This window comes from Euleptes europaea, chromosome 15 (assembly GCF_029931775.1).
Source record: "Euleptes europaea isolate rEulEur1 chromosome 15, rEulEur1.hap1, whole genome shotgun sequence".
In the NCBI taxonomy this organism is placed as follows: domain Eukaryota; kingdom Metazoa; phylum Chordata; class Lepidosauria; order Squamata; family Sphaerodactylidae; genus Euleptes; species Euleptes europaea.
This window is the reverse complement of record NC_079326.1, coordinates 15,580,615-15,724,793: the sequence shown is the minus strand read 5'-3', so window position 1 is coordinate 15,724,793 and position 144,179 is coordinate 15,580,615. Positions and strand designations below refer to the sequence as shown.

The window sequence follows — 144,179 nt, the reverse complement described above, 5'->3', positions numbered from 1 at the left end:
CGTTTCTGAAAATCTGTGAACTTTTTCATTGCGTAGAATTCCCATACAGAGTGGATCCAGATTTTTGTTTGCAGTGAAATTTCTGTCAGTACCAGTGACCCATTGTGCAGAAATGGGTCAGTATCTTTAGTTCATGGAGTCTCCATAATGTCTCTTCTGAAGGATGATGGAAAGCTTTGCTTTGGACTGGGTTGAGATACGCTTGAACCTTTCTGTTAATGGAGCAAGGGATGAAGCAGGTTCTTGGAGTCATTCTGGTGACCAGAATAATTCCTTTTTTTCTCTACACTGAATGAATCTGCTTTCAGCACTAAGGAAAGGCAGCTGTATTGCTTTATTCTGACTTATTTTCCTCATTAAGCTGAGTTTCTTTACTTGACATACCATTGCATTCTTTACTTGACATACCAATACATTGCATGTATTGTCATAGTAAGACCTTTCTTGGATGCTGACCTGCCGTCAATTTGTGGCAAATATATTTCTGTGCAGCTTGAGGTAAATCCACTGACTGTCACCCTCCTAGACTCTTCTGAAACATGCCAGTTTGTATCAGATTCCAAAATACTTCCCACCCTTACCATACACGGGATGCTTCATTTTGACCAGCTCCTAACTCCAAAACTCTCTCTCCCCAATTCTGTTTAAACTCAAACAGAAAATTTGTTCAAGATAGTTCCTCTGGCCTTTCCCACCATATCTGGTTAGTAACACAGTTGGAAGGAAGGCTGGGGCCGGGGGGGCTGAGGAAAATTACAGTTTGCAAATCACTTATATTCATCTGTCCATAAACCTACTGATAGACCTATTTTCAGTAACCAAAGCATCCCAGATTCATAATGCCAGTTGACAATAGATATTGTGTTGGCAGCATGGAACAATTCTTTTGTAATTTAGCTATTTAGTTTGGGATGGATCCTACCAACCACAGGCAGACGGTGCTTACAAATAGGATATTTCCTGCCTCTCCCCTTCCCTAACAATTCCTTGTGACTGATATTGGGATTTGGGGTTGCCTCGGGCGGTTTGGCATTGGGGCAGTATCCAGTTTGGGGGGAAAGCGGCCTGCGTGCCCATTTTCCCATCGGATGATCCCAGTAAGGGATTTTGGGGGAGGCCAGATGGGGACATGCCAAGATGGAGGGTTGCCAGGGACGAGCCTCACTCGGGGCTGTCTGGGTGGCATGGCTTGCCATGGGCTGCCAGGCAGGCCTCCCTCCAAGTGGCAGGGGACCACACAGCTGGCTGCCGCCGTCGTGTGTCCCTGAACTGCCATCTCTAGCCTTCCCAGCAGGGGTGCTGGGAGCCATGCATCGGCCTGCAGGGTGGCAGGTCGATGATAGGATACGCCCCCATGCCATGCCAATGCCTTGCTGCTGCAATCAATAAAGTTGTGCCATTTCGTCCAAACTGGTCTCTGTGTTTTTCTTTGCTTATGTTTTTGTTAAAATGTTCGTGGTTTGATCTTGTGGGTCAGGTGTACGGCTAGGGAGTGCCACACACAGCTAAGCACTAAGCCGGCAACAGATCCTGCTCTGCCTTTATTTATTTTTTCCTGGTTTCCTCCTAATTTGCTGCTTTTAAAACTGATTTCATAATGGGTTTCTACACGAAGGCTGTCCAGGCTATTGATTATTGTGTCCTGCCTTACACATGTGTCCTTATGACTATACAACACTACATTTATCTTAAGGCAGTGGTTTTCCAACTTTCTAAGTTGAAGGACAGGAGAGAAGGCAGCATAGTATAGGAGGAAGAAGAAGAAGAAGAAGAAGAAGAAGAAGAAGATGATGATGATGATGATGATGATGATGATGATGATGATGATGATGATGATCATCATCATCATCATCATCATCATCATCATCATCATCATCATCATCTTGTCTGATCCTGGAATTAAGCAGGGTTAGTACTTGGAAGGGAGACCTCCAAGGAAGACTCTGCAGAGGAAGGCAATTGTAAACCAACTCTACTTCTCACTTGCCTTAAAACTCCTTGCTTGGGTTGCCAGGAGACACCCTAAGACAAGTCTAATACTTCCCTGTGTTTTTACATTGCTGGGGAAGGTCATAGTGGTAGGCAAGCTTTTTTTCCCAAAGAGATTTGTCTGCTTTTACATCTTGCTATTGAGGAACCTTCTAATAAACTTCATTGTTCTTTGGAACATAGTTTCTTGGGGGTCCCTTAACTACAGGAAAACACTGGTTAGTATTGAATGCTCTATATCGGCTTCTCCAAACCTATAGGATATCTCCTGAGTCACATGGATAACACCATCGTAGATCATGAATAGGGCTAAAGTGGGTCATGTGGCCATAAGACTTGCTGACCATGTTGAAGAAAAGCTTTCTCCCCAACACTTCATGTGTTCTTATTTCTGCTCAACAACACTCCCCGCCATAGACACACAGACACTCTCAAAAACTAGAAATGGTAGATACATTAATTATAAAGCTTTTTATACTCTGGAAATAGAAAAGTTTAATAAATAATGAAGGTGTCCTTTCCAAGTGAGCTGAACTAGATGAGTCATGAGCTTCCTTCTGACAGTATTTTTATGATTTAATTTCTGGCTAGCTTACTTTGTACCTGGTCTTACACATCTTTACTCAAGCCAGTTATCCCTTCAAATTCAGGAGAGTTACCCACCAGAACAAGCATTAGTGAACACCTGAAAGCTTGAGTTGTATTCCCAGATCTGCCGGCTTCCTAATACTGGAATTTTTTTTGGGGGGGGGGGTTCTCATCTATTAAAAAACACTGCCACCTTCTGGCCTCTTCATAAAATACAACAGTTTCACACCAGAAAGGTGCTACTCTGTTTAATGAATGGGTCCGATCATAAAGGTCAAGTTTGCTTTGAACTTTTACAGGAAAATGCCATTGGTAATAAAGGGAAGCATAACTGAACGTTACCGAGCCAGATTTATTATTATTGCACTACATAGGTTAGGTTTAAGAGGGGGAAAAAAAAACATTACAGTCACAGTTCAGTGCAGCTGAAGACAAATGACAGGTATTCTTAGGAGATATTCTCGCCGAAGATGCTGTGTCCCACATACAATAAAAAATAATAATAATTTACCAGAAATCTAACAGAAATGGTGCATAAATATAGCAGGGACATGTCTCACAAACCCAAAGGGTGATGCTTGGAGTGGGGGAAGGCTCAAGGACAAAATGGCAAAAGGCTCTGCTAGTGGAAGATAGGGGGGTGCCCAATCCCCCCACCTCACAGCACACCCTCCCCCCATCCCATAAAATTTTGTCAGTGAGGCTACATCAAATTCCAGTATCAGTCATAAGGAGTTGTTAGGGAAGGAGAGAGGCAGGAAATACCCTATCTGTAAGCACCACCTGCCTGTCGTTGGTAGAATCCAACCCAAATAAAGAATTGGTAGAATCCAACCCAGCTAAATTACAAAAAGAATTGTTCCAGTTGCCAATACAATATCTGTTGCCAAATGGCATTATGCATTTGGGATGATTTGGTCACTGAAAACAAGTCTAGCAGTAGATTTATCATCAGTTTGTCCGATGAGTATAAATGATTTGGCAAACATTAATTTTCCTCCCCACACCCCAGCCAGCCTTCCAACTAGGTTACCCATCAGAGATGGTGGGAAAGGCCAGAGAAAGGAGAGAGAAACTATTTTGAACCAGTTTTCTGTTTGAATTTAAACAGAATTGGGGAGAAAGAGTTTTGGAGTTAGGAGCTGGTCAAAATGGAGCATCCTGTGTGTGGTAAGGGTGGGGAGTATTTGGGAATCTGATTCAAGCTGGCATATTTTAGAAAAAGAAGAAAACAGTGCTGCAATTACCTGTAACTGTTGTTCATCGAGTGGTCTTCTGTTAGGGTTGCCAACCTCCAGGTACTAGCTAGCCATCTCCTGCTATTATAACTAATCTCCAACCAAGAGTTCAGTTCACCTGGAGAAAACGGCCGCTTTGGCAATTGGACTGTATGCATTGACGTTTCCTTTCCCCAAACCCTGTCTTCCTCAGACTCTGCCCCAAAAACCTCCCGCCGGTGGTGAAGAGGGACCTGGCAACCCTATCTTCTGTGCAGGCACACATGGGACTTTGCAGGCGCAGGCCTGCCATGGAGAAGGACTTTCCAAAGCTTTCTTGAAGATTGTAGAAGATTCATTGACCAAGGTGTGCTCCCCCCTCCCCTCCATCTTGCGCAGGGGTTTCTAGCCCAAAAAAGCGCATGATGGGGGTGGGGACAGCACTCATCCCTCCGTTCTCCCTGACATGTGAAGCAAGACAGCCCGCAGTGGGAAAAGGAGGGAGGGACGTGTGTCTGCACAGAAGACCACTCAATGAACAACAGTTACAGGTAAGTGCAACACGGTTTTCATCGTCTGTGCAGTCCCATGTGGGAGATTAGCAAACTCACTTACCAAGGAGGTGGGAGTGGATTCGGAAGTGCTCACTCTTTGAATCTACATCAATGGAGTAGTGTTTGACAAAGGTCGAGGGGGTAGCCCAAGTCACAGCTCTGCAGATGTCCCTGAGGGATACCTTCACAAAGAATGTTGCGCAAGATGCCTGGGCCCTGGTGGAGTAAGCTTTCAGAGGAGCTGGGCGTTCCACCTGAGCGTCAACGTATGCAAGTCTTATAGCTGAGACCACCCATCTGGATAACGTTTGGAAACATGCTGCCTTTCCCCTTTTGGGACCACTGAAGCAAATAAACAAATTGTGTTCCTGTCGAAAGCAATGTGTATGATTCAAATAAAAAAGCAGTGCTCTTTGAACATCTAGTGAATGGGGTGCGTGTTCTGCCAATGAGATCGGGGCTGGGGAAAACACTTGTAGAGTGATGTCTTCGGCTAGGTGGAAGCAGGAGACTACCTTTGGAAGAAAATTCAGACTGGGATGTAAGACTACCTTGTCTGCATGGAACTTAATGAAAGGAGGGTCACAGCTCAAGGACTGCAGCTCCCCCATCCTGCGAGCTGATGTAATAGCTAACACAAAAGCAGTCTTGAATGACAATAAAGAAACTTCAGAAGTGACCATGGGTTCAAAATGTTTATACATAAGTATTGTCAGCACTAATGAAAACTCCACTGGGGTACAGGAGGTTTTATCGGCGGGTACAGATTGAGGAGCCCCTTAAGAAACTTCTTTGATCGGGGCACTGAGAATACAGTAAAACCATTGATACCATTATGACATGCAGAGATTGCAGCTAGGTGAACCTCGAGTGATGAGGTTGCCAGACCACTGTCTTAATAATAATAATTTATTGCAGTCATAGACCAGTAAATATAATATTGCGTTGCTATGCTACAAATCCAAAATCTCAAACCTTACATTTAAAAAACTGGTAACAAGACAAATAAAAAAATAAAAAGAATACTATTCACAGTAGAAAACTTGGAGCAGAGTTTCTATACTTATTAAATTTCTTTTTCCTTTCCATCGGCCCTTTTCTTGCTCCGGGCTTTTATCACACCAGCACAAAAATTGGCCACTTGTTTTGAGATTGTAGGGTTTTCGTCAATTAATAATTTATCCAGCCCATACCTGCTCTGGACTTTCTGTGCATTTAACTATTATAGGATGGACAAACTTAATCCTCAGACCACTATAATATGGGCATTGAAAAAGGACATGCTTCATTGTCTCCACCTCTCCCATGGAACATGGGCAGAGTCTCTCTAGATATGGCTTTTTGGTTTTTTTGTTTGTTTGTTTGTTTGTTTTTATTTACCTTCCAGTAGTGCCAAGGGCACAGCCTCACATCTTGCCAGAGTGAAGGCTCTCCTATTTCGGTGGGCTTCAAGTTGTGAGAGATAAAGGGCCGGGGCCATAGTATGTTTAGATTTCATAGGGGCTCTGAAACCTGGTGTCTTGTTAAGATCGTGTTGTCGCTTTACATCCTTGACCACTGTCTTTGAGTGTCAAAGGGTACTAAAAAATCTGTGATAAGGGACACGACTCTGGATCAAAGCCATTCTGAATTGCCTAATTAGAAAACTTCCTCCACTTAGTGACATAAGATTTTAATGTTACTGGCTTGCAAGATGCAACCAAAACCTCTGATACTGTCTGACTGGCTGTTAGGTATAATGAGTTTATGTCATGGTGGAGCAGATGACCAGCTTGGAGAAGGTCTTTTACTGGTGGAAGCAGTTTGTACCCCCCCACACACTTGAGACTGAGACCGTAGCATCAGAAACCAGACTCTCCTGGACCAGAATGGGGCAATTATTATGCAGTCTGTCCTTATTTTGGCTACTACCCTGTGGATAATACTGAATTGGCTTCTACCCTGTGGATAATACTGAATTGGCTTCTACCCTGTGGATAACACTGAACTGGATAATACTGAATTGCTGCAACTAAGTTACACACCAGGGCCAGCAAAACTCAGCTGGCATACTTTCATGCTTCAGTACACTCAGTTCCCACAACAAGGAAACTTAACCAAAGATCTGATATCCTGTCAGATCTTTACTTCTCACTCCTGTGAGACTAACCTTACTGCTGACTCTCAGTCTTTAAAACCTAACTTCTTCTTCTAAGAACCTTCCTGTCAGTTTTTAACTTTTTCCAGTATCGCTCCTATGGGTTGTTTCAGAGCACTGCTCCGATTGGCTCCGGTGTCTCTGTGGTACCTTTTTGTGCTCTTCTTCTCACAGTTGTGTTACCCGTTGTTAGTCTTACCTGTGATAGTTGTACCAGGTCTCAGACACTGTAGCACAATATAAGCCATTTTCTGAGAGATACACAGAATTACAGCAGACTCTAGCACTTTCTTCTCTTATATAAAAGATCACGTCTACACAACATATGGAGACAAGATTCCAGTAAGGAAACCATTAACAAGCAGAGATAATTTCAAGACCAAAACCCACAATGTTGAACACCATCCTAGCCAAAAGATGTCTAAATTAGGAAACATGTTAAAATATCTTGGCTTCCTTTATGTTGTGATTGGTTATCTACTACTGCTGGGGGAAAGGTCCGGGAGACTGGTGATCCTACTCCTTCAGAGGTCATGAATATGTGCATTAGAGTAGTAAGTGTGATGTTTTCAGATACAGTAGTGGCTATAAACAACTGATCTGGTAGCACTGCCTGCTGGGAGATGTTGTATAGGAGGACAGGAAACAGGAGGTAGAATAGGGTGACCAGGCCACAGCCTGCAACCCCTGGGAGCATTTGAGAGGGCGAGGACGGGCACACCGGCATCACACAGGCATACTGATGTTACTTCTGGAAAAAACCCAAAGTAACATGATGTCTGGTGGGGCATTCGATGACTGACAAAAATGCTATGATTAAACTATAGAGTTCTGGCAAATCCTAGAGCCCCCCCCGCAAAAAAAACCAGCACTCCAGACTGATGCTGGCGCACTAGTGTTGTGCATATCGATATACCCAAACTGAAAATAAACATGAAAATAGCCATTTCGGCAATATTCGGGTTTTGGGTCGACCGAATACCAAAACCTGGGAATATGCCCAAAGCTGAATAGGTGATTCTAGAAAAAGCTGAATAGATACCTCCAAAAATGCCCCCATAGGAGCTTCGGAAAAAATCCCCATAGACTATAATGGACCTGAATTATTTTTCAGCAAACCTGGAAATAAAGCTGTAATACCCCTTTACCGGTATGGGTATTTGGCTTATTCCAGGTTTACTAAAATAAAAAATATAATGCAGCTGTTGGAACCAAGGGTGAGTTCAAGATCTAGGGTCACCTTTCTTAAAGCCCACCACCACCTTAGTTAAAGCAAAACTGTATTTATTGTAACAGAAAGAAATGCAATTGCACTACTGCATATGCTACTCTCAACCCGCCCCCCAACTCCTGTCCCGTCCCAAACCAGATGCCAAGAGTCTGAAGCTGAGTGGTGGCCTATCAAGTCAGGGCTTTTGGCAGGGGTAGAGAAATACTTGGACATTTTGGTGGTGGAGCCTAAGGAGGGGAGGGGAGGGCTGCTGAAAAAAAATTCGGTAAAATTCGGATTCGGCAAAATTTGGCCCGTTTTTATTCAGGAAATGCCGAAGTCCGAACTCCCCAGATTCAGATCCGTGCAATTCGGTGCGAGATTTGGAGTTCGGGAAAAAAAATTGGCCGTTTAAAGCCATTAAAAACACCTTCACGCCTTTCCACGGCTCTGGGGGGGGCATGTTTGGAGATAGAGGTCCCAAACTTTCAGCGTAGCTTCAGGTGACCCTTCTTGCAAGAACCCCCAAGTTTCGTAAAGATTGGGTCAGGGGGTCTCAAGATATGGGGTCCCTCCCTAAAATTGCCCATTGGAATGAAGTGAATAAGAACACATTCGAGGCTTTCCACAGCTCCGGGGGGGGGGCATTTTTGTTCCAATGGGCAATTTTGGGGGGGACCACTTCCGGGCCACATAACTCAGGACCCCCTGACCCAATCTTTACAAAACTTGGGGGTTCTTGCAAGAAGGGTCCCCTCAAGCTACACTGAAATTTTGGGACCTCTAGCTCCAAAAATGCCCCCCGGAGCCGTGGAAAACAGTGAATGTGCACACACACACCCATACACCCACCCACGGGGATCTCTCTCTCACACAAACAGACACTCCCAGTCTCTCTTTCTCTCCCCGGGCCGCGCAGCAGCTGGGGTCACGCACTCATCCACGACTGATTGGCCAGAAGAAGACCCAGCTTGGCCACCGATTGGCCACGGGAGAATGCTGCTTTGGGGGCGCCGAACTTGTACGAATTTATCCGGCGTCCGCCCGAACTCGCCAAGTTCGATTTGGCGTTTTCCCGCCTTTTTTGACTTTGGTTCTATCTGAAGTAGAAACCGCCGAATCAGGGAAAATTCGGCTGTTTTTCTTGTTGGAACCGAATTGACAGCCCTAGGGGAGGTTTTGGAGAGGGGAGGGACTTCAATGGGGTATTATACCATAAAGTCCACCTTCCAAAGTGGCCATTTTCTCCTGGTCAACTGATCTCTTGTACCTGGAGATCAGTTGTAATCGCAGGAGACCTCCAGCTACCACCTGGAGTTGGCAACCCTACCCTTCCTAGTGGTTCATTAAGAGTGCAACTTTCCTCCATTAAATAAACCACTTCGGATAAGGGGCCATTTGTACCATCTTGGGAAATAAATTATTTCCACGTCTGGAATTCTTTACCTCTAAGGAGGTGAGTTATCCCTTTCTCCCTATAAGTTGTGTGTTAAAATGAGTTAATGTTTTTGAGGTTATACTTAGTAAAAATCTTGTTTAAAGAAAAAGATTCAATGACATATGTATGTTCCCCAGCTAAGGATTACCATTGCAACCCTACTGGGAGTAACGGTTACGAATAGAGTAAACGCATGCCCTTAAAATCAAATGGCTAATACTAGGAAGTTTCTTACCCTTAATTGCAAAGGGATTAACAATCCTATAAAAGAGAAGAATTATAGATGTGTTGGTTAAAGAAAAACCCTACCGTTTTTACAAGAAACACACCTAAACCAAAAATTTTATCCTGTTCCCTTTCCAATATACTGCTGCAAGTAGCTCAAAATCGAGTGGTGTTGCAGTCTTGATCTCCAGAAATTTTAACTTTCAAGTTCAGAATATTCTAATAGATTAACACGGTAGATATATTTTTGTGAAAGGTAAGCAAAATGGCCACAATCTAACCTTATGTTCTCTTTACTCTCCCAGTTCAAGACAGATTTTATTACCACCACACTATCTAAACTTGACTCCTTTAAAAATGGTGAGGTAATTGTAGATGGTGACTTTAATTGTGTTTCCAATGTGAACTTGGGCAGGTCTAAATCTAAGCTGAGAGGTACTCAAGGAGGAGATAATGAAACTCCAAGATCTTAAGAGACTTTGGTATTGTTGATGTCTGGAGAAAATCCATGGCATGGAAAGAGACTATACATTTTATTCCCCTGTACACAATATCCACACCAGAATAGACCCGATTCTTGCATTCTTCGATTCAGCCTCTCAAATGGTACAAGCTGATATTGGTGTTAAAGCATGGTCGGACCATGCATGGGTATCCTATTTGATGTCTGGGAAAGAAAATGATGGAAAAGGACCAAATTGGAAGTTGAATAATTTGCTTTTATTTAATGAAAAGGTGGTTCAAGATGTTAGTTCAAAAATCAGGTATAATGAAGACTGTGGGGTGATTCCCTCAGTAGTATGGGGTGCATTTAAATCAATACTTAGAGGGAAACTCATCTCATTAGCATCAGGCTACAAAAAAACAGAGAAAAGGAAAGAAATGAACTAATCCAAAACATCAACATTTTAGAACTATTATTATATCAAGGGAGACCAAACTGGTTTCATTCCTAAATGCCAAATAGCCAATAATATACATAGAACTCTAAATATTATAAACCACTGTCAAACAGATGACAAAGAATCAATTCTTCTCTCATTAGATGCACAGAAAGCGTTTGATTGCTTGGAGGGAGTCTTCTTACATTCTTATTTCTCTCATATGGGTTTTGGGGAGGGCTTTCTCTAAGCAATCTCTACTATGTACAACTCACCAACAGCTTAAGTTAAAGTGAATAAGTTCAGATCTAGAGAAACAGAAATATAGAGAGGAACTTGGCAAGGCTGTCTTCTATCTCCCTTGATATTTGCTTTATCAATAGAACCACTAGCAGAAGCCATATGTTCTACTGCAGACATTACTGGCATAAAAATCAATGGATTTCACCACAAAATTAGTCTATGTGCAGATGATATAATCTTTTACATATCCCATTGTACATTTACTATTCCAATTACAATGAACACTTTACAAACATACGGGAATTATCAAGCTTCCAAATAAATTATGCCAAATCAGATCTAATACCTTTGAAGGTAGCACAGAAAACAGAAGATTGCATTAAAGCAAAATACCAATTTAAATGGAATCCCTTATCCTGGAAATATCTAGGGGTTAATATTTCCCCAAACTTACAACGTCTCAACCAGAAAAACTGTGATATTCTCATTAAAAAAAACTTAAACAATGACTGAATGGACAAAACGTACAGTCCATTCCTGAGCCAGAGGGTGGAATGGGCTTAGGAGGCAACCAGCCCCCTACGCCAGTGTCTGTGCCCCTTGCGCCAGGCAAACTGGCATGGATGCTGGCATAGGGCCACTTGCAGCGGCCCCCCAGGACTGCTGCAGCAGCGTGGCCCTTGGACACCAGCTTTGCGTCCTGCTGGCTGAAGTGTTTGCGCCGGCGTCCTGGGAGGTGTTCTTAGGGCATTCGGGGGGGTTGTTGCCAGTAGGCAGCCTCCTAACCCCTTTCAGCTCAGGAACACCCCCTTCAGAAAAAGCAGTGATGTGCCAGCTTTTTGAATCTAGCCACTGAATACGTTGTGTCGGAGTTTATATCTTGTAACAGAGATGAATTATGGAACTGTCCCATAATGGTCTGATCCACCATGGCTTTTCTTATGCTCTTATGTGGAGAGAATTGTTACCTGCCCACCTCTTTTTTTCCCTCTATAGTCGAAGTTTTTTCACTCACAGTGAGTGAGGCGCGTGCACATGCTAATGATAAAATTTAGTTAATTAAAAAATCCAAAAAAATTATATATCTAGTCTTTTCTCAATTTATTTCCTGGATGGGAAACTCAAGTACCAAACTGTCCAAAACTGGATGCCTGGCAACTCTACTTGTCTTTGGGGCATGCTTCCTCCTGCATCCTTGAAGTCAACAATTGGCTACTGCCTAAATCAAAGTGTTATAAAACTGCTGAAAGGCTGCCACGAAGCATAATAATAATAAAAATAAAATAAGGCATAACACATAGAATGAATAGTTATTTGTCACAAGTATACTTACTATGGCATTCAGTTGCCTCTCTTCTTAAATGCTGTGTATTGTCGTAAAAAAATGTCCCTTGGTCACCAACCAATGTATTAAAAATACAGTCTTGGAAGACAAGACTTTAAACCAAGGCCATTAGCCCTCTTCACACAGCAAATTTCTGGAATGCTATTAAAGGCAGCAAAATGGGTTACCATTAAATTCAGGCAAGTTTTGGAGTCTGTAGTTTCAGAACTGCATCCCCACGTAAATGTTAAATTATTGGTAGGGAACAATTTAATACGTAAGTAAAATAATAGCTTTTGGTAAGAAATTTGATGACTCGCTGCAATTTAGTTAAGAAAGGACAAATACTTCTTGGCCAATAATTTATAAATACAATTTTTTTACTTGATTTGCTATTTTCTTTTCTGTGCCTCAGCCTACATGCTTGATAATTTCATATTGTACTTGATTGCTTTTTCTGAAACATGCATATGATTTCTCTAAAAGCCAGTTGGCTGTATTTTGGAGTTTGTTAACCTGATTTTTTAAGTATTTTTATTGGGGGCTTAAATTTAGGTTTGAATGTTAGATATATAGACCCTGTTCAGACAATCAGCAGTCTCCAAGATTGTCACTGGGGAATCTCCCATGTGTCCATGTGAGATGCTTGCCCCCATCCCCCGTGTGTATATGATTTCTACAGTTGCCATCAAGCCTCCTGTATTTGCTTTTCCCTGCATCTTGGTGCTGAGACACATGAAGCCCTAAAAGCTACATTTCAGCCATCTCTAAGCCAGCGTGGTGTAGTGGTTAAGAGCGGTGGTTTGGAGCGGTGGCGTCTGATCTGGAGAACCGGGCTTGATTCCCCACTCCTCCACGTGAGCGACGGAGGCTAATCAGGCGAACTGGATTTGTTTCCCCACTCCTCCACATGAAGCCAGCTGGGTGACCTTGGGCTAGTCACACTCTCTCAGCCCCACCTACCTAGGGTTGCCAGCTCTGGGTTGGGAAATACCTGGAGATTTTGGGTGTGGAGCCGGAAGAGGGCGGGGTTTGGGGAGGGGAGAGGCTTCAATGCCATAGAGTCCAGTTACCAAAGCGGCCATTTCCTCCAGGGGAACTGATCTCTATCAGCTGGAGATCAGTTGTAATAGCAGATCTCCAGCCAACACCTGGAGGCTGGAAACCCTACACCTACCTCTTAGGGTGTCTGTTGTGGGGAGGGGAGGGGAAGGTGATTATTCCTTAAGTGGTAGACATAGTCGGCATATAAAAACCAACTCTTCTTCTAAGGCAAAGGCTGAAGCTAGTAGAAATGGAACAGAATCAGACCCGCCTCAGCAGGAACCCAAGTAGGGTTGCCAGGTCCCCACTCACCTTCGGTGGAAGGTTTCTGTGCAGATTGTGTGTGTGTGCGTGAGTGTGCGCACCCCGACACACACTTCCGGTTTACAACTAAAAGTGCCGCCTCGCGAGGAGCCTTAGACCACTCAAACTAAGAGTCTAAAGCAACCCTTTATCACTCAAACCAAGAGTCTACGGCTCCTCATGATTGCCCACTGGCCCTCAGCTGGTTGGCGGGCAGAGGGGCACATTACCGAGGGTTGGCCCGCCGCCAGCGGGCACCTGGCAACCCTAAACCAAAGGCAGATCCAGAGAGAAACTATCATCTTCCCTCTGCCTGGTCTCACGTGATGAATCAGGATTTCTCAGAAATTTATCAAGGTTATTAATCCTAGCATTCTTTGACTGTCCCCCCTACATTTTCAGATGGGGAAACATAGGTTTTCCAACTCTAGCTTGGGAAATTCCTGGCGATTTGGGGCACAGCCTGGGGAGGGGGCTCATTGAGGATGTGATTCCATAAAAACAGCCCTCCAAAGCTGCCGTTTCCTCCAGGGGAACTGATCTCTGTAGGCTGGAGATCAGCTGTAATTCTGGGAGAACTCCAGGCCCCAACTGGAAGACACAACCTTAGGAAACAGCATTGGCAGAGGGCAGTTAAACTAGTTGTCCAGTACCTAGGGTTGCTAACCTCCAGGTACTAGCTGGAGATCTCCTGCTATAACAACTAGGGTTGCCAGGTCCCTCTTTTCCTCCGGCGGGAGGCTGTTCTTGGATAGCGTGAGTGCGCGCCAACGCACACGCGTCACTTCCGGCCTCAGCCCTTTACCACTCAAACAAAGAAGTATAAGGCCCCTTGCGAGGCAGAACGTCCGGTTCTAAACCGGAAGTGACGTGCGCTCAGGTGGTCGGCGGGCAGAGGGGTAAATTGCTGGGGGTTTGCCCACCACCAGCGGGCACCTGGCAACCCAAATTACAACTGATCTCCAGCTGATAGGGATCGGTTCACCTGGAGAAAATGGCCGCTTTGCCAATTGGACTCTATGGCATTGAAGTCCCTCCTCTCCCTAAACCCCATCCTCCTCAGGCTCCGCTCCCAAAACCTCCCGCTGGTGGCGAAGAGGGACCTGGCAACCCTATCAGTACCACATACTTGATTCAGAACCTGATAGGTTTCCCCTCCCAAGCTTCCTTTAAAGCCAAATACAGTTTCCTGATTGCTAATCACAAAAGTCCAAAATCTTGCATAGTTTGACCCAAAGAGATCCATAGAATTAGGGAAGTCAGACATGGAAGCACAATGAGCAGTATATACATAAATACAGGCTGGAAAAAAATCCCATAAATACACTAATGGTCTAGTCTACGACATCAGTCCTTAGAACACAGCATCCATGATTTTTAATAAGGAAAAAAAGAAGTCTTTGCGCAGATTAAGCCCACCGAGGGTCGAGCTTTTAATTTAACATTATAAAAAGCTTTTGTAGATATATACCATAAATTGGCAAAAGTAGTACAAAGAGTTGGAACAAAGAATGGTAATTCTTTCATTAAGAGACTTGAATATTAGTACAGGCAATGCACTCTAGGAAAGCCTTTTACCCCAAAGGCTATTATAATGTTAAGGGCTGTAAATTATGAGTGGGCTGCTGATTCTGCAGCTTTCGATTAATCCATTCATTATTCACTTGACCCAAACTGCAACACAGTTTGCAAAGTTTCCACTGGAATGTTATAAAAGAAAAAAGGAAAAAAACTGGAAATATTCAGCATTTCAAAGTCCATTTCAAGGATACTATTAATCTTGAAGATATTAGTATATATTGCAAATAAAGACACTGGTAGTGCAATTCTAAACATAATTACATCTAAGCCTATTAACATCAATGTACTTAGGTGTAAATCTGTTTAGGACTGCATTGAAGGATATTTGATCCTTTATGATGCCTCCTATGAAGAGATCTCAGATCTTTACTCTTGTATCTCATGTTCCCCCTGCTTTGGTCCTGCCTTTTTTTGGGAGGAGTATTTGCCTGTATCCTTTGCCTGGTCTAAGAGCCCCGTGGCGCAGAGTGGTAAAGCTGCAGTACTGCAGTCCAGGCTCTGCTCACGACCTGAGTTCGATCCCAACGGAAGTCGGTTTCAGGTAGCCGGCTCAAGGTTGACTCAGCCTTCCATCCTTCCGAAGTCGGTCAAATGAGTACCCAGCTTGCTGGGGGTAAAGGGAAGACGACTGGGGAAGGCACTGGCAAACAACCCCGTAAACAAAAGTCTGCCTAGAAAACGTCGGGATGTGACATCACCCCATGGGTAAGGAATGACCCGGTGCTTGCATAGGGGACCTTTACCTTTTAGGTAAGGAATGACCCGGTGCTTGCATAGGGGACCTTTGCCTGTTCTGCGGCAGCCTAAATGTCTTCCAAAGAATACAAACATCTTTGCTTCCCTTCCCTGCACTATGCTGCCTGTTGTATGGATGGAGGAAGGAGATGTAGCCTAACATGGCATCTGTTTCTGTTCTTCCCTCAGCACCAGGTGGAGCCTGGAGATCTCCTGATATTACAACTAATCTCCAGACTACAGAGATCAGTTCCACTGGGCAAACTGGGCAGACTCTATGGCATTATACCCTTGTGAAGTCTCTCCTCTCCCCAAGCCCCATCCTCTCCAGGCTCCTTCCCCTCATCTCCAGGAATTTCCCAACCAGGAGTTGGCAACCCTAGCAGGATCCAGCCCATTTTTCCCCCCTAGTCATCAGAATTTGTTATTAAATAATAGAATGGATTCCATTTCTATTTCTAAGTGCATATCCCTGGTAGCAGGAAGAAATATGTAAAAGTGATGAATACAGCAGGATGAAAGCTGGTCTCTCCTTTGGTCACAGTTTGGGGCTTTAGTGCTTAACAGTAAGTGTGGAAAGCACATGGAGTTTAATTGTACTAAATGGGTGTTTCCAAGCATCCTAATAAGTATTGTGCCTGCATGCATGAAGTATGGTATCATTTTTTGGGAGATTTTTTTAAAAAAAACGTTTAAACTTAAAGTTACAAATACATAACATACAAAATAAGACATAGCATACATTCTGCCTACCTACCTACAAGACATATGATATAACACAACATAACATAACAACAAATGTGCCTTACTTTATCCTGTTAACCTTCAATTCAAACAATTTATATTTCTACCATCTATTCAACCTTAATTCTTATTTTCTCCCAGATAGGCATTTAAAGTTAATCATTAAATTTCAATTAATTCTAGGTTGAAGAATATTTCTTACTTAACCATAGCTACAATTCTCAAATGTCTATATTAAGATGTTAATATTATGTTTTATCCCATAACGCTTATTGTTTATTATATAAACTTTTCTCTTTAAAGGTAAAGGTCCCCTGTGCAAGCACCGGGTCATTCCTGACCCATAGGGTGACGTCACATCCCGACGTTTCCAAGGCAGACTTTGTTTGCGGGGTGGTTTGCCAGTGTCTTCCCCAGTCATCTTCCCTGTACTCCCAGCAAGCTGGTACTCATTTGACCGACCTCGGAAGGATGGAAGGCTGAGTCAACCTTGAGCTGACTACCTGAAACCGACTTCGGTGGGGATCGAACTCAGGTCGTGAGCAGAGCTTTTGACTGCAGTACTGCAGCTTAACACTCTGCGCCACGGGGCTCCTAAACTTTTCTCGTTACATTCTTAATAAAGCTTTTCTGGATAATATTTTTTGCTACTGTGACTGCTATAACTAATACCAAGATAATGAAAAGAGGGGGAAACATAGCAGGTCACATCCAAGCTATATAGATTGTATATATTCATATTAGTTTACATTTTCTTTCCAGTTCTTCCATTGGTCTTTTACTCTGCATATGTGTCAGCCTTGCCAACACTGCATATTCGGCCATTTTCTCTTTCCATCTGTCCATTGCTGGTGTTTCTTCCTGTTTCCATTTTGTTGCTGTTGCCACTCTGGCTGCAGTTAACATATAGTTAAATATTTCTTCTTTGTCTTTTTCCAAGTCTGATGGCAATTTTCCCAATAGCATAGTCTTTGGGTCTTGAGGAAAATTCATTTTTAGAATGTTTTGCATTTCTTGGTGGACTTTAATCCAAAACTTTTAAATCCTTTTACAAGACCATCAAGTATGAAAGTAACAGCCCATGCACAGTACATGCACGTACGCTGGCAGGGAGGCCAGGGCAGCTGGTGGAGGAGTGCCGCGGGCCACACCGCGCCCCTCCGCAGGCGTGGCCTCTCCATGGTGCGGGCTGGGTGGAGGAGCTGCCCGTTAGGCGGCTCCCTATTCCCTTTCGGCCACTTGCGCTGGCGGCCGGAATGGTGTTGCTGCGCCTGCTATTTTGCAGGCGCAGCCTCTCTGTTTTCAATGGGGCGAAAAGCCCCAGTTAAACAAAAAAAAAAGCCGCGAAACGGCTGCGCCTCTTCCCCTCCATCTCTCTACTCCGTCAGCTCAGGAATGGGCTGTTAGTCCCTTCTATTTCTTTACATTTCCAACAGAGGCTATCAGCTTGCTTGTTCATTTTTTTTACACCCATCGGAGTTATATACCATCTATAAAACTGTTTATACCAATTCTCTCTCAACTTTGACTAGCAGTAAATTTTTTATTTTCTCCATAATTGTTCCCACCATTGCATAGAAATCTCTTTTGCATCCATTTGACCATACAAGTATGGTATCATTTATCAGCACTCACAGCCCAATCCTGAGCTGGTGGCGGCCAGGGATGGTGGGAAGGAGATGCCGCCACGCCGCCTCCTAAGCCATTCTACGGCCACACAGCCTCACTCCTCTCGCCACCAGCGTACCTGGGGCAAACAGGGACAGGAGGCTGCCTAGTGGCAGCTCCTCCCCCCAGAATGCCCCAGGAACACCTCCTGGGACGCCGGTGCAAGCCTTTACGCAGGTGGGATGCCGGAGGAAGGCCCTGCCAGCGTCCTAGGGTGATGTTGCTGTAGTGGCACCCGGTGTCCGGCCCTCCACACTGGCATTGGGGCCTCTTACGAGTGGTGTAAGTAGCCCGGACACCGGCGTGGAGGGTCCCAATGCTGGCACAGCACCTTCCTGGCCTCCTAAGGGCTTTCACCCTTAAAGGTCAGGAATGAGCTGTCAGAGTACCTGAGCATTCTGCCCTCATTGCCCCAGGGAATGCTCTCCCCAACAGATCTGTAATCTACATCTTTAATACTTCTGATCCCATCATTTCCCTTAGCATTTGTTGCCAGCCTCTAGTTAACTACAATTTTTCTGATTATATTCCTTTTCTAAAGTTATCAAAATTAGATACTTTATGCTATCGTGATGACAGATTTTCTTCTAGTAATAGCTGACTTTCAAGATGGCTGAAAAATGAGGACATGTGAACGCCATTTGTTTATGTAATACCAATTCTGGAAATGTCAAAAAACTTCCATACAAGCAAAATGCAAAATTAAGGTTAAATATGCTGTTCCTGTCCTGTAGATTTCAAACAATCCTGGGGGGGGGGGGGTTGATCTGTAGTACAGAGAAAGGAAAGGGAGAATCCTCACAGCACCAGGGCTTCTACTTCCTTTACTTCTTGTTACATTCTCAGCTGCTGTTTAAACTTCCTGAGCTTTAAAAAGCAGCTTGCACAGCTGATGTTCAATAAAAAGAAATAAGAGTCTGTTGCATATGCATAATCCCTTGTGTGAACATCAAAGGACTCAAGTGAATTGGGATGTCTATTGATTTTCACATTTGCAGTCTGTAAAAGTCTGCCTATATCTAGTTAGCATTTTAAAAAAAGCTTCCTCTTTCTCATGAATTCCTATGTTTTAAGCAGTGTCTGGAATGCAAATCAGCAATGTACATCCCTAAGGATCCCTATAAATTTATCTCTGAGTTGCAAAACTCATCACATATTAACATGTAGGTCTCTGACAACCTCAAATATGAATTTCAAACAATATCTTTAAATATGTTGTTACCTCCGGAGTTTAGCAGAGACCACTCTGTTACTACCTTATATAATTTCTAAGATTAATTGTTATACATGGCTGTTGAAAATATCTCTCCAGAAAGATTTAAGTGACAGGCCCATGTGATAAAGTACTCATGATTGGGTTCTTTATTAATTAACTACAGTGAGGGGGGAAAGTATTTGATCCCCTGCTAAATTTGCCCGTTTCCCCTCTGACGAAGAAATGGCCAGTCCATAATTTTAATGGTAGGTTTATTGTAGCTGTGAGAGACAGATTAACAACAGGAAAAACCCCAGAAACCCAGAAGACAAAAGTCAGAGATTGATGTGCATTATAATGAGTGAAATAAGTATTTGATCCCCTATCAACCAGCCAGATTAGGGTTAAGGTTCTGCTGTCGACAGAAGCAACCAATCCATCAGATTCCAAACTAGCCACCTTGACCAAAAGCTGTCCAAGGATGTCAGGGACAAGATTGTAGACCTGCACAAGGCTGGACTGGGTGAGAAGCAGCTTGGTGAGAAGATGACAAACCTAACCCTAACCCTAACTGTCAACCTCCCTCGGTCTGGGGCTCCATGCAAGATCTCATCTCGTGGAGTTGCAATGATCATGAGAACGGTGATGAAGCAGCCCAGAACTACACGGGGGGAACTTGTCAATGATCTCAGGGCAGCAGGGACCATAGTCACTATGAAAACAGTTGGTAACACACTACGCCGTGAAGGACTGAGATCTTGCAGAGCCCGCAAGGTCCCCTTGCTCAAGACAGCACATGTCTGCAGTTTGCCAATGCACATCTAAATGACCCAGAGGAGAACTGGGTGAAAGTGTTGTGGTCAGATGAGACCAAAATCGAGCTCTTTGGCATCAACTCAACTCACCGTGTTTGGAGGAGGAGGAGGAGGAATGCTGCCTACGACCCCAAGAACACCATCCCCATCGTCAAACATGGAGGGGGACATATTATGCTTTGGGGGTGTTCTTCTGCTAAGGGGACAGGACACCTTCACCACATCGAAGGGACGATGGATGGGACCATGTATCATCAAATCTTGGGTGAGCACCTCCTTCCCTCAGCCAGGGCATTGAAAATGGGTCGAGGATGGGTATTCCAGCATGACAATGACCCAAAACACACAGCCAAGGCAACAAAGGAGTGGCTCAAGAAGAAGCACATTAAGGTCCTGGAGTGGCCTAGCCAGTCTCCAGACCTTAATCCCATCGAAAATCTGTGGAGGAAGCTGAAGGTTCGAGTAGCTACACATCAGCCTCGAAATCTTACTGACTTGGAGAGGATCTGCAAAGAGGAGTGGGACAAAATACCTCCTGAGATGTATGCAAACCTGGTGGCCACCTACAAGAAACGTCTGACCTCTGTAATTGCCAACAAGGTTTTTGCTACCAAGTACTGTCATCATTTGCAAAGGGATCACATACTTATTTCACTCATTATAATGCACATCAATCTCTGACTTTTGTCTTCTGGGTTTCTGGGGGTTTTCCTGTTGTTATTCTGTCTCTCACAGCTACAATAGACCTACCATTAAAATTATGGACTGGTCATTTCTTCGTCAGAGGGCAAATGGGCAAATTCAGCAGGGGATCAAATAATTTCTTTCCCTCACTGTAGGTTTCTTCCTGTAAAGCAAAAAAAAAAAAAAAAACACCTTCAGACTGTGTAAGCAAAGTAAGATAAGGAGACATGCTGACACCTTGCAAACTATGATTTGCAAATCAGGGGCTAGCCCAGGAATGTATACACACACCTTCTTTCCTGAAATGAATTTCCCCTCACTTTCCTTAATTCTGGTTTAGCATTGCAATGATGTAGATACAAACCTAGATATAGACAGGGTCACCATAACTTGGACTGTCCAGATAACTGGTTTTAAATCAGGGTTTGGGATGGGGTCTCAAACCCTGGTTATGAGCTAACTGAATATCATTCAAACTAAATGGTGGTTGAGGAGAACAATCGGACAAAAAGCTATAGTTTGTGCTGGAGAGGGGCTGTATATTTTCAAGTCTCCTTTATTGTCTCCAAGGTATGGATTTTCCACATTGGAAAACTCTGTGTATTGTTTTTGTACACTCAAAAATACAACCTCAGCTTGCTCATCCAGTAATGGATTGTCAGCACAATCCTAAGGTCATTTATGCATGGTTGCTTTACCCTCCTTTATTCCCTGTTTCAGCCAGGATCAAATTTTTCAGTATGCATGTTAACTCATTCCTTGGAAGCTCAACGCTGTTTCAACGCAAGACGAACCCGGCTTTTCCCATTCCTCTTCTGGCCCGAATTAAACCGTCCTTCCTGACTCATTCTGGAGTCACAGAGCGTGCATGCTCCATTCTCGGGTTAAGCTTCGCCCCACCCCTTTCCAAACCCCTCTTCAAGGCAGCATGCAGATAGCCAAACAGGGCAAGCACAGAAGATTGGCTTCTCTCACCACCAATCACGAAGCAGTGTGTAAAGAGGCAGGGATTCAAGGGCTTCCTGCTACCTCGGAGCTCTTTCTGAGCAAAAGAAAGGCTTTTTTAAAACTAGGCTTAGATTTCTCCCCCTCCCCTTCTTTCAGATTGCTCCGTTTTTTATTTTTTGTTCTTTAAATGCTTTTTTATGCAGCACTTGGGTCTGAGAGGAAGGAAATCTTTCAGGGTGACTACTCCAAGTCAGCCAATTACAGAGCAGCATTTAAAGGGGTGGGACTTGATCTGAGCTTGGGAGACTGCTTTTCTGTATTCATGCCTCCGTTAGAACACAGTTTTGTCCCTGATCATTCCAGCCAATGCATACAGTTTCCCCCAACCAGGGCTACTTTGATCCTGGCTGAAACGCAGAATAAAGGAAGTTAAAGTGACCATGCATAAATGACCTAAGAGCACTTTCCTGGGAGTCAGCCCCATTGACTAGACTTGAATAGGAGCAGACCTGCTTAGGATAGCACTGATCATTACTCCCATTTTCTCTACATCAGTAGTGGCTCTGCCTGTTCACTGGCCCTGAACATCCCATGTATAAGTGTGCCTTCTGCCACACTGCCACATGCTTGTCTACTCTATGCACTTGTGTACCTAATTTTTTATGTGCAGTTAGGGTGACTGAAGGTAGTCCTAAATATATCTTTTAAAGATTTTTCTGTCCTAATTTTGCTTTGTTAAAAAAAAACTGTCATGACGGAAGGGAGAATCCTACTTTACAAGCCTACCCTTATCTTTCAAAGTACTACTTAACTTTGGACAAGTTATTGGAACTTGGACTCTGTGTGCAGCATTATTTTCAGAGTCCCAGTGCTGAGTTCACATCCATCTACCCGGAGGCAAATATTTCAATCTCAAGGTTAAGAAGTCTATGATATAAAGATGTTTGGACAGTTTGGATAGTTTTGAAACTGTCTAGTCCAAAACAAGGTTATCTGCAAATACTCCTATTAAGGTACTCTGAACCTTGAATCGGGAACATTTGGACAATAATGCAATAGCTATTTGTGAAAACCCTACTGTTAGTAATGATTGCTTAAATATGATATAAGCAATTAAGAATGAATCAGGGGGACAGAAATGAGACGTAAAATGTGCCTGAACAGCTTGGCTTTGACACCTAACAAATGTTCCCATTTCTGAGAGAGAAAAGCCCCTGTTAGTAACGTTTGAATAGTTATTTAAACTTCTTGCACATGGCATCAAGGATGCTTACAGAGCTCCTGGCTGTATATCTGTGTACAGGTATTTGCAACAAAAAAAAGTCCTACATAAAAAGACATAAACACGTTTTACAAGGTCTCATAGCTTCCTCGATCAGAGATAATCAGCTGGTTGGAAGTTTATCTCATCCCTGACAGCCCTGCCCATTTTTTTAACCTGGAATGATTTAAAACATTGCTTCTAATCAAGTGAAAGAAATTGTGAGCAAACATATCACCTACTGTACAATTCCAAATTTCTTTGAATATTTGGATGTAACACACTGTAGATGTGGATATTTAACCATAAGCAACATTATGCCTGAGTTCACGTACTCTGTAGTTATCGGTTGTAATAGCGGGAGATCTCCAGCCACCACCTGGAGGTTGGCAACCCTACTGCCTAGTTGTGTCTGCTTTCTGACTGAAACATCTATTGACTGGATGTAGGCCAATAGCAGAAGGGAAGATACAACAGCCTGATGATAGGTTGCAAGAGCTGGCAGAGTATATGAATGGGTGAATGGATAGAAAGCAAAACTGCTGGCTAATTCAAATTAGCGCTGTCACCTTGGATTCTAGTAGGGCTCCTTCACAGATAACAGGACATTTTAAAAACGGTGTAAGAGGCAGAAATTTAGCCAGTGAAAGTGTTCCCACCAATGTATCTCTATGAGAGGAAGTGCTGCACCTGTTATATTTCTAGCTGCAAGGCGTAGATATTTGGCTGGATAAGGTACGGGAATCTCAAGCATTCTGCAATTAGTAGCTTTGGCATCTAAGGCATAACTATTGCTCTCCATTGCAGGCCAGACTAGAGCCCTCCCTTAGCCTTTAGCCGGGGAAAGCAGCTGGAGGAGAAGAAAGAGGTAAACAAGGTGGGAAGCAGTGAGGGTTTAAAAAAAAAAAATCCTGGATCTCTCGCATTTATCACAGAGCTCTCAAAGACCCCTTTGTCTTCAAACACAGAGGCACACATCACACTGTAATACTTTCATGAAGTGCTCTTCAGGCAACCTTTTGAAGATGCTGGAAAATGGACTGTTGATCAGATTCCTTGCATCTCCAATGCAATGTCCTTGGAGCAACATATTCCCCAAACCTTGGTCATCAGCTAGGAAAGGAACACAATTTGTTTGCATGTGCACAAAGGTTAGATGATTGTACTGAACAGCCTGCAAAATCTGTTGCCTCTTAGGGACCAAGACTAAAGTTGAACTTGGGCCTTTTATGCAGGGACGTTTCCCCGCGGTGACCCCCGCTGGCTGCTTTGGGGGTTCCTTTTGATTATGCATGCCTTTTCCACCCATCAAAGGTCGCCTCTCTCCCCCCATGCATTTTGCCCATGTTTTCCAGATGCTGTTTTAGCCAGAATCTGGAAAGTGTGAGCAAAACGCGTTGGGAGAGCGAGGCAACCTCGGACAGGTGGAAAAGGCATGCATAATCAAAAGGAAGCACGTAAGCAGTCGGCGGGAGTGACGCGGGGAAATGTCCCTGCATAAAAGGCCTAGGACTGCATCCAATTCCAGCTGCCCATAATTACATAAAACAATCACCCCTCAAACTGGATTTAGTAATCCACTCGTTACCACTTGGACTAGGTCAGCAGAATGAGAAGGAATAAAGACTACAGGGGTTTTTTGGTGTATTTTTGAAGAACAGTCTGGGGGTTAGGCATTATAGATGGGTCAATTACTTAAAGATATCAAGGTTTACAGATGAGCTCACAAAACCCTCCAAAAATAGAGTCTCTGTGCTGTAAGGCAGGCAAGGTTAAATTAGTTGACATCCTCCTGTGTTCCTTGGGGAAAGGATGCTTCAGCAAACTGTCAAGATTTAGAATCACAAATTGTGACAAGTGGTGCTTGAAATGTCTCTCTAAGCTAGATAGAATGAATCGTGCATGAAGGATTTGCACCTCCAATTAGCGGCTTCTTACCTTCAGTGACAACTTGAAATGCATTCCCAAGGTTACTCTTACAAAGTTGTCATCTGGCAAGGCATCTTACTCATCCAAGTAGTACCAAACTTTTCTGAAATTCTGCCAAGAGTAAACAGTTCCAGTTGTTTTACATCAGTGGCAAAAATCGCAGCTTACTCAAAGTTTTAATCGTCGACACTTTTCAACTTGTTTCCATCATTTTAATTTCATTTTCTAAAGCAGAAACGGTGGGTTGAATGTGTTTGAGTTTCTTTAAAATGAAGCGGAAAGGGTTTTTGCCTTGCATATTAAAAATGGTATTTTCACAGCATAGATACGATATTATAGAAGGTCCATTTTTGATCATAAACTATTCAGATTTGCATGCAAAGGCAACTGCTGTTAATTTGACTGCCAAAGCATTTCAGATAGAATAATTGTACTGTTTGCACCACCTACTGTCCAAAAGGTGTGTGGAATGTATTTGGTAGTAGACAGACAGGAGTGTGTCTTTTGAAGCAGAGGAATGACATATGATTGAAAGGTCACAGTGCGCACAGCTGAAACAAAAGAATAACCTGGAAAATTCAGCTGTCCGGCTAAATTAAAAGAAGCTGTCCAACTTGCATCCCCTAAATGCAACTAAAACTTCTACACTGACAGTCCAGGACAAATCTAAAGGTCTCATTATAAAACGTCTGTCTGTCCCCAAAGGCAGACATTATTTGAAACAGATGGGTACTCTGTCAAAACACTGCACTGAGGTCCCTTACGGCCATGACTAGGGAGATTTGCAATTATGGACAAATACAGGCTGGCAGTTTTTAATGCAATCTATTGCTAATATTCCAGGCCAATGTAGAGGTTCCTTGACAAGTGTGAAAATCACCTGTCCGCACCTCTGCCCAGTTGTTGAAAGTGATGCAGAACATAGTGGTGTTTCTGCATGGGCGTTTTACCTGAGGTTTGTTGCTGGCTGGACTCACACTTTCCTATTGGGAATTTCTGCACCGGCAGCCTCCCCGGCTCAAATCAAGTCCCAGCCCTTTAAATGCCGCTCTGTAATTGGCTCACTTTGCCGGGCTCGCAGTGAAAGATAATCACCCCCCAAAAATCCCAAGTGCCGCATAAAAAAGCATTTTAAGAACAAAAAAAACCCTGAGCAATCTGAAAGCCCATGGCTGCCCTGACCATCTAGATCAGTGTTTCCTAAAGTTAGCGGTATTGCCCCCTGAGGGGCGGTGGGGTTACCTGGGTGGGGCACTAAGAAGCAAGGGGGCGGCAGGGGGGCGCTAGAAGTGGGCCCCTTCAACTGTGTTGTTCATTAATTTACAATGGATCAAGCTATGGCACCATGCTGGCAAATTTGGTGGAAACTATCGGGATTTTCCCCCAGACTTTGACAAGCTGGTACCTTTAGGTCAGATTCGTCAATTTTGTTGAATAAATTTCAGATAAAAAGTTTTAATTTGATGCTGAATACATGCACAATTAATTGTTACCATTTTGGAATTTTGTTGTTTTCTTCTTCTTCAGTGAGTCACGCAAGCCCCTGTTTTGAATAATGCTTTTTATAGGAGAGGAGAGGAGGTGCTAGGGTTGAGCTTATGGAACAAAGGGGGCGGTGGCCACTGATCTAGATGAACAGTAAGTTGTCTAGGGTGCCAGGCTTTAAGGGATGATAAATTAAACAGGAGTAAACTTATGTTTTCTTTTTTAAAGTATATTGATACGTGTTACCTTTTCTTTTTCACTATATTGAAAGTGGGGTACCAAAGGTACCAAAGTAATAGTTTGCCAGAACCCCTTGCCCAGACTGTCTGAACCTCTGCACTATGGCAACTTTCTTTTAAAATACCCAGATGTATAAACCACTGTGCCAGTGTGGGTTTTGTAAACAGTCCTAAGCAGTAATTGGCAGATCTCTATAGAAGTACAGGTAGAGTATCCCTTATCCGGACATCCCATATCCAGACGGATCCGAAAACTGGACCTTTCGAGCCGGCATGCAGGCAGATCCGTGCTGCCGGCTTTCAATGTTTCCTCTCACCTAAAGAAATAAAATACAGTGTACACTACATTGTTGGTGGAGACTGAAAGCCTGCCGTGGTTAGTTTGTATGTTGTTGCTCTTGTTTAACAGCTGATACAGGTACTCTGGTGAGACAGTTACACCTTTGCTTTCCAATGGTTCAATGTACACAACATTATTTTAAAATATTGTTTAAAATTACATTCAGGCTATGCATATAAAGTGTATATAAAACATAGATGAATTTGGGTCCCATCCCCAAGATATCTTATGATATATACGCAAAAATTCCAAAATATTCCAATATATGGAAAGATCCAAAATACAGACCACTTCTGGTCCCAAGCCGTCCGGATAAGGGATAGTCACCCTGTGCTATTATTGCTGCTGAAGCTAAATGTAAGATTGACTGCATGAGTGTGTTTTTGATTTTAATCATGAGTAGACACATATTCAAGTCAAAGCATGGATCCAGAGCCAGCACACACTTGCACAGTGGTTTCCACCCTTCCCAGCACTGACATAAACTAGTAACATTCGCTAAAACAGGTGGATCCTTAAAAGCATCTGGAATTCCATCATGTTCAAGTACTTTCTAAAGGTCAGAAACAAACAACTATCTGGGGGGGGGGGGTGTTCCCCTGTGAAAAACATTGCATGAAAAGAACATTACATTACACACACATTTTAGGACACAAATACCAAAATTTAGATCATGAAGATCAAGACTGCTTTGAGAGTCACATCTTTAAAATAAAAAAAAATCTGAATGGCTGTCTTTAATGGAACTTGTTAAATCTGTTCTAGATTAAATGTTTCACTCTGTGTTTGTTTTTCAGAGATCACCCGAGTTTTGTCCCTCTGTTGGGGTTCGGGGAGCTCTGTGGTGCTCATGGGGGGTACTAATGGTCTCGGGTTGCCAACCTCCAGGTACTAGCTGGAGAGCTCCTGATAATACAACGGATCTCCAGCCGATAGAGATCAGTTCCCCTGGAGAAAATGGCTGCTTTGGCCATTGGACTCTATGGCATTGAAGTCCCTCCCCTCCCCAAACCCCATCCTCCCAGGCTCCACCCTCAAATTTCCAGGTGTTTCCAAACCCAGAATTGGCAACCGTAGACAGGGTGACATTGTAACAGTCACTCTTTCTCTGTATACCCTGCCTCCCAGGGTTGTTTGTAAGGAAGTAATAACTGTATATGCCACTGTGAAATCCTTGGGGTAAATGTGGGGTAAAAATTCACTAGTCAGATAGCATATGTCTGCACAAAATTTTCAGTTTTAAAACATCACTGGTTCATGGAAATAGATATCCCTGGACTTTACACCCACATTTTTATACCCTGACAAACAAAACCTCAGCACCACTCTCATAAATCAACTAGTAAGCACAAATGCCAGCAGTTTTTTTTTTTAAAAAAAAAGATGCTAGAATTGAGTTTTCAACCACTCATCTTGGCAACTAGGATTTTTCCAGTGAGATGGATGCAGTAACAATTTCTTCTAAGGAAAGAACAGTGCCAGCAGATCTGTAGTATCCTCTGAGGCATGGGTCTAGGAGCACGCATACTTACCTTTTTTGGGAATTTCAGTGCAAATCAACAGCATACCTATGCAGGCAAGATTAGAGGCAACGGCAGAGGGCTAGCAACATCTATCTCAAGCCTGGTGAGCTCCAACAATGTAGTTACAACAAGAAGAACTTTGATCAGGTAAGTAAACAGGTAAATGTCATCTAAAAAGGGATAGGAAATAATACCTGTGTTCCATGGGTGAGTTTTAATTAGTCCTTTTGTGCTTTCCAGTTAAGTGATAATAGTTCACTGGTCTCAGGTTCTTTCCAGGGCTCTCATGGCATGGTCAATATTAAACAAAGCCCATACCTGGAGCTCCAAGCTTACAGCCGGACTACAAGAAATGCTTTACTCCAACTAATGCAATCCTTGCTACTACCCTTCCCGCTCTCACATGCCTGTTCCTGAGTTGACCGTAGTTTCCTCGCAGACCTCCTCTTTCGTTTTCCCTCCTGTTCTCTCCCCTCTTGCTCTTCCCTTCAGAAAGAAGTCAACTGTTTCTTAGGTTAAAGATAGGGTCAGGGGCTCCTGGGAAATATGTGTCCGCTGTCAAGTCTGACTTATGGCAACCCCAGCAAAGTCTGGCTTATGGCAAGCTGACTTATGGCAACCCCAGCAAAGGGGTTTTTAGGGCAAGCCGTAGCAGTTCTTATGATTTTATTGCAATGGCAGGGCAAACCCTCATTGCTTATAATATTGTCATAACGATTTCTGGGTCTCATCTCTGGATATATACTGTCCAAAGTCTACTGACTGTATGGTGACCTAATGACCTCAGTGGAGCAACCTTAAAGGGATTTATCTTTGAGTAATCCACTTATCCTATGTAACAGACAGCCAATGTTTACTGTAAAGATGCTGACTCCAAGATAGAATGTGCATTGTCTTTTCCATTCCTTGATCTTGTTACTCATTAATCGTGGTATGCATTCCCTAAAATTCCATTGTCTAAAATAATGATCAACCTCGCTATTCATTATATGTCTTCCTTAATAAAACCCTGGGAGCTCCACTCAGATGGGAGAGCTGGTTCTCTCACTGATCAAAATACACTTGTGTGTGTTTTCCCTTCAGCAAGCGAGAAGCAGAGTTGGTTTGCCATTCCTTCTTCTGCAGAGCCTTCCTTGGGGGTCTCTCTTCCAAGTACCGACCCTGCTTAGCTTCAAAGATCGGGCTGTATCACACTGCCTTCCCTTTGTTGGGAAATGTTGCCCCTCAGAATTTCATGACACCTACTTCAGTTCACCCTTCAGCCCTGCTTTGTTGCCAGAAGACGCCAGTAGCTTCGAAAGCAAGTTTATTTCTTCCGAGAGAACCCTTTCTGATGGAGAAGGCACAAGCAGTAAGAGACTGCAACCAATACACAGAATAAATTCTAAGTTAGGCTCCTGCCATACAGGCCTGGAGAGGGTAATGGAGACTAGTTCTTGAGGGCTCACACGCATATATACATCAGTGATCACAGCCACAGAACTTTCTCACCTACCTCATCCCATTGGAGCCCCAAATCCTCCCTGAAATACTACTGCAAGAGGACAGGGATCGGCATGATCTGAGCAACAAGTCAAAGGTCTGCTGTGGGTAACTGGCAAACAAGTTTGTTTCAGCATGCATACCCAGAAAAGGGGCAGCTGCTGCCAGCCCCCAACCAGTATGTCCTTGCCCTGCCCACTTAAGGCACTCCACCACCTGCACCATCCCGCATATTGGCGAGGGGCATGCAGGTCAGCAGAGTGGCAGCATTCCCAGCCCCTCTCCGCCCAGCAGCCGGTGCCATCGGGGAAAGGACAGGCAGCTAATGGTGAGTGTGGGTGGTGAGACGGATCGCAAGCAGGTGGAGGAAGAACACACACAGGCAGGTGGGGGCAAAAGGATGGGTGAGTGGGAAAGGAGGGGCAAGTGGGGGAGAATGGTGAGGGAAGAGGGAGTGGTGACTCAAAAATTAACAGAATTCACATGCAGACCAACCCCTTCACTGATTCTGCTGGATTTCAAAATGTGCATTTTCTTTTGTTTACAATATTTGTACTTCAAGGTGGCATATATCTCAAGAGCGCTAGCTCTTGAATGTATCCGCCATCGATTAAGAGCATCATCCAACAACCCTTCTCCTTCTGCATTTAGGCAGTCCCTCCCTACCATCACTTATGTAGCGGTGCACAAATGGTTTTGGACTGGCCTGATGCCAATGCTCTCTCTCTCTTTTTAGGTGTCCAATGAAGACTGTCCTGTTGACCCATGCCAACATAATCACATTTCGAGGCTGTTTTATAAATATCCGGCTTTGTCATATTTTGATGCCGTTATCATTTCTCCAAGGGGTGGAGCCATCCTCGAACCAAGGGGTGGGGCCTTGAGGCGTCTCGATGAAGTAATGTTCTCCTGCTGTCATTACTTCATGCAGGCTATGAATAATCCATTACTCACATACTCTTGGAGATAGTGTGAAGAGGGCTGAATGGCGTTCTTCCTTCCTCTTCAGTGGTTTGGTTTTAAGGACTAAGGAGTCATTTGGGCATTCAGATGTCCAACATGCCTTTGAGATGTTCACATATGACCTGTCCCACCTCTTGTTCCCTTGCCTAATGTGCCAGCATCTTTGCATTACAGACATAGGACATATCAACGTAGCATATAATTCCTAGTCTCTGCCACTGTGGAGAAATGGCCTCTTGGAAACAGGAAGGCAAAAATAAGACCTTTAGTTTTGCTCTTGACATCATACATCTAGAATTGTCTCATGACTTTTGAGCGGCTGAACAGATTTTTTTGTGCATGGAAAACTGGGGGGAAATGATTCAGAGACTGATTTGGACATGGGTAACTTTTAGAAGGCCCTGACCTGGATGGGCCAGGCTAGCCTGATCTCGTCAGATCTCAGAAGCTAAGCAGGGTCAGCCCTGGTTAGTATTTGGATGAGAGACCACCAAGGAAGTCCAGGGTTGCTGTGCAGAGGAAGGCGCTGGCAAACCACCTGTTAGTCACTTGCCATGAAAACCCCCAAAGGGGTCGCCATAAGTCGGTTGCAACTTGAAGGCACTTTACACACACACACAGGTAACATGTTGCACAGGCTTGCCATAAGTAAATGTACTACAAATTTTCTGTTCAGCTTTTTGGCAGAAAGCTAATAGGCCAGTTTCCCTCTGCCGTAGTGCCCATCTTAGCACTCTTTGGAAAAGAAAAGAAACCCCCTAGCTGACTCACCCATCTATCAAGGCTCTCGCCCTCATAAAATGATCTTGATAAAGGCAAAGAACAATTTAATATTGTTTAATTTAATTTAATTGTTTGAATAAAATGTATTTTTTTATCATGTTTGAGAATATGCAGTGTTTTTTTAAGCGGTTTTGTTTTGACTAGCTAGATCCAGCCACACACAAATTGCTCCCCTCACAGAGAGATGCAGCGTTTGGAAAATGCATTTGGGTGTCCAATTAAGGATGAAGTAGCTAGAGATCCAAACATACTGTGTACTAAGGAGTTCAGGTCTTTGGAAAGCTTAGGCTGCAGTTCTGAACTTGTGATGCCATATCGATGGCAAATGGCGTTAACCGCCCAAGTAGGAGCTGATGTTCAGCATCACATGGAAGAGTCTTGCCTGGACCCCCCTCCTTCAGCCTGTATGTGGGGAGTGTGGGTGTCAGATGCTCTGGAGCATAGAAAATTTAGCCTTGACCTGGATGGCCCAGGCTAGCCTGATCTCGTCAGATCTCAGAAGCGAAGCAGGGTCAGTCCTGGTTAGTATTTGGATGGGAGACCACCAAGGAAGACCAGGGTTGCTGTGCAGAGGAAGGCACTGGCAAACCACCTGTGTTAGTCTCTTGCCATGAAAACCCCAAAAGGGGTCGCCATAAGTCGGCTGCGACTTGACGGCACTTTACACACACACATCATTTCTCCGTTTTACACTAGATGTTTTTGTTCACTTGGTTGCTGGTCACTTCCCCCACCCGCATTCTCAAAGCTCAACAGCAAGCGCCCCATGCAGAGTTTTGAGAATACGGAAGGGGGGAAATGCGCATCTAGAGAGCGGCCAAGCCAAGGCGAAACCTCCCGTGCATAAATAGCCCATGCTGAAACATTACAAATTTACAAGGGCCATTTATGCATGGGTTTTTTGTTTGCCTTGGATTGGCCGCTCTCTAGATGCACCTTTTCCCCATCCAAATTGTCGAGACTCAACAATAAGCGCCCCGTGCAGAGTTTGGAGAATTCGGATGGGGGAAATGTGCATCTAGGGAGCAGCAAAGCCAAGGCAAAACCTCCCATGCATAAACGGCCCATGCTGAAACATTACAAATTTACAAGGGCCATTTATGCATGGTTTTTTTTTTTTTTTTGCCTTGGCTTGGCCGCTCTCTAGATGCACCTTTTCCCCATCCAAATTGTCAAGACTCAACAATAAGCGCCCCGTGCAGAGTTTGGAGAATTCGGATGGGGGAAATGTGCATCTAGAGAGCAGCAAACCCAAGGCAAAAAGACAAACAAAAAACAACCCAGGCATAAATGGCCCATGCTGAAACATTACAAATTTACAAAAGCCATTTATGCATGGTTTTTTGTTTGTTTTTTGGCCTTGGATTGGCCGCTCTCTAGATGCACCTTTTCCCCCATCCGAATCCCCAAAACTCAACCACAAGCGCCCCATGCGGAGTTTGGAGAATTCGGATGGGGGAAATGTGCATCTAGGGAGCAGCAAATCCAAGGCAAAACCTCCCGTGCATAAATAGCCCATGCTGAAACATTTCAAATTTACAAGGGCCATTTATGCATGGGTTTTTTTGTTTTTTTTTGCATTGGATTGGCCGCTCTCTAGATGCACCTTTTCCCCATCCGAATCCCCAAAACTCAACCACAAGCGCCCCATGCAGAGTTTGGAGAATACGCATGGGGGGAAATGCGCATCTAGAGAGCGGCCAAGGCAAGGCGAAAACCTCCCGGGCATAAACCAGCAGCCACTTCTAAATCGAACGCTGTTTCCTCCCGGCCTCCAGGGGTCGCTGTAAGTCAGGCGTCGCCCGCTGGAGGAGGAGGAGGAGGAGGAGGCGGAGGCACGTGATCCGGACGCCGCGTTTCCCAGGCCCGCTTCCGTTTCCGCTTCCCTCTTCCTCCGGCTCGGTGTGGAGACTTCCTGCTTTCGCGCACGTGGGCTGGGCGGGCCGCGTCCAGGCCCTTGCTGGTAGGGGGGGAGAAGCGAGGGGATGGCGGCGGCGGCGGGCGGCGGGAACCTCCCCATGCGGCTGCTGCGCAGGAAGCTCCAGAAGCACAGCCTCAAGCTTCGTCGGCGCAATTTGGCTTTGCAGGCGGCCGCCGGCCAAACAGGTGCGGGGGGGGGGGGCGGCGAGGGGCTCCCCGGGCTGAGCTGCCTGGCGGAAGGGAGGCCGGTGGGGGGGGGGTGTAACTTTGTGTAACCAAGTAACTTTGTGTAGCCTTTGGTGCACTGCTGCCCTATTGCCTGCATTGGATAATTAAGTTTTGCAATTCTCATATGCTTCTGCACCTGGGCCTTAATAAATGGTGTCGATTAATGATGGGTTAGATGGTTGCTAATCTGCACAAGACCATATAATTATCTTTCTACCATGTCTTCTTCTTAATGATATATCCTGGGTCTCTGGACTCCCTTCTTGGCATGCTTTCCAGGAACTATCAGCCGGCATTCCTGTCTTTGTACTGAAGAATTATTTGTTTGTATTGAAGAATTCTTTGTAATTTGACTGTGTGGTTCTGCTTATATTTGTTAAGAGTCACACACACACACACACCCCCGAGGCTCCGCTGGTAGCGATCCGCGTGGCTTCCTGGAAACGTGGGCAAAAGAGGGTGGTCTTGAGCGTGTAATCAGTGCTGTGTGTGTTAAGTGCCGTCAAGTCACTTCCGACTCATGGCGACCCTATGAATCAAAGTCCACCAAAATGTCGTATCTTTGACAGCCTTGCTCAGATCCTGCAAACTGAAGGCTGTGGCTTCCTTTATTGAGTCCGTCCATCTCTGGTTGGGTCTTCCTCTTTTCCTGCTGCCCTCAACTTTTCCTAGCATGACTGTCTTTTCTAGTGACTCTTGCCTTCTCATAATGTGACCAAAATACAATAGCCTCAGTTTAGTCGTTTTAGCTTCTAGGGTCAGTTCAGGTAGCACTCTTCAGGTGCTAGCTCTTCGCTATAAAAACTGTTCTCCAACATGTCACAAACTCAAAGAAGGGGCATCTGAATATTAAAAGGGTCTTATAAATGTGTGTAAATAGGAAGAAAATAGATTCCTTTGAAATGGGGTGTTGGAGGAGAGTGCTGCTGATTCCGTGGACGGCCAAAAAAACCGAACCAGTGGGTTCTAGATCAAATCAAGCCTGAACTGACCCTAGAAGCTAAAATGACTAAACTGAGGCTGTCGTATTTTGGCCACATTATGAGAAGACAAGAGTCACTGGAAAAGACAGTCATGCTAGGAAGAGTTGAAGGCAGCAGGAAAAGAGGAAGACCCAACAAGAGATGGACTGACTCAATAAAGGAAGCCACAACCTTCAGTTTGCAAGATCTGAGCAAGGCTGTCAAAGATAGGACATTTTGGCTGACTCTCATTCATAGGGTCACCATGAGTGGGAAGTGACTTGACGGCACTTTACACACACACACATTTATGTATGTGTGTGTGTGTTAAGTGCCGTCAAGTCGCAGCCGACTTATGGCGACCCCTTTTGGGGGTTTTCATAGCAAGAGACTAACAGAGGTGGTTTGCCAGTGCCTTCCTCTGCACAGCGACCCTGGTATTCCTTGGCGGTCTCTTATCCAAATACTAACCAGGGCTGGTCTTATAAATAAATATACCTTAATAAGGTGTGCAGCGGATACATCCCCAGATTGTTGTTGTTTGGATGTGTCAGAAATTAAAGGCATTAGGCTCAGTTTCCATAGTGTAGTGGTTATCACGTTTGCCTAACACGCGAAAGGTCCCTGTTCAAAACTGGTCGGAAAATATCAGTGTACTTTTGGGGAGGGGCTGTGGCTCAGTGGTTAAGCAGCTGTTTGCCACGCAGAAGGCCCAGGTTCAATCCCTGGCATCTCCAGTTAAAGGGACTAGGCAGGTAGGTGATGTGAAAGACCCCTGCCTGAGACCCTGGAGAGCCACTGCCGGTCTCAGTAGACAATACTGACTTTGATGGACCAAAGGTCTGGTTCAGTAAAAGGCAGCTTCATGTGTTCAATGACCACTTTTTGCATGCTAATAAAGCAGATGACAGCAGGCAATCAGCTGTGGGCCCCTAGATACATTCTGTGTTGTGGCAGATGCCAGATCCTGTACATATTTTTAAACAATATTTTAAAATCCTTTATTTACCACAATCCTTAATATTCTTTATATTCTCTTCATAGAGAATATCAATGCAAAAGCATTCGTACTACTGCTTTTGAACTACAGTATGGAACGACATCATTTACAGTTGGTTTACTGTATGTCGCTTATAATTCACGCTTGACTTTATGAACGGGATACAAAAGAGCTGGGGTTGTATCATGGGGACCAGTTAGAAATTAAAAGTGTTTTTTTTTATCTTAATGCATGTACTGAAAACCACAATTGTTGCACTTGACATTAGAGGTTTTGTGTGTATTTCACAGTTAGGGGGGTGGGGAAGTAAAACTGTTCCTTGATGCTTATCTCTGCAATATAAACAATAGTCACATGCAGGGTAGAAGTGGATACATACTGAATTGTTTACTTGTACTTGCTTTTATTAGTAACTCATGAAACAACTCTCAATGAAGGAAAATGACATGCATAAAATATTCCATGTACAATACTAAATCCCTGTGCAGACATGGATCATTTGCCTTCATAGAAGAGTGGGCAGCTCACTTATGGGGATAGATTGGGTTGTGCCAAGTATGTCAGGATGTTGTATCATTGGATAAGCAAAGCTCTGTAAATGTTCTGTGAAAAGGCAGTGTAGGAGAATACAGGTCCTGTGGGATGCTATATGCATGTTCAGTTTACATACTCAGTTTAAGGGTGATTCTGTATGCATGGGCAGGCACACCTGTCACCCAGGAGCCAGTATGTAGTGGTTAGAGTGTTGGACTAGGGTCTGTATGACCTATGTTCACATTCCCACTCTGCCATGTAAGTTTGCTAGGTGCTCGTGGACCAGTCACACACTCTCAGCATAACCTACTCACAGGACTGTTGTGGGGATAAGATAGAGTAGAGGAGAACAACATAAACCACTTTGGGGAGAAAGACAGTGTGTGAACGGTTAATAAATAGTGCCTATATGGAAAGGCGTTAATATGATCTGGTCCTTTGAATCTGTGATTTTTTTCCCTTATGGATTTATCACTGTTTGATAGGAACGGTAGCTGTAAACATCTCAGAAGATGCTTCCCCCATCCCAAAACCTGCAGCAGAGGAACATAAAACAGAGGATGTGGAACAGGCTGATGTAGTACTCCATGGTGAAGAACCAGGAGACACAAAGCCTCCTGGATTGAAGAAGAAGAAAAAGAAAAGGAAAATTGTGAATAATACAGAAAACGGTAACGTGCATTTTGCCTGGCTTTGAATGGGTAATCCTTAGTTCCTTGATCTAATTTCTTGTTGTGATCCTACTGCTGCAGTGATGTTGTTTGAAGAGACTGGGGTATCCAGTAGGATGCTTGATTTTGATTAACGTTTGAACGTAGTTCTACATATAATAGGATAACCCTACAATACAGTAGACTAAAACTTCATGGGCTAGATTGGGTAGCCATTAGACTGAGCCTATTTCAAAAAAGCAATGCTTAAGCCATAGCTGAAGTTACTGGCATCATCCGGTTCCTCTTTTATTATTATTTTTCTTGCTTGGAAGAGGACAACTCCAGCTAGCTGTGTAGAGCTGGCTTGCTCCTTCCACTGCTTAGATTCAGAAGGCTTTGGTTACAGTGGACTCTGATGAACCGGGTTGGGTTTCCCCACCCCTCCACATGAAGCCAGCTGGGGGACCTTGGGCTAGTCACAGTTCTCACTGAACTCTCTCAGCCCCACCTACCTCACAAAGTGTGCGTTGTGGGGAGGGGAAGGGAAGGTGATTGTAAGCCAGTTTGATTCTTCCTTAAGTGGTAGAGAAAGTTGGCATATAACAACCAACTCTTCTTCTTCATGGGACCACAGGCCCCCTATGTAGGGGCTTTAGTTGTCCACAGGTTTAAAATATTTACATAGTGGGAACCAGGTATAGGATATTTTGCTTGAATCTAGCAACAACAGTGGTTAATATGCAGTTGCTTGATATGCTGATGATCTAGTGCTATGAATTACTTTCTCTGTGTACTGTATGTGCAGAAACTAAAAAAACAAAAATGGAGGCGGGTGCTGAAGAAGAAGACTTCAATGGAGAGTCCAAAGAAGAAAACCTGGGAAGTCCAGATGAGAAGGAAGTGGCTGAGGATGCTGATGGGCCTGCTTTACCTTTAGGGCTAACAGGCAAGCGTTTTCATATATGTCTTTAGATTACACTGAATTTTTCTTTCTAAAAGAGGTGAATTTTGCCCTTTTTAAAAAAAACAAACAAACACGTGACTGAGTAAATTGCACTGAACTTGGGGATTTCTTTCCAAGTAAACATGCACATGATTGGGTAGTAAGACACATTTTGAAATTTAGCAATCAGTTGTTAACGGTTATTTGACTTGTCTGGTTTAGGGATCAGTAGAAAGTGTGGGATCTGTCACCCTCTCTTTTCATAAAGGAAACTTGCATGTGGTGTCTAGAAAATGAAGCTTGACTAGGTAGTTTTAGAGCTGGTCTTTGTCCCCTGTTGACTGCTTAGGGACTGTTTATCTATGAGCAAGTCCCCCTTCACTATGAGAATGTTTAGATAACCCAATTGCATGGGTATTTTCCATGGAAGCAGCACCACTTAGGCCAATAAGTACTGGTATGTAAATTCTGAGCATTTGTAATGATTCATTACACGTGTCGGTTAAGATTCTTCTTCCCTTGCGTGGTCTGACCTGTGAGATTCCGTTTTAAAAGATCAGAGTGTCCCAATTCAGTTATTTAAATGCTATTCTAAAAATCAAATTGATTTAGCTCGGTAGCCCCTGATTTGACAGACCTCTTTTGAAGGCAGCACACTGTAATGGTTTCTTTCTTCAGGTGCTTTTGAGGATACGTCATTTGCTTCTCTAGCTGGGCTCGTCAGTGAGAACACTTTGAAAGGAATAGCTGACATGGCCTTCACGCACATGACAGAAATTCAGCATAAGAGTATTAAACCGCTTTTGGAGGGCAGGTAAGAAATGACCTTTCAAGCTATGTGTGGTGTTCAAACTCTTTCCTTTCGTAGGACAAACTTACCGTATGTGTGTATGCTCAGTTGACTACATAATATGTATCTTTAAAAAATATTTTGTTGCATAAGGTACTTTGTTCTAATTTTTTTATTAGTATTTGTGTTACATACATTTTTGTATTAAAAATAAAGAGAAGCTTATGACCGTATATTGGCCACAATCTAGCACTAGAGGTAAACATCCTTAAGTCCGCTGAAATTGGTATAATGGAGTACTATGCATGCTGACTGGCAGTAAGGCCCAGTGAATGTAATAGGACTTACTTTTGAGTAAGTACACCTAAGTTTGGACTGCATTCTCCCTAACACATGCTGTGGTTCCACTACAGTCAGATAAGCTTATTCTAAAGTAAGGATTGGGATGTAATTAATGAAACATTTGGGGAACTCATCCTTGGGCAGCAGTGGTTGAAACACATAAAATAGTATTTCTTATTTATTTACAAAATTTGTATCCTGCCTTTCTGCCTGTACAGGAGCTACCAAGGTAGCAATTTAAAACATACATGATAAAATCACATTTTTAAACCATTAGAATCAACCCCCCCAACACACTTCATTAAAACAATTAAAAACAGAAAATACCTACAAAACACACAAAGAGGAATTAAAACGTTGGTTAGGAAGGAGGGATCATTGAAGGAGTGCCAAACAAAACAAAGACGTCTTCACTTGCTGGCAAAAGATGGTAACAAGGTGACAGGCGAATCTCCCTGGGGAGAGAGTTCCAGAGTTTTGGTGCCATGACTGAGAAGGCCCTCTCCTGAGTTGCCACTAGAGATGGAAAGGCCTGGAAAAACCCGGAAAAATGGGGTGGGGGGACAGGGTTTGTTCCGTTTTTTCCCAAAGGCATTTTTTTTCAGGGGGAAACAGCTTTGGGGGAAAAAACAGGGAAAAACCTGTTTTCCCCCCAATTTTTCCATATTTTTCCAGGCCTTCCCATCTCTAGTTGCCACCCACCTAATCTCAGAAGGCGGGGTGACTTAAAGCAGGGCCTCCAGAGATGACCATAATGCTTGGGCAGTTTCATAAGGGTGTAGGCTGTCTTTCAGGTATGTTGGTCCCAAACAATATCGGGCTTTGAAGGTTGAGATCAGCACTTTGAATTGTGCTCGGAAACAACTGGGAGCCAGGGTAGTTGGCCAAGACTGGAGTGATATGGTCTCCAGTCAACTTGTTCCTTTTTGGGGCAAGGGGAATCTCATTTCTCTAACAAGGAGCAGTGTGGTCCTTGTTATTTCCAAGTTAAGTGTGGGCCTAATTTCAGCATTTAATATATTCTGAGGCATGAGAGCGAGGCAGCATCAGGGAGGTGCCCCTCTGTCGTATCTCACCTATTTGTGAACTTTTCTGTAGCCTGAAAGTTCCTTCCTGGAGCCGATCAGAATTTAGGGTGCAGGTTTGAAGTTTTTCCACCTACCTCCAGCTGACAGCCCTTCTGCTGGCTGCCAGCTGCCACTGCTGATGGAGAGGGGCAAAGATCTGCTAAGCGTATCCCGCGGTGGGAGAACTTTGAATTCTGTGAGCCACTTTTGATTACTAAGTGGGGTCAATATATTCATAAAGCTGGCCTTGCTTGCTAGTAATCTGTTCCAGCTCTCCTCTCCTACTCTAATTCCATCTTCCAATTGCAGAGATATTCTGGCAGCTGCAAAAACTGGCAGCGGGAAAACCCTGGCATTTCTTATTCCAGCAATAGAACTTATCTACAAGTTGAAATTCATGCCTAGAAACGGTAAGGGTTTCTTGGCTTTTTGCCTGAAAGTTTGAAAAGAGGATGGAGCAATAATTTGGTTTCACATTAAAGTGTGCATCTTTCTTCCCTTCCCTACCTCTCAGGAACGGGAGTCCTCATCCTTTCACCTACCCGTGAGCTTGCCATGCAAACCTATGGCGTTCTTAAAGAACTGTTGACTTACCATGTTCACACCTTCGGCTTGGTAATGGGAGGCAGTAATAGATCTGCGGAAGCACAGAAACTTGCAAATGGCATAAACATCATTGTGGCCACACCAGGCAGACTTCTAGACCACATGCAGGTGGGAAGAATAATACTGAGTGGAACATGTGACTTTATTTTGTGTGTGTTTTAGTAACTGGCAACGCTTTTCTATGTTCAACATCTTGCAGAATACCCCAGGATTTATGTATAAGAACTTGCAGTGTCTGATCATCGATGAGGCTGATAGAATTTTAGAGGTTGGGTTTGAGGAAGAAATGAAGCAGATCATAAAACTTCTGCCAAGTAAGTCATCTGTTCAGATTATTTTTATTCGCTCCTACTTCAGAAAGTGGTGGGAGCTGCAAGCCCGGTGTACTTCAGCCCCTTCTGACTCCTGCTCACAGCTTACGTTGTGTGCCATTTATTTGAAGCACCCACTGGCAGAACTTCCAGTCCAATGGACTATTTTATACCCATGAAACTGAACTACTTTGAGCTTGAATAAGTGCATGCAAATTTAAGAAGACCTGCCAGGACTGTCTGATCTGAAATTATCTGGCTGTTAATTGCAAAAAAACAGGGTGCTGGTCTTTTCGTTGGTTTGTTTAAATATTTGCATCCCGCTGTCCCCAGAGGGACCCAGATTGTCAAAAAAGAAATTTAGTAGGCCAGCTTGGGAGGCTCAAAGCCACCAGTATGAGTTGTTTTCCTAAAAAAGAAATTAATACTGTTAATTTGGGAGTACAATAAAAGTAAGTCCAATTATTTAAAAAAACCAGCTGTGAAAAATGCACCCGCAGTGCGCACATCATTAGCTAACTGTGTGGCCATATCAGTCAAATTCTCTAAAATATTTGGTTTTATGGAGAATTTAAAAAAACAGTTCAATAATTATGAACTCACCATGGCTCCCTCCAGACTTAATTAAGTTTTTAATTTTTTCTTATTGATATTAGCAATATTCCTCCAGCAACTTTCCCTTCACAATTCTAAGGGGAGAAAAGCTATATAAGTGATTTTAACTTCTGACTGCACAGGGGTGTGCATATTTGTTGTTAAGATATAGTTCCTAGTGGATTGAAAGATGCTTATGACATGCTGTAACCAATGAAAGTAACGGGATGAATGAGAAATCTTTGGATCCAGAACTTTCTGATCTCTTAGTAAGTCTGGCGCTGAAACTCTGGATAGGTCATCATATCTAGTGTACTTGTCTCCCTTGGTGCTAGACATAAATATGTCTGAAACTGAGAACTGCAATGCTAACAACAATAGATGTGTCTCTGTATATGCATATATAAATATATCTGTATACCCACATGGCTATACATATACATGGAAATCCAATATAAATAAGCCAACCAACAAAAATAAAACAAACTGGGATTCAGTGACTGGCTAATGTGAAGGTAGCAGTTGTGACCTACAGGCTCAGAGCCAAAGCTCCAGGTGCCCTTTGATTCCTGCCCTCTGGTCATACCCATCCTTTTACTTGCAAGCAGGAAGGAGGCAAAAACAGTTGACATATTGTACAACTGGCAAGCTCAGCATTCCCCCTTCCCTGCTGTGAAAGCCTCTTGCCTTGCCTACTGCTTATACCTGCAGACATATGATACTTTTGAAAACAGTAGCTTGTGACATCTTGGTTTGATTCTGTTGTTCCATTCTGCTAATGCAAGTGCCTGTCTGTCAGCGCATGTGCCTCTTGTGCCATTGAGAAGGCTCTTTGCTCTGGAGGAATGCACTGCTGCTTGCAGAATGAAACGGTGTCTTGAAATTCTCAGGTGTTTCTGAATGATGTGTTAGTTTGTTCGTACGTGCAAGCTGACCTCCATTCAGCTGATGGCCACTTCTCTCTCAGAACGTAGGCAGACCATGCTGTTCTCTGCCACACAAACCCGGAAGGTTGAAGACCTGGCAAAGATTTCTCTTAAGAAGGAGCCGTTGTACGTTGGAGTTGATGATAATAAAGAGGTGGCCACTGTAGATGGTCTTGAGCAGGTAACTGTTGAGCATCCCCGTCTTAATTCAGTTCACATTAACGCCTCTTTCTGACGATCCCATCCCTCTGCTGCCTTTGGGTTCCATTTCCCTCTTCCCTACTTTTTCATATCTAAAATAAGATCAGCTTTGCAGGTATGCACTTTTCGTTACCTTCATCTTTTTGATTTGGGTTGTTATTTTCAAATATTCATGAGTCCTTTTCCAAAAATAACTGTAGCGGTGGCTGTGACCTGCTTCCACATGAACTGCATTGACTGGGCTGTTGCTAAAAGTTGCTTTGCTGTGGCAAAGGCTTAATGTTTCTGTCTAAATGCATGAATTGTTTAGGAGCTCCTCTGAACTCACCACATGGAATGTTCTAGTGGCCAAGGCAAGAGGTCTTGTCAAATCACTTATTTCCATTAGAGAAACTTTAAAAATTAAAACTGCAAATGCTTTTTATATCCACAGTTTTGAATGTACTTCATAGTGTACTGAATTTTAGGGACCTTGTAATAACATAACATGTAAATTCCAGCTTTCACTAAATCTTCACATATTTTGATATTTCCTGGATGGAGCTGTAAGAAGCATAATGTCTTGTCTGTAGGTATTTATCTAAGCTTTTAAAAAATATCGATGATGGTTTTTCTTTGATTTAATTCAAGAAAGTTTTTAGCTCCTAGTAAAAATTGTGGAGCGTCTCCAAAAGAAGCTTCCAGTAGCCAGTTCTTTTGCTAAATTTACTTGAATGTTTTAGATAAATTTCTGAACACTTTTATTTTTAGATTAATGTAAATACCTATTTTCAAACAACATTTAGGGTTACGTGATGTGTCCATCAGAAAAGAGGTTTCTCCTGCTCTTCACATTCCTCAAGAAGAATCGGAAAAAGAAGCTGATGGTTTTCTTTTCTTCATGTATGTCTGTGAAGTACCACTATGAACTTCTGAACTATATTGACCTGCCAGTCCTGGCCATTCATGTAAGTGTGTGGCTTGTGATAATAGCCTGCTTTAAAAGTGGAAAATCCACCCAAAAATCTATCAAAAAACTTTTAGCTGTGACTGTTAGCTTGTTCTTGAATAGGTGTGAAGTGTGAATTTGCATATGTGGGTTCATCAGCTAATGGCTGATTTTGCAAAAGATCAAACATAATAGACTTTCTGTATCACAAGACAACACCATTTTCAGAAAAAGCTGTTCATGCTTCCACATGACAGAGTAGTCAACTGAATAGGCATGGATGAATCGGCTCTAATTCATCACCAGGAAATATTTGACATCAATCATGAATTGTGGGTCATAAGCCCAGAAACATTTTGGTTTTCTGCTATACCTGACTGTCTGCAAATGGACTGTGTTTGGGTCCTTCATCCACCCTAAACATTCTAAAATATTACTCCCCAAACAGGCAAGTCTGAAGCAACTGTTTAACTGCTTTAGTAATTAGTAACTATTTTAGTAATTAGTTGATATTGTTTTTTCTTCATACGTTTAATATGATCTTAGGTAGTAGATTACCTATATAGCTGTGTTACGATTCAGCAAAGGCAGGAAATTTAGGCAGTAATTCTTCAGGGTTGTCGTCCTACAGAGTTCATCGTTTTTGAAAGCATAAATGGATGCGTATGTGTAGGTACGCACCCTCATACACAGTGTCCTCCTGGTTCTCTTGCCATATTGAACCATATGGCTGTTGTGAAAGTGTGTGTGATTTCTTATTTTCCCTGTGTGTTATTCTATAAATGTTTCTTGGATCAAAGCATTCCTGTGCAGAAGTGGAAGACAGTTCTGTGAGGACACATTAAATAGGTGCTGATGAACCTCACTTCCCCCCTCTCAACTCCAGAGACACTTTCTTAGGGGCTGGAAGAGTAATCAGTGACACCTCTGTATATGTGTAGATGTGCATGGAGTTCTTGGGGACCCAGATTACAGCTGGTTGGTTGGTTGTTTTTTTCCAGTTCACACATCTCTGAATAACTCAAATGTAAACGTATCCTTAGGGGAAAATCTGTACTCATCTGAAATACCTCAAGCTCCTTTCTCTAACTGATGTAAAGCTTTGTCATTCAGAATGAGCCTCATCACTGTGTCACAGTGAACATTAACCACTTTGACCAGTCAATTTAGCAATTAATATTTTTGTTAGCCAAGCATCCAAACATAGGCAAAGACTAATATTCAGTTTCTGGAATCCCAAGGCCCGTGGTGAGCAGAGCCCCTTTTTACCAGATAGCGCACATGGCAGAACAATTATCAAGAGGCCAATTTTTGCAAATGCATCCAGGTGTCGAGTTGACTTTGAGGCTTGAATAATGCTTTGAAGTGCATTGCAAATTGCAGGTGTCCCTTTATGGAGGCTGGGGGTGCATAACAAGAATGTCAGCATCTCAGCAAGATTTCAGCAGTGGAGTCATAAATTAACCTTTAAATGCCATCAGGCAAACCTTTCCCTTAAATCTGTCTTTAAAATGCTTATCTGAGGAACAGGCTTCTGTCAGCAAGGTTAAAGTTGTTCGTTAGAATGATGTTTGCTGTCAGTTAACCATTTTAACTGGCTCTAGTTTGGTGCACTAAAGTTGTTTTTTCGATTTCCATGATGAACAAAAAATGGACTACCCTTTGCTTTTGTGTATATTAACATGAAAAGCACTACTGCTGATATAGAATTTGTAAGCAAACTGAAAGGAGGGGGAAAACAGTTGAGCATATTGCAAAAAAAAATGACTTTTATTGATACTTGTGTCCCTGGGGCTGAAGATTCAGTAAAAGCCCTGGGTATCGTTTTGTGTATATAGCAAACCTTAGTACTGATTCTGCCAATATCCTGACTCTGAGTCTTCTGGAATATATTATTATAACAGAGAGTTTTATGGCGGTCACTTTTGGCAGGCATATTTGTAGAAACATCTGGAAAATTGATTTTCTTCGTGCGGTGCTGGGATTTTGTTCTACATCTGGCAGTATTCTGAGTAAATTGTCGCAGGTGGTGTGGTGAATACATTCAAAAGGATGAATTCACCATGGATCCCTTCCTGCAGGTCGCTTGTGAGGAGAAAAGAAATGTAGAAAGCAAACAAGACAATATTGTGGGGCCAATATTTTTAATTCAAATAAAACAGCGGTATGTAACAGATACTTGTAAGTCATGATCTGCTACCATTTGTGATTCCATTGTAAAGTGGGTTGTCTGCGGGCTTCCTGCTTCCCTTTCTCTAGGCTGGTACCTTCTGAAGTTTACATTTTGAGCACTTCTGTGGTGGCTGAAGAAAGTGAGCCAGGAAATCCCTGACTGAACTCAGCTGTGAACTCACTAAGAGCAATCCCAAGCAAATCTACTCAGAATCCTAGTCAGGTCTATTCAAGGGGGCTTACTCCTAGAAAGAGAGCCCTGTGGCGCAGAGTGGTAAGCTGCAGTACTACAGTCAAAAGCTCTGCTCACGATCCCAATGGAAGCTGGTTTCAGGTAGCCGGCTCAAGGTTGACTCAGCCTTCCATCCTTCCGAGGTTGATAAAATGAGTACCCAGCTTGCTGGGGGTAAAGTGTAGATGACTGGGGAAGGCAACGGCAAACCACTCTGTAAAGAAAGTCTGCCTTGTAATCGTTGGGATGTGACGTCACCCCATGGGTCAGGAATGACCAGGTGCTTGCACAGGGGACCTTTACCTTACTCCTAGAAAAGCGTTCTCAGGGTTGTAGTGGAAGTAGCCTGAAGCAAGCTGTTGTTCCTCAGACCATGTGCGGTATAAGACGTGCTGCCAGCTTACTTTGCTCAAGCTGTTGCAAGGATTATTGAGAGACCTGTGTGAAGTATTTTAGAGTGCTAATATTATTTGGTTATATACCACAATATTTCCGTGTAGGTTAGTATTGTTATTGGCCACGCTTGCTTTCACATACATGCATCAGTTTGGTTTTGACACTGTCCTATAAGCTGCGTAAGTAGTTAAAATTGCAGGTTATTTTGGAGCTTGATTGACATCTGCCTATTCTGTGGCGAAGGGAGTTACCGCAGCTCACTGGCTGAGCACACATTTTGCACGCAGCAGGTTCTAGGGTCAGTCCCTGGCTTCTCCAGTTGAAGGATCTTGGGTAGAAGATGCTGGGAAAGGCTTTTCTTTTCCCAAAGCCCCACATAGCTGCTGCCAGTCAGAGGATGCAATACTGACCTAGGTGGATTATGATATACAGCTTGGTTATAAAGTAGGTTTGTATTGATCACAAAGCTTTAGCTTTGGAGTTATGCGAACATAATCCAGTTGTCATCGGTTACCCCTAATCTTGAATATTTCTTTTCTCCTAGGGCAAGCAGAAACAAACCAAGCGCACAACCACTTTTTTCCAGTTCTGCAATGCGGACTCTGGTATCCTGTTGTGCACGGATGTAGCAGCCCGTGGGCTAGATATTCCTGAGGTTGACTGGATAGTTCAGTATGACCCACCAGATGATCCAAAGGTAGCTATGTTTTCTGGAAGGCTGTAAAGTTTCAGAAGGTGTATACTTGGAGACTGCCATGGTTTTAAAAGTACAGTTGCTCCCAAACCTGATTTTATCATTAGCTTTTAAATTGATTCGTGTCCCATCTTTAACCCAGAGCCCGGTGGCGCAGAGTGGTAAAGCTGCAGTACTGCAGTCCAAGCTCTGCTCATGACCTGAGTTCGCTCCCGACGGGAGTCGGTTTCAGGTAGCCGGCTCAAGGTTGACTCAGCCTTCCACCCTCCCGAGGTCGGTAAAATGAGGACCCAGCTTGCTGGGGGTAAAGGGAAGATGACTGGGGAAGGCACTGGCAAACCACCCCATAAAACAAAGTCTGCCTAGTAAACGTCGGGATGTGACGTCACCCCATGGGTCAGGAATGACCCAGTTCTTGCACAGGGGACCTTTACCTTTTTTACTTAACCCAGATAGTTCAAAGTGGTGTCCATGGGCTTTCCAGGCACTGACAAGACCTGTGTCTACTTAGCTTCATTAAAGCTGCTGTGTGATGAAAGAGAACGAATGACAAGACTATAGCCAGCAAGCTTCCATGGAACCTGGATCTCCAAGGTGGCAGTCTTAATGCAGGGGTCCCCAACCACTTTGAGCCTGCAGGAACATTTGGAACTCTGACACAGTATTGTGGACGGAGCAACAGAATGGCTGCCGCAGGAGGCAGAGCCAGCCACAAAATAATCGCCATGGCTTAATTTCAGTAATACAGTGTAGTTCCTTGTGCTGTTGCAGCTGCTGCCAAAGCAGCATTTAAAAAAAAAATCTGTACAGCCAGTCGGAAGCCTTGCTGGGCAAAAGCCCTACCTGGCCCCACCCACTTCCTAAAAACACTTGGCAGGCACTAGAAAAAGTGGCAGATTCCAACTAGACCACTGCCTCATTTGGATCTGCATGCTTGCTAGCAGAATGGCTGCCGCTAGCGTAGCAACAGCAGGACAAATGGGGCATGGCTACCTTTGAAGCTACCTGCCCTTTGGAATTGCATTACAGCTAGTGGCTACCCCATTTCTAACATAGGGGGTTGCAACTTTATAACTGGCTGTGTGATGGCTAGATGGATTTCAGGGCGCCATGTAAGTAAATGATAGGGAAAGGAGCAGCCCTTGGGTTTTCTGAAGCCCCTGCATTGTTTGGGTTCGTCTTTCTTAACATTTGGCTTGCCAAAGTTTGAATTTTTATATGCAGCAGTTCCATTTGGGCACTAAGCGGCTTTAAATAGTTTGCTTGCCTTTGTGTGTGATATTTTATTATTGCTCCGTGTGTGTCAATGGATTGATGTTTTTATTTCATGCTGTAAACTGCCCTGAGCCCTGCTATTGCTGGAGGGAGAGTGGGGTATAAATTTAATAAACAATAACAGTAATATATACATATGAATCTCTTCGTTATGCTAGTATTTTTACTTCAGTTTTAGTTGCTCATCAATTGTTTATTTCCAAAGGAATACATTCATCGTGTCGGTAGAACTGCCCGTGGGATCAACGGGAGAGGACACGCTCTGCTTATTTTAAGGCCTGAAGAGCTGGGTTTCCTGCGTTACCTAAAGCAAGCCAGGGTATGTCGGTGTGGAGCGCTCCAGCTGTGCTGCCAGGAGTTGTAATGATTAATCCACTATTTCAGTGTTTCACTTGTCTAATTGCCCAGAGAGTATTTCATGAAACGAACTTCGTGGCAGTGCAAAACAACTGGTGTAAATGAAATTGCGTCACGAATATACTTTCAACCACTTGAACATGGAGCCTCAAGGAATGTAGTGCATTAAACGCAACCTGCTTTGATGGCAGTCTTGGTACTAATTTTGATGTGCTGGCTTGAGGTGCACCATATCTATACCAGTACTGGAACTGTTAGCTTCTTGTTCCCACAGTACAGGAAATGGCCATAAACTGTTTCTTTGTATGTTCTGCAGTTGTTAGGAGAGAAGGGAAATAAAAGTGGTCATGGCACAATGGAGATCTTTAGCAGTACTGCTGCACATATATGAGAAGGGGGCATTTATACAAGCCATTTCCTCTCCTAACGGGACTCTCATGCAAATTGTTTGTGGGAATGGTGCAAAGATGGAAAGTTCTGTAATGCATTTGGACAGAAATCCATCACAACAATTGTCCCATGGCAGGCTTAAAACGTGAAAATGCCCTTCCTGTCTTGAAGGTGCTTCAAAAAGAAAGCAGCAGTTGCAAAATAGCAGCCTGTGTGGTGTGTTAAAGAATGCCGATAACTTTCTGAAACATAGAATTCAGTCCAGGTTATGGTTTTTGCCTCTAAGCGACATTGTGAGCTTGGTTAATTAGTGCCAAGCAACGGGATTTATGGGTTTGAGGGAATCATCGGATTCCAGAGAAGACATGAGGCTGGGTGTAGGTGTGGTGTGGCTCATAACTACATTGTTGTTCCTTTCCGTCTTAGTACATAAATCTCATTTGGACAAAAGACAACTAAGGGAGGATTTTACAAATGTTTATAACGTGCGTGGGATAGATAGGAAGAGAACTTTCTCCCAAAATACTAGAATTTGTGGTACCCAGTGAACTTGATGGCTGTTAGATCCAGAACAAATGAAAGAAAGTAATCCTCTGCACAGTACACAGATAACTTGTGGAACTCACTGCCTCTGGATGCAGTAATTGCTCTGGTCTAGTTAATGAGGCGACTGAGTGTCGAGGTAGTAGAACAGACTGTTGTTTCAGACTGTAGGTGAGGGGATTATACTTTTCAAAGTTTTCTCCCATTAAAAGTTTCCTGTAAGTAGAAAACAAGCACTGCATAAGGCGCTAATTTAGAATCTCTCTCTTGCAAATAAGAAAAAGTCAGCATATCAGGAAGTTTTTAGCTGAGGGCCGTTAAAATGTGAAACACCCTCGGTTGCAACTAAAAGTGGTACAGCCCATTCTGCTGCATGCGTAGAGCAGACCTGAGATGGCTTTAGAGAGAAATTAGACAAATTCATGGAGGGGTGCTGCATCAATGGCCATTAGCCATGATGGCTATTCAAATATTAAATAGGCAGTATACCTCTGAAAACCAGTTGCTAAGGGACGACAACAGGAGCAGGCTTTGGCTTCCATTCTCCAGTAGCGAGCTTTCTGGAAGCATCTGTTGGAAATGGCGTGTTGGGTTATGTGAGTGATTTCTTGGACCCAGCATGGTTGTTCTTGTGTTCTTGAACGTTTTTAAACAATTGCTGCCTGTTGATAGTTTCTGCATATAAAGTGATAATCAATTTTAGCTTGGAAAGAAGGCTGCTAGGGGAGACATGATAGAGGTCTATAAAATTATGCATGGTTTGGAGAGCGTGGACAGGGACAACTTTTTCTCCCTCTCCCATAATACTAGAACGCGGGGTCATCTGCTGAAGCTGGAGGGTGAGAGATTCAAAACAGATAAAAGGAAGTATTTTTTCACACAACGCATAGTTAAATTGTGGAACTTCCTGCCCCGGGATGTGGTGATGGCTGCCAACTTGGAAGGCTTTAAGAGGGGAGTGGACATATTCATGGAGGAAAGGGGTATTCATGGCTATTAGTTAAAATGGATACTAGTCATGCTGCATGCCTATTCTCTCTAGTATCAGAGGAGCATGCCTAATATATTAGGTGCTGTGGAACACAGGCAGGATGGTGCTGCTGCAGTAATCTTGTTTTTGGGCTTCCTGGAGGCACCTGGTTGGCAACTGTGTGAACAGACTGCTGGACTTGATGGGCCTTGGTCTGATCCAGCAGGGCCTTTCTTATGTTCTTACGTTCTCTTTCTTTTTAAAAACAATTATTTTAGGTACCATTAAATGAATTTGAATTTTCCTGGACCAAAATTTCAGACATCCAGTCTCAGGTAAAACTAGATTTTATACTACTAGCGTTCTTTACTGATTTTATATGTCTGATTTTTTCCTGGCGGCCACAAGCCCTCATATCCCCTAAGAGCTGGTCTCCAAGCGTTGCCCGTCTTCCAGGCTTTTCAGGATGCTTCCATCAGAATAGTCGATCATGACAAAACATTAGCAGCAGTGCGCTACTCTGGATCTAAACTGTGGTCTCCTACACTTTACCTTCCAACTCACCCTGGTTTTGGCTAGGATGGGTTGAAAGGTATCTTTTGAAAGAAAGAGACAGATAAAAAAATGATCCTTGAGAAGGAACTTGCATATAAGCAAGTAGATGGACAATTCAATATAGAATGCCAGATAAATACTTTATATACGCCCCTGCCCTCTCATTAGCATTATGTGACTCCTGTCCCTGTAAAGAACATTCATTATTTACATATGTTAATATAATTCCAGTGTTGGTGGAGGAGACTTAAAGTTGGCAGACCTCCAGTCCTGATATTCTAAGTGATCATGGCACCCTGTTGTGTCTTAACACAGTATTTTATAGAGTCAGGAAGATACATTTGTGGTCCAACTCTTCAGGAGACAGTATTTTTGTACATTATTGCACTAATGAAGAAGTATCCAATAATTCAAACTTGTGTCCATTAAGCCCTCTTTAAAAAAACAAAAAACCTTAATATATATATCTAATCAAAAATATATTTTGGGAAGTGTGCATGCCTTTATAGCTGAATTGATTGATTCTTGCAAAGGAGTCAGTGTCAGTTACCTAAACAAAAGATCTTCTTCATTCATTGAGTACATTACTTTGATGTATCTCATGGCTTTTTTTTACTTTGCAGCTGGAGAAATTGATAGAGAAAAACTATTTCCTTCACAAGTCTGCCCAAGAAGCATACAAAGCCTATATTAGAGCATACGATTCTCATTCACTGAAGCAGATCTACAGTGTCAATAACTTGGATCTTAACAAGGTTGCCCTGTCTTTTGGCTTCAAGGTCCCACCGTTTGTAGATCTCAGTATCCTTTTATTGCAAGGTATTAACAACTGTCCCCTCTTGTAACAAATAGGTAGGAGTGGATTGCTTGTTAATCGGTAGACTGTTTTTATGTAGGGTAAAGAAATAGTATCTTCTATTGTCAAATGGCACCATCTGAAAGTTCAGCATCCCTAATCCCAAGATGGCGCATCAGTATGTGGTTGGAATGGAAGTAAACAATTTATACTGAACGTGACATGAGATCGCCACTACACAGTGGTGATGCCAGATGAAATATTTAGGATATGTTGTATTTTTCTGTCACTGTAGAATTAGAAATGTTGTTTTTGCATCCTCATGTGCAAACATTCAGTGTACGTAAATGGAATGGTTGTACTGGCCTTTGGAACCAGCATCGGTTACAAATCTGACATACCAAGGACCTTACTGCAGTACCTAAATTTAAGAAAGCAGAAAGTTCAGAACAGTGATGACCACTAGGCAAATATCTAGGGAAGCTTCCTTCATCCTTGCCAAACTTGCAGGTTTGTTCTGAGAAGTGTTTTGTGTGTTGTAACTTTTTTTTACCTCTGAATTTAACCCCATCCTGAACATTCTAGCAGTTCAGCCAGCAAATGTTTATGAATCTGCCTTAACACCCAATTTTCAGATGTCAACAGCAGCCATGGGAGGAGACTGCAGAAAAGAGGTGGCGGTGGAGGGTTTGGCTATCAGAAGTCAAAGAATGTCCAGAAATGCAGAATCTTCAAGCAGATTAACAAGAAAAAAACAGACAACAGACAATTTTGTCGCTGATGTGCATACTTAGTACTCTTTGAAATGGCTTTTAAAAAAGAACCTTTTCACGGAAAAGAATTAATTCAGTATAGAATTAAGCTGTACTATCCTGCATTCTCCCTGAAGAGCAGCGGGGAGGGGGATATTTGAATTGTAGTTTCGTCTAAAAACTCTTAATTTAAGCAAGTGAGATGATTTGAACACACTTAGCTATATAACCGTTGCAGATGATATTATAGTTCTTTTTCATAAAAGCTCTTGTAAAAGAATCCTCCTTGTTTCTTTTATATACAAAAACAAACTTTCTGTTTATTCTTGTCTTGTATGTGGGTACGCGCTTTCAGAGCCTCAAAACCTTTAAAAAACCTTTTGGAGAACAAAGGACATTTTAAGTAGAGAGGATCTTGATCTGAGGCCTATGTAAGGTAATATCTGGAAAACTTAAAAAGAATTTTGGTGGTATTGCCTTATATATGAAACGAGCTAAATGGTTCAGGCTCAAAGATGACATCAAATGGTCCATGTTATGATGTAACGAGTGAGTTCTTTTAGAGCAGTCCTCCCCCCAACATGGTGCCTATGAGTCCTGGTGCCCATTTCTTCCCTGAAGCAAAGAACAAATCCTGGTTGTTTTTAGATTAGGAGGTGCTTCAGAATAGTCCTGGGAACACCATGCACAAATGGCTGCCTCCATGCTTGGCTTGGCACCTCCCAACATTTTGTGGAACCTTCCAGTGTTCTGTGAGGGGTCCCACCTCTCTATACCAGCTATTTTGTTGTGACCCCCACTCCTTATTTTCAGGATTCCAATACTGTAGTGCCCATAGGTTCAACTAGGCTGGGATCCCTGGCTTTGGAACTCTAACTGGAGAGCCACCTCTTGTGGCAGTGGGTCTGGCCAACGTATAATTTCCTCTGTCCTCCTTTGAGCCGCTTCAGAGCCTACTGGAGATGCAAATCACTCTGGATATACATCTGGTTTGTCCCCGTTGCTTACATGAATTTCCATTCTGCCACTGCAGTGGCCTCGCTGGAAGCACTGGCAGCAGGTGACCGAGCTGTAACATTCAAAGGCAAACTTTGTGCTAATGAGATACTTACATACTAATGCAAGTACTGGGGGAACCAAACAAGGAGAGTGTGGAAGTTCTCCTAATTGCAAATTCTGTTCTCTTAATTGGCATATCATTTTGTACAAGGCCAAATAAGGGAATGGGAAAAGAGTATTGCGCTGAATGTTTCCACCCAGATCTATTAGGAAGAAGACAGTCATTTCTTTGGCTAAATCTGCAGTATTTAATTCAAAGTCTTGTAATTGATAATCTCTGGAGACTTGGAACTATTTATATATTTGCCTGCTGAACAGTTCTGGAAGAACAGAAGGCTGGAGAAACGAGCAGAGACGTATCTCCTTCACATTTGGAACTAACCTGTTCTGAGTAATTGGTGGAAAATGCAAAGCTGGGCAGAGAGCAAGTGTGAAAAGTATTAGAGAACCTAAAGAAAGGGAACGTGCCATAAATGTTACAGGCTGAGATCCAAAGAACTGCTTGGCTCTCTTGGGAGCTTATGGTTAATCCAGTATGCATAACTTGGCTTGGATACTTACAGATGGGGAGCTTCGTTGGCAGAATGAGTATTTTTTTTCCATTTTTGCTGCAACCTCCTAAGACTCCTGACAAGCTGCTCCTGAGAGGGTTTAAAACCCTGACAAATAGTATGGGATGCTGGATGGGGCAGCTGCAATAGGGAGGAGTGGACAAAAATGCCCCCATGTGTGAGTGAAGCTCTGTGTGAAACCAGTCTCCCCTTCCCTTAAAGAACTACTTTGTTTCCTTTGAATGTGGCGTACTGACACTTGGCATTAGGACAGTGTATTTTAAATTCAAATTGTAAGCAGACTGCCATTGTCAGTCAGTCATTAAAATGAAGGGTGATACACATTGGAAGAAGTTGGACTGTGAGCAAAATTTCAAACCATGCCCATTAGGCAACTTACAGTGCTCTAAGGTCAAGGGAAATTAAAATGGGAAAGCAAGAATGAATTGTGAAGTGAAAGCATCGTTTTTGAAAGGCGAGCCCACAGCATGAGTTAATGACTAAAACATTAGAAACAAACTTCTAAGGTCAGCCATTCTCACAGGGTGGTGGTGAGGATAAAGTGGAGTGTGCGTGTGTGTAAAGTGCCGTCAAGTCGCAGCCGACTTACGGCAACCCCTTTTGGGGTTTTCATGGCAAGAGACTAACAGAGGTGGTTTACCGGTGCCTTCCTGTGCACAGTAACCCTGGTATTCCTTGGTGGTTTCCCATCCAAATACTAACTGGGGCTGACTCTGCTTAGCTTCCGAGATCTGACGTGATCAGGCTAGCCTGGGCCATCCAGTGGAGTAGAAGACAATTACTTTGAAGATTGCTTCGTGTCCCCCACCGGGGACAAAAGCAGGGTATAAAGTTCTAAATATTCCAGTTCTGAGAAACCAGAGATAGACTGGTCTGTTGATGCACTCCAGTGGTTTTGTTGCTGTTTATAATCCAGTTGTCCAAAATGTAGTTCCCTGTGGTGACTTTTAATGACAGATAAGGAGCAGCAAAGCAGCACAGCTCAATGTCTTTTTCGAAAGAACTCCAGCCCAGATGCAAATATGAGTTTGCCGTGAAGTATCGTGACTTTTTCTGTTAGCAGACGGTGGAGCCAATAATGGTGTCTTTTTATGACGGGCCCATGTACAATCAAATGTTAAAAAACAGAAACCTTGATCCTACAGAAATTGCATTCATTGCACAGAATCGTTATCAATCATCTGTAAGCTGGCCCTGGATGGACTTTCTGTAATTTTTGAAATTATAAGTAGGTTGTTCAACTACTGCAAGCTAGCAAATTACCTGTGGGGGCTGGAAATTATTTCAAACAAGGAAGCTTCACACAGAAATGTGTGCCACAATAGGTATATTTGTACAAGGGGTCCTAATTAATAAAAATGGTGTACTAGGGTCCTATTTCAAAGCAGACCTTGTATAAATAACTTCTAGTATGGTGTAATGGTTAAGACTGTTGGACTGGTATCTGGGAGGCCCAGGATCAAATCTCCACTCTGCCATGGAAACTTGCTGAGTGTTTTGTGGCCAGTTAGACACACTCAGTGGCCAGTTAGACACACCTCCGAGGGTTGTGAGAACAAACTGGAGGAGAACAATGCAAGGTGCTTTGGGTCCCCATGGGGGAGAGGTCAAGGTATATAAGGAAGTAAATGAAGCATGTTTGTTCCTGACTATATGCTAGGAAACGTTGAGGGCAGCAGGAAAAGAGGAAGACCCAACATGAGATGGATTGACTCAATAAAGGAAGCCACAGCCTTCAATTTGCAAGATCTGAACAAGGCTGTCAAAGATAGGACATTTTGGAGGACTTTCATTCATAGGGTCGCCATGAGTCGGAAGCGACTTGACGGCACTTAACACAGAGACACATAAAACAGACCCTGAAGGAATAGTGACGCAAAGATGGCTGCTTCCTTGCAGAGGTGCAAAAGAAAGTGCAATCTTATGCAGTTGCTTCCTGGTAACCTGTTTTTTAGTTAGCCGGGATGTAAAGAATGTGAAATTAATTCCATGAGTACAAGGAGGTTTTAGACACTTCTTCCCCACCCTTGAAAAGCAGGTCTCCAGGGCTTCATCCCACATGCTCCTTAAACTGGATTTTTATATGATGTGGCTAGCAAAGGGGGAAACCGTCCTCTGGCCTGGTCCAGGCCTCATAGGCTGAAGCAATTATCTGGAGTCCAGCTATTATATGCAGTAGCTAACAAGTAGCCTAGCGGCTTAGTCTTCCTAGCGCCTGTATTCCAGGAAGCTGTAAAAGACTTATAAAAATGGACTGGAAACCTAAGGTTTCCTGAGCACTTTTCCTGTGATCAATCTTTCGGAGATTTAATAGACCTCAGCCATCACACACTCAAGGGCTTGTCTCATAAAGATGACTGATGGCTTAGGGACTAATACTGTGTTTCTTGAGAAATTGCCTCCCACTCAGAGAACCTTGACGAGGAAATTGGACTTTGTAAGCCGGTTAAAGAGAGGTGATCAAAACGATCGCGTGGGGAGAAGTTAAAAAGCAATCCCGGTATAGACCCATAAAAGACAACACAGTTGCTTTGCTGCCACTCCTAACCGGAACGATGAATAAGCTGGGCACGGTCCAGGCATGTCTTTGAAAAATGTTACAGCGCCATGCTGCTTTGTGCAGGGATGATGTAAAATAATAAAACGCTATCAAAAAACATTCAGGATGAAGTGGTCGAGCAGATGGGAAGTGGGGGGATAACTGACCTTGCAGTTAAGTGGTTAAGATAGGCCGGCCTCGGCTTTTTCATAGTAAGAATTGGGAACGTGGGGAGGGAACAGAGGCCAGTTAGGATCAGCCTCGTGATAGCTTCACCGCAGAATGGATGTCTCCCAACTGACTAGAGTTGTGAAGAAGCTCAATTACTGTTATCGGTGACTAAATCTATAGGATTTATACCTCACTAGAAGGTATGTTTCCTTGTTAGAATTAGTTACCCAAAGTAATGAGGTGATCTTACTGAATCAGTTAGATTCTTTTTATTGCCAACTTCAGAAATATTAGTATCAAGTATAAATGCAATAAAGTATCAAAGTATAATAGAATATAGGCAGCGCCAGCAAGCTAGTTTACAGGATTTCACTGATCATAATACATTGCACAGAACATAATTGCTATACATACCAACACACCGTTCGGGAAGTCTGATAAAGACCTCCAACGTCTTACAATTTTCAGTCCCTTATATACCTTTTTTATGGGAACCCTAATCTGTGATTATCTATTACAATCTTCACACTGCATCTCAAGGATTTGAAACTATCTCAAAACAAAATGTATCCTTCAATTTATCAGCAAGGTTGACTGATATAGATATGTGTGTGTGTAAAGTGCCATCAAGTCGCACCCGACTTATGGCAACCCCTTTTTGGGGTTTTCATGGCAAGAGACTATCAGAGGTGGTTTGCCAGTGCCTTCCTCTGCACAGCAACCCTGGTATTCCCTTGGAGGCCTATCTTAACCCATCTATTTTTTTACTAGGACCTTTTCTCCTCCTCTCTTCTGGATTTGCACCACAGGACTGCCATTTTTTAAGGACGGATATCCTTTAATGTCGTCTGGTAGATGCTGCTTCACAATTCTAGAACTCGGCTACTTCATGATCCACTCTTAAGATTTTCTCACCGCTCTTCTTTTCTACTCCCCCCACTCAGGAGATTGCATCTTCCATTTTACATGTTTACAGAAAAGAAGACGGGAAGTCCTCAGAAATGATAACCAGAAGACCTTCAGAAGCAAAGCAGCAAGAGATGTTTATCTAGATACTCTCTAAATGTAATGTGTTGCAATAATTTTCACAACAGCATCAAACATTCATTCTGGAGTCCACCCTGCTCAACTGGTGGATCCAGGTATTGTTCTTTGTGCACAATATTTTTAATGTTTACATATTTCCATCAGAAGCAAGAACCTTCCAGAGTTGCTTCTGCCATAGCCCAGAACCCACATGTGGAACTGCAAAGCCCAGAAATAATATACAGATTACTCTGAACATCTTTAAAGTTGTCGAAGGCTTTCACGGTCAGAGTTCATTGGTTCTTGTAGGTTATCCGGGCTGTGTAACCATGGTCTTGGAATTTTCTTTCCTGACGTTTCGCCAGCAACTGTGGCAGGCATCTTCAGAGTAGTAACACTGAAGTAACACTGAAGGACAGTGTCTCTCTGAAGATGCCTGCCACAGTTGCTGAAGGACAGTGTCTCTCTGAAGATGCCTGCCACAGTTGCTGGCGAAACGTCAGGAAAGAAAATTCCAAGACCACGGTTACACAGCCCGGATAACCTACAAGAACCAATCTTTAAAGTTGGTCTGGAAGATTTTAAACAAGGGGTGAGAGGCACCGAGCCTTTCCTCCATTCCCTTGCCTCACCCCTCTCCTAGAACGTACTTTTAAATCTGACCACATAGTAAAAGATGTTCTCATCCCATCTGCTTTTTTAGAAATCATCCTACCTCCAACACACTGCATGACCCCTATTTGGCATAACTTGCATTACTGCCATAATATATACTTTGGTCCTTGTTTGTTGTGTATGTTGTGACCATAAAATATATTTGAAATTGGACATGGCGTCTTCTGTCTACTCTTCAGACTGTTCCGATGTAAATCATGCTACATTTAAATGTTGTCCAATAGATTTCCCCTGTCCTGTATTCTGTAGGAGCAGTCTATAAGGCTGAGGAGCTTGATGCATAGCATTCTCAAACTGTATGACACTGCAGGTAGAAGTTGCCAGTAAGTTTGAATGTGTTTATCTCCTCAAGATGACAGTAACCGTGTTTGCAAAATCTGCTGTCCTTAGAAGCAGACAAAGCTCTGTGACCATTTTGATAGAAATAGCCTGTGCAAGGGTAAGAGTTTTGAAAAGGTACCTGGGGAAATCTCAAGGAACTCTGTACCTGGCTTCTATGAAAGTATGAACAGGTTGCTTAATTGGATTACAATTGCAGCATTAAATTGCTTTGTCCTTGCAAGTTCCATTAAAATGAACATGCACCAAGAGAGAACTACAGCTAGAGCGTCATTCTTTCAATACAATTGAAAGCTGTTCACGAGTTTGCGCTGGGCTAATTGACACGATTACCATCAAAAGACCTTGAGGAATTCCTTTCCTTCATTGCAGAACAGCAGAATAAACGCTAATAAATTCTGCCTTCAGGACTGTTCAGGGGAGAAAAACTTTACCCCTTCCCAGATTGTGTGTTTGTGTTCATAGTCCAACCACAGATGTTACCAGTTTGCAAATGGTTCTTTTTATTTGCCAAATGAATCAACGTGAATCTTCTTGGATTCGATGACAATCAAATGGAATTTTCTTTCATTCCTTAGTACTCAGGCAGATGCTGGGACCCTCATGTTTATAGCTAAATGGAAAACCCTTGTATAATCTTTAAAACAGTCTGTTTCAATAGTCCCTGGTTCCATACAAACCTGAACACAGGCACAGCAACTTGGTATGTGGGTGCATTAAGCGACATCACCAAGTAGGAAACAAGGAACACGGCCAAGATGACAGAGAAACAAGAACCAGAAGGAACAAATTAAAGATTCTGAGAATGAATTCATACCACAGCAGATAATTTGAGAGCAAAGTCTGAAGAGATAAGGCTTTTCCACTGACACATTTTTATTTATTTCTATCTTTGTAGCAAAGAAAAATTCATAAGAGGAAGTCACTTTCTTGTTCTCCCCAATCCTCTGTTTCTTAGAATTATGGCATGATTACAGTTCTGGACCAATAAAGTTAAATAATTTGTGAGTATTAGTGTTTCCAAGTAGTTTAACAAGAGGTTAGTCCAGACTGAATTGCCAATTCCAATTATTCCCCCCCCCCACAGATTTTGTTCCTCAGGGTCCCCTATCCCCACACAGAACAGTACTTTCTAGAGATCAGTAGACTGCAGTGGGACAGGAGAGGAAGGAAAATTCTGTTCCACTGTTGGAAATTTCAGCCTGGATCCAATCCAGCATCTTGTAGTAGATCCTGGTCACCATTCAAAATTAAATCAAAGTAAGTTTGGCTCCATATTTACCTGTTTTACAGCACAGTCACTTGTATCTAGAGCAGTGGTTCCCAACCTTTTTTTGACCAGGGACCACTAGGACTTTTTTGTTCAGTGCAGGGACCCCAAGGTTCAAAATAAAAATTCGGAGAATTTGAAAATAAACTTTAATCATAACTGTTAGTTAAACATTAAGCTTAGAATAATATTTGAATATATATTTTATAATAGAGAACTTTTAATTGAAAATATTAATTTATTATGGGTTTATAACTTTGTTTCGTGGACCTTAATTTAGTTATCGCGGACCCCTGGGGGTCCATGGACCCCTGGTTGGGAACCAGTGATCTAGAGATATTGCTGCTTTTTCACAACCTGAGCAAATGTAGTAAGCTCATATTTCAGTGTACAGGGTTGAGACTAATGGGTGACAGAAGGATTCTAACAGCCCATTCCTGAGAATGTGGCCGAAACTAAGTAGGAGGTGGCGTGACCCAGCCGCCAGCAGAAGTGCATGGTAATCACGCGATTACACGTACTTACACTGGCGGCAAGGCCAGTCCCGCGGGTGGCCGAGCACCGCGGGACCACACCTACCCCCTCTTCCGGCGAGGCCTCTCCATGGCGCAGGCCACGGCGAAAAGAGAGGCTGCGCCGGCGCAGGGGGGTGGGACGGGGGGAGGAGCTGCCGGTTAGGTGGCTCCCTAACCCGTTTCAGCCCGGTACACCGGCGCCGGGAATGGTGGTGCTGCGCCTGCTTTTTAGCAGGTGCAGCCTCGCTGTTCCCTATGGGGCAATGGCATAGGCGAAATGGCTTAGGAAGAGGCGCCGCTGAGCCTCTTCCCCGCCATTCCCCGCCGCCGTCAGCTCAGGAATGGGCTGTAAGAGGGGAGAAGAGAAATTACATTGGCAGGTGGAGAAAAAGAAGATTGCATCAGTAAAAAGAAAGAAAAGGAGACGATTTGGTAATCGTTTTGTTATTTTATTACTTTCGTGTTATATATTTTGGTGATTAGTTATATTCTTGTAGACGGCATATTAAATATAAAGGCATCAAAACACCATCTATAGTGTTTCTGCCACCTATTTACACTGTGAGAAGCCTCAGCTTCAACACATAGTTATCCACAATGAAACCATCTATTATTACATCATTATAACATTTTCTCTATTGCGCAGCTCAAGAAATGCAACTTTCCTTTAATGATTACTTTGACCTTTTTAAACACAAATGCTTTATTAGCAAACACAACTGTATGTATCTGCTGCTATAGCTGGACTTGGGCAAAATCAAGCTTATTTTCTTTTTTCCCTTTCCTGTTTTCTTCTGAAATCACTCCCATAGCAACCATTAAATAATTCCCTGATTACTTGAGAAAAGTGACCTTTCACGTTTCAGTAGCTGGTTCCTTGATTTCTTTCTGTATCATCCTCCCAGTTTTGGTTGAGAGGAAGGATAGGGAAATACTATGTTGAAGAATTGTATTACTTCCGTATTATATTCGTTTTTAGCCTGGCATAGCGATTTTGTGAAAGATTTTGTTCCTCTCTTGTTTTCTTCTCTATCAGGATCTGTGGCCGCCTATGGGAAGTCAGACTGCACACAGAGGTGTTTGTGCATGCCCACAAAGACCTTTGTGTCCCTAGCGGTCTTTGTCTTTCAAAAGTACCTGTTCAGATATAGTCAGAAGGATGATTTATATGTGTCCTAATTTACCCTGGATGAGCCCTGTGGCGCAGAGTGGTAAGCTGCAATACTGCAGTCAACTTGAGTTTGATCCCGACGGAAGTTGGTTTCAGGTAGCCGGCTCAAGGTTGACTCAGCCTTCCATCCTTCCGAGGTCGGTAAAGTGAGTACCCAGCTTGTTGGGGGGTAAAGGGAAGATGACTGGGGAAGGAACTGGCAAACCACCCCGTAAGCAAAGTCTGCCTAGTAAATGTCGGGATGTGGCATCCCCCCATGGGTCAGGAATAACCCGGTGCTTGCACAGGGGACCTTTACCTTTTTTTTTTTTACCCTGGTACAAGGAATAATTTAAGAAAGCACAAAATCAGCATAGAACTTCCTTTTTACTAACCTGACAAGTATTAGGTTTATATCAACTTGGAGTTGTATAAAAGCAATAAAGGCCATGGGGTAACTCTTTTGCCTTCTCTGTAAATACATGCAAGTTGTGGCAAGTCAAAGCAGTGTCCACTGAATGAAAAAAAACAAACTAGGAACATACAAATGAATTTATTAGGCATTCGATATTACTATGGCATAATTTTTAAAACTTAGCCTGTTCTTCCATAGGTTGCTATCCTAGCTAAACCATAATCAAAGAAGTCATTAATTCAGAACATCTGTAAATTATTATTAAAAAGAAGCCAACAGAGTACAGAGATTCTTAAGAGCTGAAATGTAGAGGTATGCATTAGGGTTGACAAACGGCATGCTTTCATCCTAGCATGATCCCAGAAGTCTCAGCTTCTTTTGCTAATAGATATGTGAGATTTTTTTTTTGCTTTCACACGAAAAGGCAAGAGATGAACCAGCAAGGAAATAATGAAAACTAATCTCTCCAGTTTGTAAACTAGGTGGTAAATACCAACGTTTCAGACTACTTTTCCACACCAATGTAACTTTTAATCAATTCAGTTAATGATTTTGACCCTCAGTTTTTTCCAACAGAGCATATGCCATTATTTTATGATCTCAGCTTTCCTTGCTTTTGCCCTTCCTCCATGTGCACATTCTTTGCTACAAACTCAAAGAAGAGTTCTGCAAGAAGACTCCGGTTTTTCACGTGTTCGTGCATCAATGCTATCGGTATCAGGCCTTTTCTCTTCATCTTGGGAAACATGGGTTCCAAAGAAGCGACGCTTACGCTGTTCTGCATTTGCTCGTCATCCCAGCATTTCTTGCCTTGCAACAAAACGAATGATAAAAGGTAATGAAAAAGATGATGATATCAGTTGCCAAGGCACTAGGCTTCTTGGGACAGACAGGAAATTGAAATGTGGCTATATCATAGAGATTATGGCTTCAGCAGCCATGAAGAAAAAGTAAATTCAAGCCGTAATATATAATTTTACAAGGTGGTAATTGCAAATGTAATGAAGGGGGATGCTTTAACAAAAAAGAAAAAGAAAGCCTTCACAATTGCTGTGTAGAAGCAAGGTCTACCCGCTTTTTATTTTCCCTCCACTTCTATTTAGTAGAGCAATTGCTTTTCCATTACTTATAATTTACAAAAATCTGGAGGCTCTTTGCCTTCTTCATCTAAATCTATCTTTTCTTTTTCAGAATTGCAGCTTTGCTCTAGAGGTGCTGTAAGGGGTTGCCATAACAACATGCAGAATGATTATCAAAGATGATAAAGGTAACTTTCTCAAACACAATGGAGCAGTTGTTATGGAGGGATAAATGATAGCAATATAAGGTAAGATGGCCTCTCAAGAGAGAAAAACAGACAGGAGAGAGGAAGGGAGGGGGAGAGAAGGAGAGCATAGTGACCACCCCTATAAATACAATTACTTCAACCCACCCATATGAAGCCTGCTAAATCCAAAGCGCTAGCACTCTGTGCAGGGCCATCTCTCCCTTCTTCTATATGCTACTACTGATATGTTCCCAAGGGGCACTGCTGTTGTATTCCATCTTACAGACCATCCCCATAAATATTTTTTATTAAAATATGATTTTTTAAAAAATATAAAGAATGTGTGTGTGTGTGTGCGCACACACACACAATAAAACATATAACACACATTCCCCTAAAGCACAAAATAAATCTTCCCAAACAAAAAAGACCTGGGGATCTCCAGAAGAAACTGGTAACATCACCAAGAAATCTTCTACAATAGTCACTTATTCCATGAACAAGAACCTAGGGCATGGGATATTATTTCCTTAAATTCCTGTCCAATTCATTGATTATTGAGGATGCTTTTAATCGATCTGCATGTCTCTTGGAGACTGACCAATGGGCAATGAAAATGGACCCTCTGTGCCCTTACTGCAGCTAAAAGACTTATTACAACACTGGAAAGATAAATGCCCACCTCCTGTAAATCAGTGGACTGAGGGCCTTAGAAGTCTATCAGTATTTGAACTCATGGCATATATAAACTATTGTATATAGACTTATTTTTGGATATTTGGAAAACTTTTATAAAAACGTGTGTGTAGATCTGCCACCACTGTTGTTATATTTTTGTCTTTAAAAAAAAAAAAAACCTCTATTTACTTGCTGGATTTTGAGGGGGGGGGGTTCCCTTGTTTTTTTTCTGGTTTTTTTAAAAATAATTTTTTTAAAAAAAAGTTCCCGTCAAAACCAGCTTCTTTAATTTCCGCCTTTGTGTATGTATACGCACGTACATGGAGCTCACGTTTTTAACATGCTTATCATCTGGATGCTTCACAAACTATTTTAATCAAGGAAAGCAAATGTTAGCCACTGAGATAATAAATTCAAGGACCTTATCGAAGAACATGTTTGTGAATCAAAATATTCATTAAAGGAATTTCTCTGCAATACTTTGTGAAATTATAGCACTGGTATAATGTGATTATGGTATAATTTACACAAACGGCAAATGAGCAACGAACTTTTTGTCTGGGATGTTCCATTCAAAATTGCAGGTATGATTCAATGTTTTTCCATAGATAGAAAAAGATCCTCAAATGTAAAAAAAAAAAAAAAAAAAAAAAAAAAAGGAAACAAAACCCCAGAAAGGATAGAAGTCATTAGGGTTGCCAGGTCCCTCTTCAGCACTAGTGGGAGGTTTTTGGGGCAGAGCCTATGAAGGCAGGATTTGGGGAGGGGAGGGACCTCAATGCCATAGAGTCTAATTGCCAAAGCGGCCATTTTCTCCAGGTGAACTATTCTCTATCGGCTGGAGATCAGATGTAATAGCAGGAGTTGGCAACCCTAGAGGTCATGGCTCCATGGCAATGCATCTATTTTTCAAGTAGATCCCAGGTTTGATCCCTAGCATCTGCGGGTAAGGATCAGTTGTGCAAAAAAAAAAGTTGGTAAATTTTGGGTCGGGTTTATTGGGCCATATTTTTTTTCAGTAAACCTGGAATAAGCTTGAATACCTATACCAGTAAAGGGCTTTATTTTTGGGTTTACAGGGGAAAAAATCGGGTCCGTTATAGTCTATGGGGATTTTTTGAAGCTCCTGTGGGGGCATTTTTGTAGGCAGGGTTCTCAATTTTTCAGGGCAGCTTCAAGGGACTCTCCTTGCATGAACACCAAAGTTTGGTGAAGATTGGGTAAGGGGGTCCGACTTTATGGGGTTCAGGTCACCACCCCTCCTCCATAGAAATGAATGGTAAAGTTTACAATGTTTTTCTATGGGGAACGGGGGCTACTCCTGTCCCAAACGTTACTAAACTTTGGGGCTCATGCAAGGAGAGTCCCTTGAAACTACCCTGAAAATCTGGGAACTCTACCTCAAAAAATGCCTCCCCAAAGCCCATTAAAAAATTCCCATAGGGAAAAACCTGGGGAAAACTGAAGCCGGAAAAAACTGAATACCTATTCGGCTTTTTCGGGCATCGCCTATTCGGCTTTGGGAAGATTCCCAGGTTCTGGAATTCAGTAAAATTGAAACTTGAATATTGCTGAAACTGCTAATTTGGGGTTTATTTTCGATTCGGGTATATTGATATACACAACCCTAGAGCCAACATCCACAGCCTGAAGTTGTACAGCCCAGATACGCATTTGCCACTTTTTTTTTGTAAGAAAGAAAAATATGGAAATAAGAGGCACCATGAAATGATACTGAACAAAGTGGGACTATTTAATGTCACCATGATTCCATGACTTTTACATAGTCTATATCAGAGGTCCCCAACCTTTTCTGAGCCAGTGGGAATCTTTGGAATTCTGACACAGGGTGGTAGGCATAACCACGAAAGGCTGCTGCAGAAAGTGGAGCCAACCACAACACGGCTGCTACAAAAGGTGGAGCCAACCACACACCCAGAGGAAGTTCAAGTGTATGAGAGGAGTAATTTAAACATATACTGGACAAGAAGAGAGTGAGAATAAAACCAACCCTGTGGTGGCAGTTGATGCCAAAGCAACATCAAATCAATCAAATTTATTAGTACAGTCAATCAGACCAGTAAAAGCAACATAATTTTATTCTGCACAGTCAAATAGATCTCCAGTGGCCAATCAGAAGCTATTGTAGGCAAGATCCCTACCTGACACCAGCCACTTGGCAGGCACCAGGTTTCAACACCCCCTGGCATCATGTTGGGGCCCCTGGTCTACATATTGTAGTTTATCAAGGAGCTCAGGGTGGTATACATGCTCACACCTGCCCCCATTGTGTCTTCACAACAACCTTGTAAAGCAAGCCAGGCTGAAGTGATTGGCCCAAGAGCACTATACAAAGTTAACAGAAGAATCAGGATTTGATTCCAAGTTTTTCAAACTCTGCAATGCAATCCTAGACAGAGTTCCACCATTCAAGCCCATTGACTTAAATGGTTTTAGAAGTGTAATTGTTTAGAGTTGCACTGCTACACCACATACGGATTGAGATTTTGTTTTATTTTTTAAAAAATGTTTACAGCCCAATTGAAAGCTAAACTGAAGTCAATGAGATTATTTTAAATAGAGGTTTATGCGTGGTATGGAAAAAGAAGAGTTGGTTTTTATATGCTGACTTTCTCTACCACTTAAGGGAGAATCAAACCGGCTTACAATCACCTTCCCTCCCCCTCCCCACAACAGACACCCTGTGAGGTTGAGAGAATGTGACTAGCCCAAGGTCACCCAGCTGGCTTTATGTGGAGGAGTGGGGAATCAGACTCAGTTCTCCAAATCAGAGTCCACCGCTCCAATGAGCAGACTAAGGCCATTTATGCATGGGAGGTTTTGCCTTGGATTTGCTGCTCTGTAGATGCATATTTTCCCCATCCAAATTCTCAAAACTCTGCATGGGGGCTTATTTTGGAGTTTTGAGAACTCAGATGGGGAAAATGTGCATCTAGAGAGAGGCAAATCCAAGGCAAAACCTCCCACGAATAAATGGCCTATAAGTGGTCAGTTTTAGTTTTTGAGTATTATTAACCCCGATTATTAGAATTTAGGGGTCATACAATGACACTAACTTGCAGCGGATTCAGGACAGGCAAAAACAAACACAAAAATGATTCGCTTGGTTTTCATCTCCAGTTCTCGCCTTTTCTTCCTCTTCTAAGTTCTGAAATAGTGCATAGGAAGAAATCCAACTGGCCAAAAGTTTTCGTACCACTGCATTTCCGTGCCTGCATAAGTTGCCCCCGCTAAGGACCCAGGAGCGCCGCCACCCTCAGAACGACTAGCGGGCCAAGTAGCACACGCGAAGGAACGCAGGCGGAGACCCGCCCTGCTTCGACTTTTCTCCAGAATCGAGGCTTCCACAAGCGCCAACGCGGCGTGAGGAAGCGAAGGGGGAGCCCGCGCAGCCTTTGGAAAGCCAGCCGTTTTGGAGCTGATCATTCCGTTGCTTTCAAAAAAAGAAAAGAAAAAGGCACCCTGCTTAATTCGGTTGCTTTTTCCTAAAGCTGTTTCTGCACGAGAGGTTTTGCCTTGGGTTTGCCTCTCTCCAGCTGCACATGTTCCCCATCCGAATTCTCAAAACTGCAGAACAAGCCCCCGTGCAGAGTTCTGAGAATTCAGATGGGGGAAACGTGCATTTAGAGCAGTGGTTCCCAACCTTTTTTTGACCAGGGACCACTAGGACTTTTTTGTTCGGTGCAGAGACCCCAAGGTTCAAAATAAAAATTCCGAGAATTTGAAAATAAACTTTAATCATAACTGTTAGTTAAACATTAAAATTAGAATAATATTTGAATATATATATATTATAATAGAGAACTTTTGAAAATATTAATTTATTATGGGTTTATAACTTTGTTTCGCGGACCTTAATTTAGTTCTCGTGGACCCCTGGGTCCATGGACCCCAGGTTGGGAACCAGTGATTTAGAGAGAGGCAAACCCAAGGTAAAACCTCCCGTGCATTAACGGGAAAGGCTTGCCATTTATTGGTTCTTGTAGGTTATCCGGGCTGTGTGACCTTGGGCTTGGTATTTTCTTTCCTGACGTTTCGCCAGCAGCTGTGGCAGGCATCTTCAGAGGAGTAACAGTGAAGGACAGGGTCACTGAAGGACAGCCTGGATAACCTTACAAGAACCAATGAACTCTGACCATGAAAGCCTTCGACAATATCTTGCCATTTATGTCTTTACCGCCTTCCCATGCGCAGCGCCCGAGGCGGATCGTGCCATTGATGCAGGGGAGGTTTTGCCTTGGATTTGCCGCTCTCTAAACGCACGTTTTCCCCATCTGAATTCTCAGAATTCTGCACGGGGGCTTGTTTTGCAGCTTTGAGAATCCGAATGGGAAAAATGTGCAGCTAGAGAGTGGCAAGCCCAAGGCTACACCTCCCACGCAGAAACGGCTGGGAATGGATGAGTAAACGCCGCAGATGGTCCCGCTCCCCGGCCCGCTGGAAAGCTCGCACGCAACCGCACGTGGCGACGGAGGGAGCAACTTTTCCTTTCTTTAAATTTTTTTTTTTTTTTTATTACAAGGTATGGGAAAAGGAAAACAGGGAAAGGGATAGTTTGATTATATACACTGACATTTCTATTGCACCGGCGTACAGACATTCGATATCATTATATCTATCATAATCTTACTTTTGGTTTATTAGTATTGTGTTGTGTTAAGTGCCGTCAAGTCGCTTCCGACTCATGGCGACCCTATGAATGAAAGTCCTCCAAAATGTCCTATCTTTGACAGCCTTGCTCAGATCTTGCAAATTGAAGGCTGTGGCTTCCTTTATTGAGTCAATCCATCTCATGTTGGGTCTTCCTCTTTTCCTGCTGCCCTCAACTTTTCCTAGCATGACTGTCTTTTCCAGTGACTCTTGTCGTCTCATGACGTGACCAAAATACGATAGCCTCAGTTTAGTCATTTTAGCTTCTAGGGTCAGTTCAGGCTTGATTTGATCTATAACCCACTGATTTGGTTTTTTTGGCAGTCCACGGAATCCGTAACACTCTCCTCCAACACCACATTTCAAAGGAATCTATCTTCTTCCTATCAGCTTTCTTCACTGCCCAGCTTTCACACCCATACATAGTAATAGGGAATACGATGGCATGAATTAATCTAGTCTTGGTGGCCAGTGACACATCCTTACACTTCAGAATCTTTTCTAGCTCCTACATGGCTGCCCTTCCCAGTCTCAATCTCCTTCTGATTTCTTGGCTGCAGTCTCCCTTTTGGTTGATGGTGGAGCCAAGGAATAGAAAGTCTTCTATTACATCTTTCCAATTTTCTAATATTGTTTATAATGTCTCTTATATTACCTTTTAATCTATTATTAAAAACAATCGCCAATATCTTAACAATATTATCTACAATATATACTTATGCTCTATCATATTTGTCATAAAAATATTGCCATTCTTGTTTGTGTTCTTCATGCGATTCATGATGTAGCACGGTGGATAGTCTTGACATCATTGCACATTCATACATTTTTGTAATTGAATGTCTCTTATATTACCTTTTAATCTATTACTAAAAACAATCGCCAATATCTTAACAATTATCTAAAATATATATTTATGCTCTATCATATTTGTCATCAAAATATTGCCATTGTTTGTGTCCTTCATGCGATCCATGATGTAGCACGGTGGATAGTCCTGACATCAATGCACATTCATACATTTTTGTAATCGAATGTCTCTTATATTACCTTTTAATCTATTACTAAAAACAATCGCCAATATCTTAACAATATTATCTAAAATATATACTTATGCTCTATCATATTTGTCATCAAAATATTGCCATTGTTTGTGTTCTTCATGCGATCCATGATGTAGCATGGTGGATAGTCTTGACATCAATGGACATTCATACATTTTTGTAATCGAATGTCTCTTATATTACCTTTTAATCTATTACTAAAAACAATCGCCAATATCTTAACAATATTATCTACAATATATACTTATGCTGTATCATATTTGTCATCAAAATATTGCCATTCTTATTTGTGTTCTTCATGCGATCCATGATGTAGCATGGTGGATAGTCTTGACATCATTGCACATTCATACATTTTTGTACTCAAATGTCTCTTATATTACTTTTTAATCTATTAATAAAAACAATCGCCAAATATCTTAACAATATTATCTAAAATATATACTTATGCTCTATCATATTTATCATCAAAATATTGCCATTGTTTGTGTTCTTCATGCGATCCATGATGTAGCATGGTGGATAGTCTTGACATCAATGCACATGCACACATTTTTGTAATCGAATGTCTCTTATATTACCTTTTAATCTATTACTAAAAACAATCGCCAATATCTTAACAATATTATCTAAAATATATACTGACGCTCTACCATATTTGTCATCAAAATATTGCCATTTTCGTTTGTGTTCTTCATGTGATCCGTGATGTAGCATTGTGGATAGTCTTGACATCATTGCACACTCACACATTTTTGTAACCGAGGGAGCGACTTTTCCAGGCGAGGGAGCGCGCGGCCGGTCCCCGCACAATCAGCCCCCGCGCACAGTTTGGAGAATCCGGATGGGGAAAACGCGCAGCGAGAGAGCGGCCAACCCAAGGCGCGACCTCCCGTGCGTAAACGGCGCCCTTTACGCACGGGGGGTCCCGCCTGGGATTCCGGAGCGCAGGACTTTCCCCAAGCCCCCCCGCCACTCTCCCCTGGCCGCCACCCCCGTGGCAGGGCGTGGCGGAGAGGCTGCTGGGCCACGCCCTCCGCCAGTCATTGGCTGCGGCGCCTTCTACCTGCCCCTCGGCGTGCTGCTCTTCGTCCGCTGCAAGATCTACCGGGCGGCCAAGTTGCGCCTCGGGGGCCGCAGCAGGAGGAGCGCTGTCTTGCCCCTGCCGGAACTGGGCCAGGTAAAGCGGGGGCGGGGGGAGGCTCAGGCCATTGATGCGCGGCAGGTTTGGCCTTGCACTTGCCGCTCTTTGCACGCGCGCTTTCCCCATCCCCATCCCCAAAACTCAACAGTGGGGGTTACTGCATTATGGATCAGGCCATTGATGCCTTGCACTTGCCGCTCTTTTTTCATGCGCGTTTTCCCCATCCCAATCCCCAAAACTCAGCAATGGGGGTTACTGCATTATGGATGAGGCCATTGATGCGCGGCAGGTTTTGCCTTGCACTTGCCGCTCTTTTTTCATGCGCGTTTCCCCCATCCCAATCCTCAAAACTCAACAATGGGGGTTGTTGGATTATGGATGAGGCCATTGATGCGCGGCAGGTTTTGCCTTGCACTTGCCACTCTTTGCACGCGTGTTTTCCCCATCCCAGTCCTCAAAACTCAACAGTGGGGGTTGTTGGATTATGTATGAGGCCATTGATGCGCGGCAGGTTTTGCCTTGCACTTGCCGCTCTTTGCATGCACGTTTTCCCCATCCCAATCCCCAAAACTCAACAGTGGGGGTTGTTGGATTATGGATGAGGCCATTGATGCGTGGGAGGTTTTGCCTTGCACTTGGCGCTCTTTGCACGCGCGCTTTCCCCATCCCAATCCTCAAAACTCAACAGTGGGGGTTGTTGGATTATGGATGAGGCCATTGATGCGCGGGAGGTTTTGCCTTGCACTTGCCGCTCTTTGCACGCGCGCTTTCCCCATCCCAGTCCTCAAAACTCAACAGTGGGGGTTGTTGGATTATGGATGAGGCCATTGATGCACGGGAGGTTTTGCCTTGCACTTGGCGCTCTTTGCACGCGCGCTTTCCCCATCCCAATCCTCAAAACTCAACAGTGGGGGTTACTGCATTATGGATTCCCGGCGATGTATTAAAGAGTGTGAAAATGTTATAAAAAACATCGCGTTGAAAGGGTTTTTGGATGCCCCGGCTAAAAAAGTGGTTGGAAGACGTCTTCCCAGCGAAAGGGGCCAAACAAAGTGCGAACAGTATTTTTTATAACAATTTCGGACTCTTAATACATCGCTGGGAATACATAGAGAGTGCAAACAGTATTTTTTTATAATATTTTTAAACTCTTAATACATTGCTGGGAATATATAGAGAGTGCAAGCAGTATTTTTTTATAATCTTTTCAAACTCTTAATACATTGCTGGGAATACATAATGCGGTAACCCCCAATAAGCCCCCATGCAGAGTTCTGAAAAATCGGATGGGGAAAATGTGCATCTGGAGAGCGGCAAATCCAAGGCAAAACCTCCCATGCATAAATGGCCTAAGGCAATTTATGCATGGGAGGGTTTGCCTTGGATTTGCCACTCTCTAGATGCACATTTTCCCCATCTGAGTTCTCAAAACTCAACAATAAGCCCCCATGCAGAGTTTTGGGAATCCAGATCAGAAAAATGTGCATCTAGAGAGCGGCAAATCCAAGGCAAAACCTTCCATGCGTTTTTGGCCTTAGAGCATGTGCAGAGGGCGCAAGAGACAGAAGGTGTGGTTGCCAGGAAAATCGAATGATGGAGCGCTGCTCTGTGAGGAATGGCTGAACAGAGTTTGATTTGGAGTCGGGCTTAGCCCAGCAACTGGGTGTCAGACATGCATTTTAATAATGCCGAGCACCTGTAAAGGAAATCTCTGCATGAGACTCTGGAGTACTGCTGCCAGTCAGAGTAGGCAATACTGACCTTGATAGACAGCTCTGGGTTGGGAAATACCTGGAGATTTTCAGGGCAGAGCCTGAGGAGGGCAGAGTTTGGGGAGGGGAAGGATTTCAATGGGGGTATAATGCCATGGAATCCACCTTCTGAAGTGACCATTTTCTCCAGGTGAACTGATCTCTATGGCTGGAGTTCAGTTGTAATAGCAGGAGATCTCCAGCTAGCAGCTGGAGTTTGGCAACCCTACTAGTGGTCCAACTGGTAGAGGGCATCTCTATGTCTTCACATGTAGAGGGTTTTCACTTAAAGCGTCCTCAGGTTACCCCGAACCAGCTCCTGATTTATATGTGAAGCTTCTATGCTGCCTTGTAGACAGGCAACTCTCCCTTTAGAAACTCAGTACTGAACACTGAGAATGGAAAGGCACAGAGAGCCGGGAAGAAGCCAGAGACATGGGCAAACAGAGGCAGAAAGATTTCTTAATTTTATAAAATAGGTGCAAAACCGCCTGGAAGTCATACCTTTTGAATCAGGGAACCCTTACTTCTATTAGAAGCTGGAAAGAAAGTAGGTCTGAATGTCTGTATCTTGAAAATAGACAGAAAATTTAGATATAATCAGCCAATGTTTGCAGTAGTTGGATAGCTGCAGGATGGAGACGGGTGGCAGAGGGAGGCTTAAACAGAGGAAGACATAAACGTAGACACTGGACAGCTGATGTGATAGAGTGAATGCAAAGGCCAAAAAAAAAAAAAAGCCAGTTTTTAATGTAAACATGCATATACATATTGTGCTTTTATTTTTGTAAGCTACCTAAATTGATGTAAAATAACATAATTATATTCCAGCTTCTACTTTTTGCCCTATGTATTTGGGAGATGAGTCAAGTATTCCTTTTTTCTCCTTTTGCCAGTCTTATTGTAACCTGTGTTGGGGATCTTTTCCCTATTTTCTGTCCAAGATTTCAAAAAAGTAAATGGTATGTATCATAGAAACATAGAGCTGGAAGGTACTCAAGGGTCATCTAGTCCAACCCCCTGCACAACACAGAAAATTCACAACTACCCTTTCCCCCATACCCCCAGTGACTCCTGCTCTATGCTCAAATGAAGAAAAAAAAAACCCCTCAATAATCCCTGACCAATCTGGCCTGTAGGGAAATTCTTTTCTGACCCCAAAGTAGCAATCAGCATTACCCTGGTCATTTAAGAAAGGGCCACGAGAGCCAAGCATTGACTCATCCCTTCCTGCCAGCCCTCTCATGATCTGCCTAAATTCACAGAATCATAATCGTATTGACAAGTAATTTCTAGCCTTTGTACACCTTTCCCCCTGCATTCTGTTTGTGGCATGTTTTGACATTGGGTTGAATTATTGTGTCAAATGCAGGTATTCTGTGTGAGCTGGTCTGGAAAAGTGATCCCTCGCTTTGGAGTAAAGAGAAGAGCCTTTCAGTTGTATTGTCAGGTCCATAACTTGACTGATTCACCAGCAGGTACTTTTATAATCTCATAAGGAATATGGAATTGAGGAATAATGAGATAACAGTTTGCAGGAATTATTTCATAAGTCACCTTAAACATAACAACCTTGCTGGATCAGGACTGAGGCCATGTAAGCCAGCATGGTGTAGTGGTTAAGACCTTGGAGCGGTGGAGTCTGATCTGGAGAACCGGGTTTGATTCCCCACTCCTCCACATGAGCGGCGGAGGCTAATCTGGTGAACTGGATTTGTTTCCCCACTCCTACACATGAAGCCGGCTGAGTGACCTTGGGCTAGTCACACTCAGCCCCACCTACCTCACAGGGTGTCTGTTGTGGGGAGGGGGAGGGAAGGTGATTGTAAGCCGGTTTTATTCTCCCTTAAGTGGCAGAGAAAGTCGGCATATAAAAACCAACTCTTCTTCCTCCTCCTCTTCCTCCTCCTCTTCTTCTCTTCTATCTTGTTTTCGGCTGTGACCATTAGATGCCTCCAACAAGACTTCAAGCAGAATTGAAATCCTTTTGTATGTCTTCAGCACTGGTATTCAACATGATGCTGCTTCTTAGAGTTACGATTAAGATATCATGGTTAATAACTTTGGATAAGACTTATCTGTGCCACTCTTTCTTATACTGGCTACAGTCACTGTGATGAACAGTGCCATCCTTTCCTTTATCCCTTAGAAGCGCCTTGATCCATTGATCTTGAGCAGCATATATCTAATGTTTGGGGGATATAAGGGCTGAAACAAATCTTGCCACTGACAATGTAGCCATGCCCTCTTAAGGACTGAGCAGACTTGCTTAGGATGCCATGAGAAACTGTCGGTGGTTTTAATTGATCTGTTTCCTGTCATCTCAATAAACGATACGTTTATTCCCATAGAGCTGCTTTGTACAGAGATGCTTTCCTTGTGAACATGTGTAGCAGATTACAGGTTTAAATCATGCAGCGGTTTCTGTGTATTGGCCTCCTCTTTCTCAAATTCACTTGTTTCCTGCCACATTGTCTCACAGTGCTTCCTGCTCTGCTCCTTAAAATCCTGGAATTTTAATTCTCAGTGTTTTTGCACCCCTCCTGTTTTTTGACAAGTGGATGTAGCTTGTAATATACAAAGCAGTATGTAGTTCTCCACGTGTTCCTGACTCTGCCTGCTTCCAATAGATACATACAGGCTCCCTTCACCTGCATGCAGCAGTCATGGAGAGAACTGACATTGTGGGGGGGGGGGGTTCTTAAGCGGTCCATTGTCTTTGGCACCTGTATAATGCGGGAAATACTTTGCATCTTGCAGAAGGGGCGTTATACAGATAATAAAACGGGCTTGCAAAAGATGGAATTCAGGTCTATCTCCTGTACTGGAAACGCTTTAGCTGTCCTCAAAGACAGCTGAATTGTAAAGCTGAAGTTGTTTAATCACAATGCATTGCAACTAATTGGATTTCATTGAGAGAACAAAGAATCAGAGGCACTGACTGAATGCAGCCTCCTAGACCTTTTTGGTATCTCTAAACCTCAGCAACAAAGTGAAATGCCTGCTGACATGTCACAGAGTGTCTTAAGATCAGACCTCAAGATCATGGCCTGAGGACTCTTCCTTCTATCTTTAAAACTTTGTAATGTCAAGCCTGATGAAGAGCTCTGGTGAGCTGGAAAGCTTGCACAATGCTATCTCCTATTTTTGTATTACTTGGATTTTGAACCATGCTGACCTTAGGCAGATCATGAGAGGGAGGGCATCTTGGCCATCATCTGGGCATGAAGTATGGGCCACTGGGGGTGTGGGGGAGGGGAAGGTAGTTGTGAATTTCCTGTATTGTGCAGGGCGTTGGACTAGATGACCCTGGTGGTCCCTTCCAACTCTATGATTTATATAACTTCCCATCAGTCCTTGGGCAAGTCTATTATTTGAGTTCATCCCCAGAATTTGTTGTCTTAAAAAAAAAATCCTTAAACTAAACAGTAAAAATTCCTGTTTGCTTTTGTGTTGAGGTGAAAGAAACTTCTCATCAGCCCCAGATGGTGTTTACAGCTCGTCACGCGTCTGTCACTTTCCAGACTGAAGGAGAAAGATGGAGGGAACAGAAAGAGAAGAAGGCAGCTATGATGGTTGGCATTTTAATTGGTGTGTTTGTGCTTTGTTGGATTCCCTTCTTTGTCACAGAACTAATAATCCCCCTCTGTTCCTGCACCATCGCACCGGTCTGGAAAGGCATCTTCCTCTGGCTTGGCTACTCCAATTCTTTCTTCGATCCTCTTATTTACACAGCATTTAACAAAAATTACAACAATGCATTCAAGAACCTTTTTGGGAGACCAAGATTAAAAAAAAAAAAAACACTTGTCAGAAACGAAGACGTTCACATTTTGTATTGTTCTGTCCTGATTTAGCACAGGCATTATGCATCAGTGAAATGTTGAAGAGAGCATTACCCACTTGTTGGAATTAAGCAATAATAAAGAAGACTGCGGAGGCAGCACAGAAACGCAGCTCAATAGAAACTTCCATTGCCAAGCAGAGGCAGGAATCTGGACCCTGGCATCCGTCACAAGCATTGGCAACAGTATTATGCAAAGTTGAGAAGCAGAGAATTTAAGAGTCAAAATCAGACACATTTAAAAGCCTTTGACATGATATGTGCTTGTTAGGAAATGTTAGACTGTACTAACAGTTTTGCCACGTGTGGCAAGTGATTAATTTGCTAGTATGCAGTTGTGGCGGTAACAGGAATCTTATTTGCAGTACATCTGAAGTACAGCAGAACACCAGACGGTAAATAACAGGGCCATATACAAATAAAAGTCTTAGAAAAACATTTCTTGCTTCATTATAGTTCAGGTAAAAGTATTCTTCATGTTGTTTGCAGAGTGTGAGTTTGCAGGTGTTCAGCTATGTAAAATATCTGGTTTGGAACAGTTTGATGAATTTGTGGTCTAACAAGTGAATGTTCAGGATTGCTTACTCCCTGTTCATATGTTACAGTGTGGCATGTACGTGCATACGCCTGTTTGTAAGAAAGAGCCAACATATGTTCACTTTACAAATGAAACCAAGGACTAGTGCCTGGATAAATGTGGGGTTTAATTCACACATTCGGCTGCATATGCACCAAACATAAATATGAGATTCCATGCGTTTAAAAAAATGGTGTACACTGTACACAGACACTGTTTACAAGTTACAGTGAACACGGCTCCCTCTTGGCCACTGAACCATCTTTTCTAAAATCCACTGATATTCAGTCATTTTAGATTGTACCCAACTTGCACAAGGTCTAATTACTAGTTATCTCTTGTTGTTTGAAAGTGTTTGTAAAGCACAGCAGAATAACTTTATATGGCATTGTAAATACAGGTGATGAATAAGGCTTGGCTTCCTGCCCTGAAAAACCTCCAGACAAAGACAACATTCAACAATAGCCATACAGATTAGTTTTGGATTACACACATTAACAGATCACTTCAGGATACAATGGTTCCATAGTAACATACCATACCCTCATTAGCACATTATCTTGATACTTACAGGACAATACTTTTGCAGGACAATACTCAGCTCAAACCCAACCCCTTTCTGACTGTATATTACTCTTCCTACACCCTTGACACTGAGAGACACTGTCCTTCAGTGTTACTACTCTGAAGATGCCTGCCACAGTTGCTGGCGAAATGTCAGGAAAGAAAATTCCAAGACCACGGTTACACAGCCCGGATAACCTACAAGAACCAAGAAACAGGTGATGGTGTTCACAGAATTTAGGTTACATTAACACCCCAGTCCTCCATGTGCAGAGATGGATGGGAAAAGTCAGATTTATCCAGACAGAAGGTAAACAGTTACGTAGGCATAGACCTGAAAGGACTATACCTATAATAGTGCTTTTCTAGCCCCTTCCTACTATGTTGACCTGAAAAAGCTCCTCTTGATCTGATGTGGCATGCATGGCTGGAGAAAGCATCACGGAGAGGGTTAACACCCCTTTTCCTCCTGGAAGGCGCTGTTTTATTTAGCACTACAGTGGAATATAATCATTTTCTTAACAGTGAACTAGTGGGTGAAAGCTGATTATCGTTATAGGATGTTCTCACTGCTAACTTCTGTAGTGAGGGCATATGAATTTAGCCAAGGCATTTGCATTTCTTGAAGCTATCATTGCAGACGCCTAGAGGGCAGGAACTTGAATTGCCTTCCAGGCCCACGCTCATAAATGAATTATTTCCAAAGCAAATGGAGAAATAATTTACATTCTGAAGAAATACCTGACCATGCAGTTTGTGCTGCAGTAGTTTCTATGCAGATTTACAGGCTCCTGACCTATAAAACTCTACAGGGAATTCAGCAAACCACCGTTCCTGTTTTAATCACAGCTAGCCACAAGGTTCAGATTTTTATTGTCTAAAACGCTTTCAGTATTATAATATATATAAAATGATCAATATGCTTTGCTTCTTACGAAACGGAAAATACATTCTTCATCAAGGTAATCTTAGTCACATAAGTTCAGTACTCTGTTTACTGCATGTCTGTTTATTCTTCCTTGTTTAAAACAATATGCACAATTTGTAATGCATGTAATTTTTTCTTGAAATGTTGACCGGTGCAGAGGTACATCAAAATAGGAAAGAATGCCATTCTTGAGTCATTGTAGTCTTTCTGCACAACAAACAAACAGGGCAATATTTCCTTTTTGCTCTATCGTATTATATCTTTATAGGTTAATTGTCTAATTTTAGCCACTGAATAGGTCAAAAATGAACACATACAAAACACTCATCATACAAATGTCACTGGCTGTAGTTCTTCAAGACTGCTTGGCTTTTAATTTTGACAAAAGCATTTCGTTTCTGCGGCATTCCTGTTGATACAAACAGATGGAGTTTTTGACGTTAAACAAGGAGACATCCAGGGTAAACAGTAAGGCAAGGAACAGCTGCCTCTCACACAGAAATTGTGGAGACGGTCATAACAAGAAAATAAAGCAAAAGGAAACAGCCGATAGGCTATTTAGGCTGCTCAGTTCACTGGGGCATACGCTGGAAAGTAGGTGGAATTAGACCTCACCTTAAAAATATAGTGAATATCTGAAAAGGAGCCTTATTTATCTCCCCCCGACTGGTTATCCTTCAGTTACGACAGTTCAGTCCATTACAGTTCAACAACATATAACAAAATTCCACCCTTAAATCAGTCCGGTGCAGGAGTTAGCAACATGTTCTTGTGCAAGAAAAACCACTATACTAATTTATACAACAACCCTGTAAAGTACACCAGTATTATTATCCACATATTGCAGATGGGGGACTGAAGACGAGACAGGATGGCTTGTCTAAAACCCACCAAGTCTGGTTGAGCTGAACAAGCATCCTACCAGATTATAGCTTAGTTTTCTTAGCCATGCTGCTACACCAGCTCAGATTTTCTATATAAACTTTTATCACTACGACAGCTATACTCTCTTACCTCTTTAAATTCTTTCACTGTTTTGAAGTAAAGCCTTTGTTTCTCTAGTAGCTCCAGGTATTCATCATTTAACTGGTCTCGTCTCATTTTGTTTTCTTGTTTCTTCTTCTCCATCTGTTGATAATGATGGTAAAGGACTAAGGTACCATGTAATGCATAGCATCTAAACAAGGTCTTCCTGTGGACACTAACTAAACCTTTAGAAAAAGAGCAGTTTCATATTGCCACAAATCCATACTTCTACTGATAAATATAGCACTATGTGAAGTGGTGTGAGGAATCACTTTTAATTCTGCTTCCATGTGATTGCAGAAAGGAAAACCAAGGAAGACCAAGCAGTGCAAGTTTTCTAGTGTGGAAGGAACCCAATATCTGTCTGCCTGAAATGGCAATGTGAGTTCTTCAGGTTTTAGGAAGAGGTTTCCTCTTGGTTCTATCAAACATCTCTCAGCTATGAACTACAATACTAGGTCATGTATTTACCGCCATTTAACGATGGCTATTCCTGACCTCTCTGAGGGAAACCTGCCTGTGAATGGATGAAGAACGTAGTAGAGAAGTGGTGTGAGGAAATTATGCACAGCAATGCCTCTAGATAAGCAGTTTGGAACACACTCCTCACAGGTGAAGGCACAGTGCGAGGGAAATGGCTTGAACATATGCACTGCGTCCCAAGGCATTTATTTTCAGGGATCAGAACATGTGTCTAAAAGGTCTGTCCACCCTAATAATCTTGTTCTATTCACGCTGCTAGAATTTTATGGAAAGTTCATATGTGGAAAAAAAAGAGAATGGTGTTGCAAGACACAGAATGAAAATAAATACCTGTTACTCAGTTAATTTGCACCGTCTAACTACTACTAAAGATTTTTTTTTTAAAATGCCAGGCTTCTGCCGAGGAAAAATCATCTGACCTTCATTCGATTCTGCTTAATTCCTTCTACAATCTGTTCCATCTGCCGCAAAAACTGCTCTCGAGCAGTGGAAGAAGCCATGGCTCTGAAAGACAAATGGACAGCAATGGGAGAGAAGTCAGGCAACAGAGTAAGCTGCATCCTCCATGCTTTAGGCTGCATGTACGATTTTCAAAACGTCCCTTGCAAACAAGGCTGGACCTTTCAAATGCCAAATTTAAAACTGTGTGTATGTGTTAAAATAAAGGCTGAATGAAGATTCGGTTCTTGAACACGCCATGCACTTTATCTTCACAGGGTACACCAAGCACTCATGTGCTACAGACAATTAAGCAAGCACGAGCTTTTTCTGAAAGGAAAAGAAGGACTACTTACTGCTGGAAATTGTCATGAATTGAATTCAGCAAGTTAACCTGGAAAAGAAAAAAAATGATTGCAAAGCTTCCATGCTAAGTGTCTGTAAAATCTAATCTAGGAAACGCAAGCAATAGAGTTGGATTAGCAGTTATGTACTCGTTTACACATGACTATACATTTCTCATCACTAGGTTGTTTAAGCACTTGGCTGACTGTTGAATGTGAGAAGTAAACTTCAAAATTTTCTGTGGTTGAGACCATACTGGGTAATGGGAAACCACTTTTTGTGATTTTAGATCTTTTGATGGCTTATTCACACATGGATGTTCTCTCTTGATGGTGCTTTCAGTTGTCAAGTGATGATTATGTGTGTATCAGAGGTGTGCTATTTAAAAGTGCTTGTACATACACAGCATTATGCACAATGTGTTGGTAAGAAATTTGGAATACTTGCCATAAAAAAATCTGATATTTAGAACGTGCTTTTGAAACTGACCCAGAAAAGTACTGTGTAGCACTACTTGTGAAGTACTGGCTAAGTTTATAAATTATGTACATCCTAATCAATTATGTACGCATTAAGTTCTTTTTCTTTTGCCATAGAATACATATGTATGTTTGCGTGAGTGTGTGTGCCGTCAAGCCACAGCCGACTTACGGTGACCCCATAGGGTTTTCAAGGCAAGAGACATTCAGAGGTGGTTTTGCCTTTGCCTGCCTCTGGTGAGCTGAGAGAGTTCAGAGAGAACTGGGACTGGCCCAAGGTCAGCCAGCAGGCTTCATGTGGAGGAGTGGGGAATCAAACCCAGTTTTCCAGATTGGAGTCCCACCGCTCTTCACCACGCTGGCTCCTATTATGCATTTTTGGATCAGTATAATTATTAAGAGGTGTTCTCTCATTTAGCAAAATGGCTTGAAACAAATTACGATAACTGGAACAAAAATTTCAAATTAATGGGAGTGCTACTTATATGTATTCTTGCCATTTGCACACTTCAGGTGAGAAATCCCCCGCCGGTCCAGCCTTCCCACCTGCCCTTGTCTCCAGGTTGGGAGGAGAACTGGCATTGCACAATATGCTGATGTCACATTTGGGTTTTCACCCAGACAGAGCGATGCATCAGGTGGGCATGTCCAACCTTTGCCCCATCCCCAAAGCTCATGGAGGTGCTGTGCAGCACCACTCAATTCTGTAAGGATAACTTTCAATTAGATTTACAGTGCTGTCGTAGCTTCTCAACTAAAGAAAAAAGCCATGTGTGTTACAAAAATAATCGTTCTTTCATATCAAAGAACATCAAGTTTACATCAGACTTGGCTCTCATCTCACGTAGCAAGAGAGAGACATAATTTCACCTGTAAAAACTCACCTGTAGAGAGAGAGACAAAAGTTATGCTATTCATGCTAAATTGTTGTGTAACTAATTTATAGCACATGGCTCAAAGGCCCTGCAAAGTGATGCCAACGTAACATTTAAAATGAAGCTTGGTTTCCCCAAACGTTATCCACAGTCAGGGCCGGCGTCAGCATTCCCTGAGGTGGGGCAGCTGCCAGGGCCCGTTGCTGCTGACGCTCACATGAATGCCCTTACCCTGCCTGCTGGCGAGTGCATTTTCACCCATGGCCCCAACTGCCTGGCACTGCCAGAAAAGGGCATGTAGGTGGTCCACACAGCAGAGGAGCACCTGGTGGCCAATGGCAGTGGCACTCCCAGCTGCACCTTCTGCCCAGCACTACTGGGGAAAGGGCACACAGGCAGTGGGAGAGCTTGTGAATGGACAAGGGAAGGCCCATAGGCACATGGAGCACACGGGCAGATAAGCAAGAAGGGGGCCTGGTACTTGGCATTGGAGGGGGCCGTGCAGTTTCTGCCCAGGGCTGCCCCAAACCTGGAACCAGCCCTGTCCACAAATCTTTAAATATCAGAAACCTCATGAATATTTAGAAGCAGAAGAGTTGGTTTTTAAACCCCACTTTTCTCTACCTTAAGGAGGAGCGGCTTACAATCACCTTTCCTTCCTCTACCCACAACATACACTTTGTGAGGTAGGTGGGGCTGGGAGAGTTCTGAGAGAACTGTGACTAGCCCAAGGTCACCCAGCAGGCTTCATGTGGAGGAGTGGGGAAACAAACCTGGCACTCCAGATTAGAGTCTGCCACTCAACCACTACACCACGCTGGCTCTTTAGCCTAAACGTTTTATTTTGTGTGTGTGGCTTTTATTGTTTCCTACTGCTCAGCATGTATGGACCACCAGCAGTGTACCAGACTCTCTGCAGAACAGAAACCGACGTGTCTAGTGCAAGCAGGACATGTGCTCTGCAGTGATGGACCACCCGCGCAATGGACTGAGAGGAATGAGGTCCCAAGCCTGTGACGGAGTGTGTTTTCTATTTTTGACGAAACCTTAGGAAGCCACAGATGAAATCTCAGCTGCACCATCACTGTGGCTTCCTAAGGTTTCGTCAAAAATAGAAAACACACTCCGTCACAGGCTTGGGACCTCATTCCTCTCAGTCCATTGCGCGGGTGGTCCATCACTGCAGAGCACATGTCCTGCTTGCACTAGACACGTCGGTTCTTGCCAAGACCGATATCCTTCCACAAGCTGAAAAGTGCTTAGCGCAAGAATTGCTCTGCAGTGAAACACCACAAATGGAAAGAAGGTATAGCATTCAAGCTATAGTCATAAGAGCTGAAACCTTTCTTTTAAAACAACAACTAAAAAGTTACGCTAAAAAGTTACCACTAAAAACACAACAGGTTCTCAAATTACTATGCTTTTACCATCCAGGATGCCATAAAGCAAAGTTATATGAGAAAGATATTCTTGTCAGACAAAACCCCATGACCAGTAGCCTACCTCTTTTTCTAAATACACCTTCTTATCATCCAGCGTGTTATAGAGAGTAAAGAATTGCTTGGTTTCTTTGTGAGTCGCTGATACTGCAAACAAATTAAAAAAAAAAGTGTAATAAAACTACAACAGAACAAATCAAGATAAAGAGGGCCTAAAATACCTCCAAATGAGCATACTTTGAACATGGTTAATGCAAGCCTCTCTCCTACATTTAATAGTCAATGGTAGAATAAAGCTGATTTTGTCAGGAATTTATATAAAATTTAAATACTGAGTGATCTAGCGATGGATCTCACTATAAGCAAGAAAGATCCATCTTCTCTCTTTTATCTCTCTCTTTAGGGGGAAGGGTTAAGCCACATGCCCTAGCACCACTTTGTCACTCAAATTTACAGCCACCCATCATATCTACTTTAAATGCAAATCAAAGTTCTGTGAAGTTTGTGGGCCCCGTTGGATCCTTAGCCAGTGTAGGAATAAGTTTTGCCAAGATTCTGTAAGCTATCAACTTGGTTCTAAGAGGGTAAAGGAGAAAAAAAGAGAACATATGCATGTATGAGCTGCCTTATACCAGTGATCCATTTCGCTCAACGTTATCTACTCCAGCAGGGCTCCAGAGTATCAAGGCAGAAAAGGGCTTTCCCAGCACCCTCTAACCCAAGCTGTCAAACTTGAGATGCCCGGGAACTGAATTTAGGATCTTTTGCTTGCAAAGCATGTGCTCTGCCAGTGAGCTGCTACCCCCCCACAACAATCACGTTCCAAGTACTTTCAGTCAGCCTACAAAAGCCAGGCAATATATCTTTAATGCAAGATCAACATGCCGTGAATTGTGGTTCACATAATTTTACTGAAGTGACAGAATCTCTTCTTGTAAAGCAAAAGTGGTTATTCTAAATGATTTGCAATGCTCGTTTAGTACAGATCAGACAGACGAAAAGGTAAAACACCTAAATCATCTGTTCATTATATTAAGCACTGCTGAGGTAGTAAGACCATGACAGTCACAGTCTATCTAAACAGAGGTAATGCAGTTTTTGATACCCAATCCTCTTTATAGCCATTAAGGATACTGAGCAGTCTAAACAGTAGAATACGATCTACTTGCTTTGGCTAATAAAGTATCTCCATGTAATCATGTAAATGGGAAAAAGATGACATGGTTTTATCTCAAAATCCAAAAACGTGATTACTCTCTATTAGTAACAAATCCCATCAGGCATAGCAGCAGTGACGGAAGCAACTTGTTCAGAACAGATTTTTGCCATACAAAATTGCCACTCCCCCCCAAACCCCCCCCCCCCCAGGATCTAAGTGAGAATTTGGGATCGGCACAACAGTACAATGGGGCAACCATGAGAGCTGCAAATCGTCCATCCCTGGAACAGAAGTCAAAATGGAAAAAAAGTGGATGGAAACCACATGGGGAACTAGGGTTTACAAGTAAAATCCTAAACAGTTATGCACATCATTCTGTTGAAGACAATAGACTGAGAAGGGTGAAACACTGCTTAGGACGACACTATAAGAGGTTTAGTGAGGCAAGCATCAAATCTCCAGCCCCAAGGGAATTTTCAAAGGTGTTCTGTAAAACCTTGCAAGTGGAGGCACATGACGTGAATTTCAAAAAGCCATCAATACAACAACATTAGCAAGGCGCTGTTATGCTCCATGGGTTTATAGCACGATCACTCATTTCCACTGCTTAGCTGTGAGGAATATACTTCCGATTGATATACATACCCTGACCGTAAAGTTCAATAAATCTCTTCTGGTACTGGGTTAACTCAGCTCTGCTGGGTACCTCATCAATTTTGCGTTGCAAAATGGCTATTTCTCTGTTTCGTCGGGCCTGAAGGAAGTTTTTAAAAAGAAAACTAGATTTCCTTTTAATAGACTGACATTCAGGAACAATCTGATAGCAGACTCAAAATCTACAACGCCTCCCCCCCCACACCTGCACAATCCCGCAGCTATCGCTGAATGTAACATTTTCATATGATTACTTGGAAAATGACATTTACACTTCAAATAGTTCATCACAAAGAACGTTTGCATATCAGAAATCCTACTGCACAGGACAGGTATGCATTTAGAACACACATTTCCAAACAGTTATGTTTGGAAAACTTACCAGAAGAAGTCGGATCTTCTGCAGCTTCTCTCTCTCTGCTTTGTATTGCTGGTCTATAATTTTAGTAGGTTCCTAACACATGAAAGAATTTTTTTAATGCATCTTAATCAAAAATCAATTATGATAATCATAAACCAAATTTTGATTAACACATGGACTATATTTAGTACATCATTGGAACGTATTTGACTAGAGGGGAAGCATACAAATGGAATTAAATCATAGCCAATTAGGTTAAACAATATAACCAAGCAAATGTCATACAATACAACATGCTCATGTTAATATGAAAATGCCAACACAGATCCATATGTTAGAGAATGGAAGAATACCAGAGTGTCCACGCTACCTGAATGAGGATAGCATAAGTGCTCAGAGAATTTGAGTGGAGTGGGGGTTCCATAACTAAGTGGCAATTGTATAAAAGACCCTGTCTCACTCCCTGGTACTAGCCACCCACCTAATCTCTGAAGGACATGGAAGAGGGCATCAGCAAATTATTTTAACAGAAAGGAAGGCTCATACTGGGATCAAGCCATGGTTAAGATACCTTGGTTCCAGGCAATCTAGCATTCAGAAACAAACTGGGAACCAGTTGAGGTCCTTCACAATTAAGGAAATGGATTCCCAACTTCGAGCACCATGCTTGCCGCCATGTTCTGGGCCATTTCTACGTCTTGTACAGATGTTAAAAGCACAAAGGAGACTGGAAGGTGTAGAACAGAGGTGTAGGACAGGTGTAGGAGAATGGACTCCTCTTTAATGAACACTCCAGACTCACACTGTTCCTCATGCACCAGGTTCATTACAAATACTGTAGAATGAGATTCACATACAGGCCTTCTATAAAAAAAAGGTAAAGGTCCCCTGTGCAAGCACCGGGTCATTCCTGACCCATGGGGTGACATCACATCTCGACGTTTCCAAGGCAGACTTTTATTTACGGAGTGGTTTGCCAGTGCCTTCCCCAGTCATCTTCCCTTTACCCCCAGCAAGCTGGGTACTCATTTCTCCGACCTCGGAAGGATGGAAGGCTGAGTCAACCTTGAGCCGGCTACCTGAAACCGACTTCCGTCGGGATCGAACTCAGGTCGCGAGCAGAGCTTTTGACTGCAGTACTGCAGCTTAACACTCTGCGCCACGGGGCTCCTACAGGCCTTCTATACAGGATCATATTCCATACAAGGATGACCGTCTTCAACAAAGTTATGAGAAAACTGTCCTAAGGATTCTGCTTTGCTCTCCTTCCTGGACTGGATGTAGTCTTTTTCTCCATAGTGGACAGAGGTAACCTGACTTTTGTGATGTTCATGCAGAGGTGTAGGACAGGTGTAGGAGAAGGGACTCCTCTTTAATGAACACTCCAGACTCACACTGTTCCTCATGCACCAGGTTCATTACAAATACTGTAGAATGAGATTCACATATGCCACATCAATTGCAAAAGCCATGCCATGAGTGATTTAATCCTTGTTTCCTTAAAATAAGTAGCACTGTCTACCAGAGAAAAGGTTCACACCCCTGACTCTAGGTGTTTTACAAACAAAGGCACTGTAAACAAGACGTACTATATTCAGAATGGATGTGGCACATGGGTAGTTTGTACCCACTCCAGTATTCAAATATTAACCCGTGTGATGAATAAATTTAAATGGAAGTGTGCCTTTGGAGGACTGCCTCAGAGGCTCTTCGTATATTTTCAGCTAACAAGGTAGCAGGAAGAAAAGTTAAAAAAAAAGATGTTAAATTAGCAGGACACTCTGAAATGGGGCAAGGGGAAAATGCATGTTTTACAATTTTAACTAATAAGGGAAGAAAGATTTCATAGTCCCACAATAAGAGGGCTCAAATCTCAGCTGTGTACCTTCTCCTCGCCATTTTCAGCTGCTTCGGCTTTCAAACTTCCAATGTTTTGCTGGAGGCGTGCCATCTCTTCCTTTAAAGAACAAGAAAAAAAAAACATCAGCAAGCCCCCTTGCTTTTTACAGAAACGGAAGCCAGAGCTGTATCCCTTTCATAAATTATGCATTAGAAAGAAGCCTGAGACACTGGCAAGGGGGGAAAAAACGCTCCAATAACAAATTGTGACATTCTGCTCTTAGGGCAGCAGAAGCAAAGTAGGTTCTTCATTACGTAAAGTAGCATGCCCTATTGTCAACGGCCTCATACCTGGGGAGGGAGGGAGAGAGTCTATTTCTTATGCAAATGAATGTGGAACGGGCTGAAGAAAGAGCATCAAGCTCTGAAATGCCAGTATACTGACACCAACAGCAACCCTCCAGTGCTACCATAACTGCAGCAGCCAAAAGCCAAACGACACTCCTGCACAACTTCAGTTCATTCCATAAGATGCTTTGGGGGAAGTAACGCTTGGCTTCATTGCTCCCAAAGCAAGAATGAACACTAGTTGCCAGCAATATACAGTAGTCACCCCCAGCCCCCAAATGATAATTACAGGGGCTGAACATTCATTGTGTATTTTTGACTCATTCACAGCTTGACATTTCATGTTTTTCCTCCTGCCTCTTCCTAATGTCCTTTTCAGAAGATGATAATTATCATATCTGATTTTTCTCACATTTCCAAGGTGCCTAGCATGCCATCTGCACAACAGGAACCCACTAATTAAGATTTAAGCCTGATGCATACGTTACCTTGGCAACAGTGTTTGGGGCACCACACTGCACTGATAACAGAGGAATGTGTCAATCACTGCATGGTTAGCAGCCTCCTACACCACTGCTCCACCTGAGACCACTGCCATGGGAACAAACCATGCAATTCAGGTGACCCATGTAGCTTTTTCCTCCTGTTACCATGACCATGTACGTACATATGTATGTATTGTCGACTCTATTCCAACGGGCAATAACTCTCCAAGCTTTCAGCTGAAAAGGTCCTTAGGAAAGGACCACATTCGTGCTTGATCCTTTTAACTGTAGGTACCAGGAACGACACCTGCAGCCTTTTGCACGGAAAGCAGATGTGTTGTGGCATCCTCACAGCCCTAGGCCACCCTGGTATGCCTGGCAAGGTGTACAGGACAGGGGCAAGTGCGAAGGGATGGAACACTGCTGTATAGCCAGAGACAAAAGGAGTCTCCTAGTATCTATCTTGTGTGTCAAGCTACAGAGCCGACAGGGCAAGTTCAGGCTTGTTCGCCTGCTTCCCCTTGGAAGGACACCTGGTGTAACCTGGAGACAAAAAGACCTCTTCAGCATTTTTTAGCACCCTCCTGCAGCAGGTAAGGCACACTTCAATAATTTGATCAGAGATAGAACTAGATTCAAAGAATCAGGATAGACACAAATAAACTCATCAAGCTGCCAGCCAAGCCCTCTGACTCACCTTCTCCTCCCCTGGCAGATAGTTTTCCAGACCTCGCCCTCATCTAAAAGTCTATAGCCAATGCTCAGGGGCACTTAACTAAAAGTACCTAGGCATTATTTCTGATCTATCTCACCTCTTGTTCTTTTCTCCTTCCAACTCCAACTCCTAAACTCATCAAGAGCAATTTGATGTTTTGTCCACTAGCAATGACAGACTATTATGGGACATTGCCAGGCCTAGTGAGACCATACCTCCAACTCCTCTCTTGGTTATAAATATCTCCCCATTCATCATAGCAATTTGCTAGTGTTTTTCCTTGGATCCAAAACATGAGCTCTGTACTTGCGTGTACAGTTTTCCTTTGCTTTCCTTATAAGAAATGCTGGTCATTATTTGTCTCCTCGCAGCTGCCTCCATCTGGACCTTGCTCCCTGGATCGGTAAATATACTTTCCCTGGGAACCTTTAATCCTTGTGTCCATCCCCTCATACCTTTACTTTCCTAGTTCTGTGTGTATCGGGAGTTGTGTGTTTTCTGTGAGTGTGTAAACAAATTTGATTATTTTTAATAAAGCCCTTGAAATTTACAATAGCTTATTTATTGGGAACCTTTTCCACTGATGCAATAATCCCCATTAAAATTCAGTTCTCCACGCCAACCTCTCGCAAAGCTCTACCAGTCTCCTACCTAATTTCCCTATTTGGCATAACAGATGCCCTACCACTGAGTCATGGCCCTTTCCTAAGTGCAACATTTCCATGGGTGGAAGAGCCTTCCACCTGCAGAGCTTGACTTTCTTGGCTCCCCCTCCCATGGCTGCCTGAAATCCCCCCTGGATTCCTGTTCCTCTCTGTAGGTGCCAGTGGAACCTGAGAAAGTCACACTCCATGGCGGGGGAAGTCCTTGGCCTGTGGAAATTACATGCTGGATCCAACTCATGGTCTTCTCTACTCCATTTTATTGTCACAACAACCCGATGAGACAAGTTAGGCTTGTAAAGAGTGACATACCCAAGGTTATCCAGTGAGCTTCAGGGCCAAGTGGGAATTGCAAATTAGGTCTCCCCGCTCCTGGTCCAATACTCTAACCCACTGACACACTATGGGCTGCATCCCATCTAAATTCCATGCTTGGAAGCATAACTTCTCCACCTCCCCTCTCCCAAAACAGTCCCAAATGGCCCCAGAAATGCTGTTCCTGGGGGACAGGAGATCTCTGAGAATAACATGGGGCTGGAGTTTGAAGAGAAGGGAATGGGACCTTCTCTTGCTCATGCAGTTCTTTTTGACGGGATCCAATTCAATATCCTACCAACATATTTTTGGAACGCATGTTCCTGTGAGATCCTGTGCTATATACTGGCAAACACAGTAGTCTCTGTGGATACTCGAGAAAAGCCCTGCACCACTAGGAATAACTTTTGAACACTTACCCTACAATGTGATCGGAATTCTTGTTCTTGGCTTTTGAGGTTCTCATTCATTGCCACCAATGCTCGAAGCTTCTGCAGTACACTAATAAAGGTATTATTTACTCTTAGGGACTTAGACACTCTTATTCGGAGAAAAAATTAGCTTTTGAGAAAACAGCATTTGTTTTAAATAAACTACCTAGAAGCTGAACACAAAACATAAGATGACAACTGGACTGAATAATATGCAAACTTAGAACTTAATGAAGGGCTCTTGGAGCTTTGATTGGCTAGATAGTATCCAGAGGATTTTTCTTAAGGGACAACAGCAAAGAAATATATTTGAACTAACCTGATATCAGGAAGTCCCTGGCCAAATCTCATTTCAAGTCACTAAATCACTGGCTGGCATCAGGAAAGACATTATTACCCATTCTTTTCTGATTTGCATGCATCTCTAAGGACCACAATCCTGCTCAATAGGAGTACTGCAATATTATTTGCAATGCTGAATGTTCAATAATCTTTAAAGATACACAGTGATATCCTACGGGTTTGAACCCACTGGGATTTAGACTGGACAAACTGCATAGGATAGGATTGCACAGACATTCAGCTAAATGTGTATTTAGTTTTATTTTACTTATGTCATTTATAGTCCACCTTTCTCACCAAGACCCATTGCACATGACAATTAAGTCAACAGTTCAGTAATATATCTACCTTTCCAAAGACGGACCGAGAAACAATCAACTTGTATGATTGCATCGTCTCAAAAGTGAATGTGAAAACATAGCCCGACATAAAAGGTGCATACTCTTGTTGTCCAAGTATTTAAGTTTGCCTGTAACACTCTCTGTCACCTCATAAGCACAGTATACAAGAACAAACTTGAACTAAAGGTGTTATCAAAAACTTTGCTGAAAAACCCAACTGATATGAAGTTAGAGATTAGGGGGCAGAACACATACTTAGAATCTGCTTGGGACTCCACTGCTTCCAAGGCTGCGACCTCCTTGCCCAATTTTTCACTGTAACTCTTTACCTAAAAAATTGGAATTAAAACTGTGTAAAGACATTGACTGGTTGAGTCACTCTCTAAAGATGATAAAATAAACTGAAAATAAGCCCCTTCGTATTTCTTGGATCCAACTTTGGTGCAAATGGAATTATTTTGAGGAAGAAATCTTTGCTGCCTTTCCCCAGCCTGTGCGATGGGGTGTGTGTGCGCATGTGCACACACATGTGCAGGGAGGTGAATTCCCCCTTCTTGCTGCATGACAGAAGGCCCAGTCTTATAGCTGTTGGGTACTCTGAAGTCTTGAAAAGCAAAACATCTGAATCAGACATAGGAAACAGCTACAGCTAAAAATAATGGATCACGTGCTAAATCATTAAAAGAGCTGAGAGTCCTATTCCTTCAATAATAAACATTTCCTCTAGTTTAGATGCAGCATTGACTGGAAATACCAGAAAAAAAAATCTAATTCCACAAAGAAGCACAGCTTAACTAACAAAGCAATTTTATGCAGTTACTCTAGTCTAATACCACTGAAAACCAGTAGGCCCATACCCTAGCAACTCTACACAGGACTGCTCCACACGTTACTTGAGTTCAGTGGGACTTCAGAATAAACACGGTCAGGGCGGAGCTGTCTGTCACGTTTAATGGCGGGCAGGAGAAAAAGATCTGAACCTCAACATCAGGATGATGAAACCAACTTTTAAAATGAAGCTTCTTAAATGAAACATCAGGATGATGACCTCAACTTCTTAAATGAAACATGAGTCAAATTTGGGAGACTCCATTAGCTGTCCTACTGGCCACACGAGGCACGGCATGGCATAATCTGCAACGAGAGGCCTAGAGTATGAAGAAGGCACATGGGAATGTAATGAAGCTGCTGAGGAACCTTACAGACCTATGAAAAGATCAATCACGTCTTTCTGGTTGTTCTTAATAAAGGGTCTTCCATGACTTTTGTTTTTGGATTATAAGAACGGTGTATCTACAGACTGGACTAGGTGACTGTTACTAGTCATGTACCTGCAGGCATGGTCACACCGTTTTAAAACTGCCCAATTTATTTTTCTAAGTGACAGACGGTAGCTTAAGGAGAAGGAGACAGATTACCTCATTCAGTGTCTTCTTGGCCTCATTACAACCTGCTTGTAGGTCAACACATTTAGCCTGCAACTGTTGACGAAGAGACAGAAAAACCAAGTCCAATTATTACATAGGGGTTTACCGCACTTGCATTCCCAGCGATGTATTAAGAGCTTGAAAGCATTATAAAAAATACTGTTCGCACTTTCTATGCATTCCCAGCGATGTATTAAGAGTTTGAAAACGTTTTAAAAAATCCTGTTCGCACTTTGTTTGGCCCCTTTAGCTGTGAAGACGTCTTCCAACCATTTATAAGCCGTGGTCTCCAAAAACCCTTTTAAAGCGATGTTTTTTATAACATTTTCAAACTCTTAATACATAATGCTGGGAATACCTAGTGCGGTAACAGCCATAGTCAGTTGGATCTTCTATCAAAACATGGCAATGTTTCTGGTTAATAGCAATTATAAACATAAGAAGGAACACACAGGCCTGTATCCAGCCACACATGCCAAAGACTGAAGGGTACAAGTTTTCTTAAGAGGGTGTGACGATTTCCAGTGATACCCCCCATCCCTTCTACATCCCCGAGCCCTGAAGGGGTGTTCTACAAGAAAATAGAGGGACAAAGTAGGTCTGAAGGGGATGGGGGGGGGGGGAAGTAGGCAGAAATTGCTGCCCTCCTCTTTACAAAAGAAATTAAAAATGTGCATGGTTTTAGGTCTTTGGGACGGGTATAGGCCAGAATCTTTATTTTCCCCATTCTTCAGCCCACAGAGGGAAGAGGTTCAATGAATGCAACCATGTTTCTTGGGATGGATTAACCCCCCGCCCTGAAACCTGATCTGAACTGGGATCCCATGCAGCTATATGTCTCCTTTTAAAAAAACCAATCACTGATCATTACCTTGTATGGCTTGGTGAGACTCCAGCTTCATACATTCTTTCTCCAATACCTTCCCTAACCACTATTTGTAAGTAGCACCACCTTGATCGATAACGATGAGTCAATGCCCACATTATTTTTAGAAGGCACACATGCTTGTGGAAATCACGCCTACACGCTAAGATGCCATAAACACATAATACCAGATAAACAATCCTGCCTGGTTTGGCCCCAAATGGCAGCAAATACTTCTGGATCTTTCTGTAGGCAAAACAAGTGTTCTATCATTGACCTATAGCATCTCTCTAGATGGAAGACAGAGTATTATTGCTTTTATACTGCAGGATGTTACTTTTAAACTTGCAGGAACATGCAGTAATATGTTGCATTGTGCCATGTGTGTGTGTGTGTGAAGTGCTGTCAAGTCGCTTCCGACTCATGGCGACTCTATGAATCAATGTCCTCCAAAAGGTCCTATCTTTGACAGCCTTGCTCAGATCTTGCAAATTGAGGGCTGTGGCTTCCTTTATAGAGTCAATCCATCTCTTGTTGGGTCTTCCTCTTTTCCTGCTGCCCTCAAATTTTCCTAGTGTGATTGTCTTCTCCAGTGGCTCTTGTCTTCTCATAATGTGACCAAAATACGATAGCCTCAGTTTAGTGCCTAGTGTACTCATTATTTATCAAAAGATAGAGATACCAAAGCACCATCCTGTTTTAAAGAAATACCTATTTTATCAGTTGTGATGGCTTAATTTACTTCATTTATACCCCACTTTTCTCTCCAAAGGGGCCCCAAAGTGGCTTACAACATTTGATCCTTCTCCATTCTATCCTCATAACAACGCTGAGTGTGTGTGACTGCCCTCGGGTCACCCAGCAAGCTTCCATGGCAGAGTAGGGATTGGAACCTGGGTCCCCCAGATCCTAGTCTGACACTCTAACCACTACACCACACTGCCTTAGAATCAAGCAGTGTCTGTGATTTAAAGGAGACATCCAATTATCAATCATAAAAGCCCAACATGTCAGGTAGAGGATACACCTTTTATGCCTTAGGCCCACAGAAGTAAACTCAGACAGCATGTCAACATAGATAAAAGAGATAAAGGACATTGGCATAATGAACAAATACCAGAAATACATCATGAAACGTAATTTGTAAAATACTCATACTCGAAGTAGGGTTGATTCTGGCAAGTTATATTCTGCTGTGCTGCATGAAAATGCAGAACAAAAAATAGCAGATGGGACAGGACAGATGGCGATGAAGCTGTGAAGCCACATCAATTTTGACAGGCAAAACAATCATTTTAGCAACGGCCAACTGAGACCACATGCAACATTTACAGAAACTATAGCGAGCAGTCATATGAGGCCCTTCTGCCATTTGGGGAAAAAATCAATACACTTTGAACAAATGTCTACAAATTAGGAAATTCTGTGCAGATGTAAGGAATTTATCTTGTAATAGGACTAGAAGAATTAAAGCACGGAATCTTTCACATTGTGTGCACATAAATATGTTCAATAACTTTCATTACAAGTCTTTGAGAGCTAACAGTTTTTTGGGGAAAAATCTATTTCGAAGATGGGCTATTACAAGACGACAGTCACTCATGTGGAGCAAAATGTTTCATAGGCTAAGGAGGAAAAGTATCTTGGGCTTTTTTGTTCATAAGAACAAAAAGCAAATGGCAACAGTCACTCAGAAGGATACAACCAACACATATGGAGTACACGCTTGTCTACTTTCCACAAAGAGGATCATGTTCAATTAAATAAATTGCTCCGGAGGATCCTTTTACAAGGGATATGGCTGAAGTTCATGGCACTGTTTACTGCATTGTCATGTTCTCACTGCATTACTTTCTAATCCAGTTTTTCAACTTTCTGTGTGTGTCGTATCTTCTACTGTTTTTATTGCACTGTTTTCCAACTTTGTAATGCAATCTTATTGCACTGTTCACGATATGTCTTATACTGTTGCTTTTGAAGTAGATAAGACCAAGAGTTCAGTAGCACCTTAAAGACGAACAAGATTTCTGGCAAGGTATGAGCTTTCGTGAGTCACAGCTCACTTCTTCAGATACAGCCAGAATGTGATACAGCTGATATCCTAGTAGTATCTGAAGAAGTAAACTGTAGCTCACGAAAGCTCCTACCCTGCCAGAAATTTTGTTCGTCTTTAAGGTGCTACTGGACTCTTGCTCTTTTTTTACTGTTGGTTTGGTTTAAGCTTTGTAATCTGCTTTAAGTCTCAGCAAGAGACAGACTACAAATAAAGGAAATAAACAAATTCTCATGCTCCTGGGAGTTAACTGATCTTGTCTTCTACAGCAAGCACCATAGGAATGCAGTGGAGTTAATACCTTCCATATATATGTGTGTGTATATATGCTTCAGAAGTAGAGATGGATTTTATAAATATATTTTTTCCTTTCTTTCAGTCTTAGTGTGACACTGTTCAGAGCTGAATTGGCGGTATGAGCAGTATCATTAAAGTAAAGTAGAGATGGAGTCTTCTGTTTGTTCAGAAGCCCATACTGGTCACCTCTATTTGCTCATGTGAATTTTGGTTCATTGGATGTGCTTATCAAGTATAAATTAATTTCTGAATACTATAAAAAGTGTGTGGCAGGCAGAAATCCAATAGCAGTAAGTTTCCCCAGGCAGTGACCATAGAACCTTTGCCTGTTGAAACCTTTTACAAGTACAATGCCTCTGTCAGAAAAATCCAGAACAGCTCATGTTTACATGCTGTTCTTTTCTTGCTTTATGGTTGTTGCTCTTGTAGACTCCATCCGCATCCAAGCAAATAAGAGAGTAGCTGTGTAACTGACTACTACCAGATAACACAATTATTATGCAGTTGCTACATTCCCTGCAAGGGCTGGAGGACGACAGGCCATTGGCATTGTGGTACCACACTGTTATCCACTGATGTATCAGTGTAGCTGGACAAAGCAGAATAACTGCTATAAGCCAAAAAAGGAATTAGAACACCAGCAAGGTAAGTTGCTAATAGCCATTTTACTAATGTTGCTAGTAGACTTTTGAGGTTTTCCATCCAAGAATGCAACACAGCCTCTGGCTGTAGCATCTGGCCATGTGGTAAATAAACCAGAACTAACTGAATTATAAATTACTGCATCAATGCCATGTTTGTCAGTATCAGGCGTCTGTCCCTAGCATCCCATAAGCAAACTCACCCAGGCAGGTAGCTCTGAAGCAGTAATACTTTATTAGGAGCAAAAAGACAGATTAAAGGACTGACTGCCTACAGGCAGGTGAGGCTAGTAATGGGGAACACAGGCAGGTTACATGCTTAAGACACTACGGACTGAAAAAGTAAACATTGCTAGGCAACCTTGAGATAAGCGGTTCCCAGGAAGACGGACTAAACATTACCACAGCTGCAGAAAACAGGTTGAGCGAAACTGCACACAGACGTTCATAGGCATGAGAACCAAGGACTTGACGTTTGGCCAGAACCTGGCCTGACTCATGTCAAGAGCTTTTGCTCCAGCAAAAAAGGCAAAGTCCAGACAATGTTTATACAGCATTAGGTCTGCAAAACCCATAAATCAAGCCAACCTGCTATTCAAAACAGACTCCCAAGATTCCCTCCCTCCAGGGAAGGAGAGCTTACCACCTCCCGAGGAAGCCTGTTCCACTGAGGAACCGCTCTAACTGTTAGAGCTGTTAGAACTGTTAGATATGTCTAGACGGAAACTCTTTTGATTTAATTTCAACCCGTTGGTTCTGGTCCGACCTTCTATTCATATACACACACAACCATCACATCATCTTCCAATTAAATGCACAGAAAGCTTTTTAGTGCTTCTTTTCTTGCCCCATCTTTTGCTTCTGAAACTATGCACTAAACTTTTCCATAAGCTCAGAGTGGCAAAGTCGTTCAGATACCCTAAATAAAAGAGAGACAATGTTTAAAGGCATACCTCCTCCAACTGCTTCGTTTTCTGCAAGATCTGCTTATTTAGGGAGGCCACCTTCCTTCTGTGCTGCTGGACAGCTCCAAGTCTTTCTGGACGTTCCTCTGCAGAGAGCCCTGATTGCTGGGGGCGGGGGGGGGGGGCGTGGAGGAAAGAAAGCACAGGAGAAATGAATTACTGTTCCAAATCTTATCTGATTCATAAATGTATAAGCTAGTCTAACCTTCATACAGGTCTTCGATATCACCAGACAAGAATGAACTATGTATTGGATCCATTATCCCTATGCCATTAGGGGAGGATCCTTCCTCCTTCAGGAAATGGAAGAGAATAATTGAATCCAACCCAAATGAATAACGACACCGATTAAACCGTGCTACATGTATCACCTGCAGTTAAGGCAGAAAGCAAAGTCGGCAGGTGGAGGAAAGCAAAAAGTGGAACAAGTCACATTCCACTTGCACCTGCAAAACTGATTGAGATCAGTCCTGCCACCCCCTCCAACTTGTGAGAGATGCAGTTGAATATGACACAGTGCTGTTGACAGTTTGAAGGGCACACAAACACACACGAACCCCTAAGTCCTTTCAATCACATTATCTCAACTTATGACATATCTCTGTGAAAAACGTGTTCATAGTAATCCTTTTAGGATGAACTTGATGTTTACCAGTTGCATCAACTTCATATTTTCCAGCTACTTCCACAAGCCCACTTGTCCAGGGAATCAGTCCCAAACAGTGTAGGAGTTGCTACTGATGCCATGGATGCAATCTTCTGCATGCTTACTTAAGAGTAAGCTTTCTTGAAACCAGGAGGTTTATTTCTGAGTAGCTGGGGCACGATTGCACCGACTTCATTCCCACCTGCCTAGAATTTATAACATTACTGTTATTGGTTATTGCTCCAAGTTCCATTTTCCAATCAAAATGCAGCTGTTCCCGACAGCAATTGATAGTGCTGTGTTTAACTGGTCAACTCTTACGCTTGCATCCAAAGCACTGCCAGTGGAGTAATGCCGGCAGAGGGGGACTTCCCTGTTCCTCCCAGCCACTGCAGTTCACAGATTCCCCCTAACTTTAGCACAAAGTCTCTGAATTGTCTTATGTATCTGGGCTACTTACAACCAAAACAGTAGTGGTAGTGAACAGAAATGCAAAGAGACATAAGAGTACCACAGGCATCCAATGATACAGAAAACATGGGCTGCGTTCAACACTAAAACAATTAATTAAGCAGGGACTATACACAACAGTTCGTTGCCAGCCTTGCACCTCTCCCCTTCCTTTTCACAGAGAGAACAAATGAGGATTCCTGGCTGGAAATAAATTCGGGTTCCCCATGACATACAAATGTAAACCAGAGTTATTTATTCCCCACAAACCTGGACTCTACGCCATTTGCAAGAATTCACCCACAGAATCCTAGCTTGAGGGGACTCACCCCACGATGTATGTCAGTGGAAACCAGGAATCCTGAATTGCACTCCCAGCAAGAGAGAAAGAGTGAGGTATGCCTGCGGGCAACAAGCCATAGTTGTGCACTGACCTTTTCTTGAAAAATATTTATAAGCCCACATTCTCCGGAGCTTCTTCAGGATTCTTGCCTTAACTGGAGCTTGTTGTGACATCTGAATGCAGCCACAAGGTAAGTAAAACATCTTTGCTGTTACTTCAGATTAGAAGCTTCAGAGGCAGGTGGATGGCAATCTAAAGTGCAACAGGACTATGTAGGCAAGGCGTCTGTCAAGTCCATGTTCCACCCACTTCTTTTTGCCTTGCAGCTGTAACTCCAGCTTTGTCCTTCCAAGCTGAACTGACTCCTAGTATCAGAATCCAGCTAAGAGAAAATACTTAGGGATAGAATTAGAGGGGGCATTAGGAGTAGGAGAAATGATACCATACCCAGAAAGGACCTGTCCTTGCTCTTCTGGCTTTATTGATTCATTAACTCAGGCCCTTTTGGAATGCTGCTTTTATGAGGAACTTAGATCACATTATATCTCTCCCCTTTTAATATATAAATCAAATGCCTCTGTGTCTGACATAATGCCTTTTTTATTAAGTGGCAAGATTTATTTCAGTCCTTATATCCCTCAAACATTAGATTTAAAATTACGCTGCTCAAGATCGCATGAAGCTGCCTTACACTGAACCAGACGCTTGGTCCATCAAAGTCAGTATTTGTCTACTCAGACTGGCTGCGGTTCTCCAGGATCTCAGGCAGAGGTCTTTCACATCACCTACTTGCCTAGTCCCTTTAACTGGAGATGTGGGGGATTGAACCTGGGACCTTCTGCATGCCAAGCAGATACTCTACCACTGAGCCATGGCCCCTCTCCCTCAAGAAGATGCTTGTGAGAGCTGAGACCACATTGACCTGCACAAAGCAGGTGTTTTTAAAAATAGAATGAAGGAACTTGCAGCCCTGAAAGACGGGGGAAGAAAAAAGTTGATGGCCAATGGCTCAGGTGTCATCTACTACAACAGCCAGGTCAATATCTTACCTTTTCAGCATATTCTGACACAATCTGCTTGATCTCATCAGACTGAAGACCCACAATCTGGCCTACGGTGCTTGCAGTCAGCCGGCTCTGCAAGAACAACACACTTATTGAAACCCAAGGCACTCTGTTTCAAACAAGAGTCAACTGACAGCACTGCGTGACTTCTATGAAAGCAGCATGGCTAGAAAGAGGCACAAGACCAAAAGATGGCTTGAAGGGTAGTCAGCCCTTTGGCCAACTACAACAGCTGGAATGAGCAACTTTTGTAATGCACAACCTTTGCAATGCAGAAATGGAAATGGCTCGATTATATCACAGCAAGTAGAAAATTCTGCTTCACTTCACAGGCTTGTTACTATCAGTTATTGAAATCTGTGAAACTTGTTACCCAGCAAATGGGAGGATGGCATGTGCATACAAATGAGTGAAGGGTACAAGTAGGAGGACTCCTATGCAATCTCTGGTTGCGATGGAACATGGAGTTGAGAGGCACAGTCTACACGCTTATACAGAAGGAATAAGCATTCACAAACTTGTGTTAGGGGAAAGTGAACCCCAATGGAGCCCCTGTCTAAGTGGGAGGCTCCTTGAAGTGTTTGGAATGATTGCAGTGAAGTCCTTAAGCAGAGTTACATCCTTTTAAGCCTACTGACCTAAATGGATTTAGCAGGGTGTAACTCTCCTAGCCCTGATCTGAATAGCCCAGGTTAGCTTAATCTCCTCAGATCTCAGAAGCTAAGCAGGGTCAGCCCTGGTTAGTATTTGGATGGGAAACCACCAAGGAAGTCCAGGGTTGCTGTGCAGAGGAAGCACTGGCAAACCCCCTCTAAATGTCTCATGCCTTGAAAACTCTCAAGGGTCGCCATAAGTCAGCTGTGACTTGACGACACTTTACACTGCAACTCTCCTTAGGATTTCACGTAGACAAGTACCTTTACTACCATCAGAAAAGGCCTGATCCGACCAGTGGGCCATCTAATCCAGCACTTTATTTCACACGGTGGCCAACAGGCCTTTCCCTGATGTAGCTTTCTAGCATTGGCTCTTATGTGAAGAAGCAGCTCCAAGGAAACATCAGTAGGCCTTTTAAGAGACCCAATGGATAACTCAAAACTGCAAGTATAGTCTTCTTTCTTGTGTTACTGTTGTCCAAGGCTCAAGTAGTCTCTCTCCATCCCCGTTAACCCTAATTTGGCTGTGACAGCTTTCAAGTCAATGTGCAGTTTAAATACACAATGCTATTGAACTGGTTTAATAAATAAAGCCTCGGATCTAGACTAGGGATAAGAAATTCTGCCCTAAAACAGACCCCAAATTCCTGTTCCTAGGGTGGGAATATCACACTCCGTGGACAGAAGCCCTTGTACGTACCTCCAATCCACTGAAAGCAACTGGACCACCAAAAGCAATGTTCATGCCCTTTACTTCTGAATAATATGCCAGAGATCATCCCTATTCTTAGCCTCCTCAAAGAGGAATCTTTCCGATATAAGAAGTCTGCATGAGTCATACTACCTTTTCAAAAGCACAGTGCAATTTGGTGTACTGTATTAAAAATTAAAAAGAAAACTATGACTAACGAATCAAGGCTACTTACTTCTTCTGTTCCCATTGCAGCCATTTCGGTCATCAGTGTTTTAATACGAAGCTGATGAAAAATTTAAAAAACAACAAGCTTAAAGAATGTGGCCTTTAAAAATGCAGTTCACATTTGTTCGATGGCACTGCGCATTAAATAGTCATCCCAGTCTCACGCATGAAGTCTAGAAAAATTAAAAAAAACAAGCTACGTACATTTACATCAAATTCTAAACCCAAACCAAGATGGAAGTTATGTATTAAGCTGACTTCTAACTTGAATTGTCCAAGCAGTCTTCACTAGGCATGATATATCATTTACTTATTCACTCGGGACCCCTTGTGAGGAAGTGCTGCGGTTCCGGACCACAGGGGAGGCGCTTCTACTGCACTTCATTCCCACGCCAGGGTGACCTTTCCCAGAAACTGAGGCAACAGGGGTGTTAGAAAGAGTTGCGGTATGGGCTCCTTCCTCACTGGACACAGGTCCGTTCACGTCCCTCCAACAGGAAAGGAAGGTGCCACATGACAGAAATGCCATGCATACGCACACAGTATCAGAGGTGGGCGCCCTCAAGCAGCTACAACCCAAGGCAGGCCCCACTGCAGCTGCTCAATGAGCTGCCTCCAGCTGACTTCTCCTTTGGGAAGAAGGCAAAAATTCACATCCTTGCCACCACACGAAGCTGCCTCATACTGAATCAGACCTTTGGTCAATCAAAGTCGGTATTGTCTACTCAGACTGGCAGCGGCTCTCCAGGGTCTCACGCAGAGGGCTTTCCCATCACCAACTTGCCTAGTCCCTTTAACTGGAGATGCCGGGGGACTGAACCTGGGACCTTCTGCACACCAAGCGAATGCTCTACCACTGAGTCACGGCCCCACCATGCTGTATGTTCCCTTCCTCCCTTTCCATGTGGCCAATGCTAGCCCCTGCTTCTTGTCAGTCCTTCCTGAGCAAATGAGCAAAAGGGCCTGCAAGCTATTGCCCATAGGGAGAGAAGGCAAATGCTGCTCGCCGCAGGGGAAGAAGCAGCCTTGGGTTTAACTTATCAGCAAATCATTACAGTTCAGTGCACCTCTTCTGCAGCTTGAAGGTCATCTTCACTGTAGGTGTCATTCTTCCCTGTCGATGCAAGTCCTGCAGGCAGTACCATTTTCTTGTCTTCAGCCTATTTAATACACACACACACACACCAGAATACTATCAGTTAAGATGGGAAATGGAAGAAAAGCACTGGTGTGGGTCATCAACACAACTGTTCTTCTCATAACATAAAAAAAGCCCTGCTGGATCAGACCAAGGCCCATCAAGTCCAGCAGTCTGTTCACACAGTGGCCAACCAGGTGCCTCTAGGAAGCCACAAACAAGACGACTGCAGCAGCACCATCCTGCCTGCTCCTCTGATACTAGAGAGAATAGGTATGCAGCATGACTAGTATCCATTTTAACTAATAGCCATGAATACCCCTCTCCTCCATGAATATGTCCACTCTCCTCTTAAAGCCCTCCAAGCTGGCAGCCATCAACACATCCTGGGGCAGGGAGTTCCCCAATTTAACTATGCGTTGTGTGAAAAAATACTTCCTTTTATCTGTTTTGAATCTCTCACCCTCCAGCTTCAGCAGATGACCCCGTGGTCTAGTATTATGGGAGAGGGATAAAAACTTCTCCCTTTCCACTCTCTCCAAACCATGCATAATTTTATAGACCTCTATCATGTCTCAATACAAGCTTCATCCAGTTATCTTCTGAGAATTACAATCTACCAAATCGACTTAGCAAGGATGTTCCCCACATGCAATGGCAGTGGAATCTGTTTTTATCATCATTCTTCATCTTGGAATATTTTTATATTATTTTTATTAAAATAGTCATACCCTGCCTTTCCTCTTGGCTCAAGGCAGCTTTGCTATCAGACTGAACAATGCACTGCTTGATCTGCCTTTCTGACTACAGCACTCCTGGCATTTGTGGTCTTTTGAGAGGCACCATTTTATATTGCCTAAAAAAACTTCTCACAACGGAAATATCCCGCAGATGGCCAATTAAAAAGAAACAAAGCAAATTTAAATGTCTGAGTTAATAACTGAGGCATAAAAAGGTTTAGCTGTTGAGAAGATCTTAAGCCAGGCAGCAGCGCTCATTTATGGATCCAGTTAGTAGATATGGATCTTAATATGTGGCAGGTATGGACAGCAGTTGTCTGTAAGCATAAGACATTTCTGAAGGGTAAGATACAGTGGCAGTATAAGATATGAGTCCACTGTCAGTAGGATATGACCATATTTTAAAGGTGTACTTAAGGGGAGTTTGATATTGCTTAAAATAGTGTTTTTGTAGTATGACAATTTAGTTCTTTTCACAACTGTCATAACACCTGTACATTCCATAAATTTTGCCTATAAAAGATAATGACCATCACATTTTCATCTGGGCAGGTAAGATGAAAGAATAAAATCCATGGGTAAATATATCAGCTTCAGTTACTTAACCTTTGAAAGGAACAGTACTCTTTATCCTTATATAGTAATTTAAGTGACAATTGCAGTCCATTTCTTCAAGCAGAATAGCTCAAAGCATAAAGGAGGAATGTCTTAACGGCCATTTACCATACCAATCATTCATAAACTATGATCTGCAAATGATTTCTATTCCGGCAAATGATTTCTAAGGCCAGAACAAAAGATAGGAAAATGGCAAAAGGTCATTTGCAGGAAGAACTATAACATATTAAAAATTCAAATACTAAATTGCTTCTGAATTGGGAGCATTTTGACTGACCCTAAGAGATCTCCTAAATGTTACAGAGGGCGTATAGCAATGCTTCTCCTTTTCACAGCACATCCAATCCAGACTCATGGAACACAGAAAAGGTATTCTTTGTGATGACTATACTGCTAGAAACAGTGGGGATCCGCAAAAACAATTCAACAATAATAGCAATCTAGTGTACGAGAAAGATTAAGAACCCCAGTATTATGCTTTTTTTCCCAATGGCTTTGCTAAAATAATATATTCTCCCCAAAATAATATATTCTCTCCTCTTTCAACTGGACTGTTTCTTGACCAAAGAATCTCACCTTCTCTATTTTTCCTTGTCTGCTGAATCCATACCTCCTACAAAGGGAAGAAAATCAAAAGAAGATTATGCTGCTGATTTCGCTTCACCTTCATAAACATGCCTTTAGCACATGCACAAGTCACAGCAATTGTTAGAATAAAAGAGCAGAAAAAGAAAAAAACCAGAGGTTAGCCAAATGCTCACAATAAACTCAGTGTTTTCTGAAACTGGATTCCAGTTGTCTGTGGCATGCCTTGCAACACCAGCTTCTCATGGTGGTTTCCAAACCTTTGCTGTGCAGCGAGGGGCCAAAAAGCCAGTAAGGCATTACTGCATTGCAAAACAGGGCCCTGCTTGAAGTTTGACCAAATTTTGAACTCTATCCACCAAGAGGGAGAATCAGCAATGGTTTTTTTTTTAATGCGACACTCAAGGGCTCTGATCACAGGCTTGTTGCCAGACTGCTAATGAGCTGCATTTTCGTTCCAAAAGCATTTTGCTTTTGCTTGCCAAAGCATCACCGTCTCCTCTTCTCCCTTGTTTGCTTTCTCTGTACATGCCCTTTCCACTGAAGTTCCAGTTTAAACATCTCCTTCTGCTGCTGATTTATTCCGTCTTCCCACCGGGGACAGGCTCCTCTGCCTTTGGACAGTCAAGGCTCAATATGCCATAAAGATTACCCAAACAGGGTCGATTGTCTATAGCAACATTACCATAAGATGAAAATCTGCCTCATTTCATTTTTAGAGCCAGTGCTTTATGCTGCCCCATCTTTGTTCTGCACTTTACTTTGCACAAGACAGTAATGACATTGATGGCTAGGGGTTGGAGAAGAGATCAAGGCAGATGGAGATCAGTCCTGGGCCTGGCTCACTCTACAGATGGAAAGGAGCAAGTGCTGGCTAGCAGTCCTCTTCGGCTTCTTTGCCACTATTGCTTATCTGCCTTTTGTCTGTCCAGGAATCACATGAAACAGTTTAAGGAGCTGCAGCACAATCCTGCTACAGATACAGCTCCAAGCAGATATCTGAACAGCAAACATTGCAGCGAGCCATACTTCTAACTGAGCTTGTACTTAGTAGGGGCGCTTGCCATGCATTCAATCTGTTTGGATGCACACACCCCCAACAGCACACCCTTACTTTGTCCTGTTGCCAAAGTCCACTGATCTTCAGGGACAAAATTGGGGGTGGAGGTTCAATGTACTGTTGTTACTTCACTAATGAAGCACTTAGGAGCCCCGTGGCGCAGAGTGTTAAGCTGCAGTACTGCAGTCAAAAGCTCTGCTCACGACCTGAGTTCGATCCCGACGGGAGTCGGTTTCAGGTAGCCGGCTCAAGGTTGACTCAGCCTTCCATCCTTCCGAGGTCGGTAAAATGAGGACCCGGCTTGCTGTGGGGTAAAGGGAAGATGACTGGGGAAGGCACTGGCAAACCATCCCGTAAACAAAAGTCTGCCTAGTAAACTTCAGGATGTGACGTCACCCCATGGGTCAGGAATGACCCGGTGCTTGCACAGGGGACCTTTACCTTAATGAAGCACTATGGGTTTTTTTTATTACAGAACTTGGAAGTGTAGCCCTGATCCCTGATCTACCCTATAATAATCGTAAGTGTCATCAAGTTGCAGCTGATTCATGGCAACCCCATAGGGTTTTTCAAGGCGAGAGACGTTCAGAGGTGGTTTGCCTTTGCCTGCCTCCGTGTCATGACCCTGATATTCCTTGGAGGTCTCCCATCCACGTAATAACAGTTGCCAACCATGATTAGCTTCCATACTCTGATGAGATGAGGCTAGTCAGGACTTTTCAGAATAAACCAGTACCAACTGCAAATTACGCCAGCCATTCGCTATATGTTTTTGAGTCATATTCCAAGAAAAACAGCTGGTACAAATGCACATTAGAGATAAAATGAAACGAGCAACAGAAGAATTCTGATGCAGACACACCGGGGTGGTGGTGGGGGGGCAGGATCTAAAGATACCTACAGGGAAAGTTAGTCTCAGTCAGTATCAGTGAGACTTATGAGTACATGGATCTGGTTGCTGTCACTCTTCAAAAAGAGAGAAAGAAACTGCAGCCCTCTAGATTAAAATGTTTCTCTGCCAAAAGCCAATTTTTGTAGGATTCTGTTTTCCCTCCAGGTTTTCTTCTACCATTAAAATTTAATCTATTGCTCCATTTAATGTAGTTTGTAAGCAACATTAAAATACATACAAATACAAAATAATTAATTTTTGCAGGGGGGAAAAGCTATGACAGGAAGCATGGAAGTCTAACCGAGTGACAAAAAAGGAAATTAATTACCGTAACTGAAATAGAGTTATAAAATATGTTCACAATATACTCAACAACAGAGACACAGCTGATACACGATATAGTTTAAAATACTGCAATACGTTTGGGCACAAATATTGTATTAGCATTAAAGCATGAAAGCTTTTGATTTGCAACTGTATGGCCAGACAGGCAAATAAGTGAGATGAACCCATTTATGGCTGAGGTCAACGATCAGCTTTACAAGTCAGGTCCCTATTTCCAAGTGTACTAATATAGCAGAAGGTAATTTGCCTTTCATTTTTTCTAAGGCTTTCATTCAATAGTTGTTCTCAAACTGTGGGGTGGGGCGGTGTCTCCCCCTCAGGAGACGCTAGTGACAAAGAGAGATCACATTTTCCAGGAGGATCCTGTGAACCACAATGGAGTAGAGTTCATGGGATGGATCTCAGTTGCCTTCCTCATCCTCTTCTAGTCCCTGGCCTCCCACAAAGTTGCTCTAGAAAAAAGAATAATGCCCAGGAGTGCAGAGGGCTGAAGTGAGAGGGGAAAGTGGCACGAAGCATCTCTGCCCCTTTAGTGAAAAGAGCAAGAGGTTGCAAAACAGGGGAGTAATTTCCACTGATCTGCTGCTTATCACTACATCATTTGAAGCATCATTCCCAAAGGCTTCTGATCCTCATCATTAGCTTGGGAAGAAGAAGGGCAGTGATGCCCCAAGGTGGAGACACTGGTTAATATCCTTTCTTCAAGCTTTCACTTCACATATGATTCTCTGGATCCAATCATCAGGCTCCCAAAACAAGTGAACCCCTTCTTCTGATGGGCTGAATAGCTCCTGGCAGAGATCCCTCAAATGATCCAAAATGGCTTTGTAGAATAGTGTGTGCCCATTAGCCTCTTCATCCTAACTTTGTCTGAGTAGCGCTAGAAAAACTACTGCTTTATTCTAACAAATTGTGGCTTTAGGAGGTTGTTGGATGTCCTGTCCTATTCACCTTCTAATTCCAGTCCTGGATTAAAACCCAGATCCTCACTAGTGGCATCCGCACATGGCGTTGTCAACATATTCACCTATGGATCATGGTGATTGACAGAGAGCAAAATACAATGGGATTGTAGGAGGGGGCGTGACAAAAAAATCTGAGAAATACTGATGTATTAATAACAATATATTAATAATGACCTATTAATAACAACAACATTTAACGTCAGCGGAAAAGAAGAGCACCATAGCAAGCAAAGGCAGAACAGTTGTGCCGGATGCACATCTGGATCTCAGCACAGATGTGTGTTTCAATCTCTGCATTCTGATGTAGATCCATACTTGCTTTCTGGTATAGCTGTGAGGTTCAGACCAATAAAGTTTCATTCAGTATCATCGCCAATGGTTTTCTTTTCTTTTGGGGGGGGGGGTATGCCCTAAGCATTCACACTGTATATTCTTTTTGTGATTCTTATTAAAAACATGAAACAAAGACAGCTGCTACATCCAATAGGCTCCATGTCAATGTCCCATTTGATGTGATATATGTCTGACTGGGTTCAGTCATAAAGAAATCCCTCTTTACAAATATGGCACCTAAGAAGAGGTTTGGGCTGTGAATAGCGGCTGAGAACATTCACAATAAAACTCTGAAAGAGTGTAAGCAGTTTTTACAAGCATCTTGTCCTCACCCAGCAACTTTTGCACTGAAAATCTCAAACATCGTGAAATTTCAGCACAGCACTATTAAATACCAAGCATGAAGAAAGGTTAGGGAAAAAAGATTCAAACTCAAGTGTGAGATCAACTCAAAATTAAATACACACACAAAATACTCACAAGACATTATCAGTGAAACTAAGAGGAGAGAGAGCCAACACAAGATGAACAAAATTAAAATATGCTTAACAACGTATTTTTCAAGGAAACACAGGAAAGAAATGGCCTTAGACATAACACTTAGCTGTCTTCTAGCTGGCACAAAGAAAGATGGAATTTGCCAGAACTCAGCACAAATGTACTGCAATTGCCTTTTTATCTTGGATAAACTCTAAAGCATGCATCCACAGCTACTGCTTAGCATCCCAAAGTACCAAGTACATCTCCCATTTTGAAAAAAGATACTATTATTACTGCCCATAATAATAAACAACTTTTATTTATATCCCACCCTCCCCTGGCGAGACCGGGCTCACATCATAAGTTAAAATACAGTGCAATAAAACACAATGCAATAAAATATACGATTAATGTAATAAAATCAATTTCACAACGCTGAAAATTTGTTCAATAGTTGCCTATTCATGGTGCCAAAATAATTCCCAGCAGGGAGGGATGGACCTCAATTCAAATTAGTTTCGAGCAAATAAAAGGAGGGTATAACAAACCAATGAGGAACAGGAAGGGGAACAGGGAAATATGGCAGGCTGTAGTTCAGGCTTGGGAAAGATTAATTATCAAGACTGAAACAAATAATGTGAAAGGTTTCAGGGAAATAGTGACAGCAGGGACACAAAGCAGGGAACCTCTGTGAGTAGGGGTGACATCTAAGAGCTAGGAGCAACATTATAAAGAAGTATTTAAAACATCATTCATAGAGCTGGTAGCCCCACATCTTGAACTGAACAGTCATTGGCATCCAGTTACTCCAGATGAAATTAAACAACCGATATCAGTAATGAACGAGGGGAAAGCACCAGGACCTGACTACGTCCCTGCGGAACTTCTTCTTCAGATCCAGAATACTGGGTAAGAGTTTTTGCTCATGTGTTCACGAAAATAAGCAACCAGTTCCCAGTTCCCAGTTCCCAGCAACATGGGCCAATTCCATAATTGTGCCAATCTTGAAGAAAGGCAATCGGACAGGTGTGATCTCACCTCACCTCCACTCTAAAAACCTCCCGCAGGAGGACAGAAGGGACCTGGTAAGCCTAAGGTACCCGCGTCCTATCTCACATCACACACACAGTGTATGTTGTCCCTGAGGGATCTTCAATCAGACCTAAAGAGTCACACATCCTCAGACACAGACTGAAAGTCCTTGCTCTGACGTTTACCTGCCGTATTCCAGAAGTGTAGCATGAACTTTGGACTCCTCATCCAGTAACTTTTCAGCGACTGATTGTCGCTTATATTTCCTCTGTGGCTTGTACACCTCCTGCAAGAGAACAAATGAGCAGTGTTTTCCAATGAAATTGTTCATAAAAGTGTTATGACTTTAGCGCAAGCCAGTCAGATTCTTCCACTGAAATGTCCTACCTTTGAATATTCTCAGGAGGTTGGGGGCTCCTTACAACTGACTCCAAGGCTTACCCCCCAAAAAGCCTTAGGTGGGAATGCACCAGATGTTGGCAATAAAGACATTGAGGAAATTCGACGCCAATGTGTTAGAGTGCATGTTCAGGGTTCAGAGCGCCAGTTGATTCTAACCAGCCACCACCTGAATTGTCCGGCCACTGATCTAGACTTATTATTTTACATATACATTTTCCGATTGAAAACACCAGTGCCTGGAAATGCAGAATTTATTCTCAAACATATCTGAAAGACGTCCAAAGACAGAGTGGAAAATAATGCTGACAATTTTTTTTTATAATACCCCTACGTAATTAAACAGATAAGATGCAATTTCAAATCACTGAAGTTAAGAGTTCATTAATTCTATTCTAGCTTTTTATTGAATCATTATGCTTAATTACTGTTCACATAATTATGGCTGCTTTAGCCAGCCATACTAAAAAAAGAAGAAAGAAACAAAGGAAAACGGATTTCATCATAATTAGTGGGAAGGTGTGGGAGGGGGAGAAGAGGTGTTTCTAGCATATTTTTAGCAATCACAAACAATAGATACACCAGAGTTCTTAGATGTAAAGCCAAGAAGCTACATTAGAGCCACTATCTGGATCGTACAAATCAGAGCTGGTTCTAGGTTTTGATGGCAGAAATTGCCCTCCTATGCCCACCCCCAGGAACCCTGCTCACATCTCCCTTTCTGCCCCAAGCACGTCCCTCCCACCTGCCTGTGCATCTTTCCCCTGCCTGCTCATGATCACAGCCAGCCAAACGTCCTTTCCTCAACGGCACTGGGAAGTGAATGGAGCTGGGAGTGCCAGCACCATGCTCACATTCTTCCCTGGAAGGGCTGGGCAGCCCAGGTAGGTAGCAGCCCAGGAGGTGGACTGCCTGCGAGCAAGTGGATGAAGGAAAGGAGTGCACACAGGTGGCATAGAGGTATGTGGGCAGGGGACAGTGGCAGTGGGTCCTGCCAGACGCCCCAACTCAGGGTATGCTGATACCTGCCTGGGCACAAATCCTCTTTAGTTAGAAGCACAAAATATAGATTATACTAACTCAATAGCCTCCTACTGATAGCAGATGGGCAAAGAAGTCTGGATCCTGTCCATTTTTCCAGAACAGAGGCCCGTTCATTGTTGGCACAACCCTTGGGAGAACCAGGAAACAAAATAAGCTTTTCAAGAGGGATCTGACAGACAAGGGGAAGGAGAGAAGACATCTGCCCGAGCTCCTCTAAAGCAAAGAAAAATCCTCTGCACTGCCCAGTAAAGCCATATGGAAGGGGGAAAACTGTCCATAAGCGGCCCCAAGCAGCACTATGCAGGTTTGGTTCCCAATGTCTGCAAATCAGTATGGAGCCCATAAGGGATGCCACCTTCCTGGATTCTGGCACATTCATCATGCAAAACCCACATTCTTCCAAGGACTGGCTTAAAAAAAAAAAATCACACGCCCTCATCAGACAAACACCGTCTCAAAGGAGGAGGAGGAAGAGGAGGGGGAAGAAGAAGAGTTGGTTTTTATATGCCGACTTTTATATGTTTTTATATGCCGACTTTCTCTGCCACTTAAGGGAGAATCAAACCGGCTTACAATCACCTTCCCTTCCCCTCCCCACAACAGACACCCTGTGAGGTAGGTAGGGCTGAGAGAGTGTGACTAGCCCAAGGTCACTCAGCTGGCTTCCTGTGTAGGAGCGGGGAAACAAATCGAGGTCACCAGGTTAGCTGCCACCACTCATGTGGAGTGGTATACTTGTTCCTTTTTACTGCAGGAAATGCTGGTTTCAGCATCAGAACCAAGGGTCATAAATAGTTTGAGGCAAGTGATGCATACAATAAAGTGGGTGGGAAATAGGGGAGGATATTAAAACTGACCCTAGAAGCTGAAATGACTAAACTGAGGCTGTCGTATTTTGGCCACATTATGTGGCAAGAGTCCCTGGAAAAGACAGCCATGCTAGGAAAACGTGAGGGCAGCAGGAAAAGAGGACGACCCAACAAGAGATGGATGGACTCAATAAAGGAAGCCACAGCCGTCAATTTGCAAGATCTGAGCAAGGCTGTTAAAGACAAGACGTTTTGGAGGACATTGATACACAGAGGTGCCATGAGTCAGAAGCGACTTAACAGCACTTAACACACACACACATTAAAAAAAAAAGGACATTCCAATAGAGCCATTTAAGGAGCCATTTTCCAGTACTATACAAGAATACACACACATTCCAAAACATTGTGATCTATGCCAAAAGTTCTTTGTAAGAACAAGTTGTGTGAACAGCAGCACCTGAACCTCTTCCGATGACATTCCACCCTCTTTTCCAGACAAAATGACAAAGGCAGTTTACAATCTCAAAGATACGACAAACAAGATCACCGTTTCCACAACTTGGCTTCTCTACCCTGTTGACTCTGCCAGAGGAAGATATGCCGAGAGCTTTTTAAACAGTGTTTTGATCAATGCTGGCAGCATCGCATGCGGGAAATCTTTGTAAAAGTAGAGCCGATCAGTTGAGAGGCAACAGAATCTATTCAAAGTCGAAGCCTCTCTGTTCACGACAGCATAATTTTCTATTTTGTGCTGTGTTTTAAACTGACATTGCTTCATACAAAGAGACAACGGGAGGAATATATAGAGCTAGTATTTACAACAAAAATGTAATAGGATCTCAATCCAGAGATGAGCCAGCTAGAATTAATAGTGTGAATGCAGCAACCCCGTCTGGAGTTCCAGAGCTCTTAAACTCAGCCACAGTAAGCCTTTCTAAGTTAGGAAAAGAGCAGGTCAAACCTGCAGAGATACTGACCAGATGACAAAACCCCACTTGCATGAACTGCTGCATTCTAACCTGCAAAAGCGTTAAATAATTTCAAGTCTTGACCTCACGTATGAGATATTACTTACAAAACCTACGCAATTGTTTATTCCACCTTTCATTCCATCTGACATTCTAACCACTGAACTACAATGACTCTTGACCATCAGTAATACTGCATATTTGAGACTCCTGTATTTCTAAGAAAGCATAATGTTTGAGACATCTGTCTCAAAATTAAGACACAACACACAGTATCAGACATCCCCTTTATGCTAACCCAGGAGAAGACTGCATTTTTGTTCCAGAGGTGACCCAGTTCTGACGTTCTACAGATTTTCCCCATACTCTCAATGAGTATGTGACACTTACAGATATTTCACCAACTGCTCGGATAGCCTTCTCTTTTCTTTGCATGAAGTCATCATCCTGAAAAGCAATTGATTGAGATGACTTTTTAAAAACTCAAAAAATAAGATTCAACCAACACTGCTAATAAAGATGGGTCAGCTGTCAAGTGGTCCTCAACTATAATTCAAACAGACAAAGACCATTATCGTATAGCCACATGCAATCTTTGCTTACTACAAGAGATAATGCTACTCGTAATAAATATCAAAAGTTATTTGATCCAGCAGTAAAAAAGAATTTCAGACTACTGCATCATACTGTCATCTTGAAGCACAGAAGCATCTGCAGTAGAGCATCTGCTCTGCCTACAGAAAGTACTTGGTTCAATCCCTGGCATCTCCAGTTGAAAGGACCAGTAGCAGGTGATGTGAAAAACCTCTGCCTGAGACCCTGGAGAGCTACTGCCGGTGAGAGCAGACACTACCAACCTTGACAGACTAAGGGCCTGGCTCAATATAAAGCAGCTTCATGTGAATTATTAATAGGGATTATGTGATTCATCTGTCCTGCTAAGAATTTAATCCCTCTTCCCATTCCAAGATCCACTCAAAAATGTTCTGTCACAATTCATCAGCTTTGAGCAGAACCCTAGGAGAAGGAAGGAAAAGGCCACCTCCTTCCTGTCTCTCTTTATCCAGCAGCACCAAGAAGAGCTCCCCCACCCCTCTTGAGGATAACACTTCTGTGACTGAAGGTCTTCTGGCGAGGACATGCGCTACCCCAGGGCTTCCATAACATTTCCCTTTGTCTCCACGCTTCAGGGACCCAGAGCCTGCACAGCGGGCCTGCAATAAGGTCCTGTCCAGTGAAATATCAACCAGCAGATGTCAGCAAACAAACCCTTCGTTATCACAACCAGGCAAAGTAGACTTAGATAGCTCTTGCTGAAGATCATGGACATGGTGTGGACACAGGTGAAAAGTATAAAGGAGTACACGTGAACCAGGCTCCCTAGTGTCACTTAACTGATTCAGTGTTGCTCCAGTAACAGATTTCTAAACATCTGTGAAGTATATGTGTACAACTGTGTATCCAAGAAAATATAAATCCAAAGCGTGTTGAGATTTTTTAATCACAAGGGTGTGCACTTGGGCATCTCAGCAACTTCAGTACCCCTCTTCAGAAAGGACCTGCTTATTAGGAACATCATTATGCCTTAATTGTCAAATATTACAAACCATGAATACCGGAGGGCTTGTATGCTCCTTCGATATAATGCTCTTCCCTCTAAGTTTTTCAAAGGGATATATAATAAATGGCCAATGGGTGCACAAAAATGTATATGCAACCAGGATGCAGTAGAAACCACTGAACACGTTCTTTTTGAGTGCATGTTATACGATCATATAAGCACACACCCTTTGATTCCTCTGTTTGGTGGATTGCCCCAGACCTCTCAGAAAACATCGTTTAGCGCTCCTTTTGTCAGACACAATACCAAATTTATCTGTTAGTATGGCCAGATTTGTCTAGCTGGCAACTAAAATAGGACAAAATGTGCTTAAGGCTCTGGAATAATCAATCTGCAATTAGAATGTGAACTGTTTTATGTGTTCAAAATATTGTCGAAGGCTTTCACGGTCAGGGTTCATTGGTTCTTGTAGGTTATCCGGGCTGTGTAACCGTGGTCTTGGGATTTTCTTTCCTGACATTTCGCCAGCAGCTGTGGCAGGCATCTTCAGAGGAGTAACACTGAAGGTCAGTGTCTCTCAGTGTCAAGTGTGTAGGAAGTCCTACACACTTGACACTGAGAGACACTGTCCTTCAGTGTTACTACTCTGAAGATGCCTGCCACAGCTGCTGGCGAAACGTCAGGAAAGAAAATTCCAAGACCACGGTTACACAGCCCGGATAACCTACAAGAACCAATGTTTTATGTGTATTTTGGAGGTTTTTGTCTTTTTACCCCAGTTTTAATTTCTGCTACATTTTTATTATTTATATCAATCAATCAAGTTTTATTTTGATACAATATCAGCTCTGAATAAAAATCAAAGTTAGGTTAAAATAATAAAATAAAATAATAAAAGTTTATGATTCTGGGAGGGATGATTTGAAGAAGAGGAGGAAAGATCTACGGGGAAAGGTTTTCAATCAGCCACTTATGAATCCCACTAGACCGGAGGCAAAATTTGGCTACTTGAGAGGTTATCTCCTGAGAGGAGTCTGCTAAGAGAAGGGAAACTTTAGCTTCTTCCAATCTCCCAGGAAAGGATGATAATATGGGGAGAATGTACTGCGATCTTATGTCGTTGTAGAAGGGACACTGCAGCAGAACATGTTCTATTGTCTCCACTGTCTCTGTTTTGCATGGGCATAATCATTGATGAAGGGAGTATGGATGTACCTGCCTTCCAGGAGAGCTGAAGGTAAGGCATTGAAACGCGCAAGAGTAAAGGCCCTTATTATTTATATAATATTATTATTCCCCAATTATGTATGTATGTATTTAACTTTGATTTGTTTGGAGACCTGATGGTCTATGACTGCGAATAAAGTCTACTACTACTTCTACTACTTCAGTCTGGGTTTCAGAACAGTGTGGTTTATCACTTGCAACTTCATTGACAAATGAAGTGGAGAAATGTGCTCATAATTTCAGGGCTGCAAGCAGTGCAGATACTTACAGGTGTAATTATAGGGGATGTAAAAGGATTTATGAAAGTGACCTAATGCACTTTACATTTTAATTCAATTTTTACAATCTGAACGATTGGGCATATGCCTATTACATTCTTGCAAACAAGACATTACAGTGAGATACCTAATCACATTTTAATTACAGAGAATTGTATCCCGACTGCTTTTGCACTAGAAAACACATGCAAAATATTTTTAACAACGAGAGATAGCTGGCGTTTCCCTAAGCTTCACGCAGGTTTGGGTGCATGCATAAGAAGTTACAATCTTGATAATAATGTCTGTTGTGGAAAAAAGGTAAGAACGTGTTTCCCATGTAAGTCAGCATACTGGATAAGAGCATTGCTTTAAGCACCTTCAGTAATAGTGCCTCAGATCATCCCATGAATCACTTAGATGCACAGCAAATTCATCCTCTTTTGATATACAGAACTGGACATTTAATACTTCTGGAGTTGCATTGAGTTACTCCACTATAATTTTCTGCTCCAATACCACCCCATAAAATTTGATCCATACACTTATGTCCTAAAACCTATGAGCCAAATCAGCTGATGCAAACCTGCATCAATCCAATTCTATTTAAGGAAGGAAGGTTATCAGTCTCGTCTGGAGTTTTGAATTACAAAAGATGCAGTTCAACGTTTACCTCTGGAAGACTGTGTGTCTTCTGAAACTGCGAAATGGAAAATGAGCGAATGTAATCTCCCATTTCTTCCCGCGTCTCTATTGCACGTTTCACCAGCCACTAGGAACCAAAGGAGGGGGGGGGGGAATAAGGGAAGAAGAAATATTGGCATTAAAACAGCTATTTGGCTTTAAACACACACATACACAGGAATTAGATGTGTCGATGACAAATGCAATTTCAAACAAGGAAAATAAACACTCTGTATAAAAATGCAATATGAAAGAGGAAGCCATAACATATTCTGGGATATCGCGATCAGTGAATACGTCAAGTTCATCACATAAAGGACAACAAGGAATAGGACACCACAGATTTCTGATCAGCCATAAAGCTCAGTGGATGACCTCTGACCAGGAACACTCAATTTTAACCTGTGTCTCAGGGCTACTCATCTTTAAAGAGTCACACCCATAAGGTTGCTCAGGGCCTCTCAAGCCTGGCCACAGCCAACTTGCAGATTCCCTGCTGACTGTAATAGAGCCTTGCTTGGTATTCTAGAGAGCGTCCTTGATTTGAATGGATTCTCTCTCCATCCTAATGTTCAGTAGATGCTTCATGGGAGGTGTTTGCTTCCCAGAAGCACAATCCCTTTGGGAATCAGTCGCAAAGCTACCTAAGAGCCAGCGTGGTACAGTGGTTAACAGCGGTGGCTTGGAGCAGTGGAGTCTGATCCGGAGAAAAGGGTTTGATTCCCCATTCCTCCACATGAGCAGCGGAGGCTAATCTGGTGAACTGGATTTGTTTCCCTGCTCCTACACAGGAAGCCAGCTGGGTGACCTCGGGCGAGTCACAGCTCTGTTAGAGCTCTCTCAGCTCCACCTACCTCCCAGGGTGTCTGTTGTGGGGAGGGGAAGGGAAGGTGATTGTAAGCCGGTTTGATTCTCCCTTAAGTGGTAGAGAAAGTTGGAATAGAAAAACCAACTCTTCTTCTTCTTCTAAGTCATTGGTGTCTGTCCTGCACTCTGTGCAGGGAATGCAAGAATTTGCCTGCATTCTGCTCTCCTCCTGCAGCCCCTTTCAACCACTTGAAAGATCTTTCCTAGAGCTGAGGGACCTGCATGGAACCACTCTGGTTGGAATGAGGAGTACAACTGCTCTCCTTCTTTTGCAATCACATCTCCACTGTGGGAAAGGGTCGATTTCATCCAACTGTCCCTCTTCACTCTAGCCCATTGGCCCATGTGGTTGTTCCTCCACAACCCCAGAGATGATCTTTCTGCAGGTTGAAAGGGGCAGGACCATGAGAAAATGTTCGGGCATGCATGGCTGGATATACATCACTGCCATTTTTATTTCCTATTATGCAGCACCATCAGGGTATCTTACAAAGGTTCACAGGTGTTACCTCTTTACAGTCGACATTCTTTACGAATAAACCGAGTTGGCTGCGTCTAAGGGCCAACTTAGATGATACTGCAACCCTGAGTCTATATAGTTTTCCTTTTCAAAATGTCGTAGGAACCCAATCCTGTTGTGGCCTGTTGCACGAAGCGGGGGGGAGGGGGGGAAGAGGGGCTCCAGTCTTCCTCCCTGCATCTTTTAAAACAGCCAGGGATCAGCCAGGCGAGCCCCCACCCTCACCTCTGCTGCAGCTGCTGGAGGAAGCAGACGACATGGTGCTCCCCATCTGGGCCAAGAGCCCAGCTGTTTCTCTGCTGAAACTGACCGAGCCCAGAAGCTGGGGAGACCTGAAAATGCTGCAGAGAGAGGCAAATGACAGGAGCCCCAGCGAGAGCAGAGATGAGGGAGGTGCTTGCCTGTTTGCTCCCCAGCCAAGAAGGATCAGGCCCCCAGACTGCTTTTGAAAGGAGGAACTCCCAGCCTTAAAGAGGCAGCGTGTCCCTGTGGCAAACTCAGGGATTCCGTACTATCTAGTTTGGCCCTACGACTTCATTCTGAGCGTGGACCCTGGAACGTCCACAAGCCGCTCTTTTCTCCCCGGTGTCATAACTGGTATATGTAATAATTCCCCAAACAGCTTTCCTGAGAAAAATTTCTTCCTTCCCTGAAAATAATGTGCCTTAGAATTAAAAAAGGGTATCTCCTTTCATAACATCCCACCCCAAAGCAAGCACATAGAGAAAGTATGCATGTGCAAAACAGGATGCTTATTCTGAAGTGGTACTTAAATCAAAGCTCATACCTGCACTACAGGAAAGATGTGAATGAAATCCAGTCCCTGTATTTGATGAGGCTCCAAGCGATGAGGACACTTCATTTTGGGCAAGACTGACACAATTTTCTCAGTTAAGGCGCTGGAAAAGCAGAAGTGTGAAACAGTGAAAAGGGGAATGTATGTGTGTAAAGTGCCGTCAAGTCGCAGCCGACTCATGGCAACCCCTTTAGGTTCTCTAACATTTAGCAGCCTGAAAGTGCCCTCTAGTGGCTTACATCAAATACTAGAATTAGAAAAAAGCGAGAGAAGAGAAAACCATGCCAAGTTAAAGAATCTGCTACAATGAAAACTCATTTGTAGGTCCGGAGCCACATCTTATCTCGCCTATCGTCAGGCAGGTAACCTGTATAAATGTTTGCAAGAGGGATAGGGATGCCTGGCTTTAGATGGGACCTGGGGATCTCCCAGAATTACGGCTCAGAGATCAGAGATCAGTTCCCGTGGAGAAAATGGATGCTTTGGAGGGTGGACTCTGTGGCATTGTATCCCACTGAAGGTCCTGTCCACCCCAGGCTCCACCCCCAAGTCTCCAGGAGTTCCCCAACCTGGAGCTGGCAACCTTACTCCCACCCCCACCCCATGCTGGTGGCCAAGGGTGACCTGATGACTCTAAAAAGGGATGCAAATTCCGGCAAGAAGATTGATTGGCTTTTGTTTTTTAATTAAATATTTCTGGTTGGGGCCTAGAATTACTCAATGCTGCAGCACTCTTGGAAGTAAAGCAGGTTTGCAGTCGATTCTAGTGCATGGCAAAGAAGAAAAAACAGTCCTCTGTAAGCCATCCTGATTCTCCTACGTAGTGTTATACGAAAACAAAATAAACAACTTACAGTACACTATAGTCACATGAACACATGAAGCTGCCTTATACTGAATCAGACCCTTGGTCCATCAAAGACAGTATTATCTACTCAGACTGGCAGCAGCTCTCCAGGGTCTCGGGCAGGGGTCTTTCACATCACCTACCATGCCTAGTCCCTTTAACTGGAGATGCCGGGGATTGAACTTGGGACTTTCTGCATGCCAAGCAAATGCTCTACCACCGAGCCACGGCCCCTCAGTAATAGGACTTACTCCCCAGTTAGTACGCTTGGGGTTGGTCTGTCTTCCTTCCCACCAAAGAACGAAAATTTCAGTGGGGGATCCTAGGCTTTTAAACCCCCTACCCCTCAAAAGCTTGGTGCCAAGTTTATGTACCTTTAGACAAGTCTATTAAACACCCCCCCTCCGGCAGCTGCTTTTAGTTACCATTCTCTGCTACATTTTTTTGGAACCACGTGGTATTTTTTGATGCTCTTTTAATGATTAGTATATTGAAGGCTTTATTTCATTTTAATCAGATGTGTTGTATTGTGTTGTTGTAACCGACTGTCCTTGCTTTTTGCCTTTTATCTGTTTGCTGCTCCTTTTTACGTTCCTTCCATGTTTTATTGCTCACCTTACTGCTGTTTTATTGCTTTTGTACTATACGCAGCCTCAGTTAGCGAAAGGGGTGGGATACAAATATTTCAAGCAAACAAGAATTTAATGGAAGCAGCTGACAATTGCTGGGGTGTTTCTTAGACTATGCAGGAACCTAGTATGAGTGCATGTTCTTACAGGTTACCAGATACTTTCTTATTTTAAAGTTCACAATTAAGTGTAGGGTGAGAATGGCTTAGCAGGTCTGTATCTGGGACAGTGGAGAAGGAACATTGAGAAGACAGGCAGTGAACCCTAAACAGTGACATCCAAAGCCCACTGAAATCAACGGGCTGAGAAGGGTGTAACTCTGCATAGCGAAACGAAACAAAATAGAATTCTTAAGGCAGGAGGTTTCTAAAACTTGCTCTCATGTACACTTACAAACAGTATTTGTGTTGAACATCTCATGCTATTCGAGGGACTAGTTTTTAGTTGCCAACTTACATTTTTTGACCAATAGTTGAGTTTTCCTGGAACAATAAGTCAACATCAATGTCGAAGCTGCAAGTTGTGATACACCACGTCATGCCACCTACCACCTGAAACAAGGCCCAAGGACATTTCATCACTGCCAGATGCTTCAGGGAAGAACACACAAATCACACATAAGTCTTTTTAAGCATTCTTTTAAAAACAGACCAGATTTTCATTTTTGCAGTCTATTTCCGGCTGGAACACGACCGTTGTACTAACATGTGGGACACACAGTGCAAACTACACCTACCGCTACTTCTACATTTGAATTAACTCAAGGAAGTACATGAACAGGGAAAAGCAATTCTTTGTCATTTCTTTTCAACCCTCCCCAGTCACCCTTCTGGATCCCAAAGCATCTCTCTTCTCTCTGTGAACATTTGTTAGCCTAGTCTTCCCTCGTTTCTCTCACCACCCCATAACATATTCTCTTCCATCTGTACCCATAGTATACAAACATACCCTCCCCAGACTTCTGGTCCCCCACTGTTGTCGCCACTGTAGCTTCCTATTTTCCCTATCTACAGATCTTTCTGCCCTTTCATTTCCCACAACCCTGCACTTCCCTCCAGGTTACTCTGCATCTTCACCTTTTTTTCCTTCCTCTTCAGTCATCTTTGTTCCCTCCCAACCTTGTCATCAAACTTGGTGAGAAGGGTACAGACAGCACTACACAAGGCTTTCACTCTCCCAGCAACTGATACACACTAAGGGCATCTCAGACACAGGCAGGCCACAGTTTTGTGCCAATTTTTACCACCTGTCCCCCATTTTTAAATCCAAACAGAGCAAGGGCAATGCAAAACACCGTAGGCATTCTCCCATCTCCGCTCACTATTTCCATGGCCTTGAGTAGAGCCCTGTGGCGCAGAGCGTTAAGCTGCAGTACTGCAGTCAAAAGCTCTGCTCATGACCTGAGTTCGATCCTGACGGAAGTCGGTTTCAGGTGGCCGGCTCAAGGTTGACTCAGCCTTCCATCCTTCCAAGGTCGGTCAAATGAGTACCCAGCTTGCTGGGGGTAAAGGGGAGATGACTGGGGAAGGCACTGGCAAACCACTCCGCAAACAAAGTCTGCCTAGGAAATGCAGTCGGGATGTGACGTCACCCCATGGGTCAGGAATGACCCGGTGCTTGCACAGGGGACTACCTTTACCTTTTGAGTAGATCTTAGATGTGCCCACAAAAAGGCTTTAACCTCACCCAAGGTTTCAGACAGTCAGGAGGTTACACCATGTTCAATCCTAACAGAAGTATACAGTTTTAAAATTTAAAATGCCCCTTGTTTAAGGGGAAACTTAAGGCATTTACAATTCCACTTGTGCTCAAAAAACACATGGAAATGGTAAGATAAATCTGCTGCCTTAAGTTCTGTGCATGTGAGCAATACAGACGTTATACATTCGGACATTTCCCTTGCACATTTCCTCTCCCCACCAAAAACTGGCATTGCGGTTCTATCCACTTCTTCAAACGGGCATTCCAGGTCAGGGAACTAAAACATTTATATGTCTCTAACCCCACATTCAGTATTGTACTTGTGACCTGCAGAGGAAGGAAATGGCATCGAAAGAGCAGGGGGGGGTGCGACTGCCTGGGGCCAAAGTTGGAAACAAGCAGGAAATGTCAGACTGTACATAACTTTTCCCATAATACAGATGGCACCTTTAACTTGCGATTTCTTTGTCTTTTGAGGAGCAGGTGAGTGTATCTTAGAGTGCCTTAACTTTCTTCTAACATGGAAACATTTTGATTTTATGATCATCTTAATTTAAAGTGTCAGGAACACTGGGGACACCCAGCCTGGGGCCAGATACACCTGCAGGCCACATGCTGATCATCCTACTATAGACACTGTTTGCTGACAAAAGGCAAGCTCACACATACAAGCCCGTCCCCAGTTGACTGTGTGGTGTCAAGCCCATGTAGAAACAAACTATGACTGTTTCATTAGAATCATGAGAAACAACAAAAGCTATATACTAAGAGAGAGATTGCAGCCGCTATATGCAATGTCAAAGTGCAGCTGAGAGGTGGAGAGGAGTGTGAAACCCCGAGGACAGTTTCCAGGGTTGGCCAACAGCCTTTACCTGCAACATACAACTAATAGGGAGGAAAAGAGATGGTCTTCTGCCAAAAATGCAGAGCTGTAATGCTCATGCATAATAGTATGAGAATGGAACAACACTGGTTCATGTGGACTCTATATATGCATCCATGTGTATACCACATGGCATTTCTCTCACAGCAGTCAACTAGGATCTGTTTGCTGTTCACAGAACCATCAATGTTTAGTTTAGCATTTTCACATGTTATGCCTGTCAACCTTTTCTAGTTGACCACTGAACTTTTAACTAATTACTTGAATTAAATGGATGTTTGTATTACTGTTCCTCTTCTGAGTCAACTTACAACTTATTATGTCCTATGGTTATCCTATGGTTGAGAACAGCAACGGTTTCCATCAGGCCTCCCTGTTCCAGCTTTTGGTACAACTAAGTTTGGTTCCATCTTGCCATCTGCCTTCTCTCCTGACTGAGAGTTCACATATGAGTCTACTGACGCCTTGGATCGATAATACATACATCGTTGATTTTATCAGTTTAATTGGAAATTATTTGCATTATTGTATTTTAAATTGATTGTATATGATTATATTGATGCAAGCACCACCACCCCCGAGCCCAACTTGGTCAGGGAGGGGTGGGATATAAGTTCAACAAACAAACAAATAAATAAAATGTCCTTTCTAACTTTGCACGTTATGATTCTCATTCCCAAAGATGGTCAATTTTGGCACCTGAGACCGAAAATCTGAATGATTCCATTATGGGAGGTAAAATTATAATAATATACATTAATAATTTTGCTGCCCTTTCATTGTACCCCATAATTTGGTACCACAGACAGTCTGTTAACCTGCCCAAAGGAAAAGCCAGGCATGCTCATTCTGTATTACAGTAATACATCTGAATAAATGTAACCTAAAAAAAAAAATCAGGCCCACCTGGCCAAAATTTGCAGTCTTGGATGACACTTGGCCCTTTCCCTTCTGATGAATAAGCTTCAGATGACTCATCTGAAGACTAAAACCTGAACCTCACTGCACATTAATGATAACAAACTTTGGATCTTACCTTATCAAAGGGCGACAGCCCTTTAATTCTTGCTCTGAAGTACCCAGCTGCAACTAATAGCTCCAGAATTTCAGTTAACTTAATATTTTGCTCTTCATCCTCTCTTGTTTCAACCTACAAAATGAAGTACTATTATTCTGTGCCTTCCCTATTAAACATGTTCAATAGGAATACTACAGAAATTTTTTTTTAATGACAAACATATAAGCTACACGATAGTCTCATAGGGTGCTTTCACACATCCTAAATAATGCCCTTTCAATCCACTTTCAATGCACTTTAGTGATCATCTGCAAGTAGATTTTGCTGTTTCACACAGTAAAATCCAGCTGCAAAGTGCATTGAAAGCGCATCATTTGGCATGTGTGAAAGTGCCCATATTGGTCAGTCCATTCCGTTACTATTGTTCATTCTTTCAATTGCAACGATAGAAAAAGTGGTGCGACAGAAAAGATTATGATCTCAGTACACTGGAATTGTTAAAGCATGGAATAACAAGGTGTCCCTTCATACACCCACCAGCAAACTTGCTGAAATCTCTGAGTTTTCTGCTGCTATAGTATGGAAGATGAAGAAACAACATTTTTTTTCTTAACTGGAGTAGTAGTGCATGCATCAAATTCTTAAATCAATTTTTTTTTTAAATGCAGAACCGAATTCCCAAAAATCCTGGAGCTCCCAGTTACCATGAAAATAAACCAGTAGAGAAGGTGCATCTCCCTGAGTCTCCATCACCCATCCCTCTAAATATGACGGACTATGCCAAAACAGCAAAACAATTCAGTGCACTACTAGCAGATCAGTTTCTGCCTTCAGGATTCCTAGCTGCGCCTACAGCATCACAGACTTTCGGTCTTGCACGGCTCCTTAGACACACATATGGTTTTGCAGAAAATGTTCACCCAAATAACATATTTGGCTGCAGAGATCTTTACAGGAACTGACACTTTCCTCCTGTGCTGCACTCCAAACATAAAATGTATCTATTTTTGTTTTGTTCAATTATTACTTAATTATTAGAGAAACGGCCTGAAAGAGAGAGGACATCTACTAGGCCTCTAAGAAGCACAAGAACAGGCAGAGCAGAAGGAGCCAGAATTTAACCTATTCTATACTGCAAGCCGGTTCAAGCAAACGTGAGGAATGACCTGAGCGCGTGCAGAGTGCCTTTTAATCTGCAGAAGTGAGCTGCGACTCACAAAAGCTCATACCCTACCAGAAATGGTGTTAGTCTTTAAGATGCTACCGGACTCTTGCTCTTTTAATCAGCAATGAGTAACCTTTTCCCCTAAGGCACTGGTTCCCAACCGGGGGTCTGTGGACCCCCAGGGGTCCGCGAGAACTAAATTAAGGTCCGCGAAACAAAGTTATAAACCCATAATAAATTAATATTTTCAATTAAAAGTTCTCTATTAGAAAAATATATATATTCAAATATTATTCTAAGTTTAATGTTTAACTAACAGTTATGATTAAAGTTTATTTTTCAAATTCTCGGAATTTTTATTTTGATCCTTGGGGTCCCTGCACCGAACAAAAAAGTCCTAGTGGTCCCTGGTCAAAAAAAGGTTGGGAACCACTGGCCTAAGGAGACAGATCACGACGGCTAGAACAGCAGTAGAAAAGAGCAAGAGCCCAGTAGCAGCACCTTAAAGACGACCAAAATTTCTGGCAGGGTAGGAGCTTTCGTGAGCCAGAGCACACTTCTTTAGATGTGTCTGAAGAAGCGAGCTGTGGATCACGAAAGCTCCTACCCTGCCAGAAATTTTGGTCGTCTTTAAGGTGCTGCTACTGGCAGGGCCGGCGCTACCATTAGGCAAACTGGGCGGTCGCCTAGGGCGCAGACCTCAGAGGGGCGCCGAACTGGCCTGAGTGGCAGAGTTTTAAACGGGTTGGTTTCTTGAAAAAAACACAACGGACCATGCATATATATTTTTTTATTTTAAGAGAAGCACAACGGTGCTCTGGAACCTAATGAAGGTCGGACCAGAACCAACGGGTTGAAATTAAATCAAAAGAGTTTCCGTCTAGACATTAGGAAGAACTTTCTAACAGTTAGAGCGGTTCCTCAGTGGAACAGGCTTCCTCGGGAGGTGGTGAGCTCTCCTTCCCTGGAGGTTTTTAAGCAGAGGCTAGATGGCCATCTGTCAGCAATGCTGATTCTGTGACCTTAGGCCAGTGGTTCCCAACCTTTTTTTGACCAGGGACCACTAGGACTTTTTGGTTCGGTGCAGGGACCCCAAGGTTCAAAATAAAAATTCCGAGAATTTGAAAATAAACTCTAATCATAACTGTTAGTTAAACATTAAACTTAGAATAATATTTGAATATATATATTTTTCTAATAGAGAACTTTTAATTGAAAATATTAATTTATTATGCGTTTATAACTTTGTTTCGCAGACCTTAATTTAGTTCTCGCGGACCCCTGGGGGTCCACGGACCCCTGGTTGGGAACCAGTGCCTTAGGCAGATGATGAGAGGGAGGGCATCTTGGCCATCTTCTGGTCACTGTGGGTGTGGAGGGGGGAGGTAGTTGTGAATTCCCTGCATTGTGCAGGGGGTTGGACTAGATGGCCCTGGTGGCCCCTTCCAACTCTATGATCATGTCCTATAAAAAGCTTTGTGCTTTTATTTTTCTACAAGACATCTGTTTTTGATAACTGCTTAACAACGGGGGCGGGGGCACAAGTAGTTAGCCTTGCCTAGGGCGCAAAAATGGACTGGCACCGGCCCTGGCTACTGGGCTCTTGCTCTTTCCTACTAACCGTTTCCCCTACAAACATTAGGTACCAGGACAAAGTCCTTTTCAGAGGGCAAAGCGCCACTAAAGGGATTTATGCCTGGGAAGCTCTGCCTTGGCTTGGCCGCTCTCTAGATGCACCTTTTCCCCATCCAAATTGTCAAGGCTCAAAAATAAGCACCCCGTGCAGTTTGGAGAATTCGGATGGGGGAAATGTGCATCTAGGGAGCAGCAAAGCCAAGGCAAAACCTCCCATGCATAAACGGCCCATGCTGAAACATTACAAATTTACAAGGGCCATTGATGCATGGTTTTTTCTTTTTTCTTTTTTGCCTTGGATTGGCCGCTCTCTAGATGCACCTTTCCCCCATCCAAGACTCAACAATAAGCGCCCCGTGCAGAGTTTGGAGAATTCGGATGGGGGAAATGTGCATCTAGAGAGCAGCAAACCCAAGGCAAAAAAACAAACAAAAAACAACCCATGCATAAATGGCCCATGCTGAAACATTACAAATTTACAAAAGCCATTTATGCATGGTTTTTTGTTTGTTTTTTGGCCTTGGATTGGCCGCTCTCTAGATGCACATTTTCCCCCATCCGAATCCCCAAAACTCAACAACAAGCGCCCCATGCAGAGTTTGGAGAATTCGGATGGGGAAAATGTGCATCTAGGGAGCAGCAAATCTAAGGCAAAACCTCCCATGCATAAACGGCCCCTGCTGAAACATTACAAATTTACAAGGGCCATTGATGCATGGGTTTTTTTGTTTTTTTTTGCCTTGGCTTGGCCGCTCTCTAGATGCACCTTTTCCCCATCCAATTTGTCGAGACTCAACAATAAGCGCCCCGTGCAGAGTTTTGAGCATCTGGATAGGGAAATTTGTGCATCTAGAGAGCAGCAAATCCAAGGCAACAAACAAACAAACAAAAAACACCCATGCATAAAAAAGACAAACCTTTTCTCAACGCACAACTCCATACTACCCCCGTTCCAAGGCCCTGCCATTTTAAACTACCCCCCCTGCAATAACATAATCACCCATAGCCATTCTTCTCCCTCCCCTAGTTATCATGCAAGGCATAAATCCGGGGAAGGGAACAAGCCGGCGTCGGGCCAGCCCACCCACTGCATCGGCAGCGACCGAGAAAAGGCAACCCCCAAAATGCAAACCCTGGTTTGCAAAATGCAAACACCACCCCGCCTTTACCTCTTGGGGAGGCTGGTGCTCCGGTCCCTTCGGGGCCCCCATGCCCGCCCGGCCCCTGCCTAGCAATTCAGCCGCCGCCGCTCGCTGCAGGGCGGAAAAAAGCAACCGCCCAAGGGAGAAAAGACCCGGGCAGCGCGTCCCTCTTCCGCAAAAGCAATGGTCTCTCCCCCCCCCCACTTCGCGCTCATTGGTTTGTCCCCAGTCTCATCACGCTCGGCGCAGCTCGGGCGGTCCCATTCTCTCCAACGGGAGAGGGGCGCGGTTGCACGCTCATGTGACCGCCTGGAACGGAAGGAGCGAGCAGGGGCGGTGTTGGGGTTGAGCTGCTGGGCTTTGCAGCGGTTGAAGGGTCCCCCGAAAGGAGGGAAGAGGAGCTGCTCGGGCACGGGAGGGCTTTGCTTCGGATTTGCTGCTCAATAAATTAAAATCCCCCCCCCCATGCGAATAGATTCCTTTGAAATGTGGTGCTGGAGGAGAGTGTTGCAGATACTGGGGTAGTAGAAAAGAGCAAGAGTCCAGTAGCACCTTCAAGACTAACACGAATATTTTCTGTAGTACAAAAGAGCAAGAGTCCAGTAGCACCTTAAAGACTAACAAGAATATTTTCTGTAGTAGAAAAGAGCAAGAGTCCAGTAGCACCTTAAAGACTAACACGAATATTTTCTGTAGTACAAAAGGGCAAGAGTCCAGTAGCACCTTAAACACTAACAAGAATATTTTCTGTAGTACGAAAGGGCAAGAGTCCAGTAGCACCTTAAAGACTAACAAGAATATTTTCTGTAGTAGAAAAGAGCAAGAGTCCAGTAGCACCTTAAAGACTAACACAAATATTTTCTGTAGTACAAAAGAGCAAGAGTCCAGTAGCACCTTAAAGACTAACAAGAATATTTTCTGTAGTAGAAAAGAGCAAGAGTCCAGTAGCACCTTAAAGACTAACAAAAATCTTTTCTGTAGTAGAAAAGAGCAAGATTCCAGTAGCACCTTAAAGACTAACAAGAATATTTTCTGTAGTACAAAAGGGCAAGAGTCCAGTAGTACCTTCAAGACTAACACGAATATTTTCTGTAGCAGAAAAGGGCAAGAGTCCAGTAGCACCTTCAAGACTAACACGAATATTTTCTGTAGCAGAAAAGAGCAAGAGTCCAGTAGCACCTTAAAGACTAACAAGAATATTTTCTGTAGTACGAAAGGGCAAGAGTCCAGTAGCACCTTAAAGACTAACAAGAATATTTTCTGTAGTAGAAAAGAGCAAGAGTCCAGTAGCACCTTAAAGACTAACACAAATATTTTCTGTAGTACAAAAGAGCAAGAGTCCAGTAGCACCTTAAAGACTAACAAGAATATTTTCTGTAGTACAAAAGAGCAAGAGTCCAGTAGCACCTTAAAGACTAACAAAAATCTTTTCTGTAGTAGAAAAGAGCAAGATTCCAGTAGCACCTTAAAGACTGCTATCTCGGTTTCAGTATTGTTTCTGTGTTGGTACTGTACTGTCTAGCCTCAAGGCCGACCACACATACCAAGGCCTGGGAACACTGCTCCTGGGAAAGTTGACTCTGTCTGTGTATGCTGATGTTGTATAATCTCCCGCCATTTACTGCCTTATATTATCGTTCGGCTAGTGAGACTCTCATAGCTGCCATAGTTCCCTGTATGCACTGTATTGCCTTTTTGACCAGTAAAAGCCATCTGATTGGATTCTATATGACTCTGTGGTGATTTCTGGTTCGAAGGGTCAGGAGCTTACATTATGGCAGCTAACTATCTCCTTCTTCATTGTACTACTAGTCAGGCTGGAGCCCAGGAGGGTTCGCCTGCCGCTTGGATGGGAGCTGAGAAGCTCTCCGAGTGACCTATTATCCTGGATTCCTCTCGGAAGGATCCCACCCTGTTACAGGACATAGTCGCTGAACTCTTCAGGACTACCCTAGAGGTTTGCCGCTTGAGGGGACTGGTACAGGAACAGTGGCAATCTCTTAAAGGGACTCTCTGGATGTTGACGGCGGAGGATACTGATACTCGTTTAGATCTTCAAGACTTGGATCAATTACTGGACGATGCCCGGTTGGCAACTGAGGATTTACAAATACTAACTGGACTTTTGGATAATCTTATTTCTCGAGAGACTCTTTCCTCTAGTTCTACCATGGCGGGAGCCCCGCCGGAGGGTTTTTCCCTGATCCCGGATGCGGCCAGTTGTCAGGCTGAGGCCAAGCGAGTCGCTATTAGCACCGCTCTTCTCCTTGTGGAATGTACAAAGGACACCCCGGTAGCCACCTTGGCTCAAGTTTTGACCTCGACTTTTGGAGCCGAGGCACCCGCACTGGCGGTTCGAATACAACCTCTGCTGGGCGGGGAACCCGACCCCATACTCTCACTCCTGGAGACAGAACTTTTGCCGCGCATTACGGCGGAGGCTGCCCTAAGACTTGAGAACGCCAAAGTTCTTGCGGATCAGAAAGCCGCCGAAGCGGCTAAGGTCGCAAGAGAGAGAGAAGCTGCTGAAGCAGCCAGAGCGGCTGCAGCAAGAGTTAGGGATCGGGCGAACAGGGACACGCGCCCCAAGGACAATGTACAAGGGCTATCAGGTCTGTCTTTTTCCCCGGCGTTTGTCCCGTCGCGCGCGACCCAACGCGCACACCGTTTGGCTGACCGACGTCGAGACTCAGGAGAGTCTGAAGACGAGGATCTATATGGGGATAGCTCTCAATGGGCCACAAGCTTCCGGACCAGTAAACCTCATCTTACTGGTGGCCCAAGTGAGGAGGTTCACCTCTTACGAGCCCAGAATCGAGAGCTCTCCGACCGTGTTGATCAACTCCAGGAACTAATGGAACGTATGCTTCAGGAGAACAGGCAATTACAACAAACCCTGATAGCCCAGACACAGCCCGTTCCGATACCGGGTCAGGGGGTACCCATACAGCCACCCCAACCACCCGCTAATGTGCCTGCTCCACCCTTGCCTCCTGGAGCTCCTGTTGTTCCTCCGCCCGGACCACCCGTGCAACCGGGCCAACCTGCGCCCGGCCCTTGGAAGCAACTCAAATTGAGGACTACGTACGACGGATCTCTCGAGACTTTGCCTTGTTTCTTGCATCAAGTGGACAGTTATATGTGAGAACAAGGACAACTTTTCCCCACGGAAGATAGCCGGGTGCGTTATGTAGCTTCCCTTCTGACAGGTAAAGCGGCTGACTGGATGGTCCTCCAGTTTGACACCCGCTCTCGTGCTATTCGTTCCCTCAACAACTTCATGACTGCCCTGAGAAGGAGGTTTGAGGACCCCTTCCTGGGGGAAAGAGCCAAAACGGAACTCTTACAATTAAAACAAGGCTCTGCTACAGTTCGAGAATTTGCCGATGAATTTCAACGACTGGCAAGTAAGATTGTAGGTTGGCCCGAGACCACCCTGATCCATCATTTCAGGGAAGCCTTGCATCCTGACGTTCTGAACTGGTCTTACATGCGAGGCGATCCCGATACCCTCGAAGACTGGATCCTATTGGCCGAGGAAGTGGAAAGCCGCCGACGCTTTATTTCTCTCGTCCGTCAAAAGCACAAGGAAAAAGGCACCCAAAAGCCTCAACCCAAGGCACCACCGCTCGTCCCACGAAATCCTCCACGTCCGCCCCAGGAACGTGAAGCCCGATTTCAGAGGGGTGCCTGTCTTACTTGCGGAGAAATGGGCCACTTTGCAGCTATTTGCCCGCACCGCCATGAATTATTTCGTCCCAGCACGACAACCCGCGCCCGAGGTCGTCCACCACGCAGAGGCACCGCGGCCACCCGCAGCGCAGCTCCGGGAAGACCCACACCCTCTGCACTCCATGCCGGGGACCCAGCCTCCCTGCCTACTACCAACGACCCCGCCGGGTCTCGGATTACAAGTGCCCCATTGGGGGACAACTTTCCCTCTTCGGATGAGGAAAATCCTTGGAATTCTCCAGCCTTAAACCTGGAATCTCCCCTCGACTTGTCAAAAAACGGCTCCGGTCTGTGGTGAATGGAGCGTCTCCACAGACCTCTCAGGATCCTCCTATCAAACCGAATGCTCCTACCAAAATCAAAGAAGTGGACTCCACCGTCTACGTGGATGCAGTTTTACAACACCTTAACGGTGGCCCACAACTACCCGTCAAAGCACTAATTGACTCCGGTTGCTGTCGCACTCTCATAAGCGAAGCCACTTTTGCTGCACTCAGAGCCGACTCTGAGGCTTTACCCGCCCCTGTCCAATTTGCCCAAATGGACGGAAGCCATTTCCAGGGGGGTCCAGTTGATCACCGCACCATAGGGGTGGCAATGGGAATTGGCTCCCACTGGGAGCAAATAGACTTCACTATAGCCCCTATCCGTTTTGAAGTGGTCTTGGGTATTAACTGGATTAAAGGACACAGTCCCAGCATTAACTGGGAAACAAACACTATCTCCTTCGCCAGTCCTATGTGCGATCAGCACCGGCAGAACTTTGCGCTGTTATATCCACCCATCCCAGCATTGGCCTCCGATGTCCCAGCGCTTCCAGTCCTACCTAACGTCTATCGAGACTTCGTGGATGTCTTCGACCTTAAAGAATGTGACACCTTACCCCCCCCACCGAGCCTCGGACTGTACAATTGAGGTGGTCAAGGACTGCACATTAACCAAAAGCAAAATTTACCCTATGAGCGCTTCCGAGCGCACTGTTCTCCGGGACTTCCTTGACAAAAACCTCGCCAGAGGGTTCATTCGCCCATCGAATGCCCCGAACTCGGCCCCCGCGTTTTTTGTCCGAAAAAAGGAGGGCGACCTTCGTTTATGCATTGACTTCCGAAAACTCAATGCGGTTACCCAAACCAACGCCTATCCTATCCCATTAATTTCTGATATTTTGGGACAGTTACAGGAGGGCCGGATATTCTCCAAACTAGACTTGGTGGAAGCCTACTACCGAGTCCGCATCCGCGAAGGAGATGAGCACCTCACTGCCTTCTCTAGCTGTTTCGGTATGTATGAATTCCTCGTGATGCCGTTCGAATTAAAAGGGGCCCCGGGGGTCTTCATGCAACTCATCAACGAAATCCTTCATGACTTGCTATATCGCGGGGTGGTGGTTTATTTAGACGACATTCTTATTTATTCAAAAACCATGGAAGAGCATGTAACTCTAGTCCGAGAAGTTCTGCAACGCCTGCGCAACCACCAACTCTTTACCAAACTGGCTAAATGCGAGTTTCATCAAAGCCAGCTCACATTCTTAGGATACATAATCTCCCACCAAGGTCTTCGCATGGACCCTGTCAAAGTCCAAGCCGTTCTCGATTGGACTCCCCCCACCAACCGCAAGCAAGTGCAACAGTTTTTGGGGTTTGCAAACTTTTATCGAGGGTTCATTCCTAACTTCGCCCAAGTGGCCCTACCCATTACTGATCTACTAAAAACCAAAGGGAAAGCAAACACAGCTACCTTACCTTCCGCAAAAATCCTGTGGACTGATCAATGCCAAGCTGCGTTTGTGGCTCTCAAACGCCTCTTCACATCCGAACCCGTATTACAGCACCCGGACCCAAACCAAATGTTTGTTGTGCAAGTCGATGCCTCCGATGTAGCTATGGGAGGGGCCCTTCTCCAGAAAGGTCCGGATGGCCTTCTTCACCCCTGCGCTTACTTTTCGAGGAAATTTGCGCACGCACAATTGAACTGGCCCATTTGGGAAAAAGAGGCAGCGGCCGTTCACCATGCCCTAACTCTCTGGAGGCAATTCTTAGAGGGGTCCAATATCCCCTTCGAGGTTTGGACCGATCACAAGAATCTAGCTGCCCTCACAGGGTCCCATAAACTATCAGCGAAACAACAACGTTGGGCTGACTTCTTCGCTCAGTTTCGTTTCGTCCTAAAGCATGTTCCTGGGAAGCAAAACGTTCTCGCAGATGCCCTCTCCCGGTTGCCACAATACCCGGTAAAACTCGAGAGACCGACTGACTCTCTGTTCACCCCTACGCAAAGGGGAGCCCTTCCTGTACTGGCCGTGCAAACTCGATCTCAGCGACAGCATCCCAGATCCAGTTCTCCAGCACCTCCAACCCGAGCGGCTACCCAACCGCCCTCGCAACAGCAACGAACCGACGATCCCGATCCTCCAACCCCACCGGCTGCCCTACCGCCTACGACCTGCGCACCACCGCACGTAAGCTCTACCCCCATAACTACTCCTAAAACTACTATAGCCGGGGGGGGGGGGGTCCCGCCAAGATTCCCATCTCCGAATCCTTTTTAAATACCCTTCGGGACCACTGCCTTTCTGAACGCTCCACTCACACCCTACCCCCTGGGGTAATGGAACAGGGGGGCTCATGGTACAAAGACTCTAAATTGTACGTACCCAAGGCACTTCGAAAAGACGTTTTACACTTAGCTCATGGAGTAAAAACAGCTGGACACTTTGGATTCCTAAAAACTCTCCACTTATTGCGCCGACAATTTTGGTGGGGGGGAATGCGTTCCGATGTTGACTCTTTTATTCACAGCTGCCCTGTTTGCGCCACAATGAAACGCTCACAAGGCAAACCCCCGGGGCTACTGCAACCTCTAGAAACACCCAACAGACCATGGGAAGTGATTGCTATGGACTTTATGACTGATCTCCCTCTCAGCGGGGGAAAAACTGTATTATGGGTTGTTACCGATTTGTTTTCCAAGCAAATCCATTTGGTTCCATGCGCAGGAATCCCCTCTGCTCAAAAAATGGCCCGCCTCTTCGTGACACATATCTTCAAATTACATTCGTTTCCGCGCAAAATAATCTGTGACCGCGGCAGTGGCTTTGTTTCCAAGTTTTGGAAAGCATTTCTCAAGTTGGTGGGGGTAGAACAAGGATTGTCTACTGCATACCATCCCCAAACCGATGGTCAAACTGAACGTGTAAATGCTGTCCTTGAATGTTATTTACGCTGTTATGTTAACTACCACCAAGATAACTGGGTAGAAATGTTACCTTTTGCAGAATATGCCTACAATAATGCTGTACATCAATCTACAGGTTTTAGCCCATTCTATGCAGTGTATGGGCAAGATTTTGGTCCTGTTACTCCCACAAGCACTGTGGAGGGGGAGGGAGATCCTGACATTGCTTCCTGGGCACACACCCTCCGTACCACTTGGCCTTGGCTCATTAACAATCTCGACCGAGCCAAGCGCAAATACAAAGCACAAGCTGATAAACATCGTTCCCCCGGGGGCGAACTGCGAGTGGGTAAATTGGTCTATCTTTCCACCAAAAACCTACGTTCCACCCGTCCGTGCCTTAAACTCAATGCTAAATTCATTGGCCCATTCCCGATCACACGGGTCATAAATCCTGTCACGGTGGAATTAGCTCTCCCGAAAACCCTGAGGCGTGTGCATCCCGTTTTCCACATTAGCCTCCTAAAGCCCCATACGGCCTCTCCACGATGGCATCCCGATCCGCCCCCCGAACAGCCCATTATGGTGGGGGGGGGGAAGAGCACTTCGAAGTCTCCAAAATCCTTGACTCCCGTGTTCACCATGGAAACCTACAGTATTTGGTCCGGTGGAAGCACTTCCCCCCTGCCTACGACGAATGGGTTCGCGCACGAGATGTCTCCGCCCCCAAACTAATCGATGCCTTTCACACTGCCTACCCGGACAGGCCATCCCCCTTACCGACTGGGAGGGGGCCTTAAGGGGAGCAGGATGTCAGGCTGCTATCTCGGTTTCAGTATTGTTTCTGTGTTGGTACTGTACTGTCTAGCCTCAAGGCCGACCACACATACCAAGGCCTGGGAACACTGCTCCTGGGAAAGTTGACTCTGTCTGTGTATGCTGATGTTGTATAATCTCCCGCCATTTACTGCCTTATATTATCGTTCGGCTAGTGAGACTCTCATAGCTGCCATAGTTCCCTGTATGCACTGTATTGCCTTTTTGACCAGTAAAAGCCATCTGATTGGATTCTATATGACTCTGTGGTGATTTCTGGTTCGAAGGGTCAGGAGCTTACATTAGAATATTTCCTGCAGTAGAAAAGGGCAAGAGTCCAGTAGCACCTTAAAAGACTAACAAGAATATTTTCTGGCAGGGTATGAGCTTTCGTGAGCCACAGCTCACTTCTTCAGATACAGCTAGAATGTGAATCCATCTGTCTTTAAGTAGAGGAGAGTGAATTCAGACAAGCATGAGTATGTAAATGTTAACAGTATGTAAGTGTGAATAGCAGGCGTGATGGGATTAGGTGTGGTATGCAGAAGAGTCTGTGATGTCCAGGGGAGAGATGGGTGTGGAGAAATCAGCATTGGTCATGAGCCATGAATGCAAAGTCTTTATTCAGCCCAGGTAAATGCATTGTCTTTAGTTTGAATATCAACTGTAATTCAGCAGTTTCTCTTTCCAATCTCCCTTTGAAATTCCTTTGTAAGAGAACTGCTACTCTGAAATCTGCAACAGAATGTCCTGGAAGGTTGAAATGTTCTCCCACTGGTTTTTGAATATTGTGGTTTCTGATGTCAGACTTATGTCCATTTAATCTTTAGTCTAAGAGACTGACCTGTTTGTCCAATGTAGATTGTGGAAAGGCATTGCTGGCATGTGATGGCATAAATCAGAAGATGAGCAGGAGTATGAACCTGAGATAGTATTGCTGACATTGGTGGGTACAGAGATGATGTTCCTAGAATACTGATGTTCCTAGATACTGTGGACTGCCAAAAACCAAATCAGTGGGTACTAGATCAAATCAAGCCTGAACTGACCCTAGAAGCTAAAATGACTAAACTGAAACTATTGTACTTTGGTCACATTATGAGAAGACAAGAGTCCCTGGAAAAGACAATCATGCTAGGAAAAGTTGAGGACAGCAGGAAAAGAGGAAGACCCAACAAGAGATGGATGGACTCTATAAAGGAAGCCACAGCCTTCAATTTGCAAGACCTGAGCAAGGCTGTCAAAGATAGGACATTTTGGAGGACTTTCATTCATAGGGTCGCCATGAGTCGGAAGCGACTCGACGGCACTTAACACACACACGCACATCCGACTTCTCAAAACTAAAAAATAAGCCCCCATGCAGAGTTTTAAGAATTCAGATGGGGGAAATGTGCATCTAGAGAGCAGCAAATCCAAGGCAAAACCTTCCGTGCATCAGAATTTCGAGAATCCCTTTAAAAATATATAGAAACGCTAGCCCATAAATTAATTTCCAGAGTGAAGCTGCACCTGTAAAAGCTAGAGAAAAAAGGTTTCCTTCAATTTTAGTCCAGAGGAGCGCACAGCACAGTACACTTCCTTCTATGTCATCCTTACGCCCTGTTCAACCATTAGTTGAGGGGCCGATTAGAGATCGGTGTAAAGTCCCCTCTACTTTTGCGCCCCACGCCTGCTGCTAATATTGACCGATTTTGAGGGGGAGGGAGAAATAGGCTTTAAAAAGAACATTATTACACAAGCTTTTACTCCCAGGTGTTCTGACCTCTACCATAAATCTGAACCATATTTCGAAAGATATTTTCAAAGATGCTGTGTTTGAAACGCTCTTTGGAAACTGATAACAGCTGGCCACCCTTAAGGCTATTTTTACTCAGAATTAAACACCACTCATTTCAATGCATAACATGGTTGCGTAAAATGACAGCTCATCCAGAGACTGCAATTCTATGCATGGGGAGGGGCTGTGGCTCAGTGGTAGAGCCTCTGCTTGGCATGCAGAAGGTCCCAGGTTCAATCCCCAGCATCTCCAGTTAAAGGGACTAGGCAAGTAGGTGATGTGGAAGACCTCTGCCTGAGACCCCGGAGAGCCGCTGCTGGTCTGAGTAGACAATACTGATTCAGTATAAGGCAGCTTCATGTATTCATGTATAAGCAAATCACATTGAATATGTTGTGACTTTTGGAGTAAACATGCATAGGATCAGACACCTATCTAATGTTCTTAAGAGCTCATTCACACATTTGCAAAGTCCTTGGGCCCCCCATATGGACACTGGGTGTGAATCAAGGGAACTAACTGCTAGTGCACATCTGATCAAAAGGACTTGTGGCCATGTAGAGGACACAAGGACTTAGTGCTATGTGATTAAGCCCTCAGAGTTAAGTTGGTTGTCACCCCAGGTTTCAAATAAAGGATATATACTTATGAAGAGCAACCCACAATGCCTTCAGTTTTTCCTGCTGCAGTTCACAACTCTGAAGAGTGGCTTATTTCTTTGGCAGTAGGAACAGCAAAAGGTGGTGGGGACAGCTTCGTTTTTCAGGTATATATGTCAGATTATTTTCCCTACCAACATGTCATTCTTGGGTCCTACCCTAGATCTGTTTTGTGGATGTGTTTTCCACTATCTTCCGTATTTTTAACCTTTTTCCCTTTGGTAAAATTATATCAAATAAAGTGTGTATTTATCTACCCAAGAGAGCCCAGGTGATAATTAGGGTTGCCAACCACCAGGTACTAGCTGGAGATCCCCTGCCATTACAACTGATCTCCAGCCAATAGAGATCAGTTCACCTGGAGAAAATGGCCGCTTTGGCAATTGGACTCTATGGCATTGAAGTCCCTCCCCTCCCCAAACCCCGTCCTCCTCAGGCTCTGCCCCAAAAACCTCCCGCCGATTGCAAAGAGGGACCTGGCAACCCTGTGTGTGTGCGCGCACGCACACTTAAACGCAAAAGCCTCCCGCCAGAGGAAAAGAGGGACCTGGCAACCCTATTATAATAGCAGCAGAAGATCACCAGCGAATACCTGGAGGTTGGCAACCCTATTTTGGAGGAGGCCAGTGAGGAGATCTGCAGCTAGCCTTTCCAGGCTGCACAAGGGTTCTTGTGAGAGGAGAAGGTACCAGGGGCACTCAAAATCCCTCCCCTCTCTCCTGTAGGGTTGCCAAATGCCAGGTGGTGGCGGGCAAACACCTGCCAATCCACCTGGATGCCCGCCGACCAGCTGAGGGTCGGCGGGCAACACGTGCATGCGCACCTGCCCATTGCGCCACGTCACTTCCGGTTTACAACCGGAAGCGCTGCTTCGCAAGGGGCCGTTTACCACTCAAACTCCCACCTTGAGTGGTAGAAGGCCTCTTGTGATGCACTCAAACTCCAAGTTTGAGTGGTAAAGGCCCCTTGCGATGCAGCACTTCCAATTGTAAACCAGAAGTGATGCGATTGCGTTGGCGCAGTTGCGCGGGCGCATGATCTTTCCCTATCTCTGCCCAAAAACTTCCCGCCAGAGGAGAGGGGGGACCAGGCAACCCTGCTCCCCTGGATAGCAGCCCAGGGCCAGACTTGCAATAAGTTATCTTGTTTAGAGTTAGGTTGAAAAACCTGGGTCTGGTTACTGCATGATTCTGCAACATGAATTAATGTTTTCAATGTCACAATTTCTTTGTTACTGGTAACCCTATCTGTTTCTCTTTCCTATATTACTGCTTATCTAAGATTTGTTTTATTACTCAAAAATATAACTACAAACATTTTTTTTAAAGTAATGGGACTGAAGGAAAAACAAGTTGCGTTATCCAAGTCGGTATCAGGCATTAAAATACCGTAACAGCTTTTAGAGATCTAGACCCCAGCACATCTTCTTCAAAGGAAAGGAAAAGGAATAAAATCCAGACACAATTGTTTATTATCAGCTGGATATAGATTTTTCCTAAGGGCCCAGATGAATTTTAAAACTTAGTTATAAAGAGATTTGCACCACGCTAGCATTCTGCATTTGTGTATCATATTTTCTGTTGCTCATTTTATAAGATTATTTCTAACCACAAATAGCCAGACTCAACACACAATATCTGCAAATCAAGCCATGTTCTTTCTGCTTCATGGCCCGGCATTTGCTATCAGCACCTGTAATTCTGATTTGAAAATCAGCAGTAAGACGGCAATTTCCTTGTTGCTGCATGAAGAAGGCACAGCAGACTATCTCCCACTCTTCTGCAGAGATGCTGGCTTGCTTTCTATTCTGTAATAACTGTTTGCTAGCAAACCAAGGAGGCAGCAGGAACTGTTGTGCCTGATACATCTAGTATCTTGCATCTGGCAGTGGTTGATACCTGATACTTCAAAGCAAAACAGACAAGCAATATTGGGCACATAATACCGTTAAGCCTTATTTGTACATGGGTTGACCTTTGAGGGTGAAACCTCAGATGTTGTAATCTGGGAAAATAGCACAATCAGTGGTTCTAACTGCAAGCATAATAAACACATTTGGGAGCACTAGAACGCAAACACATAATGGAACAGACCCGTGATCTATCTAGCCTCTGTATCTTTTGCCACAGTGGCAACCATGCTTTAGAACAGGGGTCTGCAAACTGCGGCTCCCGAGCCGCATGTGGCTCTTTGGCCCCTTGAGTGCGGCTCTCTGAACTTGGTTCGGAGCCCCTGCTCTTGCGCCCGCTTGCGCCGGCAGCTGGGCTGCAGAGCCGCAGCACCTGAGAGAGAGAGAGAGAGCGGGCGAGTGGGCACGCTGTCTCTCCCCCCCCCCCGCCGTGGAGAATGGCCGGGTCCCCCTTTCCCTTGCCCTCTAGCCGTGCGATTGCTGGGTGGGCAGCTCGGCGGTTCCTGGCCCCCCATCTATCAGCTGTTGGGCGGGGCGGGCTTCCTTTGGTAGACCTGGCCTCTGGCTGAGTCCCATTGGGAGGCCATGCCTACCCACTGGCTTTCTTGGCAGTAGACCTGGACTCCGAGGAGGGGAAAAGTCCCCCTTCAGAGGCCAGGTCTACCAATTGGCTTCTATGGGCCTCCGGAGGCCAGGTTTACTGCCAAGAAAGCCACTGGGTAGACTTGGCCTCCCAATGGGACTCAGCCGGAGGCCAGGTCTACCAATAGGCTTTTATGGCGGTAGACCAGGCCTCCAGACGAGGACTCCGGACGGGGAGGGGGAAATGGCAGGGACTTACAATTTAATTTTTATCAATAAATAAGATCACTATTAAGTATAATATCAAGTTTTATTCAGTGTACCAATAGTTTAATTAAGACTTAAAACTTTAATTAAAGTTTATTAAGTTAATAAACAGTGTACCTACCTATATAGTTTAAGTTTAAGAAATTTGGCTCTCAAAAGAAATCTCAATCGTTGTACAGTTGATATTTGGCTCTTTTGACTAATGAGTTTGCCGACCCCTGCTTTAGAACAAAGCTTCTTTTTAAATAATAATAATAATTATTATTTTTTTATTTTTGAAAAAGATAATTTGAAAAGGAGAAGGAGAGGGGGGAAATTAGGAAAAGATAAAAAAGAATTATATACAATACATTCAAAATTTCTTCTTGTTTTTTGTTTGTTTGTTTTCTTCCTTGGAACTCAGAATATATTGTAATATACTCATGAATACATTAAAAACTGCCTGTTAAAAATAATATCGGCTGTTTTCAACATTTCTTTTCCTGTCTTCTTTTCTTCTCTTCTTCCCTTCATTTCTTCTTATTTCACAAACTCAGTTATGACCCAAATTAGATTGTGATAAACGTAATAACACAGTGAGACATATCTATATATGTAAAGTTGCAAGTGGACATTTACAATATGATTTAAGATATGACTTACTATAGAACAAAGCTTCTTAAACTGTGGGTCGCGACCCCATATGGGGTTGCATAACTGAACGTGGGGGTCGCAAAAAATTTGGCAACAGTAAAATTTATTTTATTATCAGTAGATGTTTGAGTTGTATACCTATTTTTTATACCTGTATAACTGTGGTGGTGTAAAAATTTCTTGGGCGAAAAGGGGTCGCGAGTGGAAAAAGTTTCTCTCTAGCCCTTCCTTCCTTCCTTCCTTCCTTCCTTCCTTCCTTCCTTCCTTCCTTCCTTCCTTCCTTCCTTCCTTCCTTCCTTCCTTCCTTCCTTCCTTCCTTCCTTCCTTCCTTCCTTCCTTCCCCATTTCCCTGCTTCCTTCCTTCAATCCTGCTCCCAACACTTCTTCCTTTACTCCATTTTCTTTCCTCCCTCCTGCCGCTCTGTCTGTGCTCCTCCTGTCTTCCCTCTTGTTTTTTCCTGCATTCCCATTTTTTATTTCTCCCTCTCCCCCCAACTCAGTTCCGTAGTGCCCCATTTTGGATTCTCTAAGTCAGTGGTTCCAACCTTTTTTTGACCAGGGACCACTAGGACTTTTTGGTTCGGTGCAGGGACCCCAAGGTTCAAAATAAAAATTCTGAGAATTTGAAAATAAACTTTAATCATAACTGTTAGTTAAACATTAAACTTAGAATAATATTTGGATATATATTTTTATAATAGAGAACTTTTAATTAAAAATATTAATTTATTATGGGTTTATTACTTTGTTTCGTGGACCTTAATTTAGTTCTCGCGGACCCCTGGTTGGGAACCAGTGCTCTAAGTAATCCCAAACTGTTGTTTGTGGTTGCCTTCTTTTGCCATCAACTCACAGCTGACGTTTGGCGACCCCTGCTGGGGTTTTCAAGGTAAGAGACATTCAGAGGTGGTTTGCCATTGCCTGCCTCCACATCACGCCCCTGGTATTCCTTGGCGGTTTCCCATCCAAATACTTGCCAGAGTTAAGGCTGACAGCATGCGACTGGCCCAAAGTCACCCTGCAAGTTTCCATGGCAAAGTAAGGAATCGAACTTAGGTTTCCCAGATCCTAGTCTAGCACCTTAACCACTATACCACACTGGCTCTTGGTTGCCTAGACAATCCAGAATGGTTGCTGAGATCCTGTGAGATAATCCGATGGGATTTTGGCATTTTAAAGCTTTTGAATTTTATTTTATCCTTTCTGTTTTAAATTTTAATATTTTCTGAAATTTAATATTTTCTGAAAATTAATATTTTCTGAAATTCTGAAATTCCTAAGCCGATTTGCGCACGCCGTAAAACAAACAAAAAAAGCCATTTCGCGACTTTTTGGTTTTGTTTTACCGGGGCTAAAAGCCCCATTGAAAGCAGCGAGGCCCCATTTGGTCAGAAACCTCATGAGCTATGCTTGGAAGCAGAATGAACTTTCTTTCATCAATGTTGGCCATGTAAAAAGGCTCAGAAATATTGGAAGATAATGCATGAAGAAATCCAAGAGATGCTACCCACAAGCTTTGACTTTAATGCTAAGTATATGTTGCTTGGGGTAATTCCCACTCAGATAAATTCTTTTCATAAGGAACTTTTCCAATATGCTACAACAGCGGCAAAAATTCTATTCGCGAAGTACTGAAAGACCAAGAATGTTCCGGAGTTAACAGAGTGGATTACAAAACTGCCCGAGTTTGCAATCATGTCAAGACTAACAAATTTACTCAGAAGAAAGCTGATTGATGACTCCAAGCAGAAATGGCAATTATTCTTTGACGGATATACATGAAACAACCATGCTTATGCAACGAGGGATCAGGGTTTAGCTATTTCAAGTAGATCGAATTGTTGTGCTTTTGAGAATGTGCTTTTGATAAAGAGTTAAACTTTTTATAATGGAAGTACAGAAATAGTTGCTAGTTACTAATCGAGGATTACAGTTATAATAGTTTTCTAGTAAACTTTGACATAGTATAGAAATGAACTATCAAGGGGTTTCGAACTATAGTTATATTTTGTATTTGTTTTCAGAGATTTACTCTGGGGTAAAGATATGTACACGGGCTTTGCTGGGCACGGACACAAAATGAACTGTAAAATTTTCCCTATCTGTCTTTTCCCGTTTTTTCTTTTTCTGTACCTCTTTTAAAAATGAATAAAATTATTATTATTTTTTTAAAGAAAGAAACTTCATGAGCTGCAGGCTCTTGATGCAACAACAGAACAAAGGGAAGGATGAGGAGTATCCCCCATGGCATCAGGAGTGCATATATGTATGTTTTACAAAGAGGTTACTTTTAAGTTGTCACCTTTATTTATTGTCTCAGTTCACGTCCCTTTA

At 43.4% G+C, this 144,179-nt stretch overlaps 2 protein-coding genes across 2 annotated transcripts; one reads left to right on the top strand and one right to left on the bottom strand.

Moving 5' to 3' along the window:
- The first annotated feature begins 33,513 nt into the window (after positions 1-33,513).
- Positions 33,514-52,723, top strand: DDX18 (DEAD-box helicase 18). Its single transcript, XM_056861162.1, has 14 exons — positions 33,514-33,634; positions 36,658-36,843; positions 37,631-37,771; positions 38,447-38,582; positions 40,277-40,377; positions 40,482-40,681; positions 40,773-40,887; positions 42,446-42,585; positions 43,391-43,552; positions 46,878-47,030; positions 48,508-48,621; positions 50,841-50,897; positions 51,741-51,918; positions 52,549-52,723. Exons 1-14 carry the CDS (start codon positions 33,514-33,516, stop codon positions 52,692-52,694), a joined length of 1,950 nt encoding a protein of 649 aa, XP_056717140.1. The 3' UTR covers positions 52,695-52,723.
- A 26,495-nt stretch (positions 52,724-79,218) lies between these two features.
- Positions 79,219-128,372, bottom strand: CCDC93 (coiled-coil domain containing 93). Its single transcript, XM_056861261.1, has 23 exons — positions 128,318-128,372; positions 124,367-124,480; positions 121,203-121,297; positions 119,262-119,373; positions 117,077-117,175; positions 113,749-113,805; positions 110,321-110,421; positions 105,020-105,056; positions 103,015-103,107; positions 101,955-102,005; positions 100,358-100,444; positions 97,858-97,974; positions 93,040-93,102; positions 91,877-91,950; positions 90,927-91,008; positions 88,029-88,100; positions 86,165-86,236; positions 85,774-85,882; positions 84,034-84,116; positions 81,188-81,225; positions 80,813-80,897; positions 79,899-80,012; positions 79,219-79,293 (listed from the first exon to the last, which is right to left on the bottom strand). Exons 1-23 carry the CDS (start codon positions 128,357-128,359, stop codon positions 79,240-79,242), a joined length of 1,851 nt encoding a protein of 616 aa, XP_056717239.1. The 5' UTR covers positions 128,360-128,372; the 3' UTR covers positions 79,219-79,239.
- Positions 128,373-144,179: the final 15,807 nt, after the last annotated feature.

Excerpts from the sequence above, each read along its gene's own strand:
- CCDC93 (XM_056861261.1), bottom strand. The coding sequence starts at position 128,359 with ATGGGGGCCCCGAAGGGACCGGAGCACCAGCCTCCCCAAGAG. Across the intron at positions 100,445-101,954 it reads CTGCAATGGGAACAGAAGAA|AGCCGGCTGACTGCAAGCAC; the intron begins GTAAGTAGCCTT and ends TTGTTCTTGCAG. Across the intron at positions 97,975-100,357 it reads TGTCAGAATATGCTGAAAAG|CAATCAGGGCTCTCTGCAGA; the intron begins GTAAGATATTGA and ends CCCCGCCCCCAG.
- DDX18 (XM_056861162.1), top strand. The coding sequence starts at position 33,514 with ATGGCGGCGGCGGCGGGCGGCGGGAACCTCCCCATGCGGCTGCTGCGC. Across the intron at positions 40,378-40,481 it reads GAAATTCATGCCTAGAAACG|GAACGGGAGTCCTCATCCTT; the intron begins GTAAGGGTTTCT and ends CCTACCTCTCAG. Across the intron at positions 40,682-40,772 it reads GACTTCTAGACCACATGCAG|AATACCCCAGGATTTATGTA; the intron begins GTGGGAAGAATA and ends AACATCTTGCAG.